The sequence below is a fragment of the Danio aesculapii genome, chromosome 20 (assembly GCF_903798145.1).
Source record: "Danio aesculapii chromosome 20, fDanAes4.1, whole genome shotgun sequence".
In the NCBI taxonomy this organism is placed as follows: Eukaryota; Metazoa; Chordata; class Actinopteri; order Cypriniformes; family Danionidae; genus Danio; species Danio aesculapii.
Genome location: NC_079454.1, coordinates 40,479,359 through 40,623,537, shown reverse-complemented (window position 1 = coordinate 40,623,537; position 144,179 = coordinate 40,479,359). Strand labels below are relative to the sequence as shown.

Here is a 144,179-nt window from a genome sequence, read left to right as displayed (position 1 = left end):
CCAAATGTATACAATTCTATGTCCTATAGAAAGAAAGCTGTTTAGTGATGACTGTGATGAAGATCTGTGCTCATTTTACTGGCACCATCTCTGTGTTCTCCAGCTCTGGGTCGAGACCCTCGTAATGCTGTTTCCTCAGTCAAAATGGGTTGTGCAGATTTCTCTGGGAGATAGAGAGAGAGAGCGATTGACTGTCCAGCTGCCATCACACAAAACCATCTTCAGAGGCGCGCAGCAGCAGTAGCCATGGTGAGGACATCAAACAGACACCCCATAGACTTTCAACTTCAGAGCCACATCCAGACTTTTCTTTTTGACCCCTTCTGTCTCACAGACCACCACACAGGGTCAGAGAGCACTGTTCCTCTCCGCGGTGGACTATTTGTGTGCAAGTTCCTCTGTGGTGTTTTGAAATTGCAAACAATATTTCAGTGTTCATAAAATGTGCAAAGTTTTAGATTTTCAAATGGAGCATCTAAGAATGAAAATTAGCTGTTCATGTACTCACTCTCAGGCTGTTCTAGATAATTAGGTAACTTTTTCTTCTGTTGAGCATTTAAAGAGCATTTTGGTCCCAGTTTATACACTCAAAAAATGATGCTTGCTGTTTGTTCAGACTACTTATTTAAAATCAGCTAAAACAACACAATTCTTGCGTTTACTTAATTGTTTTATGTTCAATCCACTTAAGTTTGTAAAAAACAGTAAGTTAACTTAAATCCTCCTCATTGTTCCAACACAAATCAGTTGTGTGGAACCCATCATTTTTTACAGTTACAGTGTATTCCCTTACACCTTATTCCACCCTTAAACCCATACCACCTCAAAAGCACAGATGACCACAGTAATTACATTTTATTTAAATTTTTGATGCAAGTAGTGGTTAAGGCCACCTAATATAAAGTGGGACCAACATTTTTGTTTGAAGCTAATGCTTGGGGATTGATAAAATGGCTGTGGTCTGTTGTACAAAACAAGTTAATCAAACTCTGTGTTGTAGAGTAGGTTTCAGATTTGTCAAATCCATACAAATCTTGGCTGGTTGAGATGAGATTAACAACACTTCATATAAATGTTTTCCATTAACACAGGGTTTAATTCAGAGTTTGTGATATATTCTGGACCACATGCCACTGAAAGTGTGACACGTGCCATAAACAGCCAAACACACAACACATGATTCATGACGTATCAGCAATTTACTTAACCGTTGAAGATCACAAATAGAATTAATTCAAATACATTGTGAACATTTTCTTGCTGCCTTACATTTTTCAGTTGAATCAAATGAACTTTTCTAGTCATCTCAACTTGCATCAATCAAACTGACAAAAAATATTAAGTTAAACTTTGTAAAACTTAATAAAAAAAATTGTTGAACCCTGATTAACTAATTAAAATAAGTTAAAGCAAAATAAGTATATTTGTTGTCTTAGCTTTTGTGTCATAAATGTTTTGTACAATGTACATTTATAAAGCAAAAACTGCTGATGCAACTGCTGACTTTGTGTAACAGGCATCAGCATTTTGAGAGTCAACAAAAAACAAACTCAAAACAAAACTTATATCATTGGTTTCTGACAATGCACAGAACTCTTATTAAGCCAAAGCAATTAGTCAGTGCAAGAAACTGAACATTACATATACTGTAAAACCCGATAATAGGGCCAGGCAGAACCTGCGGACATTTTTTGCTATTTCTGCACAGAATATTGTTAAAAATTATTACTTTACACACTGTATTGTAAGTAAATCATATAAATATTTTTATGTTAGTCAATAATATTACTGAAATTAATTTAAAAACTGAATAAATATAAGTTCACAAAAATTTACAGAAGTAAATAAACAGAATCGATGGGCTAAAAATCTGCAGAATTCTGCGCATACAGATTCCGTGTGGGCCTACCGTTAAGTTAACTCAACTCAAACTTTTTGAGGAAACCGATTGCGGCAAACCATTTAAGTTTTAAAAGAAAATGGTTTGAGTTCTGTAAACTTATATATTGTGTCATACACACGTTGACATCATCAAACTTTTTGTGTTTAAAATGAAAAAAACTTATTTTACATTATTTTATATTATGAAAACAAATCCAACAAAATTCTTGAATATTGTTAATCCCTTTATTTTATTGGCAAAATTTTACATCCACAAGCAGAAATTTGCTAAGTCATCTCCCACATTAACAGTTTTTTGTATTGAGTTTGACTTCTTTATTTCTACTGTGAAATTGTTGAAAAGCAAAAAATCTGAGATACATATCAATTATTTTAACACTTTCCACCATTATTTCTTAAAATCTTTGGATGTAGAAATGCGGTACACTATGCTTTGTGTATTTAAAAATATAGATTTTTATTTTATATAAATTAATTTTATGTTTTACTTTTATATTGTGTTGTATGCTTGTTCCTTATGGTTTATGCAATAAAAATAAATACATTTTAAAAAATCAAACTTTGAGTTTTAGTAACTTAAACATTTTAAGTTCAGTTATCAAATCACTATTAGTTAAATTAACTTAAGTCCAAACAACTATAAAGCTACTCAAATGGTTTGGTATTCCTTCTAGCATTATTTAATACAAATAAAAATAATTGATTCATTCATAACTCATTTGATTAGAGTTCTGCTTAATATAATCAGTTTATGAGTTACCATAACTCTTTTTCGTTGAGTTAAAGTAACTTTTAAAAAAATTATAAGTTAAATTAACTTATTTCATTTAGTGTTTTTCACTCTTAGGTTTTGCAGTGTATTAGCTTAAATCCATGGTCTCTGCAATCAGTCCTAAATATGTGTAAATAATGTTCAGTTTCTACACAGGTTGTTTCCCAGATTGTTTTGTGGTGGTGGTGGTGGGGGGGGGGGGTGTAAATCTCTGATCTCTTTATAGAGCTTCATATAAATCTGAAATACACTTGAAAAATTCTGAAAATTCTATATCATATATCTTCCATCTACGAATCAATAATGATCTACAATTCAATAATTAATGCATTAGACTGCTTTTGTGCACTGAAAAAAAAGTGTTGCATGCAAAACTGTTGCAAACAATTTATTTGGGTTGAATTTAAACAAACAAATTAAATTTAATAATGTTCAACCTAATTTGTTTGTTTAAATTCAGCCCAAATAAATTGTTTACAACCACTTAATGTAAAAATTGAGTAAATCCAAGGAATCATCTTTGAATAAATGCATGACTGCAATATTTATGCAGTGTTAATAAATACATGCATTCCCATCATAATCAGTACAGTAGAATACATTTTACTGCAGCAATCCATTATTTTGGATGAATGCAGATAGTTGCCATTATTGCTGTTTTTAGAGAGTGTCATTCCTTTCTCAAGATGTTTATCTTTTAACTTGGCTCACAGGATGGCAAACCAGTCAGCATAATGTATTTCTTGGGCAGCAGAGAGAAGCAATGGAACAGGAATGGAGTGTTTTTATTGGCTTAAAGTTGAGATATTTATTCGCTACATTTGCTGTCAGAGTAGTTTTTTTTTTGTTGTTGTTGTTGTTGTTATATCAAATCATTTAAATACACTAAAAATGATTCATTGGATTTACTGAAAAATTTTAGAAGTGATTGCAAACCATTTCTATGGGCTGAATTTCACCAAATTAAATGTAGTAATGTTCAACTTAGTGTGTTTGTTTAAATTCAGGCCATATGAATTGTTTAAACCACAAAAAATGTTGTAAATCCAATGAATCAGTGCACTTCAAATCAGATGTGCACTGTACCAGTATCCATGACATCACACAAACGCTCCCGTCTTGTTTTACAGTCTATAATTCAGACATGAAAGACATGACCAGCACCTGTCACGCAAAACACTGCAAGCTTTAATTATCCCGGTAGTTTCCTTAAAGATTTGCATAGCCACATGTTTTACAAGCTTGATATCCAGCTAGTTTAGTTTGACTGTGTTATTTAGGAGTTTTGAGAGCAACAGGACGTATCAGCTTGTCCGTCAGGATGTGATTCCTCAGAGGTCTGGAAGCATCTACTATAATCCAAAGTAAACACTCAGGCTGAAGGAGAGAGAGAGAGAGACTCTTGTGATAAAAGCAGCTCAGACAGTGGGAGAGTGTCAAGGGTTTGCTTCCCCTTCTTGTCTTTAGTCATTTATCTTATCAGATTCAAATAGGTGCAGGGATTCCTTAAGCATCCTTTACGACTTTTAAGGAAAATGTTGACACTGACATGAAAATTGACTCAGCTTTGTCGAATTATCATAGAACATTATTATAGATTTAATGACTGAAATGATTTTATGGCAGCATAGTGTATGATTAACTGCTGTACTTTACTAAACTGTCACGGTTTATGGTCTGTGTGTTCTTTCTGTATGGTATGTGTCATGTCTTGTGTGTTGTCGTGTGCGAGGGTGTGTGCTTGTTTACCTTTTTGTACTTTATCAGCTGACTTAATCATCCTCCAGCTGATCCCTGTTTCACTGGCTATATATTTCAGCCTGTGGTTACTGCTGGTTATCAGTCCGTTGTTTGTTCTTGTCAATGTCTGCTCGTCTCTCAGGATTCTCTGTTTTCTGTTCGTCGGATGACGACTTCGTTTGGCCAGTTGGCACTCTTTTATTTTGAACTTTGCTTTTCCCATGTTCTCCGGCTACAAGCCATTTGATATCCTTTGATACACATTTTCTGTGCTTATTAAATATTAGTTGCAATTGGATCCTCTCTGTCTGGTGTTGTGACAGTTAACCGTTAAATAAATGGCATAGTTTTGATCTATTTAATATCATGCCCATTATGAAACATTGTTACTTTTTTTTCAATTTGAATATATCTTAAAATGTCATTTATTACAGTTTTTTATGTGACTGTGTTATTTGATATATCATAAATTATTTTAGTATGCTGATTCATTTTATTTATTTATTTATTTTGGTCAAGAATTAATGATAAATGTTGTAAACCATAATACATTTTCTCTCTGTTCTGAAGATCTCTGATAAATACAAGGTCACCTGTTCGAGTCCCGGCTGGGCCATGTACTCACCGTGTTTGCGTGGGTTTTCCTCCGGGTGCTTCGGTTTCCACCACAATCCAGAGGCATGCAGTACTAATGAACATCATTGGCTGTGTATGAGTGTGTGTGTGTGTGTATGGGTGTTTCCTAGTAATGGGTTGCGGCTGCAAGGGCTTCTGCTGCATAAAATATACGCTGGAGTAGTTGGCAGTTCTTCTGTGTGGAGTTTGCATGTTCTCCCTGTGTTTGCGTGGGTTTCCTCCGGGTGCTCCGGTTTCCCCCACAAGTTCAAAGACATGTGGTATAGGTGAATTAGGTAAGCTAAATTGTCCATAGCGTATGTGTGTGAATGAGAGTCTATGGATGTTTCCCAGTGATGGGTTGCAGCTGGAAGGCCATACGCTGTGTAAAACATATGCTGATACGTTGGCAGTTCATTCCGCTGTGGTGACCCCTGATTAATAAGGGACTACGCCAAAAAAAAAATGAACGAATGAATGAATATTGTGAATCCATGTAAATGAAGCTGATATTTTAGGGTAACACTTTATTATAATATAATAATAATATAATAATATTTTACAATTATTGGTTTAATTTTATTTTACATTAAAAACTTAATAATAATAAAAATAAAGTGTTGTTAAATCTGTTCAACTTGTTTGTTTTTTTGTTTTTTTAATTAAAAAAAACGCTACAAAAACTACCTATAAGAGTACCGTTACAGTACCGAACCGAGACCCGTATTGATAAAAGTAGTAATACCGTTAAACCCTTAACGATACCCATCCCTAATTGATCATTCCAGCATAGCAATATTTCCTCAGAATGGTTTTTCGCCTGCTTCCCTTACTGACCCTCTGTGAAAACTAGTTTTTTGGTCTCTGACCTGTCGCTAGCCTCAGCTGCAGTAAGGTCAGAGAGGTCAGATAACCTCAGTTTCACCTGTACTGTAGGCTGACCACTATATATAACAGGAAGGATGAGCACATGGAGTCAGACAATGAAAGCCACAGTTTCCACTATATTTACAATATCACTGCACATCCAAGACAGCATCAGTTTAATATACAAAGCTCGTGTCTTTTGACAAAAATGAAATGGCAACTTTTTTTTTTTTTTGGATCTGTTTATTAAACTTTTACAGTTATAACAAAGTCATTTTACAGAGAAATTTAAACAAATATTATTCCCACCCCTACCCTCTAAACAAGATGAAATTACATTTATCCAGGTGAGAAAAGAAGAAAAAAAGAAAAGAAATGAATAAAAATAAATAAATAAACAAATAAAAAAATAAAGAATAAATTAATAAAAAAATATATTAATTAAACAAATTAGTCAATTAAAAAAATAAAAATAGCAACTTTTTGAAAGAAAGATCGTACAGTATTTTGCAGGTTAGTTCGCTGAATTGATCCTGTTGCATAGTCAAACATGACCTGCCATTTTCTGTAAATATTCCATATATTCTAACACTCGTCCTCATCTACGGTGTGTACACATACACATATCGATTTCTGTTCACCAGCAACTGAAGAGCATGTACAAACTAGATAGTGATAATAAAGTACTCTCAAAGAAGTGTGTGTATTCAATAACAGTATGCAGTGGATATATAAGCAAGCAATCAGCCATCACAACCCACACAGTATTTACATCATAACCCAGTGGCGTGTGGCAGACTGCTGAAATGAACAGTCTCACAGTTTAGTGATATTTTAGTTCTCTAGATCGTTTCTTTTGAGTCTGCATTCTTAAAATGTTTTAATCATGTTGTTGTTGAAGTGGACTCTATGTATTCAATTTGAATATGAATTTCAATGTAAAACAATGCAGTGTTCCACAATTCAATACAAATTGATTAAGTTAACTTAGTTTAAGTATATTGAACATAAAACAATTGAGTTTTCACAAAAAAAGTCTCAAGAATTGTGTTGTTTCAGCTCATTTTAATTAAGGAGTTCGAACAAGCAGCAAAAATCCTTTTTCCAGTGTTATCCATAAATTCTCGACATAGGTTGTTTTTATTTAAAAGACCATTTCACAAAATATTGGGCTCATTTGATGCCACATATCTACATCTATTTGATATACATTAGCATTCTCATTTTTTCAAAAAAAAAAAATGGCATTCAGAATATAATGTTAATTCAGAATATAATATTAATTTCAAATAAAAATATTAAATTATTACAGTTGAAATAGTGTTTTATGTTTTAATTTATTTTAAAATATAATGTATTGCTTTGATTGTAAAAGTTGAATTTTTCAGCGTTAAACAATGTCAAATGATCACCAAGAAATCATTCTAATGTGCTCATTTGGTCTTTAAGAAAGAATTATTACTAAGATCAATGTGTTGCCTTAAATGTTAAAGTGAAATTCTATTAAATATATAAAATTTGAACTAAGGTGATTCTTATTTTACTTGAGTTAATCTTGTTTTAACAATGTTTTTAAGTAAAATAACAAATGTTTTCATGATTTTCCAGCTCTGCAATGTTTTTCCCCATGATTTTTGTTTATGGTTGACCACTGTGTCAGCTGTTATTTTATGTAGAGCTTATATTCAGTTTCACACTGTGTCACATGCATTTACAAAATAGTGTGCACACAAACCAAACATGCCCACACAATATTTACACCAGAACCAGCTTAGGTCCTTAAATAGGATGCTTTCTCTCAGTCACTACCTATAATGTATGTGGTAGTTTTACACAAGCATTGCATCTAAATATATCAGTCCCTCCAGGATTTCACAGGGATGATTTCTGAAGTTTGCGGCTTACACTGTAAGAAAATATGCGTTCCATACAATCAATTTGTGTTGGGACAACATTTAGAAATAAAGTTAACTTGTTAGTTTTTATAAATTGAAGTGGATTGAGCATAAAACATTGAAGTTGTTGCAACAAAAAAAACTTCAAGAATTGTGTTGTTTCAGCTCAGTTTAAATAAACTCAATTTAAAAAACAATTTTTTGAGGGTAAATTACAAATTTTTTTAAATCCCTGCAAATATCCTGGAGATATTGAAATATGTCTACTTTTATATTTACATTTACATTTAGTCATTTAGCAGACGCTTTTATCCAAAGCGACTTACAAATGAGGACAAGGAAGCAATTCACACAACTATAAGAGCAGCAGTGAACAAGTGCTATAGACAATTTTCAGGTGTGTAAAGTCTAAGAAGCAAAGCATTAGTAAAAATTTTTTTTTTTTTTTTTTGAAGAGAGAGAGAGAGAGGCCACAGTTAGTGATATAGCCAGAGAGGCAGTTGCAGATTAGGAAGGAAAGTGGAGACTAAACAGTTGCGTTTTTTAGTCGTTTATTGAAGACAGCAAGTGACTCTGCTGTTCTGATGTAGTTAGGGAGTTCATTCCACCAACTGGGCAGATTGAATGTGAGAGTTCGGGAAAGTGATTTCTTCCCTCTTTGGGATGGAACAACAAGGCGACGTTCATTCACAGAACGCAAGTTTCTGGAGGGCACATATATCTGCAGAAGTGAGAGCAGATATGAAGGAGCCAAGCTATAGGTCACTTTGTAAGCAAACATCAGAGCTTTGAATTTGATGCGGGCAGCAACTGGCAGCCAGTGCAAACGGGAGAGTAGCGGAGTGACATGTGCTCTTTTGGGTTCATCAAAGACCACTCGTGCTGCTGCGTTCTGAAGCAGCTGAAGAGGTTTGATAGAACTAGCTGGTAGCCCGGCTAGCAGAGAGTTGCAATAGTCCAGTTTGGAGAGAACAAGAGCTTGAACAATGAGTTGAGCTGTATGTTCAGATAGGAAGGGTCGGACCTTTCTGATGTTGTAGAGTGCGAATCTGCAAGATCGAGCAGTTCTAGAAATGTGGTCAGAGAAGTTCAGTTGGTCATCAATCGTAACTCCAAGGCTTTTTACCATTTTGGATGCAGTGATGGTTGCTCCGTCCATCTGGATTGAAAAGTTATGGTGAAGAGTCGGGTTGGCAGAAACTTCAAGCATTTCCGTTTTCGTGAGGTTAAGCTGGAGATGATGATCTTTCATCCAGTGTGAAATGTCTGACAGGCAGGCTGAAATGCGAGCTGGAAACGAGGGATCGTCAGGGTGAAAAGAGAGGTATAGCTGGGTGTCATCAGCATAGCAGTGGTAGGAAAAACCATGTTTCTGGATGACTGTTCCTAAAGATGCCGTGTAGATAGAGAAGAGAAGTGGCCCAAGAACAGAGCCCTGAGGTACCCCAGTGTTTAGATGCTGTAGGTTGGACACCTCTCCCCTCCACGACACCCTGAATGACCTGTCCGAGAGGTAGGAACTAAACCATTGAATAACAGTGCCTGTGACGCTCAGTGACTCAAGCGTAGATAGCAGGATCTGGTAGTTTACAGTGTCAAAAGCAGCTGATAAATCCAGCAAGATGAGGACAGATGATTTAGAGTCTGCTTTAGCCAGTCTGAGATCCTCCACGACCGAGAGCAGGGCAGTCTCAGTTGAGTGGCCTTTCTTAAAGCCAGATTGCTTGTTGTCCATGAGGTTGTTTTGAGTAAGAAAGTCTAGGACTTGATTGAACACTACTTTCTCTAAAATCTTGGCCATGAATGGAAGCAGGGATACCGGTCGGTAGTTTTCAAGTAGCGTTTGATCCAGGTTGGGTTTCTTTAGCAGTGGGGTTACCCTAGCCTGCTTAAATGAAGTAGGGAATAAACCAGAGTTAAGAGATGTGTTAATTATGGGAGTCAGTGTTGGTATGACTGCAGGAGAAATAGCTTGCAAGATATGAGAGGGAATGGGATCAAGCGGACAGGTGGTTGCACCTATTTATTATAGATATACAAAAAAAACTGTTTGTGAACTAGATGTCAGAATTTTTCTCGTTTTTTATGAAACAGTTGGCCAAATTACCTAGAATCCTTACTACTGCATTTCAAGTGGGCCTCTGCATATGATGGCGATAGCCCCTTTCACACATACAGACTTTTCTGGAAAATTACCAGCAATTTTCCAGGATCATGCGTGAACAGGCTCTTTTTGAAAATAACGATTAATTCGTTCTGGCAATTTTCCAGAAAAAGAAGCTGTAATATTACCAGCAATTTGCTCGAATGCCTTTCTGGAAAATTTGTGAATGCAGAAGGAAACCTTTAGATACTTTTCCAGACACATTTAGCTTCTAGATGTTGGTCAGATAACGTTTCTATGTTCCTTCTTAATGCCAACTGTGTAAATAATTATTGATAAAATGCTTGATAATCCGCTGTTTGTTTCAAGCTCTGCTTCAGTTGCTTGACGTGTGTGCACATGAAGCAACCGGTGAGCACCAGCACACACATATTATGTACATCTCGACATGCAAAAGTGTTCCTCCATATGTTTTCATCGAAGTTGCTCTCAATACTAATCCATCCACAGAATTTGTAATGTCGTTAAATGTGTAAACATTAAGCTGCGGTTCGCTCTTCTGCCTAATAATAATAATGGATGTCTCTGGGACAAAAACGGCTGCATGAATGCTAAAGCTTTAAATAAAAGTGAAACCATCAACAAAAGACCGACCCCTTCAATGTTTACAAATACAAGCGCAGTCGTTTAGAGTTTATTTCTGTTTAATGATGTCAGAATTTACCAATATTTTGGAATGCATGTGTGAATGGTCTTTTCCGCAAAAATTCCGGAACGTTCTTGCCTGTGTGAACAGCGCTTTTTTAAATTTACCGGTAAAGTCGTTCCGGTAATTATTCATATATTTACCGCTGTGTGAAACGGGTTAATAACAACATCGTTGATAAAGTACATCCAAATTTCATTCATACTATACACATTCATACAACGTAAAGAACAAAATCCATAAAATATATACGGTAAAAAAAAAGACAGCTGTGGTTGCAGGAATTTAGTCATTAAAAATACGGTAGGAACATAAAGGAAATTTCTAAATTTGACAGTAAATGACCTTATTGTAGTGATCTCTGAAATGCAGCAATATTCTGGTTCTTAAAATGTTTGAAACTATGTAGGATAATAAGAGATTTGTTTAATTTTTTGGTAAACCATTCTCGTTATGCTACAAATAATATTGTAACTTCTAGTTACAACATGACAACAAAGTACATTCAAATTTCATTTGCACTACATGTTCATACTGTATGGAACCAAAGACTATAGAATACACAAGACATGCCATTTGCCATTCATGTTTGAATGGGGAAAAATGTAATGGTCAATATGGTGAATGAAGACCATTCTTCATTCACCATTCTAGTACAGAAGCCCATCATCGATCGCTATAGCCTGAGATGTGAGGTTCTGCAGATTTTGTGTGATATGAACATTTAGAAATGAAACTAAAGAGATAGTTGTTGGTTAATTTTATTGATGATTTGATTCCTAATATGAAATTTAATCATATTCATGGCAAGCAATTTTAAAGAATTTGATGTTTCCCCAGACAGAATGCCCGAGAGGCATTTCAAAGACACCACAGAGTGAAATTACTTGCCTTACAGGGACTTTGATATAGCAAACATTTTAGCAGTTATGGATTAAGTTTAGAACCAAACTATATTGTGATTACTACACGGGGTGCAATTACAGGCTTAGCGAGTGTGTGTGTTTGTTTGTTTGTTTGTTTTAGGAACAGATAAAACAAATTTTGTCTTTTATTGTACAATCAATGTACTTTATCATAGGCCATTGTCTTTTTCAGCTCTGACACACAGTGACATGTCCTGCTGTGTTTTCTGCCAGTGGGAAAGGCATCAGCGGAGTCTCTGGGAGCTGTCCTGAACACCTCTCACTGCGTTTCTCCTGGTGTGAATGTAAGATTCCTGCAGCTGATCGCAGCCCTTCTGATGACAGGTATTTTCCAGACTCAGACCCTCAGTCCAGGTTTTCCCCTGCCGGGTGTGTGAAGGCTCAGCAGACATGTTGCTGATCTGGGGTCTGCATATGGTCTGCTGGTGGCCCTGATAAGGCCAGCTGAGCCTGCTGTTGTCACATTCTCCCCCAGTTTCAACAGCTCTGTCTCGGGTGATAGCAGTGAGACCAGAGGGCCCGGGGTCAAGCATGTGCGCTAGTGCTTTTCAACTGCTCGCGCTGATAAGTCAAAGTGTCTGGACTTCCAAACAATGATGAAGGGCTGGCCAGTCATACTTAAAATAAACCACACACAGATTTAGGTGGCTCAAAATGAGTTTGAAGTTCTGCAGTGTTGTATTTGATATCGTAGACAGGTTGTCTTTCAACCTAACTCCAAAAAAAATCAGCAATTAAGCACATAACCAGCTTAAAAAGGACATGTGATGTGTTTTTTTCTGAAAGCAGAGGTCAGGGGGTTTAAAGATTTGGTTGTTTTTTCAGATCTTTTTTCTATTCATCTAGGAATCTTGGATATAAATATTGCTATTTTTAAATGGTTATTCTGAATTTGACTCAGCATTTAGGTTCACCCAAGAATGAAAATTCTGCCAACTGATCCAATCAGCCTGGGGTGCATTTCCCAAACAACGAAATAACCCGTGGCTGAACTATCATAGTATGATGCATCGTTTGAGAAAAGAAATTATGTAGAGAGGAGTGTTTGCCCAAACTGTAGTTTCTCTGTTGCAGATCCATTGTTTGAACCAGGTATAAAACATCCATAATGCCGCTCTAAATGGGGTGGAGTTACAACTTCTTTAAAGGGCACATAGTTTACCTATTTTTTATGATTTAATATTAATATTATGGTTCTTCTGAGTGTGCCAGTTCAGGTTCAGTTTAAAACACAATTCAGATTTTTTTATTATAATGTGTTAAAAAGTGTCATGTTGGGGGCGTGTCCACAGTTCGCTGATTTATGGGTGTGTTGCTTCACATGTAGACTAGTTTCGGCTTCCCGCCAACGTAACAAGGGGCGGGGCCATGAGCTCACCCGCTCTGTGTTTGCAACAGAGTCTGACAGGCAGACCGAGAAGGAGCAGAAGTGAGAGGTTCAGCAATCAGTCGTACATGTACGACTCGGACACAGACCAAGCAGAGAGTACAAAATCATATGTGTCTTTGTACAGTTTTACAGCCAACTGTGTTCTAGGTTCAAGTGCCGAGCTTGTACACAGAAACTAATAACCACGCACACTGAATTAACTTTGACTGAGGCACCGGATGCGCCGCTCGAAAACGCGACACGGCACACCAGACACTCTCTGTGGCGCGGCAGAAACATGAAATGTCCCGAGTCGTCGCACTACGCATTTTTGAATTCTAAACATAGGTTTCTGCAGTGGTCTGCGGCGCCCAGCCGTCGACTTGAGTGTACCCTGATAGAAACCTATGTTTAGAATTCTAAAACGCATGCTAGTTAAGATCACAGGAAGCTTCTGTGACCGCGAGAAATGCAAACGGCTGAAGTATAAGGTAGACTCAATGAGAAGTACACATGTTTGCAAACCTACCTAAAGATACAACCAATAATTCCGATTAGAGCGATAATGTGGAGAATATTGATCTTCTGTTGAGCCCAATGAGCCTTGCATCTAAAAATAGAGCAAGGGTGTTCCTTTAGTGATATCGCTTCGACTCACGCTAAAAATGGCGGACATGAATCTACAAACTGAGGATATGATGACGCGCCTGTCAATCAATATTGGTGGGCGGGGGGACCGCTCTCCTACGTAAAGTTGTGGTCGGTTTGAAAACCGCTTCAATTGGTCCACCGTTTTTTATGTTGTTAAATTGGAAAAAAAAGCACTGGGTGTGCTTATATCACCCCAATATGATGGTCAATACACCATACATGCACATATGTCTGTCCAAACAACTTGAAAAGTAGATTTTTTTACCATAGGTGCCCTTTAAAGAAAAACCACATCTTTTTGTGCAAATTATATTGTTTTACACGCACACACATTTAAATCAAATCCAATATTAATTTTCATTAAAAACATGTACTCGCTTTCCATAATAATTGAAATATATGTGAATGCCACATATAGGGCCTATGTTTCCTCCACAAATATTATTGAGAATATTCCATATTCTAAAACATAAAAACCACTTAGCTAACACTCTAATCTCATATATTAACCATATAAATTGTTAACTGTTATAATTTACAGTAGGATATTAACAAATGAAGAAAAACCCTATTTAATAATAATAATAAATATAATTTTTTTATCATTATTATTATAATTAAGTAGAATCTTGTTTATTATTTTATTTTCTTTTATTTATTGTAAAAGTCTACTTTTACAATTTGACACATTCAAACCACTGCAGAAATGTTCTAATCAGCAGGCCCATGTCATATACAGTACAGATACATTTCTTAATAAATAGCCTACTATAAATGAAAAGCATTAACGTATGCTGTACATTTTGTTTTCACAAGCTTTGGTGATGTAATGTAAATTCCGCTTTTAAATAATAGGTCACCTATAGCTTTCGTCATGAGCCACAGCTGCGTTCAAAATGGCATCAATGTTTTCAAAGTGCAGTACGAAGGGAGCGCAATTGTAAACATGAAAATTGCTAAAACTGAACTGTAAAAATACTTTGAAAGCAAATTACACCTAAGAGAGAAGACTTTTTAAATATTTTGTTTAAATCAATGGAAGGCTCAGAAGAAATAGGGCATAGGAGGGAAAACTGGGAATAGAACACAACCAGGAACTATGCTTCTAACTAAAGCTTGAGAGGTGTAGTTGCAAGTGTATAAGTTTGCGACGAATGTTCGTTGAAACGATGGATTTGGGAAACGCCAAATAAACGAACTATGTCTGTAGAGACGTAATTTGCGACCTTAGTTGGCTAACAATGGTTTTCAGAAATGCACCCCTAGTTGAGTTTCTTTATAGTACTTATATAGTACACAATGGAGGTTAAACTGTTGAATGTTGGAGGGAAAAAACATTCATTGACTTCTCTAGTAATTTTTGTTCCTAAGTCAATAGCTGTTTATTCCCAACATTCCTCTGAATATCTTGTTTTGTGTTCAACAGAAATTCATGTAAGCTTGGAACAACTTAAATTATGGTAAATCTGATTAATATGAATCATTTTGAGGTGAGCTATCTCTTTCATTTCATTGTTCAATTTAACTGCAAAAGCATTAAAAATCCTAATGACCTCAAACTTTTGAACAGTAGTGTAAATATGATTAAAAATAATACAAAATCTCAGCTTCTTTTACATAAGAATGTCACAAATGTCTTTAAAACCATTGTACAGTGCTCAGCATATATGAGTACACCCCTCACAAATCTCATTTTAGAAGAATATCTTTCATATATTTGTACACATACATTAGATTTAGTACTGAAGCCAAATCTGGAGCTTATCTTACAAATTAACTTACGATAATGGTCCACAAACTAGTACAACCAAATTTATATGTTATAGAAAAAAATTAAATACAAATTAAAAAAAAAAGAGGAAAAATCAAGAGAAATAAAAAAAAAAGTGAAAAATGTAGTTGAGATTTTGTAGGTTGTAATTTCTTTTGCAATATTTTTCTTGAATTTACTGATATAAATAAAATATTTGATAACTAAAATATTTTTAAATAAATATATCTGTTTTATAATTCTATTTTGTTTAAATGCACCAAAATACATTGCTTATATTCACTGAGAGATGGATAAAAATATTCATTTTTATTTTTAAAGTCATGTTTGTGAATTACTTTCGGATGGACATTTTTTCCGAGTCTCACAAATTTCAGATAAACCCACTCTAAACTCACATTAAAAACACACAAAAAAAAAAATTATTTGATTTTTTTGTTATTTTTTAAGCAGATATTGTTTGATTACAGATTAGAAATGCACTGTAGAGTAACTTAAACTTTATTCACTTAGTCTAAAGTATGCTTAGTGTAAAGTATGCTCAGCTTTCTCTCCTTAATTTAATAATCAGTTTATTTCCCTAACACATCTTAAACTTGTATAAGCCCATCACTCTGTAGCACACCCACTGCCATCTCACAATCACGGGGCGTGGAAGGATGCTTGCTGATAAAGAAGCAGTGGGTGCAGCCCAAAACAACAATATGCAGCATTGTTTATCACCAGGCAGTGACACACCATATCAATGTTGTGACTCTGTGGGGTCTTACTCTGGTATAGATTAGCCCATAGCTTTATCCTGGATCTCTGTCTAACCTTGTGCTTTCTCCCAAATCAAGCATGATGAGAAAAGGCCCATCTTAAAACCACTTGGAAGGTTGGCTAATGGCTGCGGCCTAAAGAGTTCATAGTGTTACTAATTCTTTAGATGTTTTCCACAGCACAAGATAATCTGTGCACAAGCTCATGTTTTGAAAAACAAATATTGCCTTCATAGATAAATGTTTGCAGTGGCATTGTGGTCTTGCATATCATCATTAACAGAAATCACTGATTATGGCGGGGTTTATTATTTAATGTTCTTGCAGGCACAACTTGTGAATGAAAAGTGTTTTTTCATTTATTTATTTTTATCAATAAGCCAACCATTCGTCCTCTTTTTACCGGAAATGTCCTCTTTTTGGGCCGAAAAAAAATGGCTTGGATTTTGAAATCTCCTAAAATATCTGGGATTTGCTTTCTACGGTTGTCATTAATTGTATTCATTACACTGACTTTTCTATTTAGGCATGTACTTACGCAAACATTATGAACCCTATCATACACCCGGCACAATAAGCCGCAAGATATGTTTGGCGTGATTTGTTGCTATTTTCAGACCAGCGCAACCCTAATTTTCACATTTTGCACCATATTGTGCAACTTTGTGGACTCATGGGTGTGCCAGTCTATAACGGAGGTGTGTTAAGCGCATTGTTGAAACATTGCTATTTTGAGGAATAGAAATAGACCATGCAGTTGGCCAAGTAATAGCTGGTCTAAAGTCCAGCGCAGAGCGCATTAGTTATGCACCTATTCAGGTTCAAACACTTAATACACACAGGATGTACAGCAATATACAAATATCTTTACAAATGAAAAAAAAGGATTAAAATATTACAAAAATGATTATTTACTACATAATAACCACTGCCTCCATGCCCTCATGTCGGGGGGCTTTTTTTCAGTTTATTCATGACAATTTGCTTTGTATAATGTTATTATTATTATAAATATTATTTATTATATGAATATTCATTCATTCATTCATTCACTTATTTTCTTTTCGGCTTAGTCCCTTTATTAATCTGGTCGCCACAGCGGAATGAACCACCAACTTATCCAGCATATGCTTTACGCAGCAGATGCTCTTCCAGCTGCAACCCATCACTGGGAAACATCCATACACACTCAATCACATACATACACAACAGCATGTATGTTTAGTTTACCCAATTCACCTGTAGCGCATGTCTTTGCACTTGTGGGGTCCGGAGGAAACCCACACGAACACGAAGATGCAAACTCCACACAGAAATGCCAACTGACCCAGTTGAGGCTCGAACCAGCAACCCTCTTGCTGTGAGGCGATTGTGCTACCCACTGTGCCACCTGGTCACCCATGAATATTCATATTAGTTTTAATAAAAACACGTTTAGATTTGTCCATCTGTCGGGTTTTGGAGAAGTCTGCATCACCATATGGGGCATAAGAATAAGACGTGTGTTTAGATATAACTTTGTAATATAATTTTTTGATCACACTTCGTTATTCGTAATTATTGTTCATTTATTCATTTGCTGGAAATCAGAACTGAATTTAGAAATAGTTTTGAAACAAATCTTTGCGTTTGACAAATGAAATTAAATATGTAGGCTAATGGATGTCGTTAGTGGAGTGTACAACACAATTTCATTATCCATGAAAGTAAAGGAGTAAAGTAAAGAGTAAAAGTAAAGAGGCCGAATGGAGGAGGATGATACTTTATCCTCACGCAGATGGTCTGTTTAACTGATTTCTCACTACTGAAGTGTTCAGTTTTTCCATTTAGTTTTTCCACTTATAAAGTCCGCCATGTAAATAGCAAATGCGCCATCGTGCCACGCAACTGACTCTTGAAGGGAATGAGAGATGAGACTCTGATTGGTTTAATGCACATTACACCTATAACTCATTAAGCACCCTGTCAGACCATGCACTGTGGCGCAAAACATATTTTTCCATCCTTAAAATAGCAAAAGTGGATTCAGATATGCCCTTGATGCTTTTGCGCCCTGCAAATTTAGACAAATTTTGTATTATTCTTTCATTCATTTTCTTTTCTGCTCAGTCCCTTTATTAATCTAGGGTTGCCACAGCAGAATGAACCGCCAACTTATCCAGCATATCTTTTTATGCAGCAGTTGCCCATCCAGTTGCAACCCATCACTGGGAATCATCCATTTATACTCATTCAAACATATACTGTACACTACGGACAATTTAGCCTACCCAATTCACCTGTACCTTATGTCTTTTGACTGTGGGAGAAACCGGAGCACCCGGAGGAAACCCACGCAAACCCGGGGAGAACATGCAAACTACACACAGAAATGCCATCTGACCCAGCCAAGGCTCGAACCAGAGACCTTCTTGCTGTGAGGCGACGGCACAACCTACTGCGCCACCGTGTTGCCAATTTTGTATTATTTGTTTGTTATTATTCTATTGTTAACGACAAAAAAATTGAACGGAAAGGATGTTATTACTGGTTTGAAGTTCAGTAAAGTAGCTTCATGCACTTTAATAAATGCAGGCTTCCACACAATGCATTCATGTTGTCACAACACAAATCTATTAAGTTAACTTAACAAATTTAAATGAATTGGACATAAAATAGGTGGCATGGTGGCTCAGTGGTTAGCACTGTCGCCTCACAGCAAGAAGGTTGCTGATTCAAGTCCCAGCTGGGCTTTGGCATTTCTGTTGGGAGTTTGCATGTTCTCCCTGTTTTGACGTGGGTTTCCTCTGGGTGCTCCTGTTTCCTCCACAGTCCAATGACATGCACTATAGGTGAATTGGGTTGCGGCTGGAAGAGAATCCACTGCGTAAGACATATGCTGGAAAAGTTGGTGGTTCATTCCACTCTGACAACCCCTATATGAAGGAATGAATTAATGTAAAAAATTAAGTTGTTCCAAAAAAATCTCAAGAATTGTGTTGTTTCAGCTCATTTTAAATACAGTAAGTAGTTTGAACATGCAGCAAAAATCTTTTGAGTGCATTTGTTAACACCCCAAGACCAATTTTTTTCAAACTTATGTCAACCTCATTTTTTACTGTCCTACACCACCACCCCTGACTGTGACCTCTCTCTCTTTTTCCATTTTGTACAACAACTGTTAAGATTGAGATCTTGACCCGCTGAAAATGTAAGAGCTCAATAATAAACAGGAGTGGGGGACAAAATTACAAACAAATTAAAGTACAGATATCATTCACATCCTCTGAAGTATAACAGAACTGAAGAGTCAGTTCAGGGATTCAATTGATCATTAAATTAAAGATTGATTCAAATGAAGGAAACAGTATTTTTACCCAACCTTAATATACAGTTGATGTCAGAATTATTAGCCCTCCTGAATTATTTAGCCTCCTGTATACTTATTCCCCAATTTCTGTTTAAAGGAAATAAGATTTTATTCAACACATTTCTAAATATAATATTTTTAATAATAACAAATTTTTAATAGCTGATTTATTTTATCTTTGCCATGATGACAGCACATATTGTTATATTAGATATTTCTCAAGATACTAGTATTTAGCCTAAAGTGAAATTTAAAGGCTTAACTAGGTTAGCTAGGCAATTTATGGTAATTAAATAAACTGCTTTTTTTTCTAGCCGAAATAAAACAAATAAGACTTTCTCCAGAAGAAAAAAGTATTATCAGAATTATTGTGGAAAAATTCCTCAATTTATTTGGGAAATATTTGAAAAAGAAAAAGAAAAAGCACAGGAGGACTGTATATATTTTCTGACAATCACATGTGTCTGTAGAGGACACCCTCCTTTCTTCTGTTTGTTTTTGGAGCAGCAGAGAACATTATCTTGTCGGCCTTCACCGACTGGTGCCACGTGTGAAAGCATATCTCCTTCTCAGACCGCGGTGATATCCTGCCGTCTAGAGTAGTGATTTCACAGTGGTCGGGTCACTTAATGTGTAGCCGATGACTTCCTCTTTCTTGTCTCTTAATTACTTTAGCACATTCAGCTTTGGAGTCTGCCCAGTCTGCGGGGCGTCCAGGGCAGCTGCTTCCCTCAAGCAGAGTGAGCCAGAAGACACTGACATGGAGCAGAGCCAGACTGCTTATGCAACTGGATTAAAGAGTTACGACTATGAGTGTCAATGCATTTGTCAAGTTTCATCTTGATTTAAACAGTTTCGGAAATAGTTTCAAATATTTGTACACTGTAAAAAAATATCCGAATATTAGTGAAGTTGCGAATCATGTTTTTGTTTTAATTTTTTCCTGTTTGTTTAAGCTTTTGAATTTGATAATGGGATCTTGATCTTTCTTCCCACAACTTTTGACCTTAAAAAGTTCAAAAAGGTGACTTTATGAACATTTTTTATAGTTTAAAGTGATTCATTGTCTGGGTTGGTGTTGTATATTATGATGCAAAAACCTTTTAATAAGCTATCCAGGCCCATAGCCAGGGGGGTTTAGGTGGTTCGAAAGGCCCACCTACCCCACTGTCAAAAGCCAGAATATGACCCCTACACAGAAAAATGGTACATTACAATGTTGTACCAAAGAAGGTACAAAAACCCTTGTCGCTGGAGCAGTACCTTTTGATGGAACAGAATTGTACCTTAAGACAAAGAAACTAAATTGTACCATTGCAGTTTGTATCTTTAAGGACATGATTTATACTATGGGAAACCAAAATGTACCTTTTGGTTTTTAAAATCTGCAGATACAATATTGTACCTTCATCAAAGGTACAAATCTGATCCATGAAGGTACCACTACAGTGGCAAGACACTTTGTACCTTAACAGTGTCAAATGTGTTCCTTCAAGAACTATTTAAAGGCATATTGTTTTATCCAAAATGAGTTAAGTAAATATATAACATCAAATAGATTTTTAAACCTTTTCCATTTACAATAAAGAATACAATTATTTTAATATAAATTAAAAGATCTATGTGAACGCTTCACAAAAATGTTACAGCAATACCTTTTTTGGTAACACTTTATAATAACTACACACTGTGAACCATTTATTAAGCATCAGCATATATTTATGTCATTATTTGTTAATAATTAACTCTACATTAATAGACGTTAGTAACCAGTTTATAACTTCTACAAATAACAGCTACAAATGCTCTATTCTTTACTTATAAGCCCATGTATAATGTGCTTAATATACGTTCATAATTTGTGAATAACTGAAGTATTGCATTATTTAAAAATCATTTGTATTTAAGAGTAGTTGGGGCGTTTTATGATCATTCAGAATGAGCTAGTAAATGATTAATTAACAATTGAAACCAACCTTTTGTCCATCTTATTATTCAAGCAAATATTAATAGTTAATTTGAATGTTAATTAACGCTTTATTAACTCAACTTCATCCAGTTTTGTGGCCTAATCTAAAGTGAGGACTATTTGTGCTTTATAAATCCCTTATAAATGATAAATAAATTAGTATCAAATGATCAATACATCTTTGCAATCTTATCTAAAAAATAAAATTACTGTAAAGTTTAAACGTCGTTTAAATTATGTTTAAATGTGTAAAAGTTAAGATTGCAAAGATTTATTTTTCATTTGAAGTACAGTTTCATTTGTATATCTTCAAATAAATAAAGTGATTTATTTTCTTTTTTCCTGTTTAGAATATAACTGAGCCTTTAATTGTCATTTATAATGGATTTATAAAGCATAAATAGTCCTCACTTTAGATTAGGTCACAAAACTGGATGAATTTGACTTAATAAAGCATTTTTTAACATACAAATTAACTTTTAGTATATGCCTGAATAATATGATATATAAATGGTAATTTAAACAGTTTTTTAATCAGTTACTTACGCATTCTGAATGATCTTAATAAACCACCAACTCTGCTTAAATAACTGCTTTGTAAATAATGTGATACTTAATTTAATAATAAAAAATATATCATTAACGAAGTATGAAAATACAAATATTATGCACTTTTTATAAATATGTTTCTAAGTCAAGAATACAGCATTTGTAGCTGCAGTTATAAACTGCTTACTAACATCTATTAATGTAGAGTTAATGGTTAATAGATAATAAATTCACTATTTGCTAATGCTTAATAAATGGTTCATAGTGTGTAGTTATTATAAAGTGTTACCCACTTTGCACATGCAGGACTTTTGCCAGCTTACGTGTGTAGTGGAAAGCAAACGCCAAAAGGTGCAGATATCACTAATGAAAATGTATTTATCAGAAAATGCTTACCAAATGTTTACTAAAAGTGCCTTAAATGTTTAGTTTACAATACTTATAGTTTTGTTTTACCAGTTGTTTTGTTTTATAGAACTTAATTAATGTTTGAGTTTTTTAATATGGAAATTATTCATAAAGTCACTTTGCCTTTCCAGTAATATTTATTTTCATAGGCAATGTAATAAAGGAGTTGTCTAACACTTATGTACCTTTTTTGAGAACAATTGTGTACCTGCATTTTAATTGTACCATAAAAAGTACAAAACAGTATCATAAGAGGTCTCTTGTACCATATAAGATTCAACTTTTACAAAGGAACAAAACTGTTCCTTAAGGAACGTTATTTGTACCACCGTGTACCTTTTTTTTCTGAGAGTGTATATGAGCTCATTTATTCCATTGTGTACTGTTATGCCATGATGTGAACATTATAAATAGAAGAAGGCTTTAAGACAAATTTATTTATTAATTATTTAAGTGGCCAAATTCTGACTGAGGAAAGATGAATGAGCTGGCAAGTTATCTGCCCATAGGCTACGGTTTTTATTTTAAAACAAGTTTTAACAGATTCCTATTTTTTATGATAAATGATAATAAATTTGTATTTAAAAATAGGTATTTTTTCATATTTCTTTATTCATTTTTTATTTAAAATGCTAATCTCATAATAACATTTATAAAAACTGGATTAACTTACAGTTTTAAACCAAATTTGTAAGTAGTAAATACCTCATAGTAAAATGTTATGGTGAGCACTTTGTGGTCATGATTACCATCTGACAAGCTGATCCAGCAAAGATTGAGTCCTAAAATGACACTAAAATGCATAATTGTATATAAAAATGAGGTGAATAACTGCAAAAAAAGGTCCACTTTTTCAGAAAAAAAAAAAAAAAAAACACCTCTTTCACTAGGCTGGCTACGGACCTGCTGTCAGTACATTTATTTGTTATTTTACAAATGTATTTCTCTGTATATTATTTATTATACATGATAGTATTTAAAAGTACTAAAATGTCAATAAAAGTCCCTTTGTTAAACTGTAGAGTTGAATTTTCAACATCAAAAGCAGAGATCAAGGTTCCATAATGTAATTCATAACCGTAAATAAATGGAAAACACTTGTGAATCGCAAAATACGAAAACCATTAATAACAGATTTTTTTTACAGTGTAGGTATTGAGGGAAATGATAATATCTAATTAACTCATGTAGTTATTAGTGTGTATGAACATTGAAATCTAGACTGTGCGAGACATTAAATATTGGATTTAGAATGACATTTAAATGTCAGTTTAGGTGAGGAATTGATTTGAAATTCAGTTCCAAGCAGGTTAAAGAATTCAATTATTGTTTTCAATTCTAGAATTCAATTATAATTCAAATTCAATTACTTGTGGTCTGTAAACACTGTAATAATCTTTCGTTATAAGTTTTCAAATCTCTCCTTAAAACTTGTTTGTTTTGTATCTTTTAACAGGGTTAATTAGCTGATTTTCGAATTAGTTTTAAACAGTCTGCCCACATTATATTGAGCATTTTTATTATTTATTCTTATTTTCTCCTCTATGTACAGCACTTTTTTTTTAAAGTGCTTTAAAAATTATTCATTCGTTCGTTTTCCTTCGGCTTAGTACCTTATTTATCAGGGGTCACCACAGCAAAATTAACTGCCCAATTTACGCAATTTACCAATGCATGTCTTTGGACTATGGGGGAAACTGGAGCACCCCGAGGAAACCCAAACAAACACTGGGAGAACTTGCAAACTAATAAATTAATTCAAATTTCAAGTCAAGAATATGAAACCCAGTTTGTTTTTCACTTCTCAATAGGCTATTCCAATTCAAATTCTGAATTGATATTTAATTTTTTTTATTGCATTTGATCAAAAATCTCATCAATACAACCAAACGTCTACAGTATTTATCCATAATGAATGTTTCCTGGACTAACCTGAAAACTGTTGTATTTCTGTAGGTGGAACTCTAAATCAATATCTCATCCCAGACTTTCTACAATAATCTACAAGACTTCTGCTGCATTTAGTATTCAGAATGTTCCAAATGTTCATCATAAGGTAAGGAAACTAAAAAAGCCACAAATGCTCAGTCATATCAGTATTAGGCTCTACAACTATGTCTGAACATCTGACAAAGCATCAAAACCCACAGGTTCCGACCTCCAACAGTGGAAGCGAAGCTATTGTGTAAATACCGTAGGTGCCACAGTGAATATAAGGTATGTATAACAATTGAGTAACAATGTGTGAACAATGAGAGCTGAATGCGTTCGGGGAAGCCCACGGTTTCCTCAAGCTCATGTATCCTGGCAGGAAGATCGGGTCATAAGACAGGAAGTGGAGAAGGGGCACCTGTCAATGTGTGTGTTCTAACCTCATAAATGCCACTTTTGTGTAACTATAGCAGAGTTGCAATTGACAAACATGTTTATGCGAGATTATATTTTCCCATGAAAGCCATGCAAAATGATCACATTATGTTGTTGTGATGCTGACATAATTCTGACAGACACTTTCTGTTGAGCCAAATGTCACTCGCAGTGTGGATCGCTGTGTTTCTGGGCATTGATGGGTGCCGGAGCTAAACGCCGGACACAGTGCGATGGAAAGCCGTGACAGAAATACTGCCCCGAATCTGAGAATGGCAGGAAGGCCCCTATTATTCTGGGCCATTCTCTTCAGCGTTGGCCCATACGACGCCTGGAGCCTGTCTGCCATGAACTCACTTCCCAGGATTTCCGACTCACGGCCGGCGCTCCGACTAAAAGCCAAATATTTCACTCCAGAGACGCACACAGCTTCCTGATATAGGATGCACTTGCTTGTCTCTCTGTGACCTTAAACACTAATAAAGCGCCTATAATATGACTTCGAAGTCAAAAGTCCACAATCCTAGGATATCGTCGGTTTGTGGCTGTTCGCTCTTCCACTGACAGGAAAAATAAACAGATTGCCCGTTTGTTTCGGACAGATTGGATAACAATGAGAACAGAGTAGATTATTTACTCAGGGGTTAATTGTTTCAGTTTGGAGGCTGAAATGAAAAGCTCAAATCCAGAAAGTCATCAAAGGAACTAATCGGGTTAGTCAAAATCTCGGAATCTTTCTTGGTGTCTGATCAGCGAGGAAAGGAAAGTTATCAGTAGATGGTTTGAGTTTGATTAGCAAACACTCTTCATTCATGCCAGCTTCATTCACTAATCATAAGAACATCCCTTGAGTAACTGGAGAAACACCAAATGATGATGGAGCTAGATTATGATCTCAGATTATGACTTTGTAGTTTCTTTGTACGTCTTTTGATGCAGGCCTGTTTAAACCACACTACGGCTGGTCTATTTTGAGAGATTTAGAAAGGTTTTGAGCACTTGTCTGCTATTTTTTGCTGGGTTTCATTATGTAGTCATCCCAGAGTTATTTCGGTGGCAAGTTATAGTAAAGTCACAGTGAGTACGTTTACATGGACACCAATAATTCGTTTTTAATACGATTAAGACAATACTCTGATTAAGAGTTTACCATGTAAACAGCGATTTTTGGATTCATTAATCTGATTAACGTCATAATCAAACTGAACAGAAATAGAATTAAGACAAATAGAAATAGAATTAAGTTGAAGTGCAGTACAGACATGTGAACACCTTAATCAAACAATTACCATCATGTAGGACTTTTCAACACATTTTGCAACAGGATATTCCATACACACATGGCTGTTTGACACTATTCTCTGCACCTACTGAGTCAGTAAAGAACTACAGATACAATGCGAAATGCGGAGTTTTATTTTTATCTTTCCATTCGTATCAAATTCTATTAAAACAACACTCTGCCATGAGTGCATCCAATGCCTCAGTTTGAACGAATGATTTATGTATCATGATTCGTTCATTTTTATTTTTTAATTTTTTATTAGTTAAGCTTTAATGAAATGGTTAGTCTTAGATGAACGAACAACTCAAATTTGAAGACATGCCAGAAGAGGTGAGCAGAGCTAATCATAGATAAAACACCAGGTAAACAATGAAGAATTATTTTCTCTTTCTTAGTAGCATTGCATTGTACAGTAGTGTTCTAGTTTTGACTTGTATGTAGTAGTGTGATCAAGTTTTGGGCTAGTTAGATGTGTTTGAAAGCATCTCGTAACATTTTAATGGTATTTTGGCAAATTGAACGAAATGACTCGAATAAAGATTCATTCATCTCGATGAACGAGACTTAAAGATCCAAGTCAGTAAAATGATTCAAACATCCCATCACTACACGGAGGAATGAATGAAATGTTCCTGAATGAAAGTGAAACTGTGAAACTGCAGTTAAAGTCAAAAAAAAAAAAAAAAATGAAATGCCCAAAATTACATGAAACTCAGGAAGTAACGTGAATATCAATGACGTTAACCGAATTATGTGCTCTAACATGCAAAACGGGATCATGGAAGGAACGTTCAAAAAGTAACTCATATAAACACCTTAATCAAATTATTTTCTTTATCAGATTAATGCAAAAATTTGATTACTGATGTCCATGTAAACATAGTCATTGAAATCAAAACTGATCACTCATATTATCTTATTAAATCTTATGAAAACCGGACAAAGGGGTCTGCTAAACAAATAAATGTAAATTTGACTTTTTATGAAATATTTCAATAATTATTTTAAATTAATTACCAATGCACATATATACATAATTTTAGCAATAAAAACTGTATATGTGCGAGGATGGCCAGTGAGACAACCTGTCATTCACATGAGATCAGCTAATAGCAAAAACAACATTCCAATTAATCTTAGGACAAAATCAAATCCTGAGAGTCTTTTTTTTTTACTGTTCTATGTCAAAGTAGAACAGAAAATATTGTTGGAAATTAAGTTTTATTGCTAGTAAAGACAAACTAGGAACTAGTATGACCAGCTAGCCATTAAGCAAGGGCTCATAAATCTTACTTTTCAGTGAACATTTGATGACCAACTAGTGTTCTCCAAATATCCACAATGCTTTTAATTATATTCTACTCAAATTAGCTCCTGAAATACTAATATTTAAACTAGTTATTTTTAAAAAGTTTTTTTTTTTTATTCAAACACTATGTAACACATGAGACATTAATAAGTCAAAAATAATGAATACAGTGGGTGTTTTTGTTTTGTTTTTTGGAAATTGAATTTTTCTTCATCTTGCCATAGTTAATCACATTCGTGTCAGACTTTACCTCCTCCACAATTTATAATATTCACTTACTGCAAGCCAATCCACATGGAAATGGGATTGGATGGTGGCTTTGTTGATTAAAATATACTATGACATGATTGGCAATCATTCAATGGGCTGTTTTTACCAGATGAAAAAATGGTGATGACATTGTGCAGCTTGCACAATCAATAAAAATGAAATAGACATTGGAAATATGAGACTGTCCTGGGTAAAATATGATCTGATCTTGACTAACTTAACCAGCCACTGGTTGTCAGGTAAGTTTACCGAAGAGTAATAAATGGCCATGTTTTCCTAACCATTTCGCTTTGAATTTAACTAGACAAATGTTTGTTTGGCCTGAATGTAAAGCAGGTCAGTGTAGTCTCCAGGCCGAGGAAGCTGGTGCCCAGGCAACACTGTTCGTTGCCATGAAGCAGTTAACTTGGGTTTTAAAAAGGCAGTTTGCGAGTGACTAAGGGCAGCCTTGTGTTCAGCGAAGGGCTTGAGATTGTGGCTGTTGCTGTTGTTTTCATTGTGTGCTTGGGACTCGGGGAGGGTAAGAACAATAATGCATGTAATGCTGATTTTGGAACGGGTCCACCCAGCTTTTCCCAGGCTGGCCAGCCTTGGGAACCACTGATAGCATGGCACATCAGGGCTGGGCCCCTCTCGCCGGACCCAGGGGCAGGGCCGCCCGCCTTCTCCAAGCAAGCATGTTTGGGATGAAAGGAATCCTTCCTCCTGCCTGGGAATAGAAGAAACGCACACAAACATGCACAAACGCTTGCGGTATAGGTTGTGTCCTAGGGTTGGACTCACTTCGATGCTTCGATTAAGAGGTGACACCAAAGAGTTCGTAGCTCCACACTGACCGTCTGGAGACTTGCTGGAGGCCGTATTCTGTTATTTGTTTGGCAGTTTTATCCTGGACTGATAGCACTAGAACATGTTTTCTATTAGCCAAGGATGAAATGCAAAAACAAGCACAATAGGAGTGAAAGCTTCTGTATTCTGTAAAGCTCTGGTAGCATTTCATCTGAATTTTAAATAAAATATTCAAACTGTTCTGTAATTCTGTAGCCTAAAGTGAACACACTCATGTTTGAAAACATGGCACCTTTGTTGTTGGATAAAATAACAACAACCAATAGTGTTAAAAATGACAACAGTTATACATTCATTCATTTTCCTTCGGCTTAGGTTTACACTGCTAGTTAAATGTGATCCAATTACGATTATTTTGCTCATATGTGACATAGATCGGATCTGTTCTATGACCGTGTAAACACGAAAAAAAATGCATTCGGATATTCAGAGATCGGATTCAGGCCTCCTTCAAATGTGGAAATAAATCAGATATAAATCGGATATGTGTCAATGCGACTATCCTGTAAACAGGCAGATCAGATTTATTGAGGCTTTCCGTTTTGTACGTCATTAAACTTGCGACATTGTGGTACTTCTCTGTGGTTTAATGACGTAGAAGGATGAGCATGTGTGGAGACGCCAACACGGTAAACAACAACAACAGAGGAAACATGGAGAAGGAAAGTGGTCAGTCGCCACAATTTGCTCCCACCAGACCTGAGATCTCTCTCGTCCCACAAATTCCTCTGAATGGTGGAGGACACCATATATAAACCATAGGCACAAGCTGCGATCACGGCCCTTTCCCTTCTCCTCCTCCGCCTCAAAATCATTTTAAAGTTGGGCGAACTTAGCGTATTTCGCAGAGCTAAAAGCAAGACAATTTCTTCCATCGTGGCCAGTGTAGTGCAGATGCTAGAACCCACCTAAACACATGAATCAGATAGGTCACAATTAAAAGAACATGTACACGGACAGGCAAAAAAATCAGATATGGGCAACAAATCGGAATTGGGCATCAAGACCTGACAGTGTAAATGGAGCTTTAGTCACTATTACAGAGGTCGCCACAGCGGAATGAACCGCCAACTATTCCGGTATATGTTTTACACAGCTGATGCCCTTCCAGCTGCAACCCAGTACTGGGAAACACCCATACAAACTCATTCACATACACGCGTACAATACCGGCAACTTAGTTTACTCAGTTCACCTATAGCGCATGTCTTTGGACTGTGGGGGAAACCGGAGCACCCAGAGGAAACCCACGTGAACACGAGGAGAACATGCAAACTCCACACAGAAATGTCAACTGACCCAGCCGAGACTCAAACCAGCAACCTTCTTGCGCTGGTCAGCTCTTTTTGAGCAAAGATGGTTAACGATGTTCATCCATCATTCATGGATGAATCAAATCTGATCAAATCATTATTAAACAGGTAAAGGACATTCTAAGTTGATCTCTCTCTCTCTTATATGCTGTAGTGCTGTATTTATACCATCGTAATATTGTGATCTCCTGATTGCAAGAGAGAAATACTGTGAAATCTCTGTAGACTGATCGCATTTCATGCCGTTCAGCCTTATAATCTTAAAATGTGAGCAAAATCACCTGTTTTGTCATCACTTTAGACATTACGCTAGAGAATCATTCAAATACTAGCTATAAAGTGACGTTGTGAATGAGCAACGGTTTCTGCTGTTCTGACGTCAGCTGCAGATGTGAAGAAATGGTGGAAGAAAGCAGTTCCTCTTACAAAAGGGTTTTGATTTTCTTTTTTATACACACGATTTTGCCATCAAACTGTTGTATGAACGCAATATCAAACTCGTAGAAGTGCGATGTGGCTGTATATTGTCACTAGTGGGACACTAAGGCACGCCTCCCACCAATGCCGTTATACAGCCACATTGCACTGCTACCTGTATATTATTGCTCATATGACTTACGTTTTCCAACTGTAATTGTACAAAGTTCCCGAAACGTTTTTGTGCACCAAAAAGTTCAAATGACTTTGTTAGCCTTAGACTTCTTTCACATCAGGTAAGGCTGCACATTCACTATGTTTAATGCAATGTATTTGCCATTATAGTCAGCAGTGCAACACTAAAGCATCGTATTACTGTTTTCGGTGCACAAAAGTGTTCTTTGAGCTTCACATAATAACAGTTGAACCACTAAAGCCACATGGAATCTTTAGGCAGTATTTTTGGTTCCTTTGGTCTTTGAACTTCTCTGGACTGTTGCAGTCTACGGAGGGTCAGAAAAATTCAGAAGATGAATGTAGGTCTCAGGGGATGATGTGGCGGATGGATTTTGATTGTCAATGTTTTTATTGTCCTTTGGCTGAAAAGAAAGGTTCTGAAAGTGATTCCAATGAGAGTGTTTTATTATTCATTTGTTGTACTGGACTTCCCATTCAATTAGAACGATTGTTAAATCTTTATAATTATCACCCCTGGTCTGAACGACCCTTGAAACTGGTACAATAATGTAAATAATGTCGCTGCTAATAGCTATATAAAACACACATGAGCAGTTAACATTTTTTAATTTTCACCCTATTTTGTATCTCCACCTCTTGAAATTCAATGTAATTTTCACATGCAAAAGTGAAGCAAGCATTTAGGGCTTCATTATGTATATGTGTTCTCCTGTCAATATAATACCAAGCTACTTTATTTATCTTAAAAAGAACTTTTGAAAATTCTTGAGTGAGCAAATCCGTCATCAGGGAAAAACGAGGGAAAGTCCGGGTCTGACTGCTTTAATTAGCTCTTATAATATGTTTCAGGTCACACCTGGGAGAGCTGCAGCCTGCTATGAGAGACTGTTGACAGCTTGATTGGAGCTACTGTATCTGTGCTGACCACTGAATCTGGAGCAGCTAGCTCTACACAAGTTTGTGTCTTTTATTAGTCATTATATTAGACAATTAGAACGTTTAAGAGCTTAAAATATAGCTTTGACCAATAGTTTCAAGTTAATTTTAAAAGAATGTTCATATTACTATCATAACTGCATTAACATCCACACCAGCAGATGATATTAATCTTCGCATGTGCTGCAGTTCTGTTATCAACTTCTTTACATGCTCAAGTTCTTTAAAGCAGGGTGGATTCTGATTGGCTGACAGTGTTTTTATTGTTCATCATTTGGAAAAAAGAGTGAAAAAGTGATTCCAACAATATAATTTCACTGTGTTGTTATCTGTGGTGTGGACTCATATCTAGAAATAGAATCATATCTTTGTCTTCAATGACATAAACTAAAGGCACGATCTGTTTTAAAGTCTTAAAATATTATTTTATGATATTAAGATAATAATTATCTTTTTTATATACCTTTTCGTTATATAAATATATTTAAATATAAAATCTATATAAATATATAAAGATATTTTTAAAAACTCCAAATCTCTTTCTATCTGTATGTCTGTCTGTTAAAAAATTTAATTAAATGTAAATACTTTAAGTAAAATACTTTGAGTAAAACTAATTCAACTTTGTTTGCATTTGCAATTGTAATTATTAAAATTTTATTATTTATATAAAAATAGTAAATCATATGCTTTTTTAAATGTTATATGTAGTTTAGATTTTTTTTTTTAAACCACATCCCCACTTGTCAGCAGAAAAGACTCATTTAAAGCATGTATTTTAGAATGACTACTTAGTATATTTAGTACTATATCCGTCCAGTCATAAAAACTGTGCGTATGTGTGTGCGTGTACACTACCTGACAAAAGTCTTGTTGTCGAAAAAAATAATAACTTCTGGTTGATCCATTGGAAAAGTGCAGAAAGTAGATTTTTGGACCCAAGATTCTCATTGAAATCAGTCAAGTTTGGTGAGGGAAAAAACCATGGTTTGGGGTTACATTCAGTATGGGGGCGAGAGATCTGCAGAGTGGATGGCAACATCAACAGCCTGAGGTATCAAGACATTTATGCTGCTCATTACATTACAAACCACAGGAGAGGGCAATTTCTTAAGCAGGGTAGCGTACTTCATACTTCAGCCTCCACATCAAAATTCCTGAAAGCAAAGAGGGTCAAGGTGCTCCAGGATTGGCCAGCCCAGTCCCCAGACATGAACATTAAGCATGACTGGGGTTATATGAAGGAGGAGGCAGATGAATCCAAAGAATCTTGATGAACTCTGGGAGTCCTGCAAGAATGCTTTCTTTGCCATTTCACTTGACTTTATTAATAAGTAATTTGAGTCATTGCAGAGATGTATGGATGCAGTCCTCCAAGCTCATGGCAGTCATACACAATAATTCTTTTCCACTGCTCCATGACTTTATATTCTATACTGTACATCATTTCTGTTAAGTGACAAGACTTTTGTCTAAGCAAAGTCAGACCTTACTGGCCTAAATAATAAAAAATCAAGACATGATCATGTTTTATTTTGGTAAAATAAATGTAATCTAGAGGCCTTTGCCTTTCATATAAGCCACTTCTGATACCAAATGATAAACCTTAATTTTGACTGTAATGTTACATTACATGTATGTTTCCCTAAAATTTCTATTAAATTCAAAGGTAAAATTGACGAGTTTAACACAACCCAAAATTAACATGTAAAAGATCATAATCTGCTACCTTGATCCTAGCAAGGTATACGACATTGAATCGATGTGATGAACAGTGTTAAACACGCAGCGTGCACTTGGCTGGCGGTGCCCTCACAGTGGCAGTGGGCCCGTGTTTCTGGCCACCTCTCACATGGCGATTGAGTTTCAGTGCAGGCCTTGAGCTGTGGGAACGAGTCCTCACACTGGCCGCCTGCCTGCGAGACTGTGCTGCGCTCCGCCAGGGGGAAGACACATGACAAGGGGGGTTTGTGAGCCCAAACAATGTGCCGTCTTCACTGTTTAACCCAGGAAATTCACTACAGCTGGAGCCTCTGACTGATGAGGAGCCCATGTGTGAAAGTGTGGCTCTGTGTGCATGCGTGTGTGCGTATTTGAGAGTGTGTTCAATTTGGCAATGTAATAATTGAGATATTTAAAATGGGATTTGAGAATGGCTTATATTTTGCAGCCTTTTCATTAATGTAAGTGATATAAATTTGACTTCATAACAAAATATTGTTTTAAAATAATCTAATAGATTTCTACTTTAATAAAATGCCATCTCTTACAGATTATTGGGACTACATTATACAATTATTTCTGAGGAGTTAAACTGAATTGTGAGATACATTTTTAAGGATTTAAAAACTTGAAATTGTGGGTGTGTGTGTGTGGGGGGGGGGGGGCTTCTATGATTATTTGATCCACGCTATAAAGTTATTGTTGGTGCATTAAATTGTAATATGCTCCGTTATATTTAGTAATATATATTTTTTTACTTTTAGTTAATCCATACGGATGTTTGTAGCATATTTTTACATTTTTCTTCAGTTAAGTAAGCTTTTTTTCCCTCACTATTGCGAATATTTAAGCTTGTTTGAAAGTGTATATTGACATTCTTGACAGTTTATATCTCAAAAACATCAGAATTGCTTGCAGTCGTCTGATTATGACAATGTAAGCATTGTGAAAAAGCATGTTTTGGTGAAAGCTTTGAAACTATTTCACATTTATTTTGGTCTTGCAAATATACTCAACTTTTTTGGATTGTTAAATCTTTTATTTCTCATAGTTAGGGCCAGACAGAATCTGCGGACATTTTTTGCTATTTCTGCACAGAATTTTGTATAAAATCTGCGGATTTATGCGGAATGATTTTTGGAGTATCTTAGCTAAAAACCTAATATATGAAATACAAAATAATACCTTTTAAACCTTTATTTATTGTTTACAATGCAAATCCAATTAGATCCACTTATTTGGTAAACAAAAAACAAGTCTCTCAAATAATATATTCACTAAACGACAGAAAATATTACTTTACAAACTGTATTCTAAACAAATCATATGAACATTTTCATTCATTCATTCATTTTCTTTTCGGCTTAGTCTCTTTATTGATCCAGGGTCGCCACAGCGGAATGAACCGCCAACTTATCCAGCAGATGTTTTACACAGATAATGCCCTTCCAGCTGCAACCCATCTCTGCGAAACATCCATTCACACTCATACATTACGGACAATTTAGCCTACCCAATTCACCTGTACCGCATGTCTATGGACTGTGGGGGAAACTGGAGCACCCAGAGGAAACCCAAGCAAACGCAGGGAGAACATGCAAACTCCACACAGAAACACCAACTGACCAAGCCGAGGCTCGAACCAGCGTTCTTCTTGCTGTGAGGTGACAGCACTACATTTTCATATTAGTCAATAATATTACTGAAATTAATTTTAAAAATTGAATTAATATAGATTAACACAAGTAAATAAATAGACTTAAGGATGGGCTTAAAATCTGCGGAAATCTGCGCACACAGATTCCATGTGGGCCTACTCATAACGTAAAAATATTTTCCTTATCTTATAAGCGTGATTTTAGGTTATTATGTTAAGGATCGCTCTATAAATATACTGGTTTCATTATAAACTTAATTTTATTATGTAAATTTCACATACAAAAATCAAAGTTTGCCAAAAGCAAGCCTCTTTTCATGGTGCTAGAAAAAGTGATTAAAATGTATTTAATAACTAAAATTTATAAAATATAAAAATAAATAATATATAAATATAATATTATATATATATATATATATATATATATATATATATATATATATATATATATATATATATATATATATTATGTACCTTCTCCTGTTTCTTTTTATATATTTTCTCTTTTCTCATTTAATCCTTATTAAGGAATGTGAAGTGATTTTGTTGTATAATAAAACTACATGCAGGTTCTTGTTAATAAAGCAAAAAAAAGCATTTGAGTTTTAAAAAATATACAATTAGACATAATTTATTTTTTTTAAACCTTTATATATTTTTGTGGTATAAACAAGCTTCAAAAAAATGTTAAATGCTAACTTTACAACACTATATTTATTAGCCTACATAAATATAGCCTACTTTAGCCTACATTTCTACTGGATTTTTGGGGGGTTGAATTAAAATTACATTCATTTTAAACACACTATGTAAAATAATGCTGTTGTGTTTCTTTTATTAATGTTTCAAGTGGCAGAAACAAGCTTCCCAAAATGTTTAAATGCTAACTTTACAATACTACATTTATTAGCCTACATTTCTACTGTATGTTTGGGGGGTTGTATTAGAATTACATTTATTTTATACACATTATGTGAATTAATGCTATTGTGTTTCTTTTATTAGTGTATTAACTTTAACATGATTATAAATCAACATTTCAGTAAATGTGGAATTTCTTTTAGCATGTATGAAGCATGTCAACTCTGTGAATGGGTCCTAAACGACTTAAAACGCGAGAAATGACCCTCAACAAACAAACTGCTAACAGAAATTCGTTCAAAAAAACAACAACCTTTCCACCTGATGATATTTTGGCGGGTCGCTCAACATCCTCGTCTTACTTTCCTTGCCAGAAACCCTTTACCCAGATTTCCCTGCCTATCCATCCACACACACCGCGTCCAAAGAGCTCGTCTGGGCCCAGAAACACCGTCGCCTTTTTTGTGTAAAGTGTTTCTCACGCTTCTGGGGCCCGCGGGTGCAGAGCGCGAGTGCTGGAGCCGGCCAGAGTCAATTATCAGGGGAATGAAGTTTGAGACCTCCATTCGGCGGCTCGGGGCGTGTTTCTTCTTTTTTTCAGTTTTTTTTTTTTTTTTTACGGTGGGTGTTCCCGAAGCAGGACGTGGGCGTGAATGTGAGACTGAGGCTCCAGTGGTTCGTGGGAAAGGCGCTCAGAGAGTTTTTGGTGTCTGTACCTGCGCGCACTGCATCATGAAGCGGCCCTGTGAGGACAGCACGTCCGACAGCGACATGGATGAAACCATTGATGTGGGCAGCGAGAATAACTACTCTGGGTAAGCATGATTGGGAAAGCACGGCTTGTTTAATGTTTGAGAACTGGGGATTCACTTATTGGATGTTTATTGGATACTTATTAGGCTATCTGAAGACTAAAAGGATGCACTTGGCTATTTATTTTAGAGAGAAAAGTTTGAATTGCATGTTTTAAATGTATATAAATGACCTAATTTATGCACTTGGCTATTTCTATTTGTGGTATAGATACGTTTATTTTAAATGACCGAATTAGTTTTATTTATTTATTTTTATTATTTAAATTTATTTGTAATATAGCCTAATTGATCAATAAATCTGCTGGTGATATTAAGTTCGATCAATTAAAATATTAGTGCTTTATTATTATTATTATTATTATTACATTTGACACATTATCTAATGTCACATTATCTATAAAAACATGTGAAAAGTTTGAAAGTATGAAAATTGTGTATCATATCAGTTTTATTTAATGTTTTATATGTGATGAATGCATTACTTAAACGATTTGTATCATGTTTCATGTAAACTTCATGTGGTAGCATCTTAATCAGTAAGTCTTTTCACAAGAAATATTTAAAATGACTGATAAGACTACAGTTAATAATTATAGATTAAATCAGGATCAGAATTTATAATAACGCTAACTCTTTTACAGTAAATTGTCTCAGACATTTCTGACTTGAAGTTATAGCTATTGGTGACCACATGAGCTTTCTGTTAAGTTGTTATGTTTGTTACTGACATATTAGCTACATTTATCATGAAGCAGTTTAAGCTGTTGTGTTTGTTGATGACTTAAGAAGTGTTACGATTATAATTGTCAAATATTTTGAAAAAAAAAAGTGTTTTTATGTGGTACTATCTAAAGCAGAGATGTACAAAGTTGGCCCATGATGACCTTTGATTTGGCCCGCCATCCCATCCCTTTAATAGAGATTGTCATTTCTAATTTGATGTAATCTTTTGTTAGTTGTTTTATTGTTGAGCTACAAAAGACAAGCTTGAATTAAATGTTTTTATTAAATGTTGTAAATGAATCAGATTTATTTAAATGTTCATTATGTTATAAATAGAATAGTTTGATTCCATTGTAATAATTTAATTATAGCATGTTAAAAAATACATTAGGTAGCCTAATACGATTAAAGTAAAGCTTTCTATTTATTTTTAAATATTACTTTTTAAGAATTAGGAAATTACCCATGGCAACTTTGTTATACAGTTTGATATATGAGCAATTCCAGAGTTATGGATGTGACATCTGCAGTAAAAACTCAAAACATAAATTCACATAGAAAGGATATGTTAATGATATGTTTATAATAAAACATCTGTTTATATTTTTCAAAACAACTAACAAAGTTAAGGGACAAGAAAAATATCAATCTGTAAACATTTTTTGTACTTTAAATGAGGAAAATAAACGTGTTATGGATGTGACCAAAAGCGTACAGTAGACAACATACTCTGTAGAAATTCTGTGAAATAAACTGCACAATCCAAAAGAAATAATGCTAATCAAAAGGATAAGAGTTGGCTCACTGTAGAACAAAAATTATGGATTTTATTTTATTTGAAATGTTTGCATTTATAAGGAAAAAGCTTTGTTATGTATGTGACATCTCTCTGTTGTGAGTGTGACATATATGAAATTGCCACTTGTGTGACTTTGGTAATTTAAGTATAATAGTTTGAAAACATTTTTGAGTATTTCTAAAGCACTGTAAAATACTTGCTGACACAAAAAACTTCGAGATAGTTTCCCTATTTTGGTGAAAACCTATTTTTTTTCATGGCAAGATTGACATTTGTATGCAATTGCTCATATTTCGGCGCTCAGCCCTCATGCTTGCTTTTTGGCCCCTCATAAGAAAAGTTTTGGCACCCCTGATCTAAAGTAACTAGATTTGTTTGTCCTACTTTTTGCAGTGTACTGACATGTATTCATCCTTTTTTCCCCAGCCAAAGCAATGGTTCATTTATAAGATGTGGTTCACCCACCACAACATCCCAAGTCATGGCCAGAAAGAAGCGGAGAGGGGTAATTCATAACTTTTATAGATGTTTTAAATGTTTGTCAAAATACTTCAAACATATTAATTATTAGATATATTACAGATCATTGAAAAAAGAAGGAGGGACCGGATAAATAATAGCTTATCAGAGTTGCGTCGCCTGGTGCCAACAGCATTTGAAAAACAGGTGAGTTCACATCCTTGCAATTAGGCATGGGACAATAACCGTTTTCAGGGTATACCGCGGTTTGGAAGAGTCAAGGTTTTAAAACTGCCAAAATTTTTAATGTCAGTATCTCCAGCAGAAAAAAATATCCAAAGATGCAATTTTAAATTATAAAGAAATCAATTTTCAAACTAATAAAGACAGCAGAAGTCAATGATCCATTTGATTTATTCAGCCTGACTTGTTTACTGCTCCAAAATATTATAAATGTTTCTCAAAATAAAATATATTGTGTTCAAAGGGGAAAAAAGTTGTAGTTTTTTTACCCAGACATTTTAAAAAGAATATATTTTAGAGCAGTAATCACAATACTTATATCCAAGGTTATCATACTGTCAGAATCTTATATCGGCCCATGCCTACTTGCAATATGAAAAGTATTAGTTCTAGTAGTTATAATAAATCAAAAGTAAGTGGAAGAGGGTGTTGTCACGTTGTTTCATCAAAGCAGTCATATTAAAAACTCCTCACATGTATTCTATTTCTTCTCCCAAGGGCTCTGCCAAGTTGGAGAAAGCGGAAATATTGCAGATGACAGTGGATCATCTGAAGATGCTTCAGGCCACAGGAGGAAAAGGTAGAGCGTATGTTATTGGCTCACCACCTAATTCTGTAGTGAAATCTGAGCACGGAGTTCCCTTTTGACCAGATTAAAGTGGAAATCAATGTTAATGGTAGGATTGAACTCGTGGGAAAGTGCCGGCAGGACAAAAGAAGCACTTGACCCTGGGATTGTGTTTGCTTTCATAAATCCATGGGAGGGGAGTGGAGCCACATTCACAGGCTGCGCTGTTGGGGGTTTGTTAGGGCTTTCAGATGAGTGTTAAAACGGGTGCACAGAGGAGAGAAAACAAACATACAAACAGGTCAGGTCACAATCCCAGTCTGTGTAGCTTCTAGCGTGGTGGGGGTGCGTTTGATTCATCCTGACCAGCGTTAACTTTTGGCCTCGTGAAACGGAAGTTGCAATTACCTTTGTTTTTCAATATAGTCATGTATGTCTAATAATGTGAAGAGACAGGGAGAAAAAAGTTGGGTGGGACTTGATTGGATTGTTGTTTGCTATTGGTGGATCTCATGTGATTGACAGGTTCAGAAAAGAGTAACACTTTTGAAAAGAGAAGAGGTGTTCATTCATTCATTCTCCTTTCGGCTTAGTCCCTTTAATTATCAGGGGTCACCACAGCAGAATTAACCGCCAACTTATCCAGCATATGTTTTACCTAGCGGATGCCCTTTCAGCTGCAACCCAGTACTGGGAAACATCCATACACACTCATTCACACACATATATACACTGCGGCCAATTTAGTTTAATCAATTCACCTATAACGCATGTCATTGGACTGTGAGGGAAACCAGAGCACCCAGTGGAAACCCATGCAAACTCCACACGGAAACGCCAACTGGCCCAACCGGGACTCGAACCAGTGACTTTCTTGTTGTGAGAGGTGACAGTGCTAACCACTGAGCCACGGTGTCACCTATTTTATGTTCAATTCACTTAAATTTGTTGTTAACTTAATAGATTTGTGTTGTGACAACATGAATGAATTGTGTGCAACCCTGCATTTATTAAAGAGCATGAAGCTTCATTACTGAACAAAACAAAGTAATAACATCCTTACCGTAAAAATCTTATTCGTCAACAATAGAATATTAACTGACAAATAAAGGCAATGTTTTTGCCATTAAATATAACAGGGGCAGATGATGTGCACAATCTTTAATATTTATAACACTTTAAATGGGTAGTTCACCTAACAATTGGGTTATTATTTACTCATACTTTTTCCAAGTCTGTTTGGTTTGTTTCTTCTGTTGAACGCAAAATATATTTTCAAGAAATGATTAATGCCCATTATGCCTCAGAATATCTTCATTTTGGTTCGTTTTGGTGTTAATTTTGTAACTAAAAATAAGGGAAATAAAGGTTTGTTGCCTATAGCTTAACATTAACAGAAACCTAACTCTAGTACGCTACTAACGTGATGAAACAATGAATGTTGCACACTGATCTGGTCATCTAATGAATAAACACTGCATTATTGTTGATGAAAACAGCTGAGACTAAAATGTAGTCAACTGGATAAAGTTTAGCCAATTTATACATTTTATTTGGTATAATCTCCTGCTATCTACTATTTATTCTTTAGATAAGCGGATCAGAGTGTGCATCTTACATTACTAGCGCAGCAGGCCTGTCAAGTTTTTGTTTGCATCAAGTTATTTTCGTTAACGAAATTAACAGTTCAACAGAAGTAAAACAGCGGTTTGTAACCACTTACGGGTGAGTAAATGGTGACTACCTGTAGATAATCACCAATGTTATTTTCAATCAAACACATTTCACACGGCATGATTTTGAATCGTCGACAAGTCCAGATATTTAGCCTGACAAATGTCTGACGGGTGTCAGCGACTCATTGGCGATTCCCTCAAATGGCGTCTTAGATCGTTCACACTGTTTGATTGTTACTCACGTGAACCAGCAACGATTTGCCTGTGATATCAGACATTTGACCGTGATTTCTTGAAACCTGTCGGTGAGTCAAAATCGGGGCTAAAATCATGCAGTCTGAACTCGGCATTACTGTAGATGGCCTAATAATATTGACCTTAAAATTGTTTTAAAAGAATCAAAAACTGCTTTTATTCTAGCTGAAATAAATTAAACAAATAAGACTTTCTCCAGAAGAAAAAATATTATAGGAAATACTGTGAAAATTTCCTTGCTCTGCTAAACATAAATATTTGAAAAAGGAATCAAAATTCACAGGAGGGCTAATCATTTTGACATCAGCTGTATGTATTTAAAGCTTCATTGGTATGCTCATTTAAATAATTCTCAATAATTTTTTTCAGGATATTTCGACGCTCATTCTCTGGCCATGGACTTCATGAGCATCGGTTTCCGGGAGTGTCTGACTGAAGTGGCCAGGTATTTGAGCTCTGTGGAAGGCCTGGACTCCAGCGACCCTCTCCGCGTCCGTCTGGTTTCTCACCTCAGCAGCTGTGCCTCGCAGAGGGAAGCAGCCGCCATGACCACATCCATAGCCCATCACCAGCAGGCCCTTCACCCACACCATTGGGCCGCCGCTTTGCATCCCATACCTGCTGCGTTCCTACAGCAGAGCGGACTTCCCTCCTCAGAGAGCTCGTCCGGCAGGCTGTCTGAGGCTCCTCAAAGAGGCGCAGCCCTTTTCTCCCATAGTGACTCGGCACTCAGAGCGCCCTCTACTGGAAGTGTGGCTCCTTGCATACCACCGCTGTCCACTTCGCTGCTTTCGTTATCAGCGACCGTTCATGCAGCAGCCGCTGCAGCTGCAGCTCAAACCTTCCCTCTATCATTTCCCGCTGGATTCCCACTCTTCAGCCCCAGCGTTACAGCATCTTCAGTGGCTTCTTCCACCGTGAGCTCTTCCGTTTCCACATCCACCACATCCCAACAGAGCAGCGGGAGCAGCAGTAAACCATACCGACCGTGGGGAACTGAAGTGGGAGCGTTTTAAATGTTGGATTTAAATGTTGGACGTCTTCCATGCTTTGTACATAAAGGAAAGAAACGGCTATTGTGCCTGCTTTGGTCAGCAGCATGGGCTTTTGTCTTCCTCTACACTGCACATATGCAACGTCAAACATAAGCCAACATTCTGGGAAGAAAAGAAAGACTTTTACACGTCGCACTGTGTTGGAAACCAAAAAGGAAGTTTGTTTCTGGTTTAACAGTGCCTGCGTAAACGCTGCTCAAATGCTGCATTTGAGATGTATGCTTTGAAATCATCTGACTTCCACAAACACCCAACAGCAGCTTTAGAGTGAACAGCTTGTTCTAAAACAAACCAAAGTTTTGCAGATAATCACTAAAGTGAGCTGTTTTTTAATCTCTGATTTAACAATCCAGTTTGTAAATCTGTACATGTGTAAGATTGTAACTAGAGTTTATATTGAAATTAGACCGAGTTCATTGGTATGATGCACTTCAATCACTACTGTTTGTTTGGGGGGAGACGGGATCTTCTCCGATTTATACAATAGGCCTACTGAAGTTTTCTTTTGTTTTAAAATAACATTCACTAATACTCATGTGAGATTTTCTACTACTGTAGCTGTGTTAATAACCACCCTCTGTAAGATGTAACCTTTTCCTATGCAAAAAAACAAATGTCCCTCAAGAACAAACTGAGTGTTTTTTGTTTTCATTCTTACACACACACACTAATAAAACCATCCTTCCACTAGCCTTCACCACAACACATCGTGGAATGTTATGAGAGAAAGTAATTGTTTTCCCAAAGCATAATTTGAGTTCTTGTAATCGTATGGTAGGGAACAAATATTCATGCGCTTTAATGTGTTTTTCCAATAATTCAAAATACGCCAATGAAGTCAGACGATCGGCTGCAATTATAAGAGTGATAAATCTGTCGACAAACTTTAAAGAAAGCTACAAACACATTTAATGAATCAAACTTCAGCATTCTAACATGATCACCAGCTAATTTGTCCATTATTATTGACCAAAAAAGACATTGTGACAATTGACAGTGCCTGCTAAAATGCCAACCTGATTTCACCAAGTAGGACATGTTCCTTGATTAGCACCTGTGTTGATCCTGGAACAACATTCCAATCAGCCAATCAGAATTAAGGGAGACGTTTACAGTTTATGTTTATGCACTTCTACATGAGTGTTATCTATCTATTATTCCCCTCTGATTGTAAATAGTTTGCAGTTTTGGTTGGGTTTAGGGGTATGGGTTACATTTTCCAACATAAATGACGTTCTAGGATGAACATAGATGTTAATCCAGGATCACATCGTATTTGGCAAAATCATGACGTGCCTGCTAAAATGGCTGCATTTGTGATGTGTGCTTTTGATATCATCTGTTTGTCACCCAACAGCAGCATTAGAGTGAAAATCGTATGGGAGGAAACAAATATTCATGCTCTTCAATGTGTTTTTCTAATAATTTAATATACGCCAGTGAAGTCAGTCAAATGGCTGCAATTAAAACCGCCACTTCAACAGTTATAAATCTGTCAACAAACTGTAAAGAAAGCTACAAACACATTTAATGAATAAAAAGTCAGCATTCTTAAATGATCAGCAGAAAATTGGTTCACTTTCATTGATGAAAAACTAACTTTTTGATTGTGTATGAAGGGCTGTGCTGTGGGACAGTGCCTGCTACTCACCAACCTGATTTCACCAAGTACACAGCAAAATATAGAGACCCAAAACAACTCTTAGAGAGTTTATTTCAACACTTTGAAAGTGTCTCATGGGGTCCATTCCCAACAGAGTTAATTCAACACTTTCAAAAGTGTTGGCACATTGACACCTACAATAAGGTTAATTTCAACTCTAGGCAGAGTTAAAAATGTAACTGGACTTAACACCACCTTGTGTAAAAAAAATGTTATGTTAGTGTTCGGTGTAATTTTTTACTACAATATATTGTTATTTTATTCAGCTCTCTTGAGTGTAAATATAATAAAGATAAAAAGAATAAAAATTACCAAGAAAAAAACACATTTTATTTGAAAATGTTCACCTTTTCAACAATTCATTTAGTATCTAAAATGCAGTAAAATGGCACCAAATCGTTTTTATTAGAACAGTCAGTATCAACAAAATATGTATGACCAGTGCCTGAAAAGTCTTTTCCAGTCCTTTAGTCCACACAAAGACAGAGCTGCAGGAATGCTCCGATCAGGATTTGTGCAGCCGATACCGAGTACTGATTCTTTATCACGTTGATCGACCGATAACAAGTACCGATTCTGATCTCGCCATTTACCTCCTCGCGTGTTGTGGCTACTGTAGTCTATGCATATTATACTGCAGCGCGAGTGTGTCCTCCTCTGCTTGTAAATCATAATCACCTGTGAGTGGTTCATGAGATCAGCCAGATTGGCACGTACCGATCGAGTCATTAATTGTGATTATCAGCTGATTATCTTCGGCCGATCGATCAGAGCATCCCTAATATGTTTTGACAATTGAATTTGATGTTTGATCAGAGCAATTTGGAAGTTCAATATAGCGTCACTCTGATTGTTTTCTTCTGAAAGTATTTTAAACTCTAAAGATCAACTTGGCTTGCAAATATTTCACGTTTGATGTTTCTTTGGTGATCACTACCAAAGACAGCACATGTTCCTGGATTAACATCAGTGTTGATTCTGGAACAACATTCCAATCAGCCAATCAGGATTAAAGGATACATTTACAGTTTATGTTAAGTTTAGGCTTGCGGTGAGGTTTATGCACTTCTACATGAGTGTTATCTATCTATTATTCCCCTCTGATTGTAAAAAGTTTACAGTTATGTTTGGGTTAAGGGGTATGGGTTACATTTTTCAACGTTCTAGGATGAACATAGATGTTAATCCAGGATCACATCGTATTTGGCAAAATCATGACGTGCCTGCCAAAATGGCTGCATTTGTGATGTGTGCTTTGATATCAACTGTTTGTCACCCAACAGCAGCGTTAGAGTGAAAATCATATGGTAGGAAACAAATATTCATGCTCTTTAATGTGTTTTTCTAATAATTCAGTACACTCTGATTAAGTCAATCAAAATGGCTGCAGTTATAACCACCATTTCAACAGTTATATTTCTGTCAACAAACTTTAAAGAAAGCTACAAACACATTCAATGAATAAAAAGTCAGCATTCTTAAATGATCAGCAACAAATTGGTTCACTTTCATTGAAAAAGTCACGCTTCCTTCAACGATTTCTTCTTAACATTTAAGCAGTTGATGTTTACTGTTATTCAATGGCAAGGCCCCTCAAGGTCCCCTTTGGTCCTTCAGGGGCGGCTCAAGTCAAAACTCTTGTAGTTCTTCTGGCGGGCGTGAACACACCACCGTCCGGCTCGTAGTAGTGTGCGCCACATGAAAGCACAACAACACCAGTCACTCCTCCCCAAGATGGCTCTTTATGCCGGCCTAATCCACTCCCTTTATGCCAGGGTCTGTTAGGCAGATTTACATTAGTAAATCACTGTCACACCATTAAATTCCTTAAGAGAAAAAGTATCAGCATTTCCAAGTGAATGGGGATTAGGGCAACCAGCGCCTGCTACCCACCGGCAATCATGGGAAAAGTGCGGGGCCGTAAATCCGCCGGTTATCTGCTTTAGAGCGGCTGGTTCTCACGCCGGGCCCCTGCCTTTGAAGTGGCCGTCATATATCAAGGGCGCACATGATCTCCCCAAAACATCACACACAGGCCGAGAGTCGGCGGTGTGAACGTGGTCAGTATAAGCCTGTCAACTTCATTCGTTTCCACACATGAAAACAGTTCAGCTGAACTACAAGATGGCCTTTATAGACCAGACTGACAGATAAAAGCAGCATGTTGATGTGATCGCAGAGCTGATTGATCATGTTTCTGGCTGTAGGGTTCATTTGGACTTTTTAACCTGTGTTATTTCAACACAATAATTTAGTAAATTCTGAAGAGTGTGTGCTGAGAACAACGTGAATATCAGCACATTCAGTTAATAAATATTTATGTATACAACATCATGCTTATATATATTCTATAAATTAAGGGAACACTTGAAAACTCTCAACCTTTCTGAATATTGCTGGATTTATAAAGTATTTAAGTATAAAATGTTAATGTTTTGTTTATTTTAAATATTTATTTGTTATTTAAAAGTTGTGGTTATTAGTTAGTTAGTGGTTTTCGTTATTTTGTTTATTTTTTTAGTTAGCTAGTTGGTTATTTATTTATTTATGATTTTTTATTAATTTAGTTAGTTAGTTAGTTAGTTAGTTAGTTAGTTGTATTTATTTATTTATTTATTTATTTATTTATGTATTTATTTCTTTATTTACATATTATTTTATTTATTTAGTTAGTTAGTTTTCCCAGTAATGGGTTGCAACTGGAAGGGCATTCGCTGCGTAAAACATATGCCAGCGGTTCGAATCTGGTGATCCCAGATTATTAAAGGGACTAAGCTGAAAAGAAAATGAATGAATGAATGGTTAGTTAATTATTTTATTTATTTATTTATTTATTTATTTATTTATTTATTATTTTTATTTTCCTAGTTGGTTAGTTAGTTAGTTTATTTATTTATTGTAATTTTTATTTACTTGGTTATTTTATTTATTTTTATTTTATTTAGTTAGTTGGTTGGTTGGTTGGTTGGTTGGTTGGTTGGTTGGTTGGTTATTTATTTATTTATGTATTTATTTATTTATTTATTGTAATTTTTATTTGGTTGGTTGGTTATTTTATTTATTTGTTTATTTATTTACTATTTTTATTTAGTGAGTGAGTGAGTGAGTGAGTGAGTTAGTTTATTTATGATTTTTATTCAGTTGGTTAGTTATTTTATTTATTGATTGATTTATCATTTTTATTTATTTATTTATTTTTTTTTTTAGTTGGTTGGTTATTTTATTTATTTATTATTTTTAATTTGGTTGGTTGTTAGTTAGTTTATTTATTTATTTATTATTTTTAGTTAGTTAGTTATTTTAGTTTGTTTGTTTGTTTGTTTGTTATTTTTATTTAGTTGGTTGGTTCGTTATTTTTATTCATTCATTTATTTTATGTAAGTATTTATGTATGTATTTTTTTTTTATTTAATTGGTTGGTTGGTTAGTTATTTTCTTTGTTTAGTTATTTATTATTTTCATTTAGTTGGTTGGTTATTTCATTTATTTATTTATTATTTTCATTTATTTATTTATTTATTTATTTATTTATTTATTTATTTATTATTATTATTATTTTTTTTTTGTTGTTGTTGGTTGGTATATTCTATTTATTTATTTATTTATTTATTTTTAATTTGGTTGGTTGGTTGGTTGTTAGTTAGTTTATTTATTTATTTATTTGTTTATTTGTTTATTTTTATTTATTTAGTTGGTTGGTTAGTTAGTTCTTTTATTTTATGTTATTTTATTTTGTTTGTTTGTTTGTTTATTTATTATTTTTATTTTGTTTGTTATTTTTATTCATTTATTTATTTTGTGTATGTATTTATGTATGTATTTATTTTTATTTAGTTATTTGGATGGTTCGTTAGTTATTTTATTTATTTATTTATTTATTTATTTATTTATTTATTTATTTATTTATTTATTTATTTATTTATTTATTTATTTATGTATTTATGTATGTATTATTTATTTTTATTTTGTTGTTTGGTTGATTAGTTATTTTATCTATTTATAAATATAAATTTATATTATTTATGTATGTATTTTTATTTTATTATTTGGTTGGTTAATACGTTATTTTGTTTATTTATGTATTTGTTATTTTGTTTGTTAGTTATTTTATTTATTTATTTATTCATTTATTATTTTTATTTTGTTATTTGGTTGGTTAGTAAGTTATTTTATTTATTTATTTATTTATTTATTTATTTATTATTTTTATTTTGTTATTTGGTTGGTTAGTAAATTATTTTATTTATTACATTTATTTATGTATTATTTAATTTTATTTTGTTATTTGGTTGGTTAGTAAGTTATTTTATTTATTTATTTATTTATTTATTTATTTATTACATTTATTTAGTTAGTTGGTTGGCTAGATAGTTATTTATTTTATTTATTATTTATGTATTATTTAATTTTATTTTGTTATTTGGTTGGTTAGTAAAGTATTTATTTATTTATTTATTTATTTACTTATTTATTTATATATGTATGTACAGTATGTATTTATTACATTTATTTAGTTAGTTGGTTGGCTAGATAGTTATTTATTTTATTTATTTATTCAGAAAAAGGTAATTGATCAAAACAACAGATGTTTTCATTTGGTGTGATTCATAATCATGGTTATTCCACCAAATATTGACTTCTTTACTCTTAAGAGATTGAAACATTGGTGTTGTTTTGTCTAAAAATAAAACATCTGAAAACAAGTCACCTTTTTTGATCATTTAAAAATTCTAAATGACAGCAATTTTACTTGGAACATTAAGAATAAACCTTATCAGTACACATAATAAAACAAAAATGATGTTTTTCTCAAACACAATCCAGAGAAAGTGCCCTCTTGAATTTAGATGATGTTTGATCCTAAAATACTGTACAAACACAGTGATACATTAAAACTACCTGCATATAATCTGTATGGGATTTTTTTTTTTACATAAAACTGTGGCCCAGTGGTTGGCACTGTCACCTCACAGCAAGAAGGTCACTGGTTTGAGTCCCAGCAGTTAGCATTTCTGTGTGGAGTTTGCATGTTCTCCCCATGTTGGTGTGGGTGTCCTCCGGGTGCTCCGGTTTCCCCCACAATCCAAAGACATGCGCTAGGTGAATTGAATAAACTTAGTTTATTCAATTAGCCATAGTGTGCGTATGTAAATGAGTGTGTATGGATGTTTCCAAGTACTTTCCAAGTACTGCAGATGGAAGGGCCTCTGTTGTGTAAAACATATGAAAAAAATAGTAATTGAGTAAATACTCAAGTTTTTTTGAACCGTACCATAGTAAAGTACCTGATTAAATCTGTTGTGGTAATTCTACAGTTCGTATGGTATCACAACAACTATGTTTATATAAACAAATGACCCAACACTGTAAGTTTCTGCGATATTATACAACAATACACCTCAGTTTACTGTAGTAAAGTGTTTATTACAGTTTATCAGTTTACTTGAGTTATTGGTGTAGGCTATGCTGCAACAATTGTTTGCAAAAATAGTTGTCAATACTACAGGTTATTATATACAGCATAATACACTTTATGTATTACTTTATATATTACTGTATGGTTCGGAAACATTGTAGTATTTACTATAAATTACTGTAGTATTTTTAATATGGGAAGTCTTTACCGGAGAAATGCTGCCCTCTGGTGCCACTTCATATTAAGCCGCAGCATGTTCTTCATCTACTCACACGTTTTTTAAGACTTATAATTGCCAGATTTAAAATATTTTAAGCACTAATTTCTATTAATTACAAACCATTCAGAATAAAAGGGATACTGTATACATATACACATATATCTATATTAGATCAAAACTACTTTTGCAAATCAGCGTAAGGGACGTCATCCACATATGACCAATCACAGCATTGCGTTCGTCAGGTCATCAAAACACGGAAGTAAACACTTGTCATACACATGTTTTGCGCTAAAATGTAGGTTTAGCTGGGCAGTTCTTTGATGTGTTCAGTATAATTGTGTTTTTATCGTTGTTTTCGTCTTTGTCAGTAACGGTATGAGCTGTTTACCATAAGCAAAAGACGTTATTTATTGTGAATGGGTTGTTCGTGGACTTTAGCTTGAGTTCTGCAAATGACCCAGGCGCGATTTCTCCACACATTGAGTTAGTAGAGTAACCTTATGAAGTCGTTTAAGTCTCCGGGACGTCATGGATATGCGGTGGAGATTTCACCTTTTCTGCCTTCTATGATGGCCTGTGCTGCCTCTCAGTATTATGGAATAGCAGGTAGGCTAATATTAGTAGGACAAATGAAGAATAAAATCAAACTGTGATTTTGACAAACTTGTTTCATGTCATTTTAGGATGTGGGACACTTTTTGTGCTGGAGCAACGGGAGGCAGATGTTTCACTTGTTAAGAGGTAATTTGAAAGTATGAAAACAATACACGTGAAATACAGTTTTTGTACATTTGAAAGTGGGATGGTTATTTAGATTTATTTTAGTTTTTTTTCCCTGATCAGAAAATAATTACTATAATACAATAAGTGTGTTTTAGCACTAGTTAATTTACCAAAAACAAAAAGTCTTGTGAAGCATATTAAGAACAGGAAACCTTTGATGACATACTAAAAGTTTATATCTGAAGAGTTAAGATGCAAAAACCTCTAAGTGCCTTATGAAATTTCCATTGAAAATGAACATTTTTCTCAGCCTCCTTTGTTATTTCACTTTAAAGACCAGGAAAAGGACTTATTCTTTGCCATAAAAGTGATATTACTGAACACACACACACACACACACACACACACACACACACACACACACACACACACACACATAACGCCTGATAACTCTTCATTTAATTGTAACAGTGCTGTCACACTTTGCAGTTATCCTTTAAACCTATTTCACCTATTTGTCATCATTCAATTTGCTTGAAATATGGTCAAATTGATTATGGTTAATTATCACTTTATATATCCAAAAGGGTTAGTTCACCCAAAATTGAAAAATAGCTCATAATGTACTCATTTTTAATAAAGAATTTAATTTAAAGGGTTTAATAAAGAAAATTTCTTTTCATCACATTGGTCAAGCTTACCCCCATGAACCAGCTATATATATATATCTTCTTTTATGTTTAATAATTATATTTTATGGTACCTGGCATTCAGCGTTTTTGTGCATTAGCCTGTTTATTGGTGACAGGCAAACCCACTTAAAGTGCATTCCTGCTCCCTACTGGACATAAGTGTGTATCGTAACCCGTGACGAATAGTGACATCTGTTAAATAACAAACATAAATAACTAATATTAAATAAATATATTTTATTCTCAAAAATTACTTATGCAACTTTATATTTATTAAACCCATAGCTTTCCAAAAATGTAATTGCGTAATAAACCTTTATAATTTGCTGGAGCATTCTTAGCATCATCGTTTTATATATTTTAATATTTAGCATAATCTATTTTCATTATTCAACAGATAAATAATTCTTCTATTAATCGGATTATTTCTATTTCATAAGCTTATTAATTATTATTTATATGATAAATAATGATCTCGTCATTTAAACTTAAATGACTTTTAAGAATATGCACATGCCCATACACATGAAATCACTTGCATGTTCACAACCAATTGTATAAGTTTGAGAATTTTCTTTTGTATGTTTGCACGAGTGTTATTTGGGTGTTTATGCACGCATCGAGTTTATATTCATATGCGAGAGTTTTTGGCGCAAATGCATAGATCTAGTTTATATGTATTGTGTTAGTTTATATGATCTAGTTTATATGCGATTGTGTATGTGGGTTTATGCATGCATCAAGTTTTTGTACATACGAAAGTTTCTTATATTGTTCTGAACATCCAATAGTATAGGTGTGTTTATATGGTGTCTCCATATATACACAAAAAGATGCATTAACTAATATACAAAATATACAAAAAAGGGTGTCTCCGTCTCGTGCACGCCCACACGTTAAAATCTGGTTTTTTTTGGTGTTCGTTTTTTGATTAAACGAATAAATGCCTCGTTGTTTCATTTTTGTTTTCTGTTTGTTTTAATTCTCCGTTTTGAGTTAAAAACAGGAACAGATGAGCTTTTGTTTTTTGTGTGCCTACAGAATAAACAGAAATATTGACTGTTTTTCTGGTGTTTCGTAGAATAAAAAGAATAATCAAATGAACGGATGGTACACGAACCCTTAAGGCATCCTAGATGCATATTATTAAACTTTTATTATTACGCAAAACCACCAGTGTACATCAAAAGCTGTTGTAATTGTTGTAAGTTAATTTATTATAAAATAAATTTATTATAAAGGATCTTTTTTATATAATAAATAATGATATAAAAACTTTTTTTTATGATTTTTATAATTTCTTGACTATTGTTTTGTATTTTGTTATGTGAACATTTAAAAGTGACATAAAAGTCTTTATAATTTTTCACTACAGAAAGAGCTTTTTTTACCCCCAGAGATGTGTGAAGCATGTTTTACTATAGATGCATGTGCTGTATTAAACTTGTACTAAAGAAATGTAACACTTGTTGACTGTCTATCGAAGAGACAGAAGAGTTTTATATGATTTAATAATCCCTGGATGGATTCATCAAAAGAAATCATATACACCTTGTGGGCGAGTAAATAATGGGCTATTTGACATTTTTGGTTTTGCTAAACGTTTAATAAGTACAAATCAGAAATAGTATTTTGCTTCATTAATGCGCAAATATGTCTCCCATATTTTGGTGCTTTGTTTTTCCTAATGATTAATTGAAAGAATTTAATACGCTTTATATTATATGTATAAATAAAAGCATTGAGTTGATTGATACAGACTTAAAAATGATAATATATGTAGTCTTTTAACCAGCCACAAAATATGTTTGATAATAATAATCATAGCTGAAAAATAACCAACAATCTATTTGGTTTAAAGACTAATAAAATAAATTGTAACATTGTTTATACAATATGAAAATCAATCTACAAATGTTTCTGTAATTTAAAATTTCAGCTTCCACAAACAGGTTGGAAACATTCAAATGATAAACACAAGTCAGACTTTTAATACTTAGTGCTCTATTGTCTCTCCAATATAGTGGATGTGATTATTTTTTACAGTCCAGCTTACAATGTAAATCATAGCGTGTGGTAGTCAAAGGGGGAAAGTGTAATCAGTAATGCATCGTTAAGTAGAGCTTGAGTGTCCTTTTTTGCCTCATGGACAGTTTTGACTGGAACGATGGTCTTTTCGATGTGACGTGGAGTGAGAACAATGAGCATGTGCTGGTGACCGGAGGAGGTGACGGATCTCTGCAGATCTGGGACACGGCCAACCCGCAAGGTCTTCTGCAGGTGCTGAAAGGCCACACACAAGAGGTCAGTTCACAATCTCCACTTGTACATGAGCATATTAAGTCTCTGTTTTCACTGGTTTGTAATTGATCGTATTTGATTGTAATGCAATGATGTGCACCTTTTTTTAAAGCTGCTTTGAAACAATTATTCATGTTAATAATTATTATTAACATTATTGTGAATAGAGCTATACAAATAAACTTGAATAGAATCGAGCTGGTGTGTTTTCATTTTAAAATGTGTGCCTTTTGCTATGGTTACACCTTGAGGTTTTGACCCAAATTTCAGGCTAGTGTACATTCTGGGCCTATATTTTTTTATAATGAATGCCATAATAATTTGTCTGTTTTATTAATTGTATTTTCCGATGTTTTTTTTTTTTTTTTTTCCGCTTTCTGAGTACTGCAAGAAAGTCAATGGATTTGAACTCAATTTAATACTAAACTTTTTTCTTCTTCTTCTTATTATTATTATACGTTACATATTATATTAGCATTATGTCATTTGTATTATACATTTTTGCATTTATATTATTATTTGTGCTATTTAATAAATGTATGTAGTTTTGTACTGTAATTATTTACTTGGTTAAAGGGATGGTTCACCCAAAAATGAAAATTGTCTCACATTTAAGTGTTTCTAAACTTTTATGAATTTCTTTCATCTGCTGAACAAAAAAGCAAGATATTTTGAACAATGTTGGGGAAAAGCAGCCATTAGTTATGTTTCCATCCAAAGATGCGAATTAAATTTATGGGCAAAATTGGATTATCACATAAAGGTCGGCGAATAAAGCAGTGTTTCCATCCAACGAGTCAAAGCGAACAAAATCGTCACTTCTTGATTAACTGCCACCAAACATCAACAGTAAAAACTGAATTTGATGAGCTAGAAGAAGCTGCGTGAATCTTTTCTTTATTTAATAAATCACTTGCGCCTCAGAAGACAAATGCGACATGCAATAGATGCGTGATGGCGTTTGAAGGCGTGAGACGTAGAACACAGGCGCTCTTGATTCTGGAGGTAATCAATAATATAATAACACTAATACTGAGATGGTGTTTTAGAATGACCAAAACAACCTTTCAAATGTTTTACAATATTCTCAGCCTGCTGATTTGTCCATTCACACACATTTTAATCATCACATGATCTCTTATAACAAAATCACATGACTTTTTTTAGTGTGGATGCTGGAATTTGTGGTTTATGCGCATCTTATCGAATACAAAGTTTATCCTACTCAGTTATGCGTGCACATTTTTTATACACATTTTCAGAACTTATGTGCATCATGGCTTTCTAGCAACCATTTTTTATGCGCATGTTTAAAATGCGCATAAAAATTGGTGGATGGAAACATAGCTAATGACATCCATAGTAATAAAAAATACTATGAAAGTCAATGGCTATTTTATCCCTTCATTCTTCAGAATATCTTACTTTGTGTTCAGTTGAAGATCCAAAGAAGTTTGGATTAAATAGAGGGTGAGTGGTAACACTTTACAATAAGGTTCATTAGTTAATGCATTTACTAACATGACTTAATCATGAACAACACTTGTACAGCATTTATTAATCATAATTGAACATTTACTAATGCATTATTAACAACCAAGTCCATGCTTGTTAACATTAGTTATGCACCGTGAGTTAACCTGAACTAACAATGAACACCTGTATTTTTATTAACTAACACTAACTAACATTAACAAATACTGTAGTAAATGTATTGTTCATTGTTTGTTTATGTTAGTAAATGCATTAATTAACATTTACTAATGAACCTTATTGTAAAGTGTGAACAGGTGAGTAAATGATGACTAAATTTTGGCTGAATTATCCCTTTAAATTTCTACAGTTTTGTAACATTTAAAGAATTTGCTATCTTAAACATGACTTTTTGTTTCTCATAACTCAATTTAGTGCTAATTATCTATAACAAATGTGATTATAATGTTTTTTAAAATAATTGTTTAATGGCTACAACAAAACTTTTAGCTTCTGGACTGCATTTTCAGTGTAGTGTGAATGGAGATCTTTTCTGAAACATAGTGGAAAAGACAGTACAGACAAGAATAGTTTTCATTTTAGAATGTTGAGTAAAATACTAGAGTAAACGTAAAGCTCTAGCACTTTATAACAATACTCCTCTTTTTATAGGTGTATTCAGTAGACTGGAGTCAAACACGTGCAGAAAACCTGCTAGTATCAGGATCTTGGGACCACACAGCCAAAGTGGTAAGCAGACTTCATTTTTGAGGATGAATATGCGCAGACAATTTTGCTATATTATAATTATAATGTTAATTGCAAATAATAGCATCCAACTGACCATATAATCATGCATTGTTTAAATACCAAATTAAATGTATTTGTGAAGATTTAAAAGGAAACACTCTTTCTATACTACAAGAAATGTATGCAATATTGTAGTTGAATATTCTGATGATAATATTTGTTACGATGTAACATTTCATTTAGCATTTTGTTAGGTATGTTTTTAAATCCTTTATTTATTTAATGATGTTAAAATAAATAGATAAAACATATTTTTTTAGATATAATTAATTCTAATTCGGTCAAAAAAGACTGTGTAAAGGAACATTTAGTCTTTAAAACAATATGAATGTGTGAAAAGCTCAGCTGGTCTATTGACTGATTGGCTGTTGGCATTTTTCTCTCTTGTCTCAACTCTGACAATAATAAGTATTTATTTTCAGCTCTGGGTTTACTTTTAGTCTGCTCCAGCCAATAGCAGAACAGCATCTAATGAGGAGGTGGGGATAAAGATAACGAAGCCTGGTTTATACTCGACATGTCCGCTAGTTCGCTTGAGTGCGCGCGGTGAATGTGATGTCATCGCAGAGTTTGCGGAGGTTCCCTTGGGTGCGCGCGACATGATTTCGGCCAACGGAGTGCATGATTTTTTTTGAGACTCGAGCGAACAGTGCGTGGTGTTGCGTTTGATTTGAGTTGAATATGAAACACTTTGTAGAGATTTTGTCTGAAACGGGTATGACTGTACAGACATCTTTATGATCCGTGATTATAGGGAGACCTATTCTTGCAACAGCCGTGGGAAAGGAGGAAAGTTTTTGTTAAAAAGTTTGGAAAAACCTGAGGGATAAGTTTGTTAAAACCATAAGAGGCCATGGCAAAAGTGGAGACCCAGGTACACAATTACAGAAAATGTTTTTCCACCAGTCATAGGTTTTACACTGATGTATATATTTCAATTTAGAATTTAAAACAAATAGTTACAAAACTATAAGGATGGAACAAATTATTTCTTTGATAACTGGAAAGGAATATTTGAACCTATCGGTTTACAGTATACTGATGCCCTGTTTTTCTAGGCTTTATTAGTGATAATGGTCAGGAATGTTGGACCATTATTGCCTTTTAGCATAACAAGAGGACAGAAACTAGCCAGACAGTTATGTGTGATTGTATTTTTTAGTAAGTGTGCTTTTTTTTTGCTTTTATTCTTGCCATAATAAAAATATATTTTCAGAGCAGCACATGATGTGTTGTCATTAATATTTTAATAAACTATAATAGGTAGAACTGTCTGAGATATGAACAAAAGCAAGTGATGCATCAAAGTTCGATTAAAAAAAAATCTTAAATGTTTATAAAATCCTTTTAAATCATTAAAATAATCTATAAAAACAATAAAAATAATTAGATGATATTAATAATATGATGTAGTTTCGGAAACGTTCTACTTTTGACCACCCTCCTGTCGTTTTAAAGAACATCACAATGATGAACGAGGCAAGTATAAAAGCCTCGTCTGTTTTGCGAGGTGTGCACGCAGTCAGCGGAAGTGCGCGATGTGGCGCCAGGCGAAAGTATAAATCCAGTATAAGGGTCCCATCTGATTGGTCAAACTTTGATAAACAACCAGTGCATAAAATAAATGTAATTCATCACTCGTCTGCAATCACTCGTCTGCGATTCCCCTACTGTGCAATAAATATGTGCAATACTTCTCATACGCACTTGTACACAGCACCTTATATCAAAATACAATGCAATACTTTCTACATTCACACTTGTACACAGCACCTTATAACCTGTAAATTTATAACAATCTGTACATACAACTCAACATCCAGGTTTCTTGACTAATCGCATCTGTTTAATGTTATAATTATTTTTTTTTTCTCATATTTATTTTGTGTTGTCACTTGTCACTTTATGTACACTGGAAGCTTCTGTAGCCAAAACAAATTCCTTGTGTGTGTGAAGCACACTTGGCAATAAAACGGATTCTGATTCTGATCTATATTCTAATATTGTGATGACACATAACAGTAATTGTATGATGTGTTGTGCAGCCTTAAAAGTCCCATGAAGTGCTTTCAAATGTACATTTTTTATTTGATAATTGACATAATCTTAACTGAAAAATGAAGAGAGGGTGGGAGATAGAGTAGCCCCTCCCCGTATTAAAAATTAGCCAATAGCGTGTTGTTTTATCACAGCTCTGCCAGTGAGAGTGGTTGAGCTCAAGCGCATCAAATGAAAGGCAAATGAGAAGCATCTTGAAGGGGGCTGGTTATGTCAGATACTAGAGAGCATTTGATTGGTCAGGATTTGACGAGAAACTGAAGTATGTGGTGACGTGAAAAAAAAAAAAAAAACATTGATCCATTTAGACGGAATTGACAAGCTTTACATGTTTATATCGGTGCAAACAGATGCAAATTTTGTCACCAACATATAGATGTCCTTAAAACTAACAGGCTGAAACTAACATCTAAAAATGTATTACTGTACTGGGATGTATTTCATGTTTGTCCTATTTTTCTACACAGTGGGATCCTGTGCAGTGCCAGTTAGTGAACTCCCTTCAGGGTCATGAGGGTGTCATCTACAGCACCATCTGGTCTCCTCATATCCCAGCATGCTTTGCTTCGGCCTCAGGTAGACGAATGGCTTTTATTTGTTTTTGCGAAATTTGGAAATTAGTGTTGTGATGTGGACTAGAGATGTTATGTAGTCTATTAGCTTAAACAAAAGACATGCCGAAACAGGTCATTTTCATTTTGTCTCGGGCTGAAACGATTCGTTGAGTAGTTATCAATCAATCAACTTTATTGTTCACAACACAAGTAACAATAATACAAGACAAAATAAGTGTGCAATTAAAAGAGTAATAGCAGAAAACTCACAGTCAAAAAACAGCTGAAAGTTTCCCCCATTTCCCACTATTTAAGGGTATAGGGTGTGATTTTTTTATATACAGCCAGATACTCCCTTTTGTCCCCTTGTGCTTATATCAACAGGTTACTACTACCATAGGCTCCACAGCACCAGGAGCAAAATATATATTGCCAAAAATTCATAACCTGACAAAATTCTTGTCGTTGATTCCGGTTGTAAGAGCAAAAAACTCTGGGTGTCCTGCAAGAACGCTTTATTTGCCATTCCAGATGACTTTATTAATAAGTTATTTGAGTCATTGCAGAGATGTATAAATGCAGTCCTCCAAGCTCATGGCAGTCATACACAATATTAATTATTTTTCCACAGCACCATAACTTTCTATTCTGTACTGTACATTATTTCTGTTAAGTGACAAGACTTTTGTCTAAGCAAAGTCAGACCTTACTGTCCTAATTAAATAATTAAAAATCAAGGCATGATCATATTTTATTCAGGTAAAATAAGTGTAATCTTGAAGCCTTTGCCTTTCATATAAGCCACTTCTGATACCAAATGATCAACTAGAAGGCATGTTATTATTTGTTGTTCCTAAAGGTGATAAGACTTTTGTCAGGTAGTGTATATAATTATATGAATATATGTACCTGTGCTACATAAGAAAAGGAACTAAACAGTAAACAAAATGAAAAGGAAAAAAATTTGTTGTGTTAAGACACCTTTTTTTAAAATACCTTTTATCAGATTACTTGATGAAATTATTGGTAGAATACGCAAATGCTAAAATAATGAATAATTACAACCCAAATGTATCCAGTGCTGACACAAAATGGGTGAAATCCTTGGCAACCTTGAAATCCTTGACACTGGTAAATCTCATTGCATCGGTCAGTTAAATACTCTTGCTGTATGTTGCTGAATTAGAATATGATTAATGTATGTGAAATATTGTATTTCAGTCAGTATCACCGTTTAACTTTCTGATTTCCTTCAATAGACCTGCCAAAAGAAAGCAATTGTGTGAAAAAGTGCAGATTGATAATGTTTTATATTTATGTAAACTGGTTGTATCATTCACTATTTAATACCATCATTCACCCCACGAGGTCAGCATTTAGCTTTGCCATCATCCTCAAATGCAATGGTAGGGAACCTATGGCTCTCAAGCCACGTGTGGCTATTTGACCAAAAATATGTGGCTCTCCAGCTGTCTTCAATATTATTTTACCGTTTAAAAGCTATAACCATCACTACTATAAACATCAGTTTCCTATCGAAAATACAATTACAATCCCCTTTTAAACTGTAATTTTATACAGCACAATGAATAAGAACTCAGTTAACAATAAAAGGACGTTTCGACCAATGTGCGTTTGCGGCAATATGGATAAACTTGAATTGCGACACCAAATAAAGGGAAAACAACCTACATTTCTATGGTAACTTAAATTCAAACAACATTCATAAGTGGTGATGGCGAAAATAAAAATACTCTAAACTGTTCTTCATTCATAGACTTGCTCAACATGTGATGCTTCATATTTGTTTATTTTTGAGTTGTGCATTGACATAAATTAAGGTTTTGTTTAAACCTGTATTATTTATAGAAATATTACATATAATATTATAGTATTAGTAGTAGTACTATAATAATTTTTAGTCATTCATAATAATACAGTAGCAAATGCATTTTTAAAGTCATATTGAAATAGACATATATATATGGCTCTTCCAAATGACTCTTTACAAAAATACATTTTCTAAAAAAAAAATCTGATATGGCTCTTTGCTAAAAAAAAAGGTTCCCCACCCCTGCTCTAATGTTATGCCTCTAACAAAACTTGTCTAAAATCTATTAATAATCTACAGTTAATTTGACAGAAACTAGTGCAGAAAAGTTTATGCTGTCTAACTATTCTGTTTTTCAGTTCAAAATAATTAATTTGGCTATTTTATCGTATGAGATGAATGCATGATCAGTTTTGTGACATTTAAATACATTTTTGGTAATCAACAGAGCAGTGCTAGCTTTAACATTTTGTGTTAAGAAAATGAACAAAAGCACATTTATAGCAGAAATATCACCATATCATGATTGCGTCATCTTTCTTTTCTTTTCTATTTTGGTTTTCAGCTCTAACAGAGTATGCATGGTGAGTGTGTGCGCACTTGTGTAATGAGACCTCACAAGGGCCTCACGAGCACACTTCTTTTTTAGATGTTGCAGTGACTGATGACCACATTACAGCTTTAAACCACACATGTTTTGCCATTGTGTTCACCAGCTCTAACAAATCTGTTGTGATATTATCAGAAGCACGCAGGCCTGCAGCAAACACACTGTAGCTCTTAGAAGAGGCTCAAAAGTGCAGTCATATTCTCACTCTCACGTCACTGCAAACCCTTTTTTATCTTCCAGGAGCACCAAAAAACAGAAATACATTTCTTTATAAAGAATTTTGACTAAAGGTTACTGGAGTGCCTGCCTGGTGTCTAGTTTGCATGTTTTCCCCATGTTCGCGTGGGTTTTCTCCGGTTGCTCCGGTTTCCCCCACAGTCCAAAGACATGCGCTAGAGGTGAATTAGGTAAGCTAATTTGTCCGTAGTGTATGAGTGCATGTGTGAATGTTTCCCAGTACTGTTTTAAGAGCATCCGCTGCGTAAAACATATACCAGCATAGTTGGCAGTTCATTCCGCTGTGGCGACCCCTGAAAAATAAGGGACTAAGCTGAAGGAAAATGAATGAATAAATTAAGTTTGCCTGGGAATATTGCACCTCTCAATCAGACATTGAAGATGCACATACACATGTGAAGCTCGTTTATGGTTGTTTTATATTAATTTAAGCCCTCCTCGGGAGCTGAAGTAACAATCACACGCTCCTGCGCTGATGGAGGACTCTTTTCTTTTGCTATTAGATGTTGACACCACGTGTGTAATGAGATGTGTCTGAAAATCAATATTAAACCCCCAGCACCGTGGCAAACGCTGAATGTGATCATGGCAAAAGTGGTTTCCATGAAATGCCGCCTCAGCAAAGATGCTTAAGTTATAGATATGCTGGCCTTTTTCCCATCATGCAAACCACTTGTATAAGCATACAACATAAATCCAACAGCAGTCTTTTACTTAGTGTGTATGGAGCAACTTTACGCTGCTAGAAGCACCTTTTGTAAGCCTGATGTGAATGAATTAAACTTCATTCAAACATATAAATTGCAGGTTTGCGGAAAAACAATCTAATCAGTCTTTGCACTGACAGTAACACCTTCATGTGGCTTCAAATAACTTAACCACAATAGCTTGCAGGTCTTTTGCGATGCATTAAAAAAATATGGCATTTAGCAGTAAATGCTTGTTTATTCATTCTATGATTATTTGGATAACAGTGATGCTTTATTTATATGGACAGTTAAAGGCAAGCCCTCCTGTGAACTCAAAACCGTTTCAATAATTTTCCAACACGTTTAACTGATCAAGGACATTTCTATTATATATTTGTTCTAGAGAAATTCCTGTTTCTTTTAGCTTGGCAAGAATACAGTAAATACTGCTAAGGTCAATAGTGTTATAAACCTCTTTAAGGAATAATTTCTTCTCTCGATTGGCTACAGAACAAACCACTGTTGTTGTCGAGTGATCTGATTAATTTAACATGTCTAGTTAACCTTATAGGTTGTTTTCACATGTGGTGCGAGACTCAGATTGAGGGCAGGAAGTGATTCTTCTACATAGGAATCGCTATTAGAACATCAAGATGTTTCTTTTTTATGTTGTTTATAATTGTTCAAATCGGCCAAAATAAGAAATGCCGAACAGCTTTTATAGACTTCCAAAAGTTTTTGCTCAAAAAGAGGGGGTGGGGGGGTGGTTCAAGAAACTGGCTGAAAACGGAAGAAAAGGCGGCATGTAATAAACATTTATTCAATACATCCATGTATACCGCGATGATTTGTTTGACAGCACCAATAAAGATTAAATACAGGCCTAGCTACAGTATGTGGATTATATGTTAATGCATTATATAAAAATCAGATACAAACACCACCACACACTAAATCCAGGAGGATATATGTAACGCACATTGCCATGTCATCGGTGTAACGAATCTCCATCTTGTTTTGCAATAATCCACATCTTTACTGCCGTTTCGGCAGAATCAACAATCGTAACATGAACATCGAGATGCACAGCAGCGGTTGAACATTTGTTGGTGGTAAGTTTATCGAAAGAACAAAAAAAGAAATGCTACCTTTGTCACAAAACTAGATGGTTATTATTGTGAAGCACGTTTCCCCTTACAAAAATAAACAAATAATAATGTAGACTCCGCGTCCACGCTTTTGTATACTTTCATCCGTTATTTGGTGATGTCTGGAAGATATCCGCATGGGAAAAAACTATAGAAATTAATAATAGACATAGTTTTGAAGCACATAGTAAGGTGTATAATGTGTACAACTCTGTTAATAAATGCTACTGAATACTGTAGCATAGTAAACTGATAAACTGTAATAAATACTGTAACATTAGTGTAAACTGTGGTGCATCGTGAGGTGCATCTGGCATCGTGTTAAGCCTGTTGAATAAATTGTTTATTACTAGCCTTGTGTTGTACCACAGCAACAATATAATTACTAAGACAGTTTAATTCAAGTAATTATCTATGGTATGCTTCCAAACACTATAATAATTATTTTTTCAGTGTAATAGCTTATACAGTATATGCCACCTCAATGACAGGCAAATATATTTTAATTCAGTAGAAAACTCGGCCCTCTTCACAATAGAAGGATCATGCACAACATATGTGGTTATTTTCTATTTATATCTCCTTTTAAAATATGGTATAAATTGCAAAAATATGGATTTCCTCTGTGTCTCCTATTCAGTTTTTTACTTCCTGCCCTCCATCTGAATTCCGCATGTCACCAGAACTACGTGATTGAAAACAACCTATTAAGCATTTAAATTGATCTGAATACAAGTATGTTGCATATTAACTAGTAAATTTGTCACCTTAGATTTATAAGGTTCTATCTGACATTTTTGTCAAAATTGAGTTATTCACATATTCTTATTAAATGACAACTTATTTACATTACGGGATTTGTTTTATACGTTTTTATTTAAAAAAAACAAAAAGGTTTTATCACAGTTTTATCACAGTCAAACTCTAGCTTGGCTCTATAAGGTTCTTTCTGTGAGTCAGTAAGCATTTCGAATGCACGCACGAAGACCAATCAGAATCAGCTTTCTTTATCATTTCTCCGGACTGACAAAATCAGAGTTAACTAAATAATGCTGCGACACACAAATTTGAGAAGAAACCTGAAACTGAAAAGATGTGTGTAAATGTGATGATTTAGAAGGGTTTTTGACATTGAGATGAAATGAAATTATTAAAAAAGAACCAGTTATTAAAAAAAATTATATATTAAATGTGAAATATTTTTATTTGTGTGTGTGTGTATAATTTTACATACTAACTGGAGAATAAACTGGAGAAAATATTTAGCACAGCCTTGTATGCTTAATTTGAACAAGAAAAAATATTCATCCTAAAACATTAAATAAATGTTATAGAAAGCAAAAATCAAGCATCAGCATATTGTTACAACACCAGTTTTTATTTTTAGGGATCGAGAACTCGAGACCAGGGATGTCAAACTCAATTCCTGGAGGGCCACAGCCCTGCACAGTTTAGTTCCAGCCCTGCTTAATGCCAAAACTTTGAAGCTCAATATCTCAAAATCATTCAGAATGCAGATATAGAACCTTATAAAAAGATGATGAATTATTATTAACTGTGATCATGACAAAACACAAGAAATTAGTTATTAGAAATTTGTTATTAAAACTTTTATGTTTACAAATGTTTTGAAAAAGATTTTCTCCATTAAACAGCACTTGAAAATAAATAAAAATTTCACAGGAGGACTCATAATTTTTATCTTCAGCTGTCTATGTGATTCTGGAACATAAAACTTGTCTTTAAAGTGTATTTTTTTGCAATAGCAAACATACATTGTATGCCTCAAAATTATAGATATTTTATGCCAAAAATCATTAGAATATTAAGTAAAGATCATATTTAATGAAAATATTTTATAAATTTCCTACCATAATGAATTAAAAATTATTGTTTTGATTAGTAATGGGCAACTCTGGTTTCCCCCACAGTCAAAAGACACATGGTAGAGGTAAATTGGATTAACTAAATTGACCGTAGTGTGTATGAATGTGTATGGGTGATTCTGAGTACTGGGTTGCAGCTGAAAGAGGAATCTGCTGTGTAAAACATATGATAAAATAGTTGGTAATTCATTCCGCTGTGGCGACCCCTGAAAAATAAGTCGAAGGAAAATAAATGAATGAAAAGCATTGTGAATAGCTAAGCATTTCATTTAGACACCTTAAAAAAATATATATATATAAAAATATTTGTATATTATATATAGAAATATATTGTATCTCGACCAAATATTGTCCTGTCCTTACAAACCATATATAAAAAAAAGCTTTTTTTATTCAGCTTTCATATGATTTAAAATTTAAATTTCAGAAAATTGATCATCAAGGTCCAGGGTCACACACACTCACCGGCCACTTCAGTAGGGACATCTATTCAACTGCTCATTAATACAAACATCTAATCAGGAAACACATGGCAGCACCACAATGCATTAAGGCAAGTAGATGTGGTCAAGACAATCACGTTTTGTCTCATGGAAAAAAATGTATTTAGGATGGTAAAGAAAGGTCATTTAAGTGATTTTAATGTGGTATGTTTGTTGGTGCCAGTATATCAGAAGCTGCTGATCTACTGGGATTTTCATCTTTCATTGTACACATTTTAGAGGAAATTGTGCAAAAAGAAGAAAATATCCAGTGAGTGGCAGTGGCAGATTTCAGAGGAATGACATTGTGTTTGGTACTGATTTCATGAATATGACATTGAGTTCACTAAACTCAAATGACCTCCACAGTCAGATCTCAATCCAGTAGAGTACCATTGGGAGTTGCAGCCAACAAATCATTTCAGTGTGGGCTAAAAATGTCGGCCATGATTAATTACAGGGACAGTATGTAAATTTCACCACTAGAGGGTGTGTATTCACAACAAACAAAGGAATAGTTTGTAAAGTCTTGATAGAATACACGGCCAGTTGGAAGTACAATATGCACATCAATATAGCAGCATTTTTTATGACACTGTATAACAATAATTAATATTTTACAGTGCTGTGATGGTTGGGTTTAGGGTTAGAGCAGGGTTAGACATAAAAAAAAATTAAATTTAATGGGTAATTTAGTTTAAATAATACTCTGTACAACTACTGCTTTTACGTTACTGTGACGGTTAGGTTTAGGGTTAGGGTAGACGTTTATAAAATTCAACTAATGGGAAATTTAATAAATAATATAAATCATTTTCGTTAACTTCCAGCCGCAACTATATCTGATCTAGCAACAACCAGCATAGTTTGATGAGGCCATGAGTGTGGAATCATGGGAATTGTGGTCTTCATTACATTCTACAGGACCCCTGCAGAAAATATGTTCATGGATGATCTAATGTATAAAACGCAACACTGCATGAAAGCAGCAGAGCTTTTATTATGCCACAGTCCACCTCTTCCATTTCTTCCACTCGTGATTATATTAATAACTTTGTTTAAATAAAACCCATATTAGTACCCTGACTGCTTAGCAGATATATATACATATATATATATATACATATATATATATATATATATATATATATATATATATATATATATATATATATATATATATATATATATATATACAAATATATATATATATACATATATATATATATATATATATATATATATATATATATATATATATATAAATAGATATATAGATAGATATGTATGTATGTGTGTTATGTGTGTGTGTGTGTGTGTATATATATATGTATATGTATATGTATATGTGTATATATATATATATATATATATATATATATATATATATATATATATATATATATATATATATATATATATATATATATATATATATACACATACATTTTTTTGAGATTATTTTGCATTTAAATTAAGAATTTTTTAGAATCTCACAAATTTGCGCTTTTTGTTGACTTTGCGTTGGATTCAGTGATCGCGGAATTGTGAAAAACAGTACGGTCTGATATACAGTATATTACAAAATGATTGTGTTTTTAGGGAAATTCATAACATGATAACAGAAAATCAAACCACCTCAAACAGAAACTTGCAGCAGTTATCCCGCCTCCGAGCTCTTCGGATAGGTACACTGCTGTGGAACTGACAGTGATGAGATGTGCTCTGTGTGAAAGTTGAAGTTCTTTCAGCTTCACAGGAATCTAAAAAACGCGAAACATGAGCGTAACAGACATTGGAAAAACAATAAGAAAAGTACTGCGTTGGAAAGGAAAAGCACATTCTGTGTGAACGGCCCCTAAAGCAGTTCTGACAGTTAAAGTGGATATAATACAGAACAAGCAAGGTATATCTAAAGAAATGGCCAATAAATATATACAAACATTGCTTATTTTGTATTGTGCAGAAAGTGGTATAACCCTAATATTTTAATCTTACTTAGATTTTTTTTAATCTGATAATGTAGTCAACGGGGTCTCTTTGAAGATACTATTTCAGCACGTCTCTTATCAGTGATTTCAGCTCCTCTCTCTATCCAGTGATAGCTGTAGCCTGGGCTTCTCTGGCTGGGATGCCAGGAAATCTTTAATGTGAAACGCTTACATGCCAACAATCTCAGTAAGAGATCTTTTCAGCTATAATTAAAATAAAAGTGCCTAGAGCGGGTCACTTATCCAAGTTATTATTAAACTGGAGCGCATTGAAATATTGGCATAATTAATATTCCTTAAAACCTCCAAACCAAGCTGCCTCCTTCACTTTGAGGCCTCTTTATTACATTTTCTGAAATATTATCATCTGCTTTTGGGTGGTGTGGTCCTTGTGATTCAGAGATATCAATTTGAATAAATTATTTTCAGACTACAAATACTGAAAATATTTAGGTCTTTCTTGGGATTTAATAAATTAATGGAAATCATGAATTAATTTTATGGTGGATTTTCATTTTTAATATTTTTATATGTATCTGTAGCAGAAGAAAATTATAATAATATCAGTTTATTTATATAACATTTTTACAATGTAGATTGTGTCAAAGCAGCTTAAAGTTCAGTTCAGTGTAGTTTAAAGTTAACTGCTGAAAGTCCAAACACTGAAGAGCAAATCCATTGATGCACAGCTCCACAAGTCCCAAACCAAGCAAGCCAGTGGTGTGCAACAAACCTCAAACACCAATTGACGAAAGTGAAGGAAAAAACCTTGAGAAAAACCAGGCTCAGTTGGGCATGACCATTTCTCCTCTGGCCAAACTTCTTATGCAGAGCTGCAGCTTAGGCGCCGGAGGCTGGTGTGAGTAGGTCACCAGCAAGTGTTCAGGCTGGCCCACGGGATCAATGCAGAGACTGTCACTGTGGTCTTTCAGGAATCAGCAGAGATGTATAAAGTACTAGAGACCCAGACTTAAGTAAAAGTACAAGTACTCTATCAAAAAGTGACTTGAGTAGAAGTAAAAGTGCTCTTTAAGCACCATACTTAAGTGGAAGTACTAAAGTATTCAACATGTTTTGTACTTAAGTATTGCAAGTAGTTTATTTCAAAATTTACTACTCAAGTACTGAAAGTAAAAGTACAAGTATTGTTTAATGTAGTTATTAAAGAATGCAGTCAAAAGACATCATATTGTTTTGTTTATTTTAAATCTCTTTTTTGGGGGCACATCATTAAGCAGAACGAAAAGAAACGTGACTTACAATACTGTTTTTCTCTCACGCTAGAACCACAGATCTGACAGATTATAACAGCTTTAATACACACCTTTCAAAGTTGTGTGTCACAAAAACAGTCCATAATCCAATCAAAACGCTATTGAAACCCATTTTCGCAGCACATTTTACTGGTTGTAAACGCTGTAAACGAACGTTCTAATTCACTTGATTTTGATTTTATTGTAAAAAAAAGAAAACGTGTATATTACTGTGTTAAATGAAAATCTGAAATATTTTATGGCTTATGGCTATGATTTAGTATTCAAAAATGTTTCATTTTGATTATGTTTTAATTAAATTGGTCTTAAACTTCATATTTTTCATATTTTTATAGTATATTTATTCATTCTGGTACTTTTACCATAAACCAACATCTCAACCATTTGGTAGAGGCTGATATTTTAGAAATTATGGGATGTGTTGGGGGAAAATGTATTGATTGTGTTAACTAGCGACATTAGGAGTTAAGAAATGCAATAAATAAAAAAATTCTATTGTTTTTTTTTCTTGGTGTGACAGTTAAATGGTTACTTGTAATACAATTGTGTCCTTTAATACAGCAGTAATATATATGAACTGTACCCTTAATTTGACCCGCTCAAAGAAAACACTCTTTCTGAATGTATCAAACAAAACTCATGCACAGAAGACAGCATGAGCATTTATAGCAAATAAACTAATGTAAATATTCTCCCGCCTGCTTTTTAAACGCTGACAGGCGAAGTTTTACACCCCTTTGATTGGTTATTGTCTTCACCTTCTCAACAGAAAGGGCTGCAATCGGGTTTAGAAATGAAAGCGTTGTTCACTGATGGCGGGAAGAACAGCCGTGGTTACAGTCTATGTATGTATAATACGCGGTTATCACAGGTAATCTATAATAGACACAGTGGAGAAAACTTGCACCTCATACACGCCCAGGTCTGGATCCACAAGAATCGCTTTAACAGCCAAGAGGAGATGAACAGTTGAGTCTCACAACATTTCTCTGTAGTAGTGAAATAGCGGCTCGTGTGCTGTGCTGTGCTTCACTCGCCCTCGCGCCTCCGTCCTTCGCCATAGTATTGCGACACCGCACATAGGAGATAAATGACGTCAGTACGTAATAACCCGTTATGATCTATTACTGAACCGATATCGACCATTTTGACACCTCTAGTAACGAGTAACGATGCAGCTCATAAAAAATCTATCGGAGTAAAAGTATTAAACTCATCAAAAATATGTACTTAAGTAAAAGTGGAAGTAGGAGAAAAAAACAATACTCCAGTAAAGTACAGATACTGCCTTTTAGTACTTAAGTACAGTAGTGAAGTAGTTCTACTTCGTTACTATACATCTCTGGGAATCAGTCTCATGCTCTCCACTCCTCCATGACCGCCGAAGCATCTGCTCAGGATACAGCCTGGACCAAGATTATGGATGCCTGTAGAAGTGCTCTGTGGTTGACATCATCTCTTCACAGGTCTTGGATCACATCAGTGGCGCTGCACATCTAGAGGCCTCGGGATGAGTATCCCCAGGTGGAAATAGAGAACATAGAAATAAATAGCATAGCTGCTGTTTATAGTGTATTTAAACAAGAGAAATATTAACACAAAAATGAAAACAGCACAGATAATATGAAGAGTTTAGATGCAAACACCTCTAAATGCTATCTGATTTTTCTTCTAAAATGGACATTTTTCAGCAGGCTCCTGTATGTAGATTCAGTAATTTCACTTTTATGGCAAAGGATAAGTCCTGTTTATGGTCTTTAATGTGAAATAACACAACATAAACAAAGGAGGCTGAGAAAAATGTTTATTTTTGTGGAAATTTCAGACAGCAATTTCAGACAGATTTTTGCATCTGAACTCTTCATATATACTTGAAGTATATACTCTTCATATATACTCTGTTTAACACAAGAGAAGATACTTTGAAAAATGATAGTAGCTGGTACCCATTGACTTCTATAGTAGTTTTTTTTTCCTTCAGTGGAAGTCAATGAATCCCAGCAGCCAGCCTTCTTCTGGTTTCTTCTTTTGTTTTCAACCGAAGATCAAAACACATAAATGTTTGAAACCATAAGATGAAGATTTTGACATTTTTTTGGCGAACTATACCTTTAAATAACATTTGAAAGCAATAATAAAAGAAGGCATAGTAAAATTTGCCATCAAATGTTTTCTATAGGTACTTTTCTAGATGCTGTCCCTAGATGCTTGTCCCTAAATGACATTAACATGCATTTTCAGTGATCTACTCACAAGTGGCTCTAACCGAGATTTAAAATGTGCACCTATTAACATGCATTCAAGTGCTTCTTGTGTTTGGATTACAGCAAAACCCTTCATTCTTATTTCCTCAAGCACTACATCACTTTTGTGGTGATGCACGAGTACTGATGAGGAAGTCTTTTGGTACTACTGAGAGAGGGTCTTTTGTGCCCGTTTTATTGCATTTCATCACATGAGCATTTACACTACAGAAGCAATGCATTTTTGACCACTTCGTAAAGTGCACAAAAGTGGACCATGCCGCTCAAAACATTTCAAACTCTGATTGCACCTGAATTTAGTGTCGTTCGTTTATGATCAGATTGATTAAAATGCACAAAATAGAAACGGAAATGCAAACGGAAGCTACATTAGTTGAAAATGGAGCTGTGTTGTAATACAAATACAGCACTCTAGTCTTCCTAGAGCACTTTAAAGTGTTTATGCAATAGGTGTAATTTATTGTGACTGCGCAGCTCTGACAGGAACTCCCTGCGGGTCGCATTTCAGTGTGCCTTTTATTTATTCCATCGGTTGCAGATCACCAAATCAATAAGGGTTACAATAGTCATCGACATAACCCTCCTGAGATGTAATTAACTAAAGTAGGCCCATTCATTTAAAAGGCAATCTATTGGATTGTCAATAAATGCGGTGTATTTTGATGCCAGGTTTTGGGATTGAGAAACTGAGATTCATGTTTTCTATTGAGCTGGATTTATCTGGGCATATTTAATCCAGACCTGGTTTGTTTCCGCATTGAACAGCCTGTTTGGTGCTATCTGAGGTGCTGTCACTCATGTTTTTGCCACAATTGATGCAGATGAGATTCAAACCATTGTTTTATTATTTAGTTGTTAGAGTAATGCAGATGGTTGCCTTTAGCACTGTTTTATAGGGCTGCACAATGTATCAATTCAGCATTGAAATCTCAATGTATGTGTCCACAATCATCATATTGCAGGATAGATATGCAACGTTGAGTAGGGATTATAGTTAATCAACAATTGATAATACTTGAGATTTCTGGAGTCATTGCAATAACATAACAGAGAGACACTCTATCATTTGTATGTGTTTTAAAAGCATTTTAAGAGTGTAAAGCATTTGAGTACAGTAACGTACAACATTTGTAACTTTAATGAAGCATAATTTTACTGAATTATTAATACAATGAAGACTATACAGTTTTATTTTACATTTCATTGTGCAATTTCTGTACCTGAATACTGTTTGACTGTTTGTTTTGACCATTAAGCACTGTTTATTTCACTTCTTTCTTTGCTATGTTCTAATTACTCTTGCTTGCAATTTGTTTATTATGTTCATACACAATTCACACCCTTATAAAATCACCCCAGTCAATCAAAATCAATAATTTTTGAATCAATCTAAATGAATAATTTTTGAATCAATCTAAATGAATGATTTTTGAATCAATCTAAATGAATGATTTTTGAATCAATCTAAATGAATGATTTTTGAATCAATCTAAATGAATGATTTTTGAATCAATCTAAATGAATGATTTTTGAATCAATCTAAATGAATAATTTTGGAATCAATATAAATGAATAATTTTTGAATCAATCTAAATGAATAATTTTTGAATCAATCTAAATGAATGATTTTTGAATCAATCTAAATGAATGATTTTTGAATCAATCTAAATGAATAATTTTTGAATCAATCTAAATGAATAATTTTTGAATCAATCTAAATGAATGATTTTTGAATCAATCTAAATGAATGATTTTTGAATCAATCTAAATGAATGATTTTTGAATCAATCTAAATGAATGATTTTTGAATTAATCTAAATGAATGATTTTTGAATCAATCTAAATGAATGATTTTTGAATCAATCTAAATGAATAATTTTTGAATCAATCTAAATGAATAATTTTTGAATCAATCTAAATGAATGATTTTTGAATCAATCTAAATGAATAATTTTTGAATCAATCTAAATGAATGATTTTTGAATCAATCTAAATGAATGATTTTTGAATCAATCTAAATGAATAATTTTTGAATCAATCTAAATGAATGATTTTTGAATCAATCTAAATGAATGATTTTTGAATCAATCTAAATGAATGATTTTTGAATCAATCTAAATGAATGATTTTTGAATCAATCTAAATGAATAATTTTTGAATCAATCTAAATGAATAATTTTGAATCAATCTAAATGAATAATTTTTGAATCAATCTAAATGAATAATTTTTGAATCAATCTAAATGAATAATTTTGAATCAATCTAAATGAATAATTTTTGAATCAATCTAAATGAATGATTTTTGAATCAATCTAAATGAATAATTTTTGAATCAATCTAAATGAATAATTTTTGAATCAATCTAAATGAATGATTTTTGAATCAATCTAAATGAATGATCCCCCCCAAATAGAGCTATTCAAGCCATCTGGTGAAATTGTTTTCATATCGCAATATATACGAGGAAAGGTTCACCCAAAATGAAAAGTTTGTCATCGTTTACTGACCCTGTTATACCAAACATGTGGATCACAAAAAGGAGATGATTTATAGAATGTTGGTGAACAGATATTTTTGGTTTTCAATGACTTCCAATGTATAAACAAAACATTTAGAAAAAATCTTTGGTTATCTTCAAAGTATCTGTGGGTGTGAGTGTGAGTAGATTAAGTATGTTCTTGATTGCAAACTTGAAAATGTTCAAGTTTGGGATGAAATCAAGGTGAGCAAATAATGATTATTTCTGTATGTCTGTTTTCTATAGATGCATTATTAGGGTTTTGTGTTGCTTATGGTATAAAACTCAGGGCAAACATATTATGAAATAGTCATAATTAGCCATAGAAAAAAATTGCACTCATAATACCTGATTATAACTATAACCATCTATTAATTGGGGGAAATTTTAATCATTTAAATTCCAAGAAAGATGTTTTCAAGCATCAGTAACTGACAGTGACATTTTTTTCTAAGCAAATTATAATGATTATCTTTTTTCTTTTTCATGATAAACATGTAAACTTATGCAGTAAAATGGCATTTAGTGTTCAAAATCTTTTTAATAATTTACAACTTAATCTTTTTTTAAATAAGTAGAAGTAAACATGTTTTATTTTTGTTCATTTTTATATTAATAATAATGAAACCTTATTTCACGCATATCTAAATATTTTATTATCAAAGATTGCATGGGACATTTTGTCCTTATGCTTTTGAGTGTATTTTTTTTTGTGAACTTTATTAAAGAAATGAGAGTCAAATATGACATTTGTGTTTTTGGCCAAATTTCTGCTCTTTGTATTAAAATTAATGGTACAAAAAAAAAACATTTTTCAACAGGCTTAGCATTACATGTCATGCATAAGACTATTTAATCAGGGTTTAAATTCAAATGCACTATCCCCCAGTGTCTAAATCTCAAGTCTTTTACTGTTTATGCTGACGCTGCACCTTGTAAAAAGTGACTAGCTGGAACATTTACTGCTTACACCAGAATAGAAATGAAATGCTGCATTTCAAGGAGAAAGCCTGATCAAAAAAGACATGCAACAAAAGAAATAGCCCTGCCTGTGCAGCGTGGAGGACTGACCAGTGACATTTTCTTCAGTGCCTCCCTCGGTCCATTCACACTGAGTGTTAGTCGCCCTTGAAATGAACGTTATGGTTCAGGGGGTTCTGCAGAGAGTGCAGGCTAGGATTTATATTATAATATCATATATGTGGCTTTTTGGAAGATTTAAAAGTCTTGACTCTCTTATGTTGTTGCTAGGAGATGGCACTCTGCGAGTATGGGATGTTAAGGCAGGGTCATGCAGATTGGTCATCCCTGCACACAAATCTGAAATCCTCAGCTGTGATTGGTGCAAATATGACCAGGTGAGTGTTTGTGGATGCAAATATGATTTGAACTACACAACACAACTTTTGGTTAAAGAAAAAAAAGATATTAATGTGTTACTGTACTGAACTGTCTCTGAGCACTAAAGGAAAAGAGGTCTAATACGAAAATATTTTTTCCTAAGCATGTGATCGGGTATGATATGTTTAAAATTGTACACTACAAATTTTATATTCATTTTCAGATTTTCATTTGAAATCTATTTTTTCACAATACGTTTAACAGAAAATATTTTTTTCAACACATTTATAAACATAATAGTTTTAATACTATTATATTATTAGTAGTAATATTATTGACCCTAAAATGGCTTTAAAAAAATACAAACAGCTTTTATTCAAGCCGAAATGAAATAAATAGGATATTAAAAAATATTTAAAAATATTAGAGAAAATACTGTGAAAAATGTATTGCTCTCTTAATCATTGTTTTTGGAAATATTTGAAAAAGAAAAAAAAAATCACAGGGTTGCTAATAATTGTGACTTAAATTGTTAATAACGATATTAAGATTGACCCACTCACCCCTATTTTCCAACATGTTAGCCTGTATGTCTATAATACATTGCCTTTGCCAAACATTAGCTAATTTATTGCACAGTAGCTCATTAATCATGGATGTTAGCAAGACAACACATTATTTCCCTTTGTTGTTTTTAATTTTTAGCTGTCAAGTTGAACCACAGGTAGTATTGTCCACTTTGTGTAAATTACTACTCACCTCCACACTAAAAATAAGACGGATTACTTTACTTTGCTACACTTCAAAAATGATGTTTGCGGTTTGTTCAAACAATTTGTTTTCTAAACTGAAACAACACGATCCTTACATTTTTTTTTGCGACAACTTAAATGTTTTTTAAATCTTAGAAATTAATAAGTTAATCTAATGTCTTCATGGTGTCCCAAAGCTATAGAACGTGAGCATCTTCATAAGACCACTCGGCTTACATGCAATAATTACAGGTTCAAGCTCCACTCAAGAGTGGGAAGAAATCAACACTCCTGTTCTGAGCGCCTTCTTAGAGATGCGGAGGGGAACATGCCAGTCTCAAAATTTCCTGAACAGCCCTAATATTTCTTTTTTGACTGGCAAAGCTGTCCGCAAAGAGAAACACACTTGTATATCGTTGAAATTAAAATGAATTACAGAAATAATAATATTTTACAGGTCATGTTAAACAGACCAAGGAAATTTCCATAGTATTTCCTATAATGTTTTTTCTTCTGGTGAAAGTCTTGTTTCTTTTAGTTTGACAGGAATTAAATTGTTTTAATTTGAATTGTTTTACAACTATTTTAAGGTCAATATTATCACCCCCCTTAAGAAGTATTTATTTTTTCAGTTGTCTACAGAACTTCCGTCAGAACAGTTGTCTACAGACATTCGTCTTTCGGATGAGATGTTAAACCGAGGCCCAGACTCTCTGTGGTCATTAAAAATCCCATGGCACTTCTTGTAAAAAGTAGGGGTGTAACCCTGGTGTCCTGGCTAAATTCCCTCCATCGGCCCTTACGATCATGGCCTCCCAATCATCCCTATCCACTGAATTGGCTGTGTCACTGTCTTTCCATTTCACCAATAGCTGGTGTGTGCTGTGGGCGCCGTCGCATCATCCAAGTGGATGCTACACATTGGTGGTCATATGGAGAAATCACCCTCATGACTGTGAAGCACTTTGGGTGTATGGCCATACACAATAAATGTGCTATATAAATACACATTACTTACCTACTAACAAAGTACTGTTATCCAATAACTTGTTTAATAATCATAACTTGCCTAAGTAACCTAAATAACCTACAGTAGTCAACATTTGAAGTAGATCAAAATCTTTCAGCAAAGTTGTCTTTGCTGACTGAACAACACCCATTCTTGTCTTAGGACAATGTTGAAAAACTTTTCTGATCCACTTCAAATGTTGAGTAGTGTAGGTAAGTCTATAAATTACACTTTAATCTGAATACTAGTATCTTTCAAAATAATATTAATATTATGTAGTGTCATCACGGCAAAGTCCAAAGATCTCATTACTCATTAGAAATTAATTATTAAAACTATTATGCTCAAAAATGTGTTCTTTTCTCTATTAAGCAACCCTTGGGAAATAATTTTAAAAGAGTAGATATTTCAGAGGAGGGCTAATAATTTAGACTTCAACTGTGCATATAATCTTTTATTATTAATTACAAAATAAAAAAAAAACTCCCCAGGAATAGGGAAGTATCACAGTAGTATCCCATCATCATGTTCACATTTTCTCTTAGATATGCAATATGCTCTGAAATGACTGTACTCTAATAACTCTGTTATTCCGCTTTGCTCTCAGAATGTTCTGGTCACAGGAGCTGTTGACTGCAGTCTCCGAGTTTGGGACCTGAGGAACATCCGGCATCCCGTCGCTCAAATGTCAGGCCATTCCTACGCCATCCGCAGAGTAAAGGTAGTTTGGGTGTTTCATTTTGGGTTTTTCAGGTCCAATATTGGCATTAATATCTGCATAAACTGTACTGTGACCGTTTTTGTTTTCGTATTGTAACTCAGTTCTTAGAGAGACAGAGCATTAAATGAGAAAACGATGGGCGTGGCCTGTTTTTTCTACTGCAAACTGATTGGATGTAATAAATTAGGCATTTCATTCAGAAAGCTTCTGAAAAGGGTTTGGGGAGAGTTTTTACAACCTAACCTGTTTCTGTTTGTTGTCAAAACTGACAGATGGAGTGGTGTGGTTAAAGAGCCCCTATTATGGGTTATTGAAAATTACCTTCCATGCAGTGTGCAACACAGCTCTAAGTGATTTAAAACATCCAGCTGATGTTTAAATCTGAAAGTGCACTTTGTTTAAAAATATTTATTATTAAATGAAAGATTCGACAGATCTTTTGTCTGTTCGTATCGACGTCAACACGAAACGATACCAAATATGAAGTGCTGGATCCGGTAAAATGTGAACGTGCCTTTAAACGCTAGCAGAGTTCAGGTGTATGTGGGATTGATCATGACTTAAGATGAGAGAACTTTTTGTGATTAATGCAATAATCTACCCTACAACGGGGGATTCATTGGCTGTTTGTTAAAGGAAGGATCAGAAAAGACGTATAATTAATGTGTGGGACTTTGTCAGAGCTTGACAGGAACTTTATCGTACACAGTTCATGGATCAGTTTCTTCCTCCATTTCACAAGTGTAAGTAAGTGCCATTAAAATGGTTGCCTCCTTGTTTTCTGTAGCTTGCAAAATACGTATTTAATTGTGTTTTGTTACTTGTAATCGCTTGACACGGCTTGTACTGTATCTGGTTAACTATTCATATTCTCATATCGTGTCTAAAGCCACGTTAAAAATGCAATGCGTGCTTATTTCTTTGCGGATTTAAATGCGTTTGTGAGCTTGTGATCCTCTACCTTTTGTCGTTGCTATGGCCAATGTCAGCTGTTCCTACACACGTGCGGCAGTCAGTTTTCAAATAATTCAGCTTTTGCCACTGTGTGGATTAATACTGAATGTGTGACGTTGTTATTACTTATTACTCTCACGCGCTGAACGCAGTCGACCAATTGCAACAGACTGGGTCATCGACCTAAGGAGGGGGTTGGGAACAAATGAATCGCTGAACAAATCATATGGAAGTCGTTGGGATAATTAGGTAAAAATACATGCATATTATAAGACATCAAAAGAGTTTTTGATCTTGCATGCAAATCAGCCTGTTGTTGGGGACCACCAAAACCAAAAAATGACCTTTTATAATGCATAATAGGGGCTCTTTAAATATGTTAGCCATGCCCAAAACCTCGGACTTATGCAATCAGAGAACTTAACAGAAAACCAACCGGAATATTTTAATCTTAAGTGCAAACTACAATTTTTTTCTCAATGACATGCACAGATCAATTGTTCACCACAAAACTAGCAATGTGAGCTAACAAGACCAATATGGCTAGTTTTGATTTTAATTGTACTTCAAATTCTCTAACAGATATGCCTTGAGTTTGGTTGTAAATGTTCACCTGATAAAGATTGAAGACTCTGCCTTTCAGTGTCACATTAGTTTGGTCAGTGCTTTGACTTAAATGAACTTAACAAGTCTGTTGAACGTTAATGAGGCGGCTTCAGTCTGTGTGAAACTCACATTATCCTTCTGTACTGTATGTGACAGCTATGGATTTCCTTATATAAACAGATTAGCTGTTTAATTGAGTTGGAGAAATTGCGCTTGAGTGTTCAACCAGTCAGCAATCATGCAGATCACAGAGTTCAGTGCACTTGACCAGTCTGCTGCCAAACCTGTGACCAAAACATACGCAAGTCATCTGATTGCATGCCATCTTGTGTGTCCAAATGGAGCTGTGGGCTTAATAAAAACACTTGAGTTGGGTCAGGATGAAATCACAGGCTGTTTCCAGTTAATGGTTTTGCTCTCAGCTTTCAGAAGATGTGCAAATGTGTGAAATAAGGAGGTACGAACAAAAGGTATTATTGCACTGGGGATACAGGAGGGCTGTGAAGCATGAGATTGTGTGTTGCTGGATGTAATGATATCAAATGGCTTTAAAATGAACACTGTTCATGATGTCTTTATACTGTGTCGGTGATAAAGAGGGGTGTATGCCTGGTCTTTCTCATTTACTGTTTTGCTGATTTTCAGAAATTCTTCTTGAAGGGACATGACAATATTTGAGATGAACCTCTCCTGCTGAGATAATTAAACAAATGTAAAGAAATGCAGGCAGTGGAAGAGTGAGTCAATAGAAACGCTTGAATCTCAAAAACATCTCATTTTTAAGCTGATCACATTATTTTCGCTTGGTAACAAGTATCGATTTACCCTAAAGTGGTACTTCTATGTCAGCATTTCTAAGAAATCACTGACCGTTGTATTTTTTAAAGGGCCATTAACCCTCGTCTCAGCATGGTGTTTTCACACCTCTAGTTCGAAAAAAAGTGAGGAAAGTGGGTGAGTCCAGCTTTGTTTAGGTGGGAGTGTCTAGTGGCGAAAGAGGGAAGGGTTTGCATCAAAAGGGGGGTTTCAGTTTGTGCACTACAGCTGATTTTCACAGTGGCAACACAAACACAGACGCAGGGGGATTGACAGTGACTATCGGTAATCGAATTATTTGACTTAATCTGAATAAGACAGTAATATGATTAAAGTGTTTACATGAGTTGCTTTTTGAATATTCCTTTCATGATCCCATTTTACATGTTATAGCACATAATTCGATTACCGTCATTGCATCACCACGCTATTCACATTTCCTCCAGAGTTTCATGCAATTTTGGGTGTTTCATTCGTAATTTGTCACCATTAACTGCAGTTTGGCACTTTCACGTTCATTCAGAAATATTTTGTGCATGCCCCCTGTGATAAACGAGATGTTGGGTGCGAGTATAAACTGCTGGAATTTGATTTGGGATTTGATACCCCACGCCATATGGGAGAAAAAAACCTCTGTATTTCTCTGTAACCTAGATGCATTTGCTAAGTGCATAGAATAGTGTCAGACAGCTGTGTGTGTAGACTATTCTGTCACATAATGTGGCGGAAATCGTTCACGATTGTAATCGTTTGATTAAGGTGTTTACATTCAGAGAGCAGCATTTACAATTGATCTGTGTCCATAATATTGTAGTGATATTACTGTAAACTTAGTAACTAAATCATTTTGACTAAGGTATGTCTTTAAAAACTGAAAGAGTGCTGCTGACGATACTAACTAACTTTGACATAAACAAAGAACACTGATCACACACTTACCAAATCTGAAGAGAGAGGACAATCAGCACCAACTGGAACAATGTCTTTGTTTTAAAAGGAGACGAGTGGCAAGTATTTCTCTTGAATTAATCATGAAAACTCAAAGACGTTATGTTGTACCCACCAGTACAGACATCCAGTCTCCATGCTGAAATTTGCACAAGGATCTAATCGTCATAACGCAGCTTCTAAATTACTTTTCAAAACAGAAGAACAAATTTGCTCGAAAGATGCAAAACAACCAGTTTTCACTTGTTCGCTAATTAGATGTGTCCTAATGGTATTTTTAGCAGCATGGGACAGATATATGACTGTCAACATCTCAAAAAATGTGTTTTTGTGTTTCGTGACCCTTTAAATCCCTGTGGAAAATAGATGAATGACATAAACTGTTCACACCTCGAACTGGAGTGCAGGACTTTTGAACTTAAATCCATGTTTATATTAAAGTTAATAATGCTATATTATAAATAATAACAGTATAAAAAATAAACCTGTTTATATATGCAAGGTCATATTTTAATGCAGCGTTTATTGATAAAGATGTCAGCATGTACATCAATTGATTTGTTCTCTGCAGCCACTATATATTAATTCCTCCATCTGTTTGTCATTTCTAGTTCTGCCCGTTTTACAAGACCGTCCTAGCATCCTGCTCATATGATTTCACAGTCAGGTAAGACACAACAGATATATACAGTATGAGTCAAAATCAACGGGGAAAATAAGTCCTAAACATGTCATGTTTTTTCCTGGGAATGATATTTCTAAGGGAGCTGTTGACATGGAATTAAACCAGATTTTGGTAAAAACTCAAACAATATAAACATCAATATGAAACAAAACAAATAAATCTGAAAATGAGTTGCATGTAATAACAATGAAATGACACATGGAGAAAGTATTGAACTACTGAAATGTATTAAATACTTTATATTAAAGGCTTTTTATTGATGGCAGCTTAATGACGCCTCTCATATGGAGGATGAAGTCACATGCATTGCTCAGGTGTGAGTTTGTTCACAGACTTCAACAGAGTGTAAAAATCTTTATGCTTCTGTGGGTCTCGTCTATCAAATTTGATCTCTATTTTGTATTTTCTATTGGATTCGAATCAGATGATTGGCTGGGCCATTTTCCAGCTTGATTTTCTTTCTCTGAAAGCATTTGAGAGTTTCCTTGGCTGTGTTTTTGATCATTGTCTTGCTGAAATGTCCACCCTTGTTTCATCTTCATCATCCTGCTAATGTAGAAGTTGGGCTGATGAAGGGCAGAGGGTTGCTGAATAACTACTCAAAGAGATTTCAGGTGCTATCTGGGCTTTCACTGCATTACTACACCTGCCTTCATGTGTTCATAATTTTTCCCTGCGTCATTTCATTTTATTACTTATAACTTCATTTATAAACTAATTAGATTAGTTTTCTTTGCATATATAGATTTTTTGGTTGTTATCAACATCCGGTGAAAATTTCAAGTTAACAGCACTTTTAGAAATACGTTTTCTGAGAAAAATGGTGACGTGTTCAATACTTTTTTCCCCCGCTGTATAGCATAGTAATCAAAAACTGCTAATAGTGAAAAAAAATGAGTAAGCGATATCACATGAGCAAGTTACTACTGTTTGTTCTGAATATAAACACAACAGTATGATTGCAAGTGTGCTGTTTCCATAAACAGTTGTTTAAGAAAAAAAATGCTTCAATCAAATTCCAATTGGAGAACCGGAACTAACTGTGGTTTGATGGCATCATTTTTGAATCAGTCATTGTTTAGTCCTTTTTCCTGTGGGTGTTTCCTTCCTTTACAAAGCAATCAGCTTACAGTCTTACACTAAGCACTTACTGTACATCAAAACACACAGCAGAAAATCATTTACTTTCTGCATTTTTTCCTACTCTCCAAATGAATTTTTCTATGTTGAGGGGAGATGATTTTTCCAAGTGACCTTTGAATGAAGGGTGAAATCTGCATTGCTGGCACAATACCAGAAAAACTGATGCTTTTGCTATCAAACGGGGTTGTAAAAGCCATTGATCTCATTTCAGGGTACACTGCTTTATTTCTTTTTGCAGTGCGGCTTCGTTCAGTTAGAGCATGCTTGTGTTTTTATTGAGCGTGGAGCTCATTTTTGCATGGAGGAGAGGACATTTAATAGAGCCATCAAGGACATGGTAAAGCAAAAGCCAAGTTTTGACAGTTTAACCCTTTAATTTGCTAGTTGCTGAAATTGGATAAAGTAACACTAATTTCAGTTTTTTTAGTCTGAAGATTTTATGTAAAAATGCTTAAATAGTTCAACCAAAATGTTTTTGTTTATCATTATCAAGGCCATTTTTGGAAAGCGATTGATATTTTGGTCTTATGAAGGCAAATGCCCTTGAAAGAATGATCAAATGGTCTTTGCAAAAATTATTTTTAAATTTGTAACATTATTTTCAATAGAATAGCAGGACCATTTACAGAAGCTATGGATTAAAGTAATAACGATCAGTTTTACATGTTTTCACCACAGTCTTACATGTGGTGTTTGACATTATAGTAAAAAAAGTGATTAGTTTTAATTACTACCTACTTCTCACAAATAGTAACACAAAGAGTTATTAACTGAATTGCATCATTAGTTAGTTAGTTAGTTAGTTAGTAACTTTATTTGTCCCCATGGGGAAATTTCATTTGCAGCAAACACTCACAGAGACATCTGGCATTTCACATTTGGCATATATATATATATATATATATATATATATATATATATATATATATATATATATATATATATATATCATATAAGTCATATAAAAACATGGTACCCCTACTCTAAATAATTATCCAGTTTACTGGCCATCAACTGCTACTGAGAGGGGAGGAATTAAAAAACTTAATTGCCTCAGATATAATTGATAACTTTGTCCTATTTCTTATACATCAATACAATATCCACAACCTGATGGTAACAATTGGAAGGTGTATGATAAAGTATGTTTCTCATCATTGACAATCATGATAGCCTTATTTTATGCAAGTAACTAATTACCAGGGAAAGTAACTATTGCATTACTTCTAAAAAAAAATATCACAAAAAATTACAAACTGTGTGTTGAGTAAAATAGACACAAAATTGTGGTTGTCCCACCCCTACACACACATGGCAATCATCATCAGTTATGTGCCCCACTCTCACACACCAGAGAGAGTCAAATTTTAGAGCTTAATTGCAAGTTCTAAATCAATTATATAATGCCATATTTTATTGTCAGTGCCATTGTAACTGGGGAAAGTAATTTATTTGATTACCCGTTACTGAAAAAGGTAATTCCGTTAGTAACGCCATTTATTTATTATGCCATTTTTTCCATCACTGCTTAAATGTACCTTCTGTTTCACTTCATAAGACCTTTGTGTATCATTAGAAGTAATATGTATTAATTTAGATTAGCCTGTAAATGTTTTTGGTTTACTTTCAAAGTGCCAGTAGACCATGGTTTCAGCTAAAAATATTTACTAAAAAAAAAAAACTTCCATCTTGGATGCAACACCAAACATTTTTCTTTTTGGCGTGAACTAACGTTAATTGTGATTAGGTCTTAATGACATTTTTAGATCTTAGAGTTATTTAACAGAAGTCTGGGTTGCAATTAAAAATTGGCATCTTTCATGTGACTGCTAGACATCTAGTATTGTTTTAGGTTCAGCAGAAGGGAAACTCTGCCACATGATTTGTATAATTGATAGAGGGATTGATGCATGTTTAACTTACAGAATGCCAACTAATCTTTACGCCGGCTGTTGAAGAAAGATTACACTTTATCTGGGTTGACAAGCTTTTAAATTGAGAATTGACTCACATTAAGTAGTGGTTGCCACAAGTGCTCTTATTAGAGGTGAGTTTGATTTTCCTTGTGGCAATGCTTGTCACCTTAATGTTTATTGTTATCTGAGCCTGGAGCCTGTCTGAACTCAGATAAACACTGAAAACGATAAACCCAAATCACTGTTAAAATAAGAGAACAAAACAAATACTATAATGTTCACACTTGTAAAAAGTTAAAGATCCACTACTAAAATATACAGTTGAAGTCAGAATTATTAGCTCCCTTGAATTATTAGCCCTCCTGTTTATTTTTTTCCCCAATTTCTGTTTAACGGAGAGCAGATTTTTTTCAACACATTTCTAAACACAATAGTTTTAATAACTCATTTCTAATAACTGATTTCTTTTATCTTTGCCATGATGACAGTAAATAATATTTGGCTAGATATTTTTCAAGACACTTCTATACAGTTTAAAGTGACATTTAAAGGCTTAACTGGGTTAATTAGGTTAACTAGGCAGGTTAGGGTAATTAGGCAAGTTAAACTGCAAATGAGAAGCAACATGCAGTAATAGGTGAAAATTGACCATTACATTTGATTTGAAGGTTCAAATTTGCATATATTGTACTAATTCATACACAGAGAATGTTTAATTATTTAAATATAAATCTGATGACTTTTCATTTTGGTTCTGCAATTCATCTAATAATAATCTTATTTTCTATTAAATCATTGTGAAGTGCTTAAAGTACACAAGGAGCCGGTAATAGTACTGTAAAGTTCTTTTTTGCAGGGTATCCGCGGAAATGTCTAAAATCTCAAAAGCTACATTTTAGGCCTTAAAAAGTCTTAAATCTACTGAAATATTGTGTTGTAGGTCTTAAATCTTTTTTTAACAAGTCTTAATTCTTCCAATCTGGCCTTTGACACCCATGCAATCACCAACAATTCCAATCTCAGTAAAACTTTTAACTTTTTATTTAAAAATAGCATTAAATTACCTTCCTTACAGTAACACTTTGCTTAAAAGTTTTCCATGTATTTACAGCTGAGGATACTGACCTGATCTATATTTTTAAATTATTAAATTAATAATATTATTGTCGACTGAAGTGATTGACAGCTATGTTTTGTTCTGTTCTTGGTAAAGGTTATAGGGTTTGTGAATGAATATATTTGAAATTAAAAAATCTAAATAAAGGATTATCATTGTATTATTAAATGTATTAAATTTTAATCTTTTTTTATATAGGCAAGTGAAAATCTTTTCTAACTGGGATATTCGAAAAAATCCTTAGCAATTAGCCCTGTATAAGTCTGAAATGTAATTTATAATGGTCTAAAGTCTTAAAGTCTTACATTTAACTTTGTGAAACTTGCAGAAACCCTGCTTTTAATATTTGTACTGTGTTTCATTCTCTCAGTTCATGAAATATAGCCAATTAGCTTTAGAATTAATATTTGTGGTTTTGCTTAAATAGAAATCAATTCCATTGATTACCGGAAATTTGCTGTTTGAACAGGACGGGTGCTCATACTTGAGCGAGATGCCATCTAATTAGTTTTACCTTCAGAGTAAACTGTGATAATGCCGAGTGCAAAGTAATTACCAGAAAGGATTTCCGCAGCAGATCAACCTGAATCTTTTTTTGTCCTCTTGCAGTAAACAGAAAATGATGTATGGTTCAATACAAAGCCCTTTTGGAGGATGTATGTTCATGTGAACCACCTGCTGCCACACACGCACACACACACAGTCCACTCAGGTGTTTACTTAACCCCGTGTACGCATTTGCTCTTTCAGATCAGTCAGAGATACGGTGTCCTCTTTCATTCCTAACAGCTGGCTTTTCTGCTTTTTGATGGGACTTACATATTAATATGAGTGCGATGCAGAGGAAAAAAGTATGTCTTTGTGTTATTTAACAACTAATTAGGCAGGGGTATTGACTTTTCTGTGTTCACTGCTTTGTGTAAGAGCGATTCTTTTTTTTTTTTAATGATCACAGTTCATCTAGGTTGATCTATTGGTTTAAATGAGGTATGGCAGATATCTGTGATGCTGTTCATTGGGAATGAAATGTCATCTTAAATGTCACACAAATACACTCCTGCTGCTCTGAGGAATTGTTGTAAGTTTGGTTACACATCTTGTGTTTAGCATGACTTTGCTAAATTTGTTAACAATGAAAATACAGTTTTGTTTTTTTAGTTGTGTTATATATACACTCACCGGCCTTTTTATTAGGTACACCTGTCCAACTACTCGTTAACACAAATTTCTGATCAGCCAATCACATGGCAGCAACTCGGCAGTGTATTTCGGCATGTAGACATGGACGATCTGCTGCAGTTCAAACCGAGCATCAGAATGGGGAAGAAAGGTGATTTGAGTGACTTTGAACGTGGCATGGTTGTTAATGCCAGACAGGCTGATCTGAGTATTTCAGAAACTGCTGATCTTCTAGGATTTTAATGCACGACCATCTCTAGGGTTTACAGAGAATGGTTCAAACAATAGAAAATATCCAGTGAGTGGCAGTTCTGTGGTTAACAATTTACACAGTCTCACCAAAATCGGACAATAGAAGATTGGCAAAACGTTGCCTGGCCTGATGAGTCTCGATTTCTTCAAACGCATGGATCCATCCAACCTGCCTTGTATCAACGGTTCAAGTTGGTGGTGGTGGTGGTGGTGGTGGTGATGGTGTGGGGGATATTTTCTTGGCACACTTTGGTACCATTATCACCAATTGATCATGATGTCAACACCACAGCCTACTTGAGTATTGTTGCTGACCATGTCCATCCCTTTATGACCACAATGTACCCATCTTCCGATGGCTACTTCCAGCAGGATAAAGCGCCATGTCATAAAGCGTGAATCATCTCAGACTGGTTTCTTGAACATGAGTTCACTGTACTCAAATTGCCTCCACAGTCACCAGATCTCAATCCAATAGAGCACCTTTGGGATGTGGTGGAATGGGAGATTCGCATCATGGATAAACAGACAAATCTGCAGCAATTGTGTCATGCTCTCATGTCAATATGGACCAAAAACTCTGAGGAATATTTCCAGTGCCTTGTTGAATCTATGCCACGAAGGATTAAGACTAAGTCCCGAAGGCCAAAGGGGTCCAATGCGGTACTAGTAAGGTGTACCTAATAATGTGGCCCATGAGTGTATATGAGAGGTAAACTAATCTCAATAGACAATAAAAAAAAAACAATTATTAAAGAAAATCACTATAAATAAAGCTGTTTTGTTTCAAACCAAATATAAAAAAATCCAACCACTAGGTAAAATATTTCAGTTCTTTTTTAAGCCATTGTTTGGTTTTGTCCAAATTTAAGTTGAAATGACTGCATTTTTTAGAATAATATTTTAATTTGCTTTTATTTTAGTTAAGTAAACAGCAGCCTGGCTCTATCCACTGGACATTATTAATTTGGAATACACCACAGCCAAAATAAATGGTGCCAGTAAAAAAACTGTACAATTTCGGTTAAATATGAGAGAGACTGTATCAGATATATTTTTCAATCCTGATTTTGTACCTATGATTGCAGTATTACTGTTTTAATTTTATTTGACTTGTTGGGTGGATCTCGGGATTTGTTGTATATAGTTCAAAATTAAAAATGTTCAATAAATAAAAGAATCAAAAAATAAAGAGCACCCTATATTAGGGATAAATAAGGATTTCTTTTAAGTAATATCTAAAACTATATCCATAAAAGTAGAGTCAATGTTGTATATAATAACACTGGTCTGATGATGATGTTTAATTTATCTCAATTTGCTTCAATTTCTCTGCAGTTTAAGTAAAAAGTCATATTACTGTACTCAATTTAATTGATATTAACTGAGTTGTATAAAAGGCAAAAGGGTAAGAATATCCTTAAAGGGGCTTTGGTTATATTCAATTTCAACATCTGCACGTATTTTACACATTTTCTGCAATAACTATAAGAGAAAATATAACAATTTGTCTTCAATTTTTCTCATTGCATTGTAGATTTGCTCCACTTTTACCATATGAGTGATGTTTGGTTATCTCTTTTAGTTCTCTGTGAACCTTTCAACATACACCAACCTCATCGATGCTACACTGCTGGTTTAAATGCACATCTCTTTCTAAAGATGTCCACACCTGAGCAGCTGTCATCCCATTCGCCTTATATATAAACTATCCTTCACTTCCGCTCTATGGAGATGCTAGTATTAATGCCTGCCTAATGTTTTCTTTTAGACAGGGAGGTCTTTTTTATTTTTTCCCGAGAGGTGATTTAATTACATTTGCTGAATGGATCGGTCGGGGCCTGGTGAGCCAGGGCTGCGTCAGGGCTTTAAGAGAAGACAAACGGCCGTTCAATTAGCATGATTGCCTTCTGCTGCTCTGCGTCCACAGATTCTGGGATTATTCCAAGAGCCAGGCGCTGCTGGAGACGCTGGAGCACCACTCGGAGTTTGTGTGTGGCCTGGATTTTAACCTGCACATCCCTAACCAGGTAAAATCTCTGATGTGGGCAACACTTATTGATGGCACATCTTCAGGTAAAACTTAAAGGGACAGTTTACCCATTATTTACTCATTATTTACCCTTCCTCAAGTATTTCCAAACCTTTATATGTGTCTTTCAAAGTGTCAAAGATATTTTGAAGAAAGCCGAAATCATGTAATCATTGACTTCCATAGTAGGAAAAACAAATATTATGAAAGTCAATGGTTACCGGTTTCCAACTTTCTTTAAAATATCTTCTTTTGTGTTCAACATAAGAAAGAATCTCAAACAGGTCTGGAACAACGGTAAGTAAATGATGGCAGAGTTTTCAGTTTTGGGTGTACTGTCCATTTAAAGAGGAAGTATGATTCCCCTTTTTGTAAAATTAAATTAAATGTTTGGTTTCCCCAGTATGTCTCTAAAGTTTTGTGTCAAAATACCCATACACATATATTATTATAGCTAAAATAGTCAAAGTTGCCCCTATTTTGGTGCAAGTACAAACATGTCATCTTTGTCCCTTTAACTGCAAATGAGCTGATACTTTTCAGAAAAGGGAGGAGCCTATATACACTTTTCTGACATGCTGGAAACAACAAAACAAGTGAATCTTGTACAGCCAAAATGTCAGAAATGGCGGATTAAAGCCTTACATGCTCAAAGTCTCCTGCACAGTGGATAATAAATGTGCGGTTATAAATTACACTGTCGAGAAAGTTTTCAAGATAGTGTAGCAACATAGCTGTTCTGTGAACACACACTTACACTAAAGTAACTTTTATCACAAAAGCCATACAGCATAATAACGTGCACATTCAGAAGAATTTGTTTATCATTTATTATTTATAAGAAGTTATTCAACATTTATCAGACTGAAAATCATATCTAATGTTTTTCATGTAAAATGTTTTTTTGTGTAATCAGTTATTGAATTATGAAGTTGTTCTTATTATGTAATATGTTTTTATCTATATCAATCTTGCCATGAAATAGCCATAAGTTGCATATGTGGCAATAAACAAACAAACAAACAAACAAACAAACTTATAATCAGGAATTTAGAAAGATGCACAAAATATGAAGTGACATACTTGTTCTAAATATGAAGCGCTCATATTTTGACTCATCCTTCAGAAACTGTTTAACTGATTCTCATACAGTAGATGAAGCAGTTCAATGTAACATTTGTTTTGTTCAAATATATAACACTTTACTGACATTCTTTAGCACATTTCCTGTAAAAATGAAACTCAAACTATTTTATGTTCACTAGGGTTGTGTATTTATGTAACCGTTATGCATCGGACTGATCAGCATATGAATTTCGGTGCCACGGATGCTGCGACAAGGACATAAGAAGCATCAAGAGGTGCATCAAAGCCTTACATAAGTACGCGTTGTGTCACACCATCTTTAAACATTTAATTCTAAACAGCTTTGAGGGATACGGACACTGTCGGCGATGTTAGCCGTTTGTTATTGTTAATTAGGAAACTCAAGCATCTACTGTGCGTTCACACCGAAAGCGACGAGAGCGTCCAAGGTCGCTCTGGTCGCCCTGGCGACAACGCTGTCTGCCTTTAACTCCGGCGGCGAGAGCGTCAAAATTCCCTACATTAATCTCGTATTTAAAGGGGCCGTTGCAGCATATCAGTTACATTCCTGCATAAAACACTTTCTAGCGTGAAAATGTTGCACACTTCTTATCAAATTCATTTAACAATGGAAGATCAAGTTGCATGTGGTGTGGCTTTGCTCCACTTAATTATCCAATGTCTGAAATATCCTGAAGCAGCAATACTGTTTCGTACTGTCGCATGAGATTCCCGCTTTTTTAAAGATAAATATATATATAACATTAAAGCACATCAGTAACTCGCCAGTAACTTATTTAATGCATGTTCCTGTAAAAAAACATTGTAAATAATTGAAAATCCGGCGACCGCAATAATCAAACCCCTTAATGCTGTCTCTATGGCAAGCAGCTGCTTCGTTTTTTATTTATTTATTTAAAAAGCGCATTAAAGCTGAGATACAACATGAAAGACGACAATACAACACTTACTATCACAATCATCTGCACTTTTAATAGTTTATTTTACAGACTTATAATATGCTACTCTATTAGAATTTTCATTCCAAAATGGCCGCCGCACCATCTAGTGGCTGTTTCTTGGTGATTCTATGCTCTTTGCGTATGGTTAGGCAAAGTGCAGAGTAGTGCATCCGGTGAGCAACTTCTTTTAGATTTGTCAACACGCATGATGTGTGTGTTCCCTGAAAAAAAGGTGTTGCCTGATTATGTTGACAACCTTTCCAAAGGTTAGTAGTAAGCTAATGTAATGTTAATTGCATAATGCAAATCTTAAATTCATGCTAACAAACAAATGATCAGAAGAAATATATTAATGCAATTTAGTTCAATTATAAAACTGATTTGATGTATACTTTAAACTTTAATTATATTCAATTTAAATTATTTTAAAGAAATTTTCTAGTCATCCACCATAATTTTGTGACTCAAAAGTATCGGTTCAGGCATCGTTTTGGCACCGGTATCGTTTTAAAAGTATCAATTTAGCACCGGTATCGAAATAACCCCAAACGATGCGCAACCCTAATGTTCACACTGCAGGCAAATTTAGCCGTTTTTGCGACTCAGATCTGTTTTTTTGTCATGACAGCATGAACAACAGAAAATAAATTGTGTCTATTCATTTCTGATTTGTACCACTTTAATATTTGGTATTAAATCCACAAATACAGATCTGATGTTCTATGTGACCATAGTGTGAATGGTGATGTCAGAGTTCAAGCAACTTTCGTATCATTTCCGATCGAGATGTGTCATCTTTGGGTCCGTTTAAGACCGGGATCAGTTCACACTGGATATCTGATATTGGCCACATTTAAAACAACAATGTGAATAGCTATGCAGAAAACATCAGATCTGAGAAATAATCTGATTTGAGCACTAAACCTCAGTGTGAACGTAACCCCATGTTCGCTGGTCCATCCATCAGAAAGTTTTTTATTTTTTTTTGCCGTGAGGTAAAAGCAAGTAAAAATGCTGCAGCAAACTGCTGCAGTGGTGCTGTAGGTACAAATATTGAATCTTCAGTAGGTGTTAATTTGAAATGGTTGTATACTGCAGGGCAAACACACACACACACACACACACACACACAATAAAGCCAAATATAAATGAAGAAAAATAAAGTAATTTTTTAAAAATTATGGATAAAGAATATATAGATGTACTTGATGTACTACTCAATCAGTCCTATGATCCTCTTTATTACTTTCTTTCTTTTTTAATTTAATGGCATCTGTTCTGACAGACCAGTCTCTCATAATTGAGAAACTCAAATCAATATTTCCATGACTCTCCATCTGCAGCTATTAATTTCTATTAACCCTCGCTGCACGGCCAGGTCTGTTGACCTCACTTTACCTCACACGTCTGTCTGTCTGAGGTGGAAAACAATCATTGGTTGCAAGGTGGCATGTTTTGTTCATAGAGCGAGTGCATGGATTGTGTCACGTACAGTAACCGAGCGCTCAGCAGCTCATTGAGTCCTCGGGGAGCCGCTCGCGTCTGACGCCAGCACTCAAACTGATGAAGAAACCACGCAGCAGTCAATGAGGCTTCACTGAGCTGACAGCAGACGTCTGCAGCAAAGCCGTTTTCTTCCACTCTTGACATTTTTTCTGGGATTTTGCTTTAAATGTCTTGAAAACTATAGGAATTCACACTTTAAAGTCTCTCTGTCTGTCTGCACTAGAGATATACTGATTGACCAGCCAAAAACATTCTTATTTTTTATTATTTGTTTTCTTTAATTTGACTGCTCACTGTTCTGGACACGAACACAAAGTGCATCGCAATAGTTTTATAGTGCTAAGTGCACAAACGGAGCATTAACAGAGGTGCTGAGGATAAAGTAAAGAACAGACACAATGTACTGGCAGCGCATATACTGTAAAAAAGGCTGGGTTCCATGCAATCGAGTTGTGTTGGGACAACATAAAAGAATTAAGTTAACTTATTAGTTTTTACAGATATAAGTGGATTTAACATAAAACAAATAAGTTGTTTCAAACAAACTCAAGACTTGTGTTGTTTCAGCTCATTTTGAATAAGTATTTTGAACAAAAAGCAGACATCTTTTTTTGAGTGTACAGACAAACACATAAAGGAAAACCATTAGATATTCAGCATTAAAGGTGCTGTATGTCATTTTTTTTTTACTCTTCTAAAGCATAAAAATACCATAATATGTTTGCAGATATTTAAGAAACACGCTAAGTGAACATTCTCGTGCCGAAACGTCTGTCTTTGTTTTGCTTTTTATAAATCACCCACTGCCACTTTAGCCAATTATATTTCAGCTCTTCCGGTTGCCTTGGTGGAAAACTGCGTATTTCATTCATTAATTTTTTCATTCATTCATTCAGAGAGGCTCTCAAAGCATACGTCCATGACCTCCGGTGGACAGTAGCAGACTCCGAAATAAGACGCAGATTCAGAGTTCCACATGAGGTTATTATTAGCAAATAATGTAAGTATTACGAGCGTCAACATTTGGTGAGCAGGTTACATTGTTCTAACAACACGCTGCATGACAAGATTTGCAGAGATTAGCAATTTGGCTGTTTGCACCAGACAAAACACAACAGAAGTTAAAATACAGCCATTCAGAAGCACAGAATATGCATTCATGAAATGGTGAGGTTTATAATCTAATTAATACATATTAAATCTCTTTATTATTATTAAATATACATGCTGAATCGCTAATATGTTTTTTGTTTTTGGGTCACAGTTCTAAAGTTCAATTTCAAACTTTATTTTATTTTCAAGATCTGAGGTGAACTATCTGCTGCTGCTTTCAGTTGTATGGCAATAAATGTCATGTAAATGGCATTCCAACTCACATTATTAGCATTTAACACTGAATAAAGCACCTGAGGTGAGGTCATTGTCAGTTGTCTGTTGTTCAGCTGCAAGAAATAGAAGCCGTTTGTAAAATATACATTTCAGGTGTTGGTTAAAACAAAAACTTCTTTTAATATGGTAAATATTCGTTCTATCACTTGCCGTTGCTTTTATATACATCACGATTTAAATCAGCCTATAGGCTCAATCAGACTCGCTCCTGTTGGTCCTCAATCTGGCAACCTGCGCTTGCGTTTGTTTTGATCGAGGAATGCAATACGTAGTTCAACCACTGGGTGTCAAACTTACATACTGTACCTTTAACTTCAACAAATGTAACAGTATTTCAGTAACATTAACATTTCATACTTGTGTGATTCTCAACATTAAATTTAAAATTGACTGCATTAAATTTAGCTTTGTACAAAATACATTTTAAATTACCTGTTTTTAAAAATTGTAATGTACATTGTAAATAAATGCAACTTTGTTGAGCATAATTTTTTTATAGGGCTGTCCCATGGTAATGATTTTCTCCTATCTAACAGTCATTCATTTACCTCATTAGTCAGCTAATTGCATGTGTATGATGTTAATTTAATTACTTAAGTATACAAAGGCCTCTGTTTTAATGGTCTAGGTACAAAGTCTAAAGCGCATGGCGTAAAAGCATTAAGGGCTTGTCCGAATCCACTTTTGCTATTTTAAGGACAGAAAAATACAGTCTGCGTCCCGGCACATGGTGTAACAGGGTTGTGCTTATTCTCTTAATGAGTTATGGGTGTGTTTTGAGCATAATGTGCATTAAACCAGAGTCTCATCTCCCATTCCCTTTAAGAGTCAGTTGCATGGCGCGTTTGCTATTTACATGATGGACTTTATACGTGGAAAAACTAGTGAGAAAACAGTTAAACAGACCATCTGCAGCGAGGATAAAGAATGAGCCTTCTCCATTCAGCCTCTTTACTTTCTCTTTACATTACTTTTACTCTTTACTCCTTTACTTTCGTGGATGAGGAAACGGCGGAAACTCACTCCTCTGAAGACATCCACTAACCTACATATTTAATTTTGTTTAAGCGCAAAGATTTGTTTCAAAACTATTTCTAAATTCACTTCTAATTTCCAGCAAATGAATAAATAAACAATAATAACGAAGTGTCGTCAAACAACTGAGTTATATCCATACGCACGTCCTATTCTTATGCTCCATATGGTGATGCAGATGTCTCCAAAACCCGACAGATGGACAAATCTAAACTTGTTTTCATTAAAACAAATATAAATATCCATATAATAAATAATACTCCTTGTAATATTAATAATAAACAAATGCAAATTGTTGTGAATGAACTGAAAAGCGCAGTCTATTTTAGTTACTCAAAATAGCAACACGCCAGCAATGCGCCTTAACACACCTCCTTTATAGACAAGCACACCCATGAGTTCACAAAGTGGCACAAATGGATTTGCTATTTACACAATGTGGTGTGGTGCAAAATGTGAAAATTAGCATTGCGCTGGTCTGAAAAAAGCAACAAATCATGCCATAGACGTCTTGCGCCTTATTGCGCCAAGTGTATGATAGTTTATTTGCAAAAACAGATAACTCAATATTTAGTCTTTTTATGATATATTTTTATGTTGTGCATTAAAGAGTAAAATTGCAATAAATAAATCAATAAACGATTTATGGAAATTACAAAAACTGGACCTTTTTAGTAACTTTTAGAAATTGTGTTTTTATAATATGCATTGAAGGGTTCAGGAGCAAAAAAATAAACAAATTCAGTGGTCTGTATATGCAAAAGAGCTCCTCCTACAGTAAATATTGGTTTATTTACAACTTTGTTCTACATTACAGAACATATTTAAAGAATTGAGAAAAACGTTTAAAATATAAATAAGCCCAATCCCTTCTTGCACAGTAATTTGCTAAGTATAATGACTACATTCAAGACTTTCCCATTACCTTCACATCTCATTTTTGTAATGCAGACTTTCTTGTCAATCTGAATGCAAATTTGGGAAGCTTTTAGGCACACTTAGACATCTAAACCATTTCGGAGTCTTTTGCAAGACGTGATGTGCAACTAGAAACCACAAAAAAATGGACCGCAGTGTGTCAGAGCCAAATTGCAGGATCGGAAAATTATGTATGTATGGATTCCCTCATATTGTTAGTTCCGCATGGGGCGTAAGTGCAGCTGTTGGCAGGCTGCAGGTGCTGTGGGTTGTTCCTGCAAGGCGAGGGCAAGAACTGTGAAGTAATTTTTTTTTTTCTACCGCAGTCTCGATGTTCACTGCCAACCCAACGCACACATACACACTTTTTTGCTGCTCACGCTTGCTGTCAAGGCCAATATTTCAGACCCACAACTCACCCTGAGCTATTGTTAAAGAGGTCTTGAACTGCATTTTTTATTTCATCTGAGGTGCACTTAAAAGGTTATCAAGATTTGTACATCAAGTAATAGGCTGTTTTCTGTCCTTTTTTAGCCTCCTCATGAAATGAAATGTTTTAATCGTAGACTCTAAAGTAAACACCAACTACTATGATTGGCTGCATTACTTTAGGATCCAATATTATCAACGTAGCTTCTTACTTTCATTAAAGCATTAAATTGTGCCTTTTTTTGTAAACAAATCCACAGTAAAAATTATATGAACAAAGAGCCAAGTTCTCAGCGACGTGGTCTGGAACTTTATTCAGCTTATCTACAGTACTTTTCCATTTTCATCTTTATTTATTATTTTGCAAATGTTGGGATCAAAATAAATGCAGTGCGCATGTATTTCACTGCATTTAGTTGTCTTCATACTCACTTTATTGTTTGCATTCTGCATTTCTTTTTGTTTCATTTCTGTTTGCCTCATTATTTACCTACTGCAGCGTGTACTGGTGGGCGGGGCTTAACAGGCGGTGATACAGAAGTAGCTGTTGTGAAGGCGGAGTTTAGCACATTCCACAACCTGTCATTTTGAGAGATTGGCCTTAGAATAAGCTTTGATTCATAATTTCTGAATCTTAGACTTTAGACTCCTATATCAGATATTTTGATAAATATTTGCATTCAATCCTCCATGCCTCTGTATAAGAGGCCAAACTCCTGCTGCAAAAGACATCTCCAATCCATGTTCAGCTTCAGTCATAATGTTTCCCATCAGACCCAAATAAAAAACTTGCTTTCATTACTAAAGGAACCATCTGGACCAGTTCTCTGTCCACACATCATGCTCCTCGGCAAAGCCTAGGCTTAGTCTTTTGCTTGTTTCTGCTGATGAGATGTTTTGTCATTGCAGAGCTTTCAGTCCAAATTCTTTTTAAGTTTGAGACAGTGAATGCTGGGATCCATGCTCTTTTCAGAGCTGAACGGATGAGCAGTTCTAGCTGCAGTGTGAACCCATTGCCCATTGAGATTCTTCACATTATTCTGTTCTCTCATGACTGGATAACTAGCCTTTTGGGGAACATGAATAAACTGGTAACGTTGTAAAGATAGATTTGGACAGATTTTGAGTTTTTTTATTTTTATTGCTGTGGCTAAAAGAATACCTTTATCTAGAGCTGTGCAATTAATCCAAATTCAGTTTTGATTTTGATTTAGGCCTCCAGTGATTTATGAAAAAACATTAATCGAGATAAAAACAATTACTGCGTCAAATCCCACATCCTTTCCAGCAGTCAGAATTCGTTCCTCTCAAATCTCATTTTCACATTGAAATCATGTAACGTGACTCTTGCAGCATGGAATGTGCATAAATTATTGTGTATTTGATTCATTCATGATTTTAAAAGCGCGAAAGAGAATGCACACTGTTTTGTTTGTCCGCTGCGGCCCCCGAGACCACACACACTGTGTATTTAGGTGAGCGGCTAAATGGTCAAATACATGCAAGTATTTGTCAAAATGTGGTGCTTAGTGATTACTCACTATAACCCCATTTGTTATGAAGGAATAACTGATCATAAAGAGTTAAGAAAGTCCTACCTTCATCTGAGTATCCTGATTTACTGGGTGAATTTTTGATCAGTGTTCTTTTCCAAAATTTTCTGTAATTTATTTATATATATATATATATATATATATATATATATATATATATATATATATATATATATATACATGCATACATACAAATCTATGCAACTCATGAAACATGCTTTAAAATATTATTTTATGAGACTACTTCAAATGAGACTAAACAGTGACCTCAAAATTTAGGACACTATGGGGCCCTATTATACACCAGGTGCAATAAGTCGCAAGATGTGTTTGCGCCGACGTGTTGCTATTTTCAAACCAACGCAACCTTAATTTTCCTTTTTTCACCAGGTTATTTAAATAGCAAATCCATTTGCGCCACTTTGTCGACTTATTAGTGTTCCGGTCTAGAAAAGAGGTGTGTTAAGGCGCATTGTTGGCATGTTGCTATATTGAGGAACTGAAATAGAATGTGCAATTGAGCAAGTGAAAGCAGGTCTAAAGTCCAGCGCAGAGCGCGTTAGTTGTGCGCCTCACTTACACATTGCTTAAAACACGCAGGATGTACAGCAATACGCAAATATCTTTACAAATGAAAAAGAGTTAAAAAAATAAAAATTGTAAAATTTATTACTTTCCACATAAAAATAAAAACTTCATGCCTTCATCTAGTGGGACTTTTTTTGAGTTTATTCATGACTTGCTTTTGTATAATGTTATTATGCATATTTATATGCATATTCATATTTGTTTTATTAAAAACAAGCTTAGATTTGTCCACCTGTTTTGGTTTTTGACCATATGGGGCATAGGACGTGTGTTTGAATATAACACTTGGATGTTTGTTTGTTTTTTACTACACTTATAACATTATTGCTCATTTATTCGTTTGCTGGAAATTAGAACTGAATTTAAACATAGTTAAGCGCAAAGATTTGCTTGAAAACTAACAAAATTAAATATGTAGGCTAATGGATGTCTTCAGCGGAGTGAACAACACCGTTTCCTTATCCACGAAAGAGAAAGTGAACGTAAAGGCCAGTTGTAGGAGGCTCGTTCTTTATCCTCGCTGCAGATGCTGTTTAACTGTTTTGTCTCTAGTGAAGCATTTAGTTTTTCCAATTACAAAGTCCGCCATGTAAATAGCAAATGCGCTATGATGTGACGCAACTGACCTTTAAAGGGAATGGGAGATGAGACTCTGAATTGTTTATTCTCAGAACACACCCATAAGTCATTAAGAGAATAAGTACAACCTTGTTAGACCATGCGCCACGGCGCAGAGTGTATTTTTCTGTCCTTAAAATAGCAAAAGTGAATTCGGACATGCCCTTAATGCTTTTTACGCCATGTGCTTTAGATTTTGCGCCTTAACCAATAAAATAGAGCCTTATATGTTGTTCTCTGATCCCCTCTCTTGGTATTTTAAAGGGTTGGTTCACCCAAAAATTGTATTTCTATTATTAATTACTCACCCTCATGTCCTACCAAACCCCAGGGACCTTCATTCATCGTTCAAACACAAATTACGATTTTTAGATTAAATCCAAGAGCTCTCTCATTCTGCATAGACAACAACGATTCCAAGATGTTTAAAGTCCAGAAAAGGAACCAAAAGGTTACTGAAGCTCCAAAAATTTTGTGCCAAACAAATGTAAATATGACTTTGTTTGCCGGTATCTTTTCTTCCTCACCTGGTCATCAGGATATGTGTTTAATACCGGCAATACAGTGTAAGTTTTGCAATCATTTTGCCCATAGTAGATGTGCACCCTGACCTGATTTAGAGACATTACTAAACAAAGTCGTTTAAAAAAATTGGGACACAAAAGTGTTTTTGGAGCTTTGTATGATTTAAGTTGATTAAAGTTTTATATGACCACTGAAGTCACATGGAATGTTTTGAAAACGTTTTGGTTTCTTTTCTGTACCATTGCTGTCTATGGATGATGAGATAGCTTTCAGATTTTATCTATAATATCTTAATTATTGTTCCGATGATGAACAAATGTCAAATGAACAAAACAAAAACATGAGTGTGAATCATTAAAGTTGTGTGTACTCTTCTTATTTTTGTATCTAAATAGTAGTTCTTGATATAAACGATGTATCTGTGCATTACGTTAGCCTGGAAAAATTAATTTGTCCTCATAAACTTTAATCAAATACCATAACCTTCCCTCCACCTCGATTTGACTTTCTTCACTTCCTAGTCATATGAATTTTTTTTTAGGCTCATTTCTGCGCGGCTTTCATCCATTTGTGAATCTTCCTCTATTTTGAGAGCAACACCCATCTTTTAACAATCCATTCGGTTCCCAAAGCACCAAATCATACGCCGCTCTACACATTTTTTTTCTAGTATCAGGATCGTTTCAAGCGGATGTACATCACGATAGCATAAAAAGACAATTTAACTTCACTTCATGTCAACTTTAACCATAGAATTTTTATGTTTGAGTGAACTAATCATTTATCTACTGTGTTTTTAGACAGCACATACCGGCCACTTTATTAGGTACACCTGTTCAATTGCTAGTTAACGTAACTTTCTAATCAGCCAATAACATGGCAGCAACTCAATGCATGTAGACATGGCCGGGTGCCCCTCCTGAACAGGAACTGGAAACTGAGGCTACAATTCACACATGCTCACCAATACTGGACAATAGAAGATTGGAAAAACGTTGCCTGGTCTGATGAATCTCGAAAAACGTTGCCTGGTCTGATGAATCTCGATTTCTGCTGCAACATTCAGATGGTAGAGTCAGAATTTGGCATCAACAACATGAAAGCATGAATCCATCCTGCCTTGGATCAACGGTTCTGGTTGGTTTTGTCATGGTGTGGGGTATATTTTCCTGGCAAACTTTGGGCCTACCTGAGTATTATTGCTGACCACGTCCATCCCTTTATGACCATAGTGTACTCATCTTTTGATTGCTACTTCCAGCAGGATAATGCGCCATGTCATAAAGCACGAATAATCTCAGACTGGTTTCTTGAACATGACAATGAGTTCGCTGTACTCAAATGTCCTCCACAGTCACCAGACCTCAATCCAATAGAGCACCTTTGGGATGTGGTGGAATGGGAGATTCACGTCATGGATATGCAGCCGACCAATCTGCAGCAACTGCGTGATGCTCTCATGTCAATATGAACCAAAATCTCTGAGGAAGATTTCCAGTACCTTGTCGATTCTATCCCACAAAGGATTAAGGCAGTTCTGAAGGCAAATGCGAGTCCAACCTGGTACTAGTAAGGTATACCTAATAAAGTGGCCGGTGAGTGTACGTTGGTTTATTACCAGTACTTAAAAAACAAAGTTATGCTCATTCTTAAAACTCTGTCTTCTGTAGCCTTGTTTCATACACATGGATTTGATTGATCGCCTCTGGTCATTTCTTGTGACACTTTGAACATCAGTACGGTCTTTATGCCTTTAAACAAAGTGAATCTTTCAGATGTCGCAATTCTACTATAACCGGTTCTTGAGCAAAAGCGCAGCTCCGACTTCATCTCCACCCACAGCAGGTGATTCATCATATACCTCCGGCAAGCAGCTGAAATGTCTCTCCAGAAGAGGACATGCATTCTGTACTTTTAACAGATATTGTTTCTCAGAAAAGCAGAGCGGAGCTGCAGATCACTTTCCCGCTCTCCTGCCTCCAGTTATATTAAACTCTTGTGTTATCGGCTGACCACCCGTTCACTCCTGCGTCTGCTCCTCCTGGCTCTCTGTTGTGCATTTTGCAGTAAAGTAATTAATGAAGGACTTTTCTCCCTCAGTGGGTGAGTCACGGGCTCTGGAGTAATGAGATACGGAGGAAAGGACCGCAATAAGGAGGAGTGGAGCTTTGCTTGGGCATCGATAGATCACTTTCATATTGAGTGAAGTTTTGTGTATAGGGCTAACTGTGCCTTTTGAAATCGTATTAATAGGAATATGGACATGAAAGGGCTTGTGTGTTAATTCACTGGGATTTTTTTTATTTCAATTGTATGGTATTGTTTAGTACAGGAGTATACTGTACATCCTTTTAGGGCCCTCATCAAATCAAATTTATAAAAGTGACTATATATAGTTAAAGTCAAAATTATTCGCTCTTCTGTGAATTCTGTTCTTTTTTTAATATTTCCCAAATGATGTTTAACAGAGCAAGGAATTTTTCACAGTATTTCCTTTAATGTATTTTCTTCTGGAGAAAGTCTTATTTGTTTTATTTCGCTCAGAATAAAAGCAGTTTAATTTTTTTTAAACCATTTTAAGGTCAAAATTATTAGCCCCTTAATGCATTTTTTTCTGCTTAATTAACCTAGTTAAGCCTTTAAGTTGCATTTTAAGCTGAATACTATTGAAAAATGTTATGTACTGTCATCATGACAAAGATAAAAGAAATCAGTTATTAAGTTTTGAGTTATTAAAATTAATATGATTAGAAATGTGTTGTAATCGTTTTTCTCCCCAATTTCTGTATTTTTATATAAAAAATATACAGGGAAGGCTAATAATTCTTTTTTGTCATATTTATGATTTGAATTTTTTTGCAATATGTAATTGCGTAAGAGCTACAAGACTCAGTGACGTTTCTTTGCTTTGCATCTGGCAATTATAGAACAAAGATTTTTCACTACAGTAAAAATGTTTCAAAAATTTGACTGTTGAGAAATATGAGTTGAAATACTTTATTTAGAATTTTAGAAATAATCACATTGTCTTTTTTTCCAATACACTTTTAAATATTATTTAGGCTAACTAATTGAAATAATCACCAATATGCATTCTGATAAGTTAAAAAAATAATAATTTACGCATTGACTAATTTGTATATTTTTTAAAACTTCATATTCATGAATTTGAGGGATATGTATGAAAAAAGTCTACACGGAAGTAATATGCTGTCTGTAAATCATAATGGCTATTTGAGGTAGAAATGCTCAGTGTAATTTTAATAAAATAACAATGTTATAATAAAATATACACACATTTAAGAGAAGTTGGGAGAGTACAGTTATTTGAGTTTATGCCAATATAGTTTTTTTTTTTTAATGTCAAACTTGCCTTTGTTTTTGTGTTAAAGTCATCCTACATCCTATTACATTTTATTATATTTTAAGTGATTTTAAGCTTTGACAAATGAGTAAAACCTTGTAGTAACCACACTGTAAAACCCCAAAAGTTAAGGTAACTCAAACCATTTGAGGAAATGGATTACAACAAACAAAAAAGTAATGAGGTATTTAATTAACTCATCACCTTCAACACTGAGTTCAAAACTCTTTTAAATGAGTAGAATTAACCTTCAGTCAATTGTGAGTCAACGACACTCATTTCATTTGATAAAGTGGACTGTTGCGTTGTACAGTGCATAAATCAATGTAAAATGGCAAGTAATTTAATGGTTATATTGTGTTTCTGACACCATTCGGAAGTTCCAAATTAGAACAACCACTCTAGTTTTGGTGTGGTATAGGTGGTTGCAATGGGTTATTAATGGGTTATTAATTAAATGGGCTTTTAATATTTAGATTGTTTTTATTTATGTACACTTATATGTATGTATTATATCATATTTGCATCAAATTGTAAGAAAAACAACAACAACAAAACTACAGATTGTGTGAGGCATTTCTAATGCAGCATCTATAGGCAGGACAGTAAATTTGACCTCTCTTCTGGCTGCCGTTGTCAGTCTCACACAATTTTTTCCCCCTTTTTCTGAAAGTCTTTCAAAGTCTTGAAAGTCTCACCATTGTGAGGTTTTTCTTTCATTATCTTTCCCATTCACTGTGCTCTTAGTTTACCCAATTATGACGAAAACCACTACTGAGAAACCCGGAATGTGAAAAGGGTCCATTCTTTAAATCAATGAGCATACGTGTAATTCCCAGTCCAAAAACACTTGTGTAGTTTTGGTGCTTTATTTGTACACAGGTGTGTCATTTTATACAGATTTTTTATACAGATGTTATGTCAGCTGCCCTTATTCTGTTTTGATTCTACTGTTATGATTTATAATGAGGAAATGACAGTGGTTCTTTGTTGTGCTTTGGTAGTAATTTTTGTGTTCCTCACATATGCTTTACAAAGGCTTTGAAGCAGCATCAAAAGAAACTATTTGTTGGCTGAACATTATTATTGTGCATTTCAAGCATCATATGAATAGAAATCTTTATTGTTTGTCTTTCAGTACCAGTTTAATTGGGAGGGACTTTTGTATTTATTTATGTATTGTGACTTAATCATCATTGTTGTGCTTTGTTTGACAACATTTTTAGTATATTTTTTAAATAATAATGAGGATTTTTAAGAGTTTCACTTAAGAATACTAAAAAGTCAGTACATTTACGGCAATCTCTTTCTTTCTTATTTCTGTTGGGTTATATGTTCTTTTAAAGCTTCTATTGAGGTTTTGGAATCAAACTTTGATGTCTTTTGTTATATTTATGATTGTTTTGCAATATGTAATGACAGTATTTTCTTTGTCTACATTATAGTTTAGTAAAGCTGAAATAACGGTGTGTTTCAGAAAACAAATAATGGAATATTTTCCACTCAGTGATGATTACACATTTATACGTTAAATTTTCTTCAAAGTGCTCTACTTCTTATTTTAATAATTAATCATTTTTGTGTCTATAAAAGTAGAAAAGAGTTAATAAAATCTAGAAAATATAAATTCCCCATGATATTCATAACTATTTGTGTTGCCTGACATAAAGCAGTTATAATACCTGAAGCTAATCGTGTGAATATGGTGTTTTTTCCCAGGTTGTGGACTGCTCCTGGGATGAGACTGTGAAAGTGTTCAGCCCTTCATCTCTGGCCGCGCTGTAGAAGCTGGTTCACATAGTACTGATGTTTCTGCAGGACATGAGGGAATCATGGCTCTATTTCAATCACAGGTGCAGAGTTTGCCAAGATTTCACTGCAGTTTTCCTAATGACGCTGTTAAAACAGAACCCGAGGGATGCTTCAGGAGAGCTGGAATCTCACACCTCGCCTTTAGGAGTGTGATGTTATTATAGTGCTTGATGAGTGTAAAATCAAGCTAAAGTGAGAGTTTACCTTAAACGGTGAGTGCCTTATTGATGTCTAATGATTTTGTGGTACGTGTATGTTGTTTTTCCCTACTGGAATAAATCCGGTTTGTTAAACTGATGTTAATAAATTAGTACAGTTCGTCATTTTGAGTTCTTTTGTAGTTTAGTTCATGAGTCCAGTGTCTTATAATCTACTTATGGCTCGTTTCCACTAAGTGGTACGGTACGGTTTGGTACGCTTTTATGACCATTTCCACTGTCAAAATGTACCAAAAAGCGAACTGTACCACTTTTTTGATTACGCATTGCAAAGTTTATTTAACAGGGACAATACACTTGACGTTGTTATACAAAGACAACCGATGTCGCATATAGTATGAAGCTAATTTGCAGCTCTCATCCCTGATTAAGCTTTACATTACTTTTTTTTTTTTTTTAAAGATCAACAAATTAAAAACAATACAGCCCAAATGTATAGCATGTACAGAGTCACAAACATAACATGTGAGTCAATCTGCATACTAAAGACAAATGTAAACCTGACCAACCTGAATGAATAATACTTAATGTTCATATTGCTGTAAAGATTTCAACCATTCTTTCAGCTTTACCAGCCTGATCTCACGAGAAAATGTAAGTATTTTACGTTTTGTCAGCTTAGTGGCTAATTCGTACAAAATTGTACGAATTTAAAAAGGAGACATGGCACCTAACCCCACCCCTAAACCCAACCGTCATTGGGGGATGAGCAAATCATACTAAATTATACGAATTAGATCGTACGAATTAGCCACTAAATGAAATAGTTACGAATTGCCATAAGATTGTGTTGGCTTTACAGAAAAATATGGGAGTTCTGATTGTAACTTTAAATCAACAGGCATGGCATGTTGGTATTGACCTACAATGGTTCAGCATCTGTGGATAATAATGTATAATAGTAATGAAATCAACCTAAATTTAGAGCTAAAAATATTACACTTGTTTAAAAATTCTTGAAAAAAAAAATAGAAGTATAATGAAACTGTTGGTATAAAGAAATATGGCTGTCGTAGGATTAGTCCATAGTATTGAATGATTTTATTCATTGTATATTTAACAGATTATTCTGTGTATTAGTTGTGTATGGTCTGGCTGTTTTTCTAGCGGTTGGTTGTTAGGCAAATGACCTTGAAATGCCAGAACTGATATAAAGCCTTTGAAATTGTAAACACGAATTTCGTCAAACTTTAACTTTAGATAATGTTTCCATGTTCCATAAGGCTAAATTGCTGGTATATACTGTAGCAGTGTACATATCAATGAGATGAAGACATTTTGACAGTACAGAAAATCGAGCTGTGTATCTTTGTTTTTAGCACAACAGAAACGTAAAAGGGACCATTCACCAAAAAATACAAATTTACTTTACAATTACTCACGTTCCTTCCACTTTAATTTTTAAAGTGTTAAGCTGCTATATGTAGAAATCAGAAACCTGGTGACATGAACTCCAAAACAAGACATAAGGAGAGAAAAAAAACAATGTCTTTTTAAGGTGCGAAAAAAAAAAAGTTGTTTAAATTTCAGTAAAAAAAAAATCTATGTCTATGGTTGGGTTGTTATTGGAGTGATATTATGTTTCTAGAGTGTAAGATGTTTGACAACGATACTTTTAACCGTATCTCATGCATTGTGTAGCTTTTTATTTATCAAACAACAATGTTGGAAGACTGATCCCATAGCCACATTTCAGGGTGATAATGGAAAGATTTATTGGACTTAAAACCGTTAACCACTAAACCGTTAAAAAAATCCATTTCATACTTGAATTAACGACCAATTGAACTGAACCCCATTGGGAGTCTATTTGAATTTAGTGGCAAAGTTGTTCTGGAAAATTTCTGGATGTTTACCGCTATCACTGTGTGAAAGGGGCTTATATGAGAGGTGCTGGGGTGGTTCTTCTTAGGGTTAGATAATGCAGGTGTTTCTATTGTCAAGATTGATCTAAAAAAAATGTAACTTATAGATAGAATAATAGATCATCTTTTTGACTTTACAACGGTTTTTCATAAACAAATCCATGACAAAAACGACAATGAAAGCTTAAGATGATCCTGAAGATGCTCATTGTTTCTGAGGAGAAACTGTCAAATCTAGCACATCTTAAAGACAGTGATGTTCAGGTCAGAGGATCAGTTCATGTGTGAAAATTAAGCCTTGACTGTAAAAAAAAAACTGCAGGGTTCCACGCAATTTTTTCATGTTGTCCCAACACAAATCGATTAAGTTAACATAATCATTTTTACTAATGTAAATGGATTGAACATTAAACAATTAAGTTGTCCCCAAAAAACATAAGAATTGTGTTGTTTCAAGTTGTCAAAGTTGTTTAAAAAGGCAGCAAAAGTATTTTTTGTGTGTTCTTTTACACTTTGAGCCCAATAAAACTGTTTAATTATTAGCTGTAATAATTGTTCTGCATCAGTTAGGGTTAAAAGAATTGTTGTCTTGCATATAACGTGAAAAAACAATCACTATAATAATGATCCAAGACAATAATTGACTTCCTTCTGAAAATTTCTTCACTATTAACACACACTGTAAAAAAAATACAGGGCTCCACACAATCCATTCATATTTTCCCAACGTAAATAGATTGTTTACATAACAAATTAAAGTGGATTGAACTTAAAACAATTAATGTGCAAATTCTTGTTATGCTTCAGCTCGTTTTAAATAAGTAGTTTGAACAAAAAAAAGCGAGAGTTGTCTATTTTTCTAAACTTTTCTGCATTTTGAACACAAAACAGGGCATTTTAAAGAATGTTGGACACAAGCATCCACTGACATCCATAGTAAGAACACTAAAATACTGTGAAAGTTAATGGGTGCTACTTTCCAACATTCTTCAAAGTATCTTATGTCTTAGGATTGGAACCAGGGAAGTAAATTGTGACATATTTTTCATTTTTGGGTGAATTATCTCTTTAATTGTCATTAATGTTTATCTATTTGACCAGTGTAATTCAGTTTTATTTGAGGTGTTTAAAGCAGAGCTTTCGTTACGTGTTAAAGTTCGTTTTGTTTAGTGTTTGCAGATCTAAATTGCGCAGTGCTTATATTATTTTTGACCACTGTCACGTACCTTACACTTTTAGGAGGTAGTTCAAAGTAAATGGATTGGCTGCAGTTCACTCCAATTTAATCAGTAAACAGAGAAGGAAGACATTAGAGGATCTGCGCCTGTCCCGCGCCCGCGCTCCCGCGTGTGTGTGTGTGAGAGTGAGTGAGAATGACGCGCAAGAGCGCACTGGACGTTAATATTCAGCAGTGCCTCACAGAGACCCAGGGAAACCCCGGTCAAACGGAGACATGGAAGTTTGCAAAGGACGCATGCTGGGCATCACCGTCGCCGTTGCTCACGGATTCTTTTCGGGGTCGCTGAACATTTTGCTAAAATTCCTCATCACGACCTACAGCTTCACGTATCTGACTTTAATTCAGTGTCTGACCAGCGGCACTGCGGCTCTCACGCTAGAGGTGCTGAGGAGACTAGGCAAGATAGATATACCTCCGTTCAGCCTGCAGTTAGTCAAAGTTTTTGCGAGCGTGTGTATTTTGGCAACTTTGCAGTCCACGTTGACCCTGTGGTCTCTCAGGGGACTGAGTTTGCCCATGTATGTGGTGTTTAAGCGATGCCTGCCCTTGGTGACGCTGGGGATTGGAGTGTGTGTGTTGAAGAATGGGATCCCGTCAGCTGGAGTCATCACAGCGGTCCTCATCACCACTGGAGGAGCAGCGCTGGCTGGTGAGAATATAACAAAATTTAAGGATTTTTAGGATTGTTTTCGGTAGTAGTCACAGGAGAGCAATATAATTTACCAACGAAAGCACAACAATAGGCTAAGTGTTGTGAAAAGTGTAACAAAAAAAAAGTTAAAAATGGATGAAAAATAGGCGTACATAAAAGGAAAATTACACGACATGATCATGAAGATACATTTTTTATCTGTTTTTATTTTAATTAGGCTATTATAGCAAATTATATTTATTATAAATTATATTATTATAGTATTATAGTTAAAATAAAATAACCTTTATTTTACGATGACTTTAAAATAAAACAAATATACTATTAGGGGATAGTTCACTCAGAATTTAGAAATGAAAAATAGACGACATGACGAGTATATGTTTTTGTTGTGTTTTTACTTTATTTGAATCCGTATAGCAAATATATAGTTAAAATAAATATCCTGTATTTTAACATGACTTTAAAAGAAAACAAAATGTACTATACAAATATACTATTAAGGGATAGTTCATATAAAATTTAGAAATGAAAAATAGACAATGCGTACACTAGCTGCTTGTTTAAAATGAGCTGAATCAACACAACTCTTAAGTTTTTTGGGAGATAACGTAATATTTTTATGTTTAATCGACTTAAATTTGTAAAAACGGTTAAGCTAACTCAATCTGTTTGTTTTATGACAACAAGATAATGTGTGGAACCCAGCATTTTTAGTGTTTTTTTACACCATTTTTGTTGTTTTTTCACTTTATTTTAATCCTTAAAGCCAATATATATATATATATATATATATATATATATATATATATATATATATATATATATATATATATATATATATATATATATATATATATATATATATGTTAAAATAAATATCCTATATTTTAAGATGACTTTAAAATAAATCAAATACTAATAAGGGATAGTTCACTCAAAATTTAGAAATGAAAAATAGATGACAACTCATTGGCTACTCAAAACTGCTTGTTCAAACTACTTATTTAAAATAAGCTAAAACAACACAATTACGTTTTTTGGGGGACAACATAATTGTTTTATGTTCAATCCACTTAAATTTGTACAAACGATTAAGCTAACTCAATCTATTTGAGTATATCAATCAATATAGTTTTTACTTTATTTTAATCCTTATATCAAATAAAGAGTTTCTATGTAGCAAATGCCCTAATATATAATAAATATAATAATACATCTGCATAAATATCTCTCATTATTATTATTATTGGCTATGCAATTATGAAGAATAAAATTCATACACTTGTACAGCTATCTTTATGGGGACATTATGATTTCTATACTGTATTTTATGTCCTGTATCCCAACCTTACCCTTAAACTCAGCCCACACAGTAAACAATCTGCATTTTTACACTCTCAAAGTACTTAATTTTAAGTGATTTATGAGCCGTTTTCCTTTTAAGGGGCCAAACAAAATATCCCCTAAAAGTCCCAATGTACTGGCATTGCTATACTTGTGGGGACATTTTGTCCAAACAATGTGAGGAATACAATAATTTATTCTTCTGATGTAAAGTAGATTTCAGAATCATTACTACGGTGTTACATGATCTTTCAGCAATCATTATTATATCATTAACAATGAGTTTTGACCTACTTTTGATAAAAAAAAACGAATCCCTATAGCGTAATATAATCATATGCGCTTTCTAATACTCTGAGCTAATTATGATGCATCAGCATAAATATCTCTCATGCATCATATTGTTTCAAGTCCATAAATAATTGATGGCGCATACAATCCCTGTTTAATTCCGTTTTCGTGCAGGTGCTGGAGATCTTACAGGTGACCCTTTCGGCTACGTGACTGGCATTTTAGCTGTGATCGTCCACGCCTCCTACTTGGTGCTCATTCAGAAAGTGAGTTCAGACAGTGATTACGGGCCGCTCACGGCGCAGTACACCATTGCAGTGGTGGCTACACCTGTACTCTTCATCTGCTCCATTGTAAGCATGGATGCTATTGATATGTGGACATATGAAGGCTGGAAGAACCCGTTCATCACTGGTATCTTCTGTACCTGCATCCTCATTGGCTGTGCGATGAACTTCACCACGCTGCACTGTACTTATATAAACTCGGCCGTCACCACCAGTTTTGTTGGAGTGGTCAAGAGCATAGCTACTATCACTGTGGGCATGCTGGCCTTCAGTGACGTGATGCCAACCAAACTGTTTGTGGCAGGTGTGGTAGTCAACACTGTCGGCTCCATCACCTACTGTGTGGTGAAGTATCACGAAACCAAAAAAAAGGTAGCCTACCAGGATATGGATGAGTCCGCTAAGGATGGAGAACTTCCAGGAGAACCGTATGTGGAACCAGCCAAGCCTGATGGAGATATGATGGAGACTCCTACAAATAATCCAGAAGATGTTCCTAATGGTGGCCTGTCAGAATCAGCAGACCAGAACCATATTCGTGAAAATAAAGTAGCAGAGTCTATAGAATTAGAACGGCCAGGCGTCCCGTCAGATGATCCCACGAGACTGTCTCTGAGCGATAGTTATGTAGGGGTCTGGAGATCCGTTCGCACCTTAAAGTTCCTCAAGAAAGACACTTTAATGGACAACATGGAGGTTCAAAGTCCTTGACGAGAGGTTCAGCGCTTGACAGACGTGCATGTTAGGTATTGTCGAAAACCGATGGTGTGAACGATGTTTGCCTTTTTCTCTCCTGAAAATGATCCTGTTTTGAAAAAAAAAAATTGCTTATTTTTTATATGAAAATAATGGTGTTGTCTGTTTGTACGTTGACAGGGAGTGTGATTATATGACACTAAGAAATCTTAAATAACAGATGTGCCAATTTATTGACTTGAAATAAAAGACCGTTTATTTTAGGATGACTTTAAAGGTGCCGTATGTAAGTTTTTGACTCTTCTAAAGCATAAAAATACCATAATATGTTTGCAGATATTTAAGAAACATGCCCAGTAAAAAACAATGCCGAAGTCAGATATTCTACTTTGAAAATGTGCGTTACGTGCCGGAACAGCTGTGTTTGTTTTGGTTCTTTTAACCCGCCCAATGCCAGTTTAGCCAATTATAATTCAGCACCCCGGTTTGCCTCCATGGAAAACTGCGTATTTCATTCATTCAGTCATTCAGAAAGGCTCTCAAAGCATGTGCTCGTGACCGAAATGTGCTCGTGACCGAAATGTGACCTCCGGTGGACAGTAGCAGACTCCGAAATGAGACGCAGATTCAGAGTTCCACATGAGGTTATTAATTTGCAAATAATAGAAATATTCTGAATGTAAACATTAGGTGAGCAGGTTACATTGTAACCCTGTGTCCTAACAGCACGCTACATGACGAGATTTGCAGTGATAAGCAATTTTTCTGTTTGCATCAGACGAAACACGACAGAACTTTAAATACAGCCATTCAGAAGCACAGAATATACACTCGCTCACAAAATGGTTTATAATAAAAAGGTTATATTATATGTTATATCTAATTCATATTATATTATATAAAGGTTTATAATCTAATTAATACATATTAAACCTCTTTAACATTAATACATGTAGATGCTGAATCACTGATATGTGTTGGTTTTGAGTCACATGTCTAAAGTTCAATTTCAGACTGTTTTTGTTTATTTTTAAGATCTGAGGTGAGCTATCTGCTGCTGCTGCTTTCAGTAGTATGGCAATAAATGTCATGTAAATGGCATTCAAATTCACATTGTTAGCATTTAACACTGAATAAAGCACATGAGGTGTACCTGAGGTGATCACTGTCAGTTCCCTGTTATTCAGCTGCTAGAAATAGAAGTTTCTAATATATCAAATCGAGGTGGGGGTTAGAACAAAAACTCATTTGAATACAGAAAATATTCCTTCTATCACGTGCCGTTGCTTTTATTTAGAACATGGTTTAAATCAGCCTTTAAGCTCGATTGTTAGACTCACTTCTTTTGGTCCTCAATCTGGCAACTTCTGCTTGTGTGTGTTTTGATCCAGGAATGCCATACTTAGTTCAATTACTGGGTGTCAAACTTACATACTGCACCTTTAAATAACAGATGTGCCAGTTTATTGACTTAAAATAAAAGACTTTTTTATTTTAGGATGACTTAAAAAAAAACTAATATCTTAATAAGGTAGGGGTTTTCAATTTCGGTCCTGGAGGTCCAGTGTCCTGCAGATTTTAGCTTCAACCTCAATTGGACACACCTAGGCTAGCTAATCAAGCTCTTACTAGGCTTTCTAGAAACATCCTTGCAGGTGTGTTGAGGCAAGTTAAAGCTAACCCCCCCCCCCCCCCCCCCCCCCCCCCCCCTCCGGACACCAGACCTCCAGGACTAAGATTGAGAACCCACACCGTAAAAAAAAAAAAAAAAAAGTTGACTCAACTTAAATTTTAAGGTGACCAGCTTCAGGACCTTTTTGAGTTTACTCAACTTAAATCGAGTCAAGTGTAGTGTTTGGGATGAAAGCTGAGTCGACTCAAAAGAGCTCTGCAGCAAGTTACCTTACAATTTTGAGTTGACTTTCTTTTGTTTACAGTGCATTTAATAAAGGATAGTTCACTCAAAAAATAATTGTGTTGTTCCAAATGTGTATGACGTTTGGTCTGGAGCTTACAAGATGGACTATATGCAATTATTTCTTCAGAAAAGGATATTTTGAAGAATTCTGGTACTGTTTTGGATGTATTTGTGTTTGGTTAGTTTACCAACATTCCTCAAAGTATCAGTTTTGTAGAAGAAGAATTGTATAAACAACTAATTGCAGTTGAAAACAAAATTATTAGCCCTCCTGTGAAAATTGAATTCGTTTTCAGATAATTCCCAAGTGATATTTAACAGAGCAAGGGAATTTTTCCACTGTATTTCCTTTTTATTGCACTTCATCATGGCAAAGACAGAGGTCATTATTTATTAATACTATTACTTTAAAAATGTGTTGAAAACAAATATCTCCAATAAACAGCACTTGGCAAATATTTGAAAAAAAATAAATATTCCAATAATTTTGTCTTCAGCTGTAAGTAATGACAGAGTTTGAGTTTTTACCTGTCCCTTTAATCAAATTAGATGCTTTTATTTTTATTTTTGAATGATTATTTATGTTTCTATGCACGTAGAATCTGTACCTGTATATATTCTGTGATTTGTCTACGAATGCAACTCTTAAATTGGAGCCTCAAATTTCCCTCGTTTGCATGTATTATGCACAATTAATTTAAAGTGATTTTAAATCAAAATTGTGAGCTTTGTGTATCATCTTTGATTACTGAAAATGTTTTAACATCTAAAAAAACTCTTTAGCTACAAACCATCTGACATAGATAAATTATATCAGTGTTTCAAGTCAGAAATAGATTACAATTCTGTTCTGACAACAGGGAAAATCCATTTTTATTATAATTAATGGGAGGAGATTATTATGAAATTAGAGATTATGCAGATGCCAAAACGGACAGCTTGTTTGACATCGTTTTGTTTAAATTAAATAACTATAAATCGAGAAATGATGACCTTGAATGTGATAAATACAGTTTCACTTTTAGTTTTTGGGCATTTGATCCTATAAAAAAATAATAATTATTATTAAAATATATCGTTTGGAATTTGGTTGCCACTTGTTTAAATATCTGGATCACACATTCACAAGGTTAATGTTGGTTAAACATTAGTTAATATTAGCTAATGTATTTACTAACATGAACTAATATTGAACATTTATTAATAGCAGTCCAACATTTACTTATGCATTATTCAAATGCGTTAGTTAATGCACTGTGAGTTAACATGAACGATGTACAACCTTTTTTCCATTAACTGACGGTAATGTTTTGTCATGTTAGTAAATACATTAATGACATGAACTAATGGAACCTTATTATAAAGTGTTTCCAAAATTAGGATACTGAGAGCCACTGCATTACACTGGACTCAATATCTATCGAACTTGTGTTCAATGCATTTGAAAGGGTTCCTGTCAGCAAAAGCCGACCTTTAGATCAACCACTAAAAATGCAAAACATAAAGAAAACTACATGTAAATCCACACAGCATTTATTTATGCAACAGTAAACATTCACAGTCAGCATAATAGTAATCCAAAGGTGCCTTCCAATACCTCATTATTCAGTTTGTGTTAGTATTGTTTATTATTTTTGATGCCTTAAATGACTTGAATGGTTTATACTCGGAACAGTGTTATCTGCTTGCGTTGAAACACAGAACAAGAGGTTTACTAGGGAACTTTCAATGGCTTTCTTCCATTTAAAGTCATCTTTGGCTGACATTGAATGAGTAAAAGGCAAATAAACTTCTCTTGAGTACCAGGTGCTCTTGTTATGATTTTTCAGTTATAATAGATGGCACGGTATAGCGCATTATCTCCTTCATTTTGCTCCAGGCAGAGTACAAAAAGACAATTTACCAGACAATGCGGCTCTCAAGCCCTCAGAGCCAAACGTATAAAAAGTTAATGTCATGCTTGAAGCCATGTGCAGGAAAAAAATAAAAATGTGCTTTGTCATGATGTACTGATCACATGGCTTTTCATAAAGCATTTGTTTGGCTTTATGTTATTGTTCTTGATATGATTTATGGCCGTTTAATTTAAGGTTCAGTGGTCAAATAGATATTTCCCAGGCAGATTGTTCTTTAGACTATAATGAAAATACATTAGTTTCCTCCATAAATATATATTCTGTTGAAAAGAATACATGATCTGTATGTATTATATATCTAGGTCTATTTAACTTTAGTTTCGATTAGAAATGTAAGGTATTTGGGTCACTTCTGATTTATGGCTCATGCTTCTACTTGGATCTTTCTTTTCATTTACTTTAATCAGCACATTTACCTCTTGGATATTAATGATTTGCATATCTTTACTTAATATCTTTACTTTTAAGAGTCTGTAACTCTTACCTGGGTAAAGTCAACAATACAGTCCAAATTGTTGATTTTTCCTTTATGCCAATTGCCACAAATAATTAGAGCATTAAATATTATATTACATGAAGACAGTTTGTAAATTTCCTTCCATAAATATATCAAAACGTATTCGTTACTTGGGCTGGGTGATATGGCAAAAAATGCAATCTCGAAAATTATTTTCCATGTTTAACGATAACGATATATATTTCAATATAAGTTGTTAAAAGAGTAGCCCAACAGTGACCGAAGCCACAAAAATGAGAGGGTCAATTAAATTGCATAACATATTTTCCGATGATAATTTTTCGGTGGCCAAAAATTTGGTACATCTCTAATATTAACCCACTTCTAGATTCCCATTGTTGCACATTTCTGCTGGGTAGATCACTAAAAAGTCCAGAGCTTATCATTGCTATTGACATCAATTTTATTGCGATTCGATTTAATATTGTTTATCAGCCCAGCCATAATTGTTACTAATATGCATCTTAATCTGAACAACTTTAAAAGGTGATTTGCTCAATATATAGATAGCTCTCAGATTTCCTATTTTAAGTACACTTGAAAAGCGTATTGATTCAGCTTTCAGATGGTGTATGCATTTAAATTTTTAACAATTGACCAGACTGGTTTTGTGGTGAATGGTCACATATGGACACAGCCAGGGCTGGAGCCAGCGACCTTTTTGCTGTGAGGCAACAGTGCTAAACACTAAGCCACTGTGTTGCCCCCATGTTATTCAGGTTTTTTTTTTCTCATTTCCACGCAACAAAGGGACAGTTTACATGAATCAACATTCCCCAAGAACAGTATGTTCCATAATTAACCCAAAGACTAGTTTCATTGGTGGTCCCTTTGCCAGATGTTAAAGGCCTGTTAAAGGACAAAGGATGTTAAATAAAGAAAATACTTGGATAATTTATTTTTAGGTTTTTGAATGTTAGTTCAAACATTTCTAGACGAAATACCGGTTTGTAAACATTCAGGATGCGCACGGAGCGAGGTTACAGAAAAAACCGGGAGAGCTAGCATTTACAGCAAGGGAATGACATTCGACGCGGTACAGAGTTTGTTGTTGTATTAGAGATAAATGATATTGATTACATATTATATATATATATATATATATATATATATATATATATATATATATATATATATATATATATATATATATATTTATTATTTACATAATGCTTTCAGTGTATTATAACAGCTTGTCAGCCAGTGATAAGCACAGGTATTCGGCAAAATTAACGTTAAAGTGAGCGGCGTTTATCTGACAGGTCCATTTGCGATAGCATCCTCCCAATGGATAAGACGTAATGGCCAAGCATCCAGCCCGAAACAATCTCATTGAAGCTCCAAATGTTTTTACAGTAGACAAGTTAAAGGCCCACAAGTCTTTGGATGCCAACAGTTTTGTTCTGTGTGGTCATGTGCAAAAATTAATGTTTCATGATTACCAGATTCAAAACTTTGTAGTGCTAAAAACCGAGGATCTGTCTAGCCAAAGACAAGGAAAGAAGACAGAACTGTACAAGGCCTGGGTAATCATCAACAAGCAAAACAACTGCATTCTGACAGTGAACTGCACCTGTACAGCAGGGTTAGGGTATGTGAACTTACATTTTTATGTTTCATTATTAGCATTCAGTATCCACAGTTTAATTTACCATAATTAACTGTTTTGCTGAAATCATTGCTGTAATCAAAAACGAATAATGTGTATGATTCAGCATAGCGTGAACTTACCTGAAATAATATGAGAACTGTAGAGCTGAGCATTTTTAATTAGGTCCTCACTCCATTCAGTTCTCTTTTAGCCAAAGACATCTGCGGTTGGCATTAAACGCAGTGTGGTGTACGGTAAAAGTTAAGTTTCTATTTTTGGACTTTCAAATTTTGCATCCTACCGCACAACCAACCCATTCTCACCACGAAGTAGTCAAAATCTGAAGCATGCTCAAGCACCTTGTGCGTCAGTATGAGGACGCCGGAGGTGCCCCTTGGCATCACTATACCCTGAGGCGTCATATGGAGATGCTCAAAGACTCGTATAATTACCAATAGATGTCATCGCAATTTTTTAAACCTGATTTATGCCTATTATCACAGTTTTCACAGTTTTGTCCATGAAAAGCATTTGTAAACAGGATTGAGACAACTGTAAATAAGAATATACTTTGGTCAACGTGACTTCCATTCAACGGTGAGTTTAACATCGCAACTGTTTAACTGTTCTCCATGAGGCGTGCAACATTAAGTGGTAGGTTAATGCTGCATAATGTTTTGAGTGAGTGAGTGAGTGAGTGAGAGAGAGAGAGAGAGAGAGAGAGAGATAAGTCTGTTTGAGAAAAGCAGACCTGCAGGGCATGGAATTGATTATGCCCCTGATTTCAGTAAGTAAAAATGCAACTTTTCATTATTTAAAGTATAAAATAAGCTCAAGTATTACATAAAATCAAGTATAACATAAGCTCAAGTTTGACATACGCTCAATTGTATGTCACACAATGAATATCTTACACTATTATACCAGTATAATTATACCAGAATAATTTGGCCTTTACCAATTTATTTAATAAAAGAAAGAATCTATCATCTCTAAATTTTGGTAAAGAGACATAACAAGCTGTCTTCTCTGTCAAATATTATGTCAGTCATGATGGTAATGGTAAAACTCAAGGATTACCTTGGACTTTCTCAGAAATTTACCATTGATCATGTGTATTACAAGAGGCAGGATTTTTTTTAATGCAAGAAATGCTTTTTAAATCATACTCTTAAACAGATTAAGGCTCATTTTGGACTACACTTAAATGACATTACAATCGCTTAATGCAGTACTGATGTATCTAATAGTTTAGTGGGTTTAACTAATATGTCACATCTGTTTTTATTCATTGCAGATGCAGAAACTTTAGACACTGGATTACAAGTCCAATGTATTTATTGGAAAACAGTAGAAAAATCTGCAAATAAGTGGGCTGCAGACATAATTACTCATCTGTTTTCCACACGTGTAGCAATAGAATGCAGAGGGCATATGAATTCATCTTGACTAAGGGTATTGTTCAGAATTAATCATTATTTAAAATCATTGTATTTTCTTTGTTAATATGTACTGATTTGAAAAGAATGTACTTTCTTTTAATAAAGAACTCTTTACAGCACAGCATCTGAACAGTCACAACCTCACAGAGCAGCACAACCGCCCCACTCAGGATCAGTGTAATGGTGCCATTTTGAAGCTGGAACCTCATCTTGTGTAAGGCAAGGCAAGGCAAGGCAAGTTTATTTATATAGCACATTTCATACACAGTGGCAATTCAAAGTGCTTTACATAAACAGGAATAAAAGAAACAATTATAAGAGAAATAAAAACAAACATAAAAATGGTAAGAATAAAAATAAAATAAAATAAAAGCTGATAAAATGTGTTATAAAAGAATTAAAAAGAAGAGAAAAACATAGTAGTCGGACGTAGCACAGTGCTCATTCAGTAAAGGCACAGCTAAACAGATGTGTTTTCAGTCTTGATTTGAATGTGCCTAATGTTGGAGCACATCTGATCATTTCTGGAAGCTGATTCCAGCAACGAGGGGCGTAGTAGCTGAAAGCCGATTCACCCTGCTTTGACTGAACTCTTGGGATTTCTAATCTATTTGATCCTAAAGATCTGAGTGATCTGTTAGGTTTGTATTCAGTGAGCATATCTGTAATGTATTGAGGTCCTAGGCCATTTAGTGATTTATAGACCAGTAATAATACTTTAAAATCTATTCTGAATGTGACTGGGAGCCAGTGTAAAGACCTGAGGACAGGTGTGATGTGCTCTGATTTCCTGGTTCTGGTCAGAATTCTGGCCGCAGCGTTCTGGATGAGCTGCAACTGTCTGACTGTCTTTTTGGGAAGGCCAGTGAGGAGGCCATTACAGTAATCCACCCTGCTGCTGATAAAAGCATGAACAAGTTTCTCTAAGTCTTCACTGGAAACAAAGCATCTAATTCTTGCAATGTTTTTGAGATGATAGTATGCTGATTTACTAACTGCTTTGATATGACTATTGAAACTCAGATCTGACTCCAGAGTCACACCAAGATTCTTGACCTTATTTTTTGTTGTTTGACCCTTAGAGCCAAGGTACGCATTCACCTTGAGAACCTCATCTCTGTTCCCAAATGCAATGACTTCAGTTTTCTCTTTGTTTAACTGAAGAAAGTTTTGGCACATCCAATTGTTCATTTCATCAATGCATTGGCAGAGGGTGTCAATGGGGCTGTAGTCATTAGGCAGTAAGGCTAGGTAGATCTGAGTGTCATCAGCATAGCTGTGGTAGGAGATTTGGTTCTTTCTCATTATTTGGCTCAGAGGGAGCATATAAAGGTTGAACAGGAGTGGTGCCAGAATCGAGCCTTGTGGGACTCCACATGTCATGGGTGTCCACCTCGACCTATGGTCACCTATACTGACATAGTAACCTCTTCCTTCAAGGTAAGATCTGAACCATTTGAGGACCGTCCCAGACAGCCCAACCCAGTTTTCCAGCCTATCCAGAAGTATGCTGTGATCGACAGTGTCAAATGCGGCACTGAGATCGAGCAGTACCAGCACTGTTAGTTTGCCTGAATCTGTATTTAGACGGATGTCATTGATTATCTTTATAAGGGCGCTCTCTGTACTGTGATGTGCTCTGAAACCAGATTGAAAATTGTCCAAACACCCCTTGAAGTTTAAGAACTTGTTAACCTGGTTAAAAACAACTTTTTCAATGATTTTGCCAATGAAAGGGAGATTTGAGATGGGCCTGTAGTTGCTCAATATGGTATTATCCAGGTTGCTCTTCTTCAAGAGGGGTTTAACAACTGCAGTTTTAAGTGAGTTAGGAAAAATCCCCGAGAGAAGTGAAGCATTTACCACTTTTAGAAGATCCATTTCTAAACAGGTAAACACAGTTTTAAAGAATGATGTGGGGAGCGTGTCAAGACTGCAGGTTGATGTTTTCATAATTTGCACGATCTCTTCTAAGATTTTGCCATTAATTGCCATGAAATCAGACATAATGTCTGATTTCTTAAGTTGTGGTTGAGCTAGTCTGACTTCGACACAATTTGGCTGATTGGAAGAGCTGATTGTCTTTCTGATATTATTGATCTTGTCAGTAAAGAAATGAGCAAACTCATTACATTTGCTTTCAGAGAGTAGCTCACTGGGAATCCGACTGGGGGGGGTTGTGAGTTTCTCTATCGTTGCAAAGAGTTTACGAGCATTGTTTACGTTGCTGTTTATAAGGCTTGAAAAGAAAGTCTGCCTAGCAGTTTTTAGTTCCATATTAAAAGCACGAAGACTGTCTTTATAGATATTATAATGGACTACTAGTTTCGTCTTTCTCCACATACGCTCAGCTTTTCTGCACTGTCTTTTCGTCATTTGTATTATTGGGGACCTAGTCCAAGATCCCCTTTGGCTGCTAGTTATCTTCTTGGCTTTAACAGGAGCAATGTCATCTATGACATTCTTAACTTTAGAGTTAAATAAATCAAGAAGAGAATCAACAGAGTCTGCAGATATACTTGGTGCTAGCGATATGGCCTTCATAAACTGCTCATTAGTGTTCTCATTTATGCATCTCTGAACAGTACAGAAAAGGCAGAGTTGAAAATTTACTGGTTGTCTTGTATTGTGTGGTAAGTCATAGTTTTATTCATTGTTCAATATCACTGCAACAATAAGTAGTCCGTTCTGTGGCCAATATGATATACAGGGCATAAAATGGGACTGACATGATCGTTGTTTTGATTTCTAATTAAGGACTCAAGGGGCTACACAATTAGCTGAAGTTATCTACCCTGAGTTGGACGTTTCTTTCAGTATACTCTTAAAGAGATAATTCACTCAAAAATTAAAACTCTGTCATTAATGACTTATCCTTCACTTGTTCCAAATGTGTCTGAGTTGATTTCTTCAGTTTAACACACACAAAAAAAATATATTTTAAAGAAAGATGAAAACCTGTAAACATTGACTTCCATAGTAATTGTTTTTTCCTACTATGGATGTCAATGGCTTCAGCTTTTCAAACTCATTTGTGTTCAACACAAAGAAACTTACAAGTTTTATAAAAAAAGGTTTACAACCACTTGAGGGAGAGTAAGTAGTGAACTATTCCTTTAACCCAAACTAGTTGACTTTACTAGAAAATTGTATAGAAACTATAGGGCTGTCAATTGATTAAAAAAATGACTAATTAACCACACTTTTTTTGTGATTAATCATGATTGATCCCGAAAAGCCATAGTTATTACAGAAATTAAAGCACAGGCATGTAGGTGCCATTTTAATTTCAAAACAATCAATGCAAATAACAAACAAAAATGATTTCCAAGTTGGACTGCAAAAAAAAATCCAAAATACAGGCATTGCAAATATGGAAATTGGAAAATTATTATAATAAAGTATTGAATACAAACAATTGTACTCATTGTAAAGTTATAATGCGAGTTGAGAACATTAATTATAAAGTAGAAACAATTTTGCTTAGTCCTCCTTAACATTTAGCCAGTTGCTAAGACAGTCCAGTCTATTGACATTATCGGGGTACAATGTGGCCGAGGGGTACATCAAAGGCACGTACCAAAGAGTATAGACTTCTTACAGGCATTTTGGTCACACCATCTCTAAACATTTAATTCTTAACAGCTTTGAGGGATACGGACACCGCAAAGATTAGAGAATACATATAGAATGCCTTAAAGAGACTTTGGACAGTCAGTGATGTCAGGCGTTTGCTCTTGTTGCTAACAAACGCACACTTATACACTCACATACACAGACAACGCGCCGTACAGCGTACCTGGTGAGCGACTCCCTTCAGATTCATCAACATGTACGATCGCGTTCATCAAATTTGTTTAAATTAAGCGTTCTAAAGTATGGCTATATTTTACAAGCAAGGATTCTGACACAGTGACATGAAGCAGACGCTTTACAAAAGTTGTGTGTAAGGGGGGAAACACGTCAAACTTATGAAACAATTGAGGGCGCATGGAATCAACTTAAAGGTGAGGAATGGCAGTCTTTGACAGCTTGCGACATCATCTGGCACTTTCACTGAGTACATTTACATGGACACCAATAATACTCCGATTTTATGATTAAAATAATACTGATTAAGAGTCTACCAAACGGTGATTTTTGATTACCTTAAAGGACCACCCGAGTCACGAAATGCAGAGGTTTTTCTTTCCGTCCGCCATGCAGAATCAAATTCCATTAAAACAGAACTCTTCCAGCAGTCCTTACTTCATATCATTCATATCATCCAATAATTGTCACGAGGCATGAACCATATGTTGCTGAATGAGAGTGAACTGCTGAACTGCAGTTAAAGTCTAAAGATTAAAAATGAAACACCCAAAATTGCATGAAATGCTGGAGAGCCTGGTGATGCGACATTAATTGTTTTATACTGAAACTTTCCTTCTAAAAGCGCTTCCTTGGTCTTATCCATATTTCTTTGCATGTTAAGCACACGTTGGCCACAACAGGAAATAAAAAAACTGCAACTGCGTCAATTGCTTTTACGCGTTAAATGTTTCAAATTAATCGCATGCGTTAACACACTGATTTTGACAGCATTACTAGAAACCCATTGCCTTAAACCACTTACATTTTATACAAGGTAAAACTAAACAGCCCTACTTGAATTAACATATTACTGTAAGTCCAATAAGATTGTAAAGGTTCTAAGTTAATTCAAGTATGGCTGTTTAGTTTCACCTTGTGTAAAAACATAAGTGGTTTAAGGCAACAGGTTTCTATGCAGTTTTCTACTAAAGTCAACTAGTTTGGGTTAAGAGTGTAAGAGTTACAGTAATAGCAGTGAATCATGCAGGCATAAAATAAATGTTTGCAAAGCATTAACGTTGTCATAATTTAGCAATATTTTTAGGGTGGAGCACTGTATGCTGTTGTAGTTTTCAAAGAATTGATGAGTCAAACATGAGATGTGTATTTTAAATAGCAAGAAGTGATCAGTGCAGTCACTATCCTCATCTCTGAGTCTGTAGAACTGTCAGATCTGCTTGGAATGCATGAAAACATGCTGAAAATGTTGAACTTATTCAAGCACATAATGCAAGAGGGCCAGATTTAATGACACTTTACAGATATAAATAAATATCACTGAACTTTCTAAATCAAACCTAACAATCATCTTGATTCTTTGTTCTTTAATGATATTGTGCACTTCTGATACTTTACAGTGGCAAAACCTGGGATAACTCAGGGGAGCCTTCCAGGAATTCCCGACACTTACAGTAACTCCCAAGTCTCCTCATGCCAACCGGTTTGCAATATGACAGTCTAGTCACCATAAACACCTGGAGTCGTGCACTTTGGTTCTCAGTGTTTTGTAAAAAATGTTTTTGCTTATCTTCAGTAAAGTACTTGAATTTGTTTTTCAATAGTGTCATAGCTTTTAGCTACTTTTGATGTGTAAGTTCAGAAAGTTGTCATTATAAAAATAATTTGCATTTGTCATTTGCATTTTTTGAAGTGCAGTTTTACTTGAGCTTGACATACCATATGAATGACATGAATAAAAAAACAAAATAAATATTATTATTATTATTATTATTATACAAAATATACATCTCCTTCAATTAAAAAAGTTTTTAATCATTTATATATGTATGGTACTAAAATATTGCAATAAAAACTGTTATAAAATATATTTTAAATGTATGTTTGCATGTTTGTGTGATTTCTATTTTGTGGTGTTATAAATACATTATAAATATGTTTCATTAAAAACGTATTATGTTCATTTGCAAACTCATTTACAATAAACTACTATTTTTACTGTTTAATGGGCACTAAATTTGTCATGATGTTTGACATATGTTTATATTTGTATACCTACAGGATGCAGGAAATGCAGAACTTTATGTGATTTCAAACATGACATTTATTATTTTATTTTTCATTTTAAATTTAGTATACAGCCTATGATCTAGTTTCACTGTGATAACTTTGCACATCAGGTTACCCCCACAAAGGAATCTCACTGTAAATATACATTTGTATTTTTATAAGAAATAATAATTATCATGTAATATAGTTGTAAATTTTAATAATTAGGTCATAAGTTTATGATAATCTACCAAATAAGATTACCAAATAGAGACAAGTGTGATGTAGATTGCGAGGCGCAACTCTAGTGCGATTTGGGAAATAGCCACTAGATGCCGCTAGTGTTACGCGGCGGCCATTTCTTTAAAATAAACTATTAAAAGTCCAGATGATTGTGATCTTAAGTGTTGTATTGTCGTTTTTCAGGTTGTATCTCAGCGTTAACGCACTCATGTTGGATTGTGAGAAATGGCAATTAAAGATTCTCTCAAAATACACTTTAAAAGGTATTGCAAATTGATGGAATGAGAATTCAAACTGGTTGTAAAAGGCTCTTATCTATAAGAGTATATATTGTCTGGTAAGAATCCAAGCATATTTAAAAGCGGTTACACAATTTCCCATAAATCTTTATTTAATAGTGTTAATAGCTGCCATAAGAATATCTGTGTACATACCACAGTTTTATCTCTGTCATTTAGAAATTTAACAACTGAATTATTGCAGAATACAGTGAGGATGCACTGGGATATTTTTATGCGCAACCTTTAAAAATTATAAATTGTTTAAATAACGACCATTTGTATTGCTGAGTTTTCATTAACACTTTTATTAAACCATTAACATAAGAGAATGCTCACACCATATACAGGATAATAAAACAATACACTCAAATTCAACAAGGTATTGCAAATACAATTACAGCCTCTAGTAATCTAATCTAAATCTGTTATTTTGTATGCATGGTGTCCATGAATTTTACTGTTAACTTTTTATTTGATGTTTTCTCTTCACACATTCAATGGGGTGCACTCATTCATCATCTTATTTTATTAAAACAGTTCCAGTTTTGCCAATAAAACTGATTTGCAGAAGTATCTATATTCATATAAAAACAGTCATTCACAGTTAATCAGCAGTTTGAGATGTTATAACCGTATGTTTATTTCTGATGCTGGGATTCTTCTGATGTTTGACACAAATGAGCTGTTTAAAGTTTCTCTCTTTGTTCTGTTTTTTAGCAGACTCAAGCGTCTGGAGAACATTAGAAACTGGACACATATACCACATCCACATTAGACATCTTCAGTGATTTTCATCGCTTGTATTTATTTTCAGAGGAAATGCAGGTAAACAAACAACTATTATTCATCTTAGAGTGTTCTTGATAAACATTAAAGCGTTTCACTTTATTAACACTCCTGATAACACTGTGGCTGTGGCTAATAAAATGAGTACACACATCAAATCAAAAATCAGATTTCTTTGTATTTCCATTGCTAAGACTGAACTTTAAATAGATTTACATTTAGCAGACGCTTTTATCCAAAGCATGAAGATAATAGAAGCACTTCAGATCACCAGAAAACAACAAGATGTAGATGCAGTGACAAGTCTTAGTTATTTTAGCAGTGTATTTGTATCGTTATTTTGAAATAAAAAAGCAGGAGAAACAGATAGTTGATGAATAAAATAGGGAGTGCTATTGTTGGAGGATTAGATCAGTGAAACAGACCAGTGTGTGTTTGTAAATAGGAGAGTGTATGGGTGTTTCCCAGCATGGTACTGGGTTGCAGCTTGAAGGGAAGCATTTTTACACTTCATTTGTACATCAAACACATTTAACTCAGTAACATTAAATCCAGCTAATCTTTGTTAAATCTACAAACGTTGTCATCTTTGTGCCTGAATGATCTCAGTTGAAACACACAGTAATCAGCAGTAATCAGCCTTTAAAAAGAGAAGAAATACTTCTTTTTGACAAATGTGACTTTATTTCAAACTTTAGTACAAGATTCATAATTGTCATCAGTTGTGAGGCTTGTCGCCCCAGACTAATGTCAGTTTTTGTCCGTGTTCAGCTCAGCACCACCTTCAAGATGGGCAGTTTCCAGTGGCACCACGTGGAGGAACGGACCTCGCCACCTATATATACAGGGTTTGGATTATCACTCACTATAAACTACAACTACACACATAATCACTAGTCAATAAATGATGTCCTCCAACCATAAATCATATACCACATTAGCAAAACATTAGACTAAAGAAGGTTGTATATGAGGACAATATTAAAGCAAATACTAAAGGTAGTAACTTTATTCGTCTTCTGAACACAAATGAAGATATTAAAGATAATGAAAATAATGAAGATATTTTAGTCAAATCTGAGAGCTCCTTAATCCTTCATAGACAGCAAGATTCCTGACTATGAGAATACTTTTATGTGCAAACTAAAATAACTATTCAACTATGATCTGTTTTGAGGATGTTTTTTTGGTGTTTTTTTGGACTTTGAGTCTGGATGAGGGAGCTTTAAGATAAAAATGAAAATAGTTCTGGAGATGAACTTGAGGATGAGTAATGAATTACATAACTTACTTTTTTTTTTTTATTTAATAATTTTTTTTTCTAGAAGAATTTCTGATTGGTCAATAACATGGCCAGTTATAGATTTATAGTTCAATAAAGAAAGGCAGTTTTTTATTTTATTTATTAATGATGTTTTTTGTTGTTTTATTTTATTTTTATTAAAAATAACTCCAGTTTTTAATTTTATTATTATTATTATTTTTACTTCTTTTTATTAATTTATTTTTTTTCTACTTTTGTGTTTTTTTTTTACTAGTTTTTTATTTATTTATTTATTTTTTTTTCTTTCTAGTTTTGTGGCCAAAGTGGCTGGTGAGTGATAATGTTCATTGGAAACCCTGTATATATATCAGTTGATCCCAGTAATCATTGGTCAGGAGTCTCTCTCCTCTGGCTCAAATTACATTTTTTAGAGAGAGACACCCAAAATAAATGGACCTGGACTGGGAACGACTGAGATATTTATTTTTCTTTATTATTTTATTATACATTTTATTTTAGCATGTGGAAGTGCAAGAGTTAAAGCAAAAGCTGATATTAAAGAGTGGGAAGAGGTATGTACACTAAATGAATGTCTAAACTGTTAAGTGCTTTATCAGTTTTTTTTTGTTTTAATTCACATGGACTTTAATTAGAGCCAGTGTAAATGTTAAAAATAGGACACTGCAGAACCAAATTATGTTCAGTTTTCTCTCTCTAAGGTTGTAATGGATGAAGTAGTGTTTAGCTAAAGGACTATGGTGGTGTGGTTGGACTGGCTATAGATCCACCTATTAAATGAGGACATCACTCCTCATTACCGCTTGGTCTCCGCCTGAAACAAAAACAGTGATCAGGTTTACAGCTTTAATGCGTTAAACAAACAACATATAATTAAAAGAAAAGCTATAAAAGTCACTTTCAAAATAGGAAATTTAAGAACACAACACTGTCATCTGACACTAGCCAGGTTTCCATCAGCCTGTGTTAATGCACCTTTTTAGGTATCACATGAGAAACAAGTTTAAATTAAAATCCCTTAATTCACAAAACGTTTTTATGCTCACTTGAGGTTTGGAATCGTGATGAATTTTGTGATGACTCATGATAAATCGTGTGAAAAAGGGTTAATGATGGAAATGCATTTGTCAGATTAACTTTGATGTATCTGTAATGTGATTGGGACGCTGACAAGCGAGGTGTGTTTATTAAACAGAATGGTCAGACAGGTAAGAGTCAAAACAGGGGCAAACGAGTACAGAGAGAATGCAGAGTCAAAGTCAAATAACAGGCGAATGGTCAGAAGGCAGGAAATAGACAGGAATAAACAATCAAACACGGCAAGACACGGCAAAGAAAAACGCATCGTAATGTTCACAATTCAGTATAACAAGACTCAGCCCAGAGGTATGTGTGTGTACGGATTATAAAGTCCATGTAATCAGTTCATAAGCGGCTCCCAGCTGTGAATGTGTGTACTCTACTGAATGTGGAACAGGTGTGTGTGAGTGGTGCATGACTGGAACTTGTAGTCCATATAATGGCGGATTTGTAGTCCATTAGCGATCTGCATGTTTATCAGCAATCTGCCAGGATTAGATCCCTTGTGACAGTATGTATTTAGTGAACTTTGAAAAGATGTGCTTCACATTAGGATATAAACTCAGCTCAGCTCATGACAGATTCATTTCACTGATTTCAAAATCTTCAAAGTGTATGTATTACCTTAAACCAGGCATGGGCACGGAGTGCATGCAGCTTATGCCGAAAGCTGTAGTTATTCTGCAGACAACAGCGGATAAAATCGCTGCATTCTGTGTAGAAAGAATTGAAGAGATACATGTAATTATTGCCTTAAATTGTAAACTTTACATTGGCATTCAAAATTTCCTACTCAATCATCTTTAGCTGAAGTGAAGATCTCACCTTCTGACCATCCATATTTCTGTAAATTTCTGAAAGTCATCTTGCGGAGGTCACGGTTGTCTGGAAGGTTTTTGAACATTAGCAAATACTGAAGAATCCCGAGTGACCACACTGTCGCTGGCTCCCCGAAGTAATAGCCAGTCTTTTGAAACTCAGGAGGGCTGAACTGGAATGTGCCTGAAAGAAAGAGATTTTGTTTCCATTAGCACAACATCTAAATTTCCTTAAGAAAATGACCAAACCCGGTCCTGGAGGATCTGAGTCCTGCAGAGTTTAGTTCTCCCCACTTAGACACACCTGAACAAGCTAATCAAGCTCTTACTAAGTATACTAGACATTTTCTGTCAGGTGTGTTGATGCAAGTTGGAGCTAAACTCTGTAGGCCACAGGCCCTCTAGGACTGAGCTTTGGCACTGCTGGTATAGATAAACAACAGCGGATGTTTCAAGAGTCTCTCTCCATAGAGCTTTGAAGGATTTACCTACCACAATACTCTCTGTAACAGGTCTCAGTAAGGCGTTCACCACACCCAAAGTCAGTCAATTTGACTTCATAGGTCTGCGGGTTCATCAGCAAGTTGTCAGGCTTGATATCGCGATGAAACACTCCGCGTTTGCAGCAGATGTGGGCTGCAATTGTTGTGTGGAACATGATTTTTCGTAACACCTTCTCTGCGATGTTGCCTCTGTGTTTTCTTATGAATTCACCTACGCTCACACAGGGTATGGGCCGCTCTAGGACTAAAAAGTAGCAATTTTCCTCCACCTTCCAGTCCAGAAGCTCAACAATTTGTTTAACCTTGGGGCCTTTAGTGGCAAGAAAGTGCAGAGCGATCTCCGATGGAAGTAGTTTGTCAAAATCATCCTAGAAGAAAGACAGTTGTTCAGATCATTTGATGGAAAAGTTATTTCCTGTTAAAACTGTTGGTGATGTCTATCATAAAAACCAGTGGGCAGATTATAGAGAGTAAAACAAACACAGACACATTTTCAAAGGAGAATAACTGACTTTTGTTTACTTAACATGTTTCTAAGATATCTGCAAACATATTATGGTATATTTGTGCTTTAGAAGAGTAAAGAACTTACATACAGCACCTTTAATATGACATGTCTGAAATAGACACAGTTAATCAGAGCAAAGAGCACAGACTACTTACAACATGGATGAATCGCTTAATCTTGAAATCTGCTATTTTTACTGCCACCTGAAGGCCATCTTGTAGACGGGTCCCTGCGAAAACGGTTCCAAAGCCTCCTTTGCCCAGCTTAGCACCAATTTCATAAGACTTTGAGTTGATCTCTGTGAAAAGAGAAAGAAGAGAAGTTAATAAAATGTGTGAATTAGTGACAGTGCTACCTTCATCTAAAACTACCTGCTCCATCAGGAGTCACCACAGCAGAATTAACCCCATCATCTGAACTCTTCCCTATATATATGATTATGATTTTTATGATTGATTTATATATATATTTTCATCTTAGTTATCAGCTATCCCTGAACAAAATGTGTATTAAAGCCAGTTTAAAGCATAAAAGCCATAAAAACACTATTATAATATGCATGTGTGTTGGGTGAGTAGGCTGTCATGGTAGTAAACTTACCAATGATGTGTGTGTCTTCATCCTTCAGCTCTTCTGGCTGAGGTGGAACAGCGCCCTCTGTTTGACAGGTTGCACCTTGAGCGACGCCATCTTTACAGCCGGGCTTAGCAAAGAACACATTTGGAGGGGGGTAATGACTACAGCCGGGCTCAGCAGAGACCACATTTGGAGGGTCATCATGACTACAGCCGGGCTCAGCAGAGACTACATTTGGAGGGTCATCATGACTACAGCCGGGCTCAGCAGAGACCACATTTGGAGGGGGGTCACGACTACAGCCGGGCTCAGCAGAGACTACGTTTGGAGGGGGGTCATGACTACAGCCGGGCTCAGCAGAGACAACATTTGGAGGGTCATCATGACTACAGCTGGACTCAGCAGGGACCACATTTGGAGGGGGGTCATCACCACAGCCGGACTCAGCAGACAGAAAATCTGTAGAGGGGTCATCACCACAGCCGGACTCAGCAGACAAAAAATCTGTTGAGGGGTCATCACCACAGCCGGACTCAGCAGAGAAGAAGCTGCTGTAGGAGCTAGCTGTAAGCTCACTACTACAGTTGAATCCGGCTGAGTAAAACTCTTGAGGGAAGTCATCACTACTGCTGGACTCAGCGTAGAAAATGTTTGGAGGAACATCATCACTGCTGGAGGAGCTGGCTAAGTCCTCACTGTGACCATCGACAGGCTCTGCCAGTGATCGTTCTTCACCGTGAACACTGTCAGGCTCTACCAGTGATTGTTCTTCACCGTGAACACTGTCAGGCTCTACCAGTGATTGTTCTTCACCGTGAACACTGTCAGGCTCTACCAGTGGTTGTTCTTCACCATGAACACTGTCAGGCTCTACCAGTGATTGTTCTTCACCGTGAACACTGTCAGGCTCTACCAGTGGTTGTTCTTCACCGTGAACACTGTCAGGCTCTACCAGTGGTTGTTCTTCACCGTAAACACTGTCAGGCTCTACCAGTGATTGTTCTTCACTCTGACCATCAACAGGTTCCTCCAGTGATGGTTCCTCAGTCTGAACATTGATCTGTTCCTCCAGATGCAAAGATGATTCTTCACACCTGTCACCGATTTCTCGACCTAAAGGAAGGAATAATATCAAACAAAAGATTTTAGTTTTACTTGAATAATATTTATCCAGTGTTTATTATTGATATGAACAAATGCTTTCAATTATGAAGTGACTTTTAGGGTCATTTCTTTCTACTTTTAGTTGTTGGTCATTAAATAAAGAATGTCACATGATGAAATTACTGTTCATAATCAAATTCACTTTGCAATTAATGGTTTGTTTTGTATAAATTGTCAATATGAACTTATAGCTGTTCTATTTTGTATCATATAACAATAAATAAAATAACCCTAAGCTTGGCAAAAACAACTAAAAACTATGAGAAAAGGTTTCATGTTTTACACTACAAACACCATGAAAACATTACACTTTCCCATTTGTTATCCATTAAAACCACTGCATTGTGTTTTAGGACATTTTCCTAAAGGATTTAGTGGTTTTAAGATGCCAGCAGTTGAAGACAGCTAATTACAAGTACAGACAAGGGATCTAACAGGGGTGTTGAGCTCAAATCACATTGACCGACTGAAGCACTGTAGGCATATGGTCTGTTTGAGGATGTTTTTGTGGTATTTTTATGTACTTTGAGCAAGTCAGGAACCTTGCTATATATGCAGGATATTCAGAAGATGAAAGAAGGTCTCAGGGGTTTGGAGTGACTTGAGGGTGAGTAATTAATAACAAAATTAGCATTTTTGGGTGAACTAACCTTTCCATCTTAAAGTAGAGAAAATTATTTTGTCTTTACTGATTACAAATGCATAATTGAAAAACTTTATGCAAAGCAAAAATACTTTACTTAGTTTTTGTCTTGTTTTACATTAAATCAAGAAGCAAAAATATTGTCTTGTTTTCAGAAATATGTCAAAATTAATTAGTTAGTTATAATTAATTAGTGTAATTATTAGTGTAATAATTAGTTTTTCTTAAAACAAGCTAAATAATCTGCTAGAGGGGAAGTAAAATGTATTTCGAAGCATTATTTTGCTTACTTCATTGGCAGAGTTTTTGCTTGTTTTAAGGGAAAAAAAACACTTAAAATTGACTTGAAAACTCAGATTTCTGAAAACCAGACAATATTTTTGCTTGTCTAGAAAAAAGATTCTTGATTTTGAGATATCTGGACTTGACTTTGAGATATCTGAACTAGAAACAAGACAAAAACTATTATATTATATTATTGTTGGCACCATATTAGACACATTTGTGTGACATATGTTTGACACCACATGTGTTTAAAGCAGAGCAGTTTTCATTAGGCCTACTATTATTCACTTTGGTTTTTGTTAATAATATTTACAGTAAGGTAAAATAAGTGTAGAGCCCTACACAGACTCCAGTATTCAAAATGAGGTACATGATCTTATAACACACAACATTATTTACCATCACTTTTGGTCACAGTGGGTACCGTGACCAATCCTTCTTGACGGTCCAATCTTTCATCTTGACCTGAGACGGTGGTATTGATGTTTCTTTCTCTCAGGAAGAGAGCAATAACTCCGAGTACGGTAAATAACATGTTGGTTTGATTTCCGTACACTAAAATATGAGAAATGTTAAATAAACCTACAATAAATACTGAAATTTACTGTAAGTAAAGCTCGTTTATCAGAGTAAGCCTTAATAAACCGTACGCTGTCAATTGACAATATAAGAAAAGCAAATTATTCAAAGCAAACTTTGTACAACTCGCTAGATACTTGTCAAATAAGAGCAATGGCGAAATACAGACTGTAAGAGGTTTTGTGTCTTCGATTGCGTCAAGAATTCGAACGCGTTCCAACGTTCTTCAGTCAGCTGTAACGTGATTGGTCCGTTTTGCGCTGTGGGCGGAGCTTCTCTGAGTTGAAAAATACACTAGTTAGCGGTTGTTTATTTCCTTCACGGTTTTCGGAGCAAAATAAAACGGATTTTTTAGGAAATCTTTGTTTGACTCGTAAATATTTCCTGTTTGATGAAGCATTACTGGTCGTTTGGTGAACCAGAGATTCGTTTTTTTTAATCAGGGTCGATTTAAGTACATTTACAGGTAAGATTTGTCTCGGCGTTTATTTTGTACTTCAAATGTAACGTTAAGTTGTTAAAATGTAAATGGCGATAAGCGCCTGTATACATATGAAACACGATATATTATAGTGTATGTCCTTTAAAACCAGCAGATCTGCCTTATCAAGCTTCATTTACACTGCAAATACAGAATTAGTAAGGTAATGCTGAGGTAATTAATGAAATGGCGTCATGTCTTACTGAGTGAATAATCTGATTAATCCATTTATGACGGAATAATAATAAAAACACTAGCCGTGTCCAAAACTGTTCACCAAAAGAACGCATAAAATTGTATTTATTAACAGTATTATGAATATTAATGAAGTATTTAAATGATGTAAACAATATATTTGTGTGGTTTCGGTCTGTGTCTTGGAAGTAAAGACTAAAGGTGTTCTCTCGAAATTGTGTAAAATGAATATAAATTAGTGCTTTTAATAAAAAATAAAATGCTTTTTCTTTTCTTTCTCTTTTTTTTCCTCACACTTATCACTTTCTCATGTTGGACTATACAGGGATTGAGAATACAAACTGGCCAAAATGGGCACTTATCTAGTAGGTGTAGGACCACTTAGGGGCTTATGTCTGCACATGTCTGTCTGTAAATCATTATAATAATATTAAACTAAACATGGCTGTTCTTGGTTTAATAGGATGCAGAGGAAATATTCATAGAGAATGTTATGTGACTGAGAAAGGAACAAACCTCTAGGAACAAGTAAGTAGACAGCTTAAACTTGCATGTTTGTTGAGAATTGTTTTGAATATTCATTAGTTTTACAGGGATCATGATAAAGACATGACTTTATTTTCTCTTGAACACAAAAGAAGATTTGTTGGAGGAATGAGGAAACCTGTAACCGTTGACTTCCAAAGTGGGCAAAGCCAATGGTTTGAAACCAGTGAACCAAGTTTGAAACCAGTGAAGGGTGAGTAAATGATGACAGGATTTTATTTTTGGATAAGCTATGCCTTTAACATGGCTTGTTAGGAATTTCATCTCATGAACACTTGATAATAATTGTGGAACAACAACATTTACAGTATACACATACACTGATTTATTGAACAACACATATGGATAACGTTTCAATGTGCACTTCATATAGATATACGTATAATATTGTATATAGCAATATACTGTCAAATTATTTTTATTCTCTATTCACTTCCTTTTTAATCCTTTATTGTCTGTTTTTGTCCTGACACTCATTCTGTTGCACTGCCACGAAAACAAATTCCTCATACACTGTAGTAAATGCTGGGTTCCAAACAATTGATTTGTCTTTGGACAACGTGATGGGCTTAAATTAACTTGGTGGTGCAGTGGGTAGCACAATCTCCTCACAGCAAGAAGGTCACTGGTTCGAGCCCCAGCTGGGTCAGTTGGCATTTCTGTGTGGAGTTTGCATGTTCTTCCCGTGTTGACGTGGGTTTCCTCCGGGTGCTCCGGTTTTCCCCACAAGTCCAAAGACATGCGCTATAGGTGAATTGGGTAAACTAAATTGTCCGTAGTGTATGTGTGGGAATGAGAGTGTATGGATGTTTCCCAGTACTGTGTTGTGGCTGGAAGGGCATTCGCTGCGTAAAACATATGCTGGATATGTTGCCGGTTCATTCCGCTGTGGCGACCCCAGATTAAAAAAGGGACTAAGCTGAAAAAAAATTTATGAACATAAAACAATTAGGTTGCATCCAAAAAAATGAAGAATAGTGTTGTTTCAGCTCATGCCTGGCAGTAAAGCTCTTTCAGATTCCTATTTCTGATTCTGGTTGAAATAAATCACTCATTACTATATATAAATTACTTATTATTACTAAAGCATTATGATATCAATATTACAATATTTCCATAGATTGCAGATTGCTAGTGAAAAGGTAAATTTATACAGTGGGGGAAATAGGGTACACGTCACCCTTTTTCTGAGAAAGCATATTTCTAAAAGTGCTATTCACTTGAAATTTTCACCAGATGTTGGTAACAACCTAAGAAATCCATATATGCAAAGAAAACACATCTAATTAGTTTACAAACTGAAATGCGTGTAATGAAATGAAATAACGCAGGAAAAAAGTATTGGAACACATGAAGAAAGGGAGGTGCAGAAAGGCAGTGAAAGCCCAGACAGCAGCTGAAATCTCTCAGTAGTTATTCATCAACCCTCTGCTCTTCGTCATTGTAATTGAATATTAGTTGCTTTAGTCCAACATCTACATTAGCAGTATGATGAAGATGAAACCAGGGTGGACATTTCAGAAAGGCAATGATCTAAAACACAAGGAAAGTCTCAAATGGTATTAGAGAAAGAAAATAAAGCTGTAGAATGGCCCAGCCAATCATCCGACTTGAATCCAATAGAAAATACAAAGAAAGATCAGATTTGATAGATGAGACCCACAGAACCTTTTTATATAAAGTATTAAATAGATTTCAGTGGTTCAGTACTTTCTCCTTGTGTAATTCCTTTGCTGTTATGCATGACTAATACTTCAGATTTTTTTTTTCTGGTTAAATTTTTCATGTCAACAGCTCCTTTAGACATATTATTCCCTGAAAAATCATGACCTGTTCAATACTTATTTTCCCCGCTGTATATCAAGTTTGATTTCTCAAGTCATAACCAAGCAGTGATGCCAAGCAGTGATGTATTGTAAAGCACAGCTGAAACAACCACACAATGGCAGTATGTTAGATCTGGGGAAGTTATACAGAGGCACGTTTAATCTTCTTCTATATTCAATCATCAAATATTTGATTCTACATTTAATAAATACAGCAAGTTTGTGGTGTTTTTGTTAGTTCTTCCATTATATTTAAAACCAAAATAAATTCAGTATATTTAAAAGCAATGTTGTGGGTTAAAACCTGCACTGACTGATCTGCTGCTGAACCTTGTAATGTTTCTGTGTTTATACTGGCCAGGATCCAGTTGGTGTTTTTAGCAGAGCTAATACTCTCTTTAACCTTAAATCGCCATTGCTCAACTTAACCTCTCTTCTCCTTCCTCTGTCTGCAGTCTACTGTTATCTTCAGTCTACTTCTGTCCATAGCATCAGTTACCTGAGTCCAAGTATCATGCATTAAGTTGACTTAATGTACATTAGGAGGTAATGGACTATTTAACCTTTATCTAATGCTTTCTATGTTTTAGTCAATAAAATGTATTATTCTGTTTACATTCAATTACAGCAAATATGCAATTGAACCACTAATATTAAAAGCGATCGTTCACCCAAAAATGAACATTTACTCACTATTTACTTCCATAACCTTGTAAGTATCATGATATGTTGAAGAAAGCTATAAACCATGATTTCCATAGTGTGAAAAACAACTGGTTACAGTCAGAGATGTAAAAAGCGTTAGAGACCCAGACTTAAGTAAAAGTACAAGTGCTCTATTAACAAAATGACTTGAGTAGAAGTTGAAGTGCTCTTTAAGCACCATACTTAAGTGGAACTACTAAAGTATTCAACATTTTTTGTGCATTTTAAGTATTGCAAGTAGTTTATTTTAAAATTTGCTACTCAAGTACTGAAAGTAAACGTACACATATTGTGTAATGTAGTTATTAAAGAAAGCAGTCAAAAGACATCATATTGTTTTGTTTATTTTAAAAATCTTTTTTTGGGGCATGTGATTAAGCAGAACGAAAAGAAACATGGCTTACGATACTGTTTTTCTCTCGCGCTTGAACCACAGATCTGACAGATTATAACAGCTTTAACACACACACAAGTCGTGTGTCACAAAAACCCTCCGTAATCCACTCAAAACGCTATTGAAACCCATTTTCGGATTGCAAATAACCAGTTGTAAATGCTGTAAATGGAAGTTCTAAATATTCTACCAGAAGACGCTGGTCGCTATGGCGCCCTTCATGCAGCAGCCAAGAAAAGGTCTATAATTGTAACGAGTAGGGGTGTGAATTTACACTGGTCTCATGGTTTGGTTTGGTTACGATTATCATGCCTTTGATTCGGTTCAATTCGGTATCTCGGTACATCATGGTGCATTGTCTATGCTTTCCATACATAATTGGATTTTTTCTTCACAACACAAGAATTTTTTTAATTAAAATATATAAATATATTTATATTTATATATTATTTGTAATACAATTTTGTTTTTTAATACAGCAGTAAGATATATGAACTGTACCCTTAATTTGACCTGCTCAAAGAAAGCAGTCTTTCTGAATGTATCAAACAAAACTCCAATGCATGCACAGAAGACAACACGAGCATTTATAGCAAATAAACTAATGTAAATATTATCCCGCTTGCTTTTTGAGCGCTGACAGGCGAGGTCTTACACCCCTATGATTGGTCATTGTCTTCACCTGCTCAACAGAAAGGGCTGCGATCGGCTTTAGAAATGAAAGCGCTGTTCACCGATGGCAGGAAGAACAGCCGCGGTTACAGTCTGTATGCGCATAATACACTGTTATCACAGGTAATCCATAATAGACGCAGTGTAGAAAACTTGCAACTCTGGCACGCTCGTGTCTGAATCCACAAGTATCGCTTTAACAGCCAAGAGGAAAGGAAAAGTTTCCTCACAAACGCCAGCGCGTCAAATGTCCAAAGTGAGAGAGTGAGAGGTAAAGATGGAGTTTTACAGCATTTCTCGGTAGTAGTGAAATAGCGGCTCGTGTGCTGTGCTGCCTTTATTGTAGTAAGAGCGTTATTTACTCGCCCTCGCCTCCTTCGCCATAGATTTCTACTACGAGATCGGGCATAGGAGATAAATGACGTCAGTACGTAATAACCGGTTATGATCTATTACTGAACCGATATCAATAATTTTGACATCCCTAGTAACGAGTAAAGATGCAGCACATAAAAAATCTATCGGAGTAAAAGTATTAAACTCATCCAAAATATGTACTGACGTGAAAGTGAAAGTAGGAGAAAAAAACAATGTAATGTAACGTGTATTTATATAGCGCATTTATTGTGTATGGCCATACACCCAAAGCGCTTCACAATCATGAGGGGCGGTCTCTCCACACCACCAATAGTGTGCAGCATCCACTTTGATGATGCGACGGCAGCCACAGGACAACAGTGCCAGTGCGCTCACCACACACCAGCTATTGGTGGAGTGGAGAGACAGATTCGGTGGATGGGGATGATTGGGAGCCCATGATCGTAAGGGCCAATTGAGGGACTTTGGCCAGGACACCGGGGTTACACCCCTACTCTTTATGAGAAGTGCCATGGGATTTTTTTTGACCACAGAGAGTCAGGACCTCAGTTTAACATGGGGCATTTGGACTCACACAGACCACAGGTTGAGCGCCCCCTGCTGGCCTCACTAACACCACTTTCAACAGAAACCTAGTTTTCCCATGTGGTCTCCCATCCAGGTACTGACCAGGCTCAACCCTGCTTAGCTTCAGTAAGTAACCGATCTTGAGCTGCAGGGTGATATGACTGTGGCTATACTCCAGTAGAGTACAGATACAGCCTTTTAGTACTTTAGTACAGTAGTGAAGTAGTTCTACTTCATTACTATACATCTCTGGTTACAGTTATGTTTCCCTTCTGTCTTTTTCTTTTTTCCGCTCAATATTATGAGCACTGCTCTGTTTAAACCCTTGCCATAGTAGCCATACTAATAGCAATCATATTTCCATCTGTTTCAAGCTACCAATATTTGAAACTACAAATCAACAGAACAAAACTGAGATGTGATCACGAATGTGCTACAAACTATGCCACTGCGTCACCTTCTTTATATTATATTATATTATATTATATTATATTATATTATATTATATTATATTATATTATATTATATTGTATTGTATTATATTATATTATATTATATTATATTATATTATATTATATTATATTATATTATAGGGCGAGGCAGTGGCGCAGTAGGTAGTGCTGTCACCTCACAGCAAGAAGGTCGCTGGTTCGAGCCTTGGCTGGGTCAGTTGACCTTTCTGTGCGGAGTTTGCATGTTCTCCCTGCGTTCGCGTGGGTTTCCTCCAGGTGCTCCGGTTTCCCCCAGAGTCCAAAGACATGCGGTACAGGTGAATTGGGTTGGCTAAATTGTCCGTAGTGTGTGTGTATGGATGTTTCCCAGTGATGGGTTGCAGCTGGAAAGGCATCCGCTGCGTAAAACATGTGCTGGATAATTTGGCAGTTATTCCGCTGTGGTGACCCCATTTTAATAAAGGGACTAAGCCGAAAAGAAATGAATGATTATATTATATTATATTATATTATATTATATTATATTATATTATATTATATTATATTATATTATATTATATTATTATTACCAATATTGTTATTTGGTGACTTTTGTGGCTCATCAAACACTTAAAGCTTTTAAAACACTTGAAGTTGGTACATGGACATTGTTTGCAAACTAGCAGTAGTCAAATCTTATTTCAGTACATTTATTGTTTGTTTGTTTTAACTCACTGTTTGGTTCAGTTTGACTACAGTTAGGGGAAAGAAATCAAAATATTATAGTTGCTTATTATTATTAGGATTATTACTATTAACATTTGTGTTAAATAAATGTCTGCTTGGTTTAAAAATGTAAAAACAAATAAATAAATAAAAAAATTGTAGTTCTCCAATAAAATCATTTTCAAGTACACAACAATAATAAACAATAAGCTAAAATAGTATAACGTTAAAATGAATTCAACATACTATTGAAATGTATTGAAATTAGGGTGATATGGACATCTATATATATACACAGTTGAAGTCAGATTTATTAGCACCCCTTTGAATTTTAAATATTTCCCAAATGATGTTTAACAGAGCAAGGAAATTTTCACAGTATGTCTGATAATATTTTTCTTTCTGGAGAAAGTCTTATTTGTTTTATTTCGGCTAGAATAAAAGCAGTTTTAAATTTTCTAAAATCATTTTAAGGTCAAAATTATTAGCCCTTTTAGGCTATATATATATTTGATAGTCTACAGAACAATTTATCGTTATACAATAACTTGCCTAATTACCCTAACCTGCCTAGTTAACCTTATTAACCTAGTTAAGCCTTTAAATGTCACTTTAAGCTGTATAGAAGTGTCTTGAAAAATATGTAGTCAAATATTATTCACTGTCATCATGGCAAAGATAAAATAATTCAGTTATTAGAATTGAGTTATTAAAACTATTATATTTAGAAAGGTGTTGAAAATCTTCTCTTCGCTTAACAGAAAAAAAAATAAATAGGCGGGCTTATAATTCAGGCTAATCTGACTTTAACTGTAAATAAAGCCACAATGACAGATGATCTCCAAGCACTAGGAAACATCCCCTAAGAAATAGACAGATTGATCATTTTAGTAATAGGCTTAACCATAGACTCACTAAGCTTTTTTTTAAATGATCACATCCATCCTAAATATATCCTTTGCTCCGGACGATTTAAGAGATATTGCTCTTTTGACATCAGATTCGAAAACTAACCTTAGCGAAAAAGCTTGTTCTACTGTATCTACTTGATGAACTTCTGAATAGTTGGGGGAGAAACACTGTGATTGAGGCTACAGAGTCCACAAAATAATTATTAAATACTTCAGCTATATCATCTGGCTTATTTATCAGTTCCCCATTTACCATCAATTCAAGTGATGACCTGTCTTTTCTTTTATCACCTTTAAAGTCGTTCAACTGCTTCCATATTAATTTGGAATTACCTCCTGCTTCTTCAATTATTCTCAGGGGGAAAATCTGCCTTTTCTTATCTCATAGACACTGTGTACCTGTGCGGTTAACCCATTTTGTCAGGGTCCACGCCTGCTCCCTGGAATTCTCTGGGTGATCTCTTGGGGTTCTTCTGGATTCTAGCCTGGGGGTGGCCTTGGTCACCAGCTTTTTAAGGGGGGTCTTGTAATCACCCTCAGGGGCTGAGTTGACCAATGAGAAGTCACTGTGTACCTGTGCGGTTAACCCATTTTGTCAGGGTCCACGCCTGCTCCCTGGAATTCTCTGGGTGATCTCTTGGGGTTCTTCTGGATTCTAGCCTGGGGGTGGCCTTGATCACCAGCTTTTTAAGGGGGGTCTTGTAACCACCCTCAGGAGCTGAGTTGACTAATGAGAACTTAACTCCCCCGAGGCACGTTTTATAGTCTTTTGTTCTGAAGCGTGGTGATTTGCATAGGCATTCTGGGTTTAAACTGATGCAGAAATGTTTAAAGTTTCTTAAAATGTTAATATGTTGCACACGTATTATCATAAAATGTAAACAATCGCTCAGTACACCAAATTTATTTTGCAGGGACATCTAACATGAACCATCTATGATCTTGTTTAGCTGTGGTAGAGGTAAACATTGATTGCAAAAGTATTAAAACCATAATATTAATACATGAGCAAGAGACTTGTTGCAAAACACCTGATTATACATCAAGAGAGAATAAAGGTTTACATTAAAAGCATCAGTCTTAAGCAAGGAGCTTATAGAAGTGTGACCATGTCTGTTTATTTCTGAGCATTCCTTTATCTCTCGTAAATACCGTGGAATTGGATTACACATGGTGTGTCATTCATGGAATGAAGCAAAATAATTATGTGTCTGATTGGCCACAATTGTTACAAAATTATAAATGTTTCTAAATAAACAATGACCATGTGTATTGCAGAAATTTTTATTAACACTTTTATGAAACCGTTAACATAAGAGAATGCTCACAACATATACAGGATAAATAAATACTCAAATTCAACAAGGTATTGCAAATACAATTACACCCTAATCTAATCTAAATCTTTATTATTTATTATGCAAATACAATTACAGCCTCTAGTAATCTAATCTAAATCTGTTATTTTGTATGCATGGTGTCCATGAATTTTACTGTTAATTAACATTTTATTTGACGTTTTCTCTTCACACATTCAATGGGGTGCACTCATTCATTACATTATTTTATTAAAACAGTTCCAGTTTTGCCAATAAAACTGATTTGCAGAAGTATCTATATTTATATAATCAATATAAAACAGTCACTCACAGTTAATCAGCAGTTTGAGATGTTATAACCGTATGTTTATTTCTGATGCTGGGATTCTTCTGATGTTTGACACAAATGAACTGTTTAAAGTTTCTCTCTTTGTTCTGTTTTTTAGCAGACTCAAGCGTATGGAGAACATTAGAAACTGGACACATATACCACATCCACAGTAGACATCTCAGTGATTTTCATGGCTTGTATTTATTTTCAGAGGAAATGCAGGTAAAAAAAACAACTATTATTCATCTTAGAGTGTGTTCTTGATAAACATTAAAGCATTTCACTTTATTAACACTCCTGATAACACTGACTGTGGTTATTAAAATGAGTACACACATCAAATCAAAAATCAGATTTACATTTAGCAGACGCTTTTATCCAAAGCATGAAGATAATAGAAGCACTTCAGATCACCAGAAAACAACAAGATGTAGATGCAGTGACAAGTCTTGGTTATTTTGGCAGTGTGTGTATTTGTATTATTATTTTGAAATAAAAAAAGCAGGAGAAACAGATAGTTGATGAATAAAATAGGGAGTGCTATTGTTGGAGGATTAGATCAGTGAAACAGATCAGTGTGTGTTTGTAAATAGGAGAGTGTATAGGTGTTTCCCAGCATGGTGCTGGGTTGCAGCTTGAAGGGAAGCATTTTTACACTTCATTTGTACATCAAACGCATTCAACTCAGTAACGTTAAATCCAGCTAATCTTTGTTAAATCTACAAATGCTGTCGTCTTTGTGCCTGAATGATCTCAGTTGAAACACACAGTAATCAGCAGTAATCAGCCTTTAAAAAGAGAAGAAATACTTCTTTTTGACAAATGTGACTTTATTTCAAACTTTAGTACAAGATTCATAATTGTCATCAGTTGTGAGGCTTATCACCCAAGACTAATGTCAGTTTTTGTCCGTGTTCAGCTCAGCACCACCTTCAAGATGGGCAGTTTCCAGTGGCACCACGTGGAGGAACGGACCTCGCCACCTATATATACAGGGTTCGGATTATCACTCACCATAAACTACAACTACACACAAAATCCCTAGTCAATAAATGATGTCCTCCAACCATAAATCATATACCACATTAGCAAAACATTAGACTAAAGAAGGTTGTAGATGAGGATAATATAGAAAGCAAATACTAAAGGAACACAAATGAAGATATTGAAGATAATGAAAATAATGAAGATATTTTAGTCAAATCTGAGAGCTCCTTAATCCTTCATAGACAGCAAGATTCCTGACTATGAGAATACTTTTATGTGCAAACTAAAATAACTATTCAACAATGATCTGTTTTGAGGATGTTTTTTGGGTGTTTTTTTTGGACTTTGAGTCTGGATGAGGGAGCTTTAAGATAACAATGAAAATAGTTCTGGAGATGAACTTGAGGATGAGTAATGAATTACATAACTTACTTTTTTTTTATTTATTTAAAAAAAAAATTGTTTCTAGGAGAATTTCTGATTGGTCAATAACATGGCCAGTTATAGATTTATAGTTCAATAAAGAAAGGCAGTTTGTTTTGTTATTATTTTGTTATTATTAAATTATGTTTTTTTATTGTTTTATTTTATTTTTATTAAAAATAACTCCAGTTTTTATTTTATTATTATTATTATTTTTACTTTTTTTATTAATTTATTTCTTTCAACTTTTGTGTTTTTTTTTTACTAGTTTTTTATTTATTTATTTTTTTTATTTTTTTTTTTAGTTTTGTGGCCAAAGTGGCTGGTGAGTGATAATGTTCATTGGAAACCCTGTATATATATCAGTTGATCCCAGTAATCATTGGTCAGGAGTCTCTCTCCTCTGGCTCAAATTACATTTTTTAGAGAGAGACACCCAAAATAAATGGACCTGGACTGGGAACGACTGA

The 144,179-nt window shown here is 34.8% G+C and overlaps 4 protein-coding genes across 4 annotated transcripts; 3 read left to right on the top strand and 1 right to left on the bottom strand.

Annotated features, from left to right (window-relative positions):
- The first annotated feature begins 36,219 nt into the window (after positions 1–36,219).
- hey2 (hes-related family bHLH transcription factor with YRPW motif 2) lies at positions 36,220–42,762 on the top strand. Its single transcript, XM_056481413.1, has 5 exons — positions 36,220–36,353; positions 38,302–38,380; positions 38,458–38,541; positions 39,076–39,157; positions 41,446–42,762. The coding sequence occupies exons 1-5, from the start codon at positions 36,271–36,273 to the stop codon at positions 42,090–42,092; spliced, it is 975 nt and encodes a 324-aa protein (XP_056337388.1). The 5' UTR covers positions 36,220–36,270; the 3' UTR covers positions 42,093–42,762.
- Positions 42,763–49,790: 7,028 nt separating this feature from the next.
- Positions 49,791–104,559, top strand: pex7 (peroxisomal biogenesis factor 7). The gene is made up of 10 exons (XM_056445612.1): positions 49,791–50,039; positions 50,117–50,174; positions 53,002–53,152; positions 55,295–55,372; positions 57,958–58,066; positions 74,226–74,332; positions 76,684–76,797; positions 80,733–80,788; positions 88,344–88,443; positions 104,138–104,559. Exons 1-10 carry the CDS (start codon positions 49,934–49,936, stop codon positions 104,201–104,203), a joined length of 945 nt encoding a protein of 314 aa, XP_056301587.1. The 5' UTR covers positions 49,791–49,933; the 3' UTR covers positions 104,204–104,559.
- A 3,103-nt stretch (positions 104,560–107,662) lies between these two features.
- Positions 107,663–111,388, top strand: slc35d3 (solute carrier family 35 member D3). Its single transcript, XM_056481436.1, has 2 exons — positions 107,663–108,202; positions 110,018–111,388. Exons 1-2 carry the CDS (start codon positions 107,767–107,769, stop codon positions 110,839–110,841), a joined length of 1,260 nt encoding a protein of 419 aa, XP_056337411.1. The 5' UTR covers positions 107,663–107,766; the 3' UTR covers positions 110,842–111,388.
- A 16,959-nt stretch (positions 111,389–128,347) lies between these two features.
- Positions 128,348–132,773, bottom strand: LOC130213772 (serine/threonine-protein kinase pim-3-like). Its single transcript, XM_056445547.1, has 7 exons — positions 132,638–132,773; positions 131,086–131,259; positions 130,171–130,464; positions 129,726–129,868; positions 129,052–129,430; positions 128,567–128,743; positions 128,348–128,454 (listed from the first exon to the last, which is right to left on the bottom strand). Exons 1-7 carry the CDS (start codon positions 132,771–132,773, stop codon positions 128,348–128,350), a joined length of 1,410 nt encoding a protein of 469 aa, XP_056301522.1.
- Positions 132,774–144,179: the final 11,406 nt, after the last annotated feature.

What these genes read in the sequence shown, in the direction of transcription:
- pex7 (XM_056445612.1), top strand. Translation starts at nt 49,934, where the DNA reads ATGAAGTCGTTTAAGTCTCCGGGACGTCATGGATATGCGGTGGAGATT. An exon ending in ATTGGTGCAAATATGACCAG is followed by an intron (nt 74,333 to 76,683) that starts GTGAGTGTTTGT and finishes CTTTGCTCTCAG; the next exon opens with AATGTTCTGGTCACAGGAGC. An exon ending in TCATATGATTTCACAGTCAG is followed by an intron (nt 80,789 to 88,343) that starts GTAAGACACAAC and finishes CTGCGTCCACAG; the next exon opens with ATTCTGGGATTATTCCAAGA.
- slc35d3 (XM_056481436.1), top strand. Translation starts at nt 107,767, where the DNA reads ATGGAAGTTTGCAAAGGACGCATGCTGGGCATCACCGTCGCCGTTGCT. An exon ending in TGGAGGAGCAGCGCTGGCTG is followed by an intron (nt 108,203 to 110,017) that starts GTGAGAATATAA and finishes GTTTTCGTGCAG; the next exon opens with GTGCTGGAGATCTTACAGGT.
- hey2 (XM_056481413.1), top strand. Translation starts at nt 36,271, where the DNA reads ATGAAGCGGCCCTGTGAGGACAGCACGTCCGACAGCGACATGGATGAA. An exon ending in AGCGAGAATAACTACTCTGG is followed by an intron (nt 36,354 to 38,301) that starts GTAAGCATGATT and finishes TTTTTTCCCCAG; the next exon opens with CCAAAGCAATGGTTCATTTA. An exon ending in CCAGAAAGAAGCGGAGAGGG is followed by an intron (nt 38,381 to 38,457) that starts GTAATTCATAAC and finishes GATATATTACAG; the next exon opens with ATCATTGAAAAAAGAAGGAG.
- LOC130213772 (XM_056445547.1), bottom strand. Translation starts at nt 132,773, where the DNA reads ATGTTATTTACCGTACTCGGAGTTATTGCTCTCTTCCTGAGAGAAAGA. An exon ending in ACCACTGGTAGAGCCTGACA is followed by an intron (nt 130,465 to 131,085) that starts GTGTTCACGGTG and finishes CTCCAAACGTAG; the next exon opens with TCTCTGCTGAGCCCGGCTGT. An exon ending in GAAATATGGATGGTCAGAAG is followed by an intron (nt 128,455 to 128,566) that starts GTGAGATCTTCA and finishes CTTTCTACACAG; the next exon opens with AATGCAGCGATTTTATCCGC.